Below are 144,179 nucleotides of genomic sequence, written 5' to 3'. Positions count from 1 at the left end.
GTGAAAATAAATAAATGTAGACATAAAAACATACATACACAAATGAATGTGGAAATAAATAAATGAATAAATGTATAAATAAAAGAAATAAATTTGTGAAAAAATACAATTATACATAAATAAGGAAATAAAAGTACTAATTTCAAATTTCTTTCGTACTTTTTTTACATTTCTTAGTATATTTATTTATGTATTTTTGATTTTTAACATTTCTTCGTATATTTACTGTATTTATGTTTTTTTTTAATTAAGTCAGCTTTGGCATTCCATAGTAATGCATTGTGACAACACCTGTATGAGAAGGAAATCCATTCAGCCGACCTGCTATATTTAGCTGATTCTGAACGAACTCGTCTTCGAGATGAATGTGTTCTAACGCATTTTTAGTCAATAAAATGTTAACACAATAGTAGGCTACATATTTGACCATTAATTTTTTAACATTATAGGGGAGGCCGAGCTTCCTTTAAAGTCATAAAGAAATCCCCACTGGTCTATGTAATGAATGTGACTCATCATGGAAGTTTAGACAACATGGTAGCCTAATGCATGCGAGTGTGAATGAACTGTTGCTCTCAATAAATCCTCTAAAGAACATTTACCTGACGTGACTGTACATGTGACATGGTGTCAGAAGTTCATCATACCCGCTGACTAAAACAGAGATGTTGACGTTTCGAGCTCTGGAATCGTTCGATTTTAGCCAGCCCTCCACAAGACCTCTGGATCCAACGCTTCACGATTTCGGATGACAAAGAGGAAGGTGGCAGCCTGCTCATTCCAGTGATTATAAGATGGTATAGAAACGTTTAACGACGAACATGTCATACCGTGCAGGAATGTTATACATGAACGTGCATGCTTTAACCAACGAGCCCAAAAGACAGGTGAATCAGTTGAAGTGCAAAAGTGCTTGGTGAAATTGGCTGTCTGAACTGCAAGCTTATAAAATATTGAGTAGGGATGGCTGACGCGAAACAGTCGTTCCGAAGCTTTGCGAGATCCCGAAGCGCAGATGTACCGAAACACTGATTCGAAGCGTGATTCAAAACACCCATGTCACGTGACTATGGCCAAACGAAGCCTCGAAGTGTTTCACTAAATGTTTCATCAGGTGTGATCCGCCGAATCAGCGTTTGATTGACACGCTCGGAAACAGACCACACAATCGCACATCTGTATAAAAGTGAAATCAACGCATATTGACCTCGTGGGGTTTTGTGAGAGGAGTTTGATTTTGAGATAGCGGATTTTTGGTGATATAGTGACATTTATAGTGCGATTTGTTTTGTTATATTTAGGCTTACATTTAAATTTACACAACACATTGACTGACTGATAGGCTAGAGACACAGAGTATACATATAGTGACACATTAATAGATACATAGATATAAATATATATAGACAGCTAGATTAATAGATAGATAGATAGATAGATAGATACATATATAGATAGATTAAAGATAGCCTACATATATAAATACATAGATTATAGATACATTTATAGATACATGTCTAAATACATATATTATAGATACATATTATATATATACATATCTAAATGATAGATTGTAGATACATATATCTAATTACATAGATAGATTAGAGATACATATCTAGATAGATAAAATGGAGGCTCCCCAGAAGAGATGCCGTACATCTGTGGTGTGGGAGCATTTCCATTTAGAAACCCCAAATAAAGTGAGATGTGTGTATTGTGATCGGCAGCTCGCCTACTCCAACAATACATCATCCATGATGCGCCATTTGAGGAGCACTCATCCTGCCATTTTGCAGGGTGCAGAGGATGGCATTCCCCCTGTACCTAGGCCTGCTACTGACACTGCTGGGCCATCTAAGCATGGTATGCATAGATGTATCCATCACCATCCACATCATCACCATCAACATCAACATCATCACCATCAACATCATCAACATCATCACCATCACCATCACCATCATCACCATCACCATCACCATCATCAACATCATCACCATCACCATCAACATCAACACCAGTAGAAACACAGGGCATTTTATGGGAACTTTTTGATACTCGTATCCATCAAACCCAGATGATGCACAATGCTACAGCTGATGCCACAGTGGAAGTGAAAAAATACATCAACGATGCGTATTTGCCCAGAACTCATGATCCACTAATACCCCTTTTCCACCAAAGCATTTTGAGAGCCGGTTCGGAGCCGGTGCCTACTCGCGAACCGGTTCTTTGTGTTTCGACAGCCAAAGAACCGGTTCTCGGCCAGGAAAACTGGTTCCAAAGCGGCACCAACTCTTTGCTGGACTAGAACCAGAGAACCGTTCTTTTACCACCGTGTCATGCTTACGGCGGGGCTGGAGGCGGGTTTAGATGTGTCCTAAACATTTTTTATGACCGCAAAGCCAGGAGAAACATTTGCAGAAACACGATGTAGTCCACCATTGTAATTATTATGCTTGAAGTTGGCGCAAGCGTGTCTAGCTTTTTTTAAATTTTATTTTTTTATTGAAAACATTATGTAAGCAAAGAAGAAAACAGTCAAAATATAGAACAAATAAACGGAAAGAAAAAAAGACACAAGACAGAGACACATAACTAATCAGAAATGATTACATATCAAAGGAAAAGATTAAAAGACTTACTTATTTCAATTGTTTTTAAAGCCTTCATGGTACACAAGTTAGAGATAATCCCAAAATAATGTACTTGCTAGCGTTTCTGTATGGCGACGTACACAGTGACGTAACGACGTCGTTCGCTGGGCGCTCTAGTCAGTGGGAAAACAAACCGGTTCTGAGAAGGTTCGCAAGTTGAACCAACTCCGAACTAACTTTGAACCAGCACCAGTTCCGAACCAGTTCTTTTTTGGTGGAAAAGGGGTATAATTTACTTGAAAGAGAGAGCAGTAATCTTTCCTCATTTGTATGTCCTAGCTAAAAAATATCTTTGCATGCCAGCAACAAGTGTCCCTTGTGAGAGGATTTTTTCAAAGGCTGGAGAAATTATCTGTAAAAAAAGAAGTAGGCGAAGTCCTTCCACAGCAGAAAAATTAATATTTTTGAATAAAAATATGTCAAAAAGTGAGACATTGTGGCTTGATTTATTTTATTAATATTCATTTTGCAGGACCAAAATAACATTATGCACAGGGAGGAGCCTATAGGTTACAAGATTCACATATTAGAAAAGTACAATAATAAAAAAAAAAAACACATTTTCATGGCTCGTCGAGGTTGTTTCAGATCAACACCTGCAAGTGACCACTAAGTGTCACCGTTGAGACGGGTGTCGGATTGATTCGAAGCCTCGAAGTTTCATTGCTTCACGAAGCCTCGATCTGCCCATCACTAATATTGAGCTGAAGTCAGACGCACAACCTTACAGTTTAGTCACACCATGCACGGTGCCTTTTCCATTAAATGATGTTTTATTAACAAAGTTCGGGAGGAGCACGTTCTAATAATTAAACCTAATTAAACACATATGGAGCACACTCAGATAATCAAACCTAATTAGACACGAGTGGAGCACACTCTGCTAATCAACTCAATCAACAAGTCAAGAGGTGTACACAGCAAACTTACCTCCGTTCATTGACAGTTTAACAGCATTTGGCCCCGCAGTACTTTCCTAACATGTCCAAATCAAGCTCTTCCCGTCCGATGAAGAATATTTCGTCCTTCAGAATCAGAAATCTTGGCTGCAATCCTCTGGTGTAATCTCCCGGTCGTCAGGCCAAACAAATGGGTCCTCGCCACCACAGGTGAAACATCCGCAATCTACTTCCGCGTATTTCTCTGAACCGGACCATTTAATAATTCCTGCCATAGAGAAATGGACAATAAGGCAATGCCGCCCTCTTCACGCGAAGTAAAGGGCCTTCAGGGTCAGGCAGCCGCCGCAGGCCCCAAGTAAACCGCGCCGCAGACTCAGTCCTGACCAGTGCACTCTCAACGTCTGCCGGTGCTGTCGAATTTCGACTCCCTGCCAAATTATTCCCCCCCCCCCCCCTCCCCCTCCCCCCCCTCGTTGAAGTCCATACCTGGTGATTGTCTAACCCCACGCCTAATCCTAACCCCTCCCCCACAACTAATCCTAAACCTACCAATAATAGGGGGGTAATAATTTGGCGGGGGTCAGAATTCGACACAACACCTCGTCAACTCCGTGAGTGCTCGAGCTCCAAACCTTCTCGTTTTCCATCCCTGGCTGAACTTTGCATCGATTCAGTTGTTGAATCACGGCCCAGTTATGCCATCTGGATCCTCAGTTTGATCGGGAATATGAGTTTTAAATTATTTCTGTAGCCTACAAATGATTTCCCGTCATAAACGCGATGCTCCCTTGTGGCGTAAGTTAAACTCGCACGTAAACAGTAGGTCGCACATTATGTCCAGACTGCAAACATTAATGCCTGGCTCACACTACAGGAGTTTTAGGCCAATTTATGCCCGATTTCCCCTTCCCGAGAATCAGAGAAAATATCTTGTCGAGGACCTCGATCGGTTCCGATGTTCGGCATAGATTATCTGGTAATGTGAGGCGTTCACAGATCGAATCTTGCACCTCCCGATCTGCTCTCACACAAATCGGGCTCGCCCCGATCATATCAAACACGTTTGATATTTATCGGGATGAGCAAGATTGTGATTACGTCAGTACTGTCACAATGGCCAATAAGAAACAAGTAGGGCTGTCGTGGTGAAGGAATGAGGTAATTTTGAGTGACTCATCAGCGTGATATGCGCATAGACTGTAAAAAAGGATATGCGGTATAATCTTTATTTATTATCTTTAATTTGTTTATTTATTGCTAAATAAAAGTGTTACACTGTTGTCAGCAGGCACGAAGACTAGTACATGTTCAGTAATGAAACTCAAACAAAAGAAAGTGGAGTAAACAGAAGATACAGTGTCAAAATAAGGGTCCACATAGTATAACAGAACATAAACCTGACAGAAGCTTGTAAGATCATTGTTATATAACAGTTAGTTACGATCCTGTAATCTCACCAAACGAGAGGCTTTCTGCTGATATTTCACCAGTATCGTCATTGCTCGTCTCTGCGTGTTATAGACAGGCTGTCACTCAGTCCAGTTACACAGTTAGGCCACTAGGTGGCGGAAAGAGACTGCCTTTGAGTGAGTCATACACTTCCGTTGAATTAACAAAGAAATTCGGATTCATTCTAATATATATGTAATGAAGCAAGCTGTTAATTATTTTAACATTTAATTTTAACTTTGAGCTCCACTTTATAAGGCTCAGCTGCCCATTCCGGTGCATGGGAAGGGCAACGCTGAAGCTGACACGTCACCTCATAGAGATGACGCCATTCATTAGAAATATCCTTAAATGTTAAAAGGATGATTTTTTTTTTATAAAGATTTCGCTTTCCTTGGTCACGGCATATTTTTCAAATATAACTTGATCTGAAGGACAGATATTTAGTTTACATCCACTTTTCCGCTTCCGATCTGTTGCGTGAGATCACGTGATCTTGGTGGAATGATATCTGGCATGATAATCTTATTAACATTTTGTAGTGTGTGATGCGCCATGATTTTCAAATCTTGTAGTGTGAGCATGTTTAACGTTTGAGGGAAGAAAATCTGCAAAGATTCTCCTTAAGTGTGTGGTGCAACCAGATTTCAAAATCGGTTAGGATTTTAAAACTCCTGTAGTGTGAGCCAGGCAGAAGAACCTGTTAACGCTGTCCTGCAATTTATCTACAAAATCGCTTTGAAACTTAAATATAAATACATCTATGCTATAAATTTAAGTAATTTAAACCAACAGCTTCACTATTGTTTTTTCCGATTCAGAACAAAAAAAATGAGAAAAAAACCCCAGAGAAAATAAAGAACATTTTCAAACGTTTAATAATCGACATATCCTGCTGGACTACAGTAGTTCGATGCTTACAACATTCATCACTCCAAGAGGCAGATTTTATTTCCAGAGACTTCCTTTTGGGATCATAATCTGCTCCTAAGATCTTCCAGGGGGAAATGACAAAGCTGTTGGAGGGACATGAAGGCTGTGTGGTGGTCATGGATGATGTTCTGGTGTAGCCTATGGACAATAGACATATGTCTACAATAGACATATGCCATTTCAGTGAGACATAACTCCGTTTCTTTGGGCACATCATCAGCGGTGATGGAGTTAAACCTGATCCGGACAAAGTGAAAGCGATTACAGACCTGCCATTCCCCAAAGGCATCACTCAACTCTGACAAGTGCTATGGTAAATTAATTGGAAACACTTGCGTAGCCAGAAAAGCATTTCTGGGTGTGCATAAGAAAAAACTGTGTGTGCCAGTTATTTATTGTCAGATTAATATGCGACCCAACACCTGCATATCACTAACTTTACAGAATAGACTGGTCTGATGGGTAAAACTATAATCAGGCTCGCCACATAAACATAATACTAGGCCTATATAAAATATAACTCAGGGCTCAACATTAAGGCTTTTCATGTGCTTGTCCTTCGAACAAGTAAATCAGTCATTCACCTGTCCAAGTAAAAAAAAATGCTTGTCCAGAAAAAAATAGGATTTTTTTTGTGTTGTAAATATAATTTATTCTGAAGCAATATTCTCATCAGTGTTCAGTCAGCGTTTACATATTTAAATCTGCATATTTATGATATTTTAACCTTTATAAAGAGTTTTTGTACCTAATCGGTTTAAATATATGCTTCATCTTTCATTTAAAATGTTTTATCAAATTCAATTGAAATAGACACTATGCTGTTACCAATCAAATTAATTAACACTGAAAAATTACAACTGCATTAAATAATGTTATGAGATTGTTTTAAATCTTTTTTGAATATACAAATATGACATTGGAAAGAACGATAGCCTACTTTTAAACACGAAACGAAACCACCATTAGGGGGCGGCAGGTGACCGTCTTAATGAGTGAGTTATTGAGTATAGTAATTTATCCAAATGATTCATTCAAACGGCTGAATCGTTCAGGAATGAGGAATGTTGTTTAATGGGTAATTGAGTGTAACGCCCCCTACCTGTCCTTCTTGTGACTAAATGGGGAACTCCCCAAATTCATTAACTATATGCCTACAGATGTTGTAGTTAGGCCCCTCGTCACTACATGAATTAAGTTTATTATTCTATTTTTCTACAATAATCTATACTTTTATATGAAGTTACTCAGAATTAACTCTTGACATCCCTTAACTGATAAAGTTAGAAAAAACCCTCCTGAAAAAACAACAACACTCTGGTAAGAGTACAAGACAAATAAATAATTTAATGAAAAGGAATGATCAATGTTAAATGGCTCAAATTAATTTAAACTTGTAGCTGATTCACACAATCAAATTCACAGAAAACAAAACACAGTTTAAGCCCCGAAAGGCAATCTCTCAGATACCAGTACTAATAAAAGCAGGATTCAGAACAAATAAAATCAGTATATAGGATACCGATAAACTCAGTTAAATACACTTATGAAATACCTCACAAATTATAAAGAAAACACACACTGTTAAAGTTACAGTTTAGTGCATTGAGAAAGGCTATATGCAACAATATTCACTGCAGTGGGCCCACAGTCATGACCTAATGGTAACAGAGTTGGACTGGTGACCCAAAGGTTGCTGGTTCGATTTCAGTGCCGGCAGGAATATGACTGAGGTGTCCTTGAGCAAGGCACCTAACCCCCAATCGCTCCCCGGGCGCCACTCAAGGCTGCCCGCTGCTCTGGGTTTGTGTATCCACGTTTGCAGTGTGTGTGTGTGTGTGTTCACTACTCAGCTCCTAATGTGTGTGCACTTACTTGGATGGGTTAAATGCAGAGGTCAAATTCCAAGTATGGGTTACCATACTTGGCCATCACGTGTCACTTTCACACAAACACACACACACCCACACACACACAAGTCATTCAACTCAAACCCACCCCGTAGCAGTCCTGAAATGTGGCTTGTGATCGTGGTGGCCGGGAAACTGACAAATGGCCACTCTCCTGAGCACAAAACGCATACAAAACAAATGCCTCCAATTCCACTGGAAACGATGCAGCGATCCTCCCAATCCTCAAGTAGGCCTCGTGCAGCTCCTCGTCCTCTCGCTCGCTCGTAGACCGAACGAAACGCTCCTCCCACGTCGCCAGAGGAACCCCAAATACCTCGGGTATCTGGGGCGCTATCTGTTCCTCAGTGATTCCACGTTGAATGTAAAAAAAACTGCGATACCTTTCTTCAGTCTGTTTACTGAACGTGATAGCGTTAACGTTCAGAGGCACTGCTGTCCACAGTGTATGTTACACTAAACAGTCTGTATACGACCAGACGGCCGATTAACCAACTCGGTAAACTGACCGTAAAACACTGGCAGCGAACTAAAAACAAGCACACAAAAGCAATTCACCTCTGTGTCAGTCCTTTACATCAGATTTACAGTCTATTTAAAGATATTTTAAACCTGTAAATACTTCAACCAAATACCTCTCCTACCGCAAGCGCATCTCCCTCATAATTCCCCTCCCGCGCTTGTCAAAAAAACTCTCATCTCCCGAACAACCACTCACTACACAAAACACCAGTGAGGGTGGCACTTAAAGTAACACCAGGTAACTTTTCAACCTTCATAATATATTTCCAAGTCTCTTGTGATGGTACATCGACTTACAATAGGTTGAATGACACGTCTGCCATAGCCTGACGGGGTCTGTAGCGTTTTTAATCGTACTTTTAAACTTCGGGTTTCGGGTAGTAACCGGCGAACAAAGAGAACTACAAAACTCGACTGCTTTACGGCATATACAGGTCCTTCTCAAAAAATTAGCATATTGTGATAAAGTTCATTATTTTCCATAATGTAATGATACAAATTAAACTTTCATATATTTTAGATTCATTGCACACCAACTGAAATATTTCAGGTCTTTTATTGTTTTAATACTGATGATTTTGGCATACAACTCGTGAAAACCCAAAATTCCTATCTCAAAAAATTAGCATATCATGAAAAGGGTCTCTAAACGAGCTATTAACCTAATCATCTGAATCAACTAATTTACTCTAAACACCTGCAAAAGATTCCTGAGGCTTTTAAAAACTCCCAGCCTGTTTCATTACTCAAAACCTCAATCATGGGTAAGACTGCCGTCCTGACTGCTGTCCAGAAGGCCATCATTGACACCCTCAAGCAAGAGGGTAAGACACAGAAAGAAATTTCTGAACAAATAGGCTGTTCCCAGAGTGCTGTATCAAGGCACCTCAGTGGGAAGTCTGTGGGAAGGAAAAAGTGTGGCAAAAAACGCTGCACAACGAGAAGAGGTGACCGGACCCTGAGGAAGATTGTGGAGAAGGACCGATTCCAGACCTTGGGGGACCTGCGGAAGCAGTGGACTGAGTCTGGAGTAGAAACATCCAGAGCCACCGTGCACAGGTGTGTGCAGGAAATGGGCTACAGGTGCCGCATTCCCCAGGTCAAGCCACTTTTGAACCAGAAACAGCGGCAGAAGCGCCTGACCTGGGCTACAGAGAAGCAGCACTTGACTATTGCTCAGTGGTCCAAAGTACTTTTTTCGGATGAAAGCAAATTTTGCATGTCATTCGGAAATCAAGGTGCCAGAGTATGGAGGAAGACTGGGGAGAAGGAAATGCCAAAATGCCTGAAGTCCAGTGTCAAGTACCGACAGTCAGTGATGGTCTGGGGTGCCATGTCAGCTGCTGGTGTTGGTCCACTGTGTTTTATCAAGGGCAGGGTCAATGCAGCTAGCTATCAGGAGATTTTGGAGCACTTCATGCTTCCATCTGATTTCATTTTTCAGCACGACCTGGCACCTGCTCACAGTGCCAAAACCACTGGTAAATGGTTTACTGTCAATGGTATTACTGTGCTCAATTGGCCTGCCAACTCTCCTGACCTGAACCCCATAGAGAATCTGTGGGATATTGTGAAGAGAAAGTTGAGAGACGCAAGACCCAACACTCTGGATGAGCTTAAGGCCGCTATCGAAGCATCCTGGGCCTCCATAACACCTCAGCAGTGCCACAGGCTGATTGCCTCCATGCCACGCCGCATTAATGCAGTCATTTCTGCAAAAGGATTCCCGACCAAGTATTGAGTGCATAACTGAACATAATTATTTGAAGGTTGACTTTTTTTGTATTAAAAAACACTTATTTTATTGGTCGGATGAAATATGCTAATTTTTTTGAGATAGGAATTTTTGGTTTTCATGAGCTGTATGCCAAAATCATCAGTATTAAAACAATAAAAGACCTGAAACATTTCAGTTGGTGTGCAATGAATCTAAAATATATGAAAGTTTAATTTGTATCATTACATTATGGAAAATAATGAACTTTATCACAATATGCCAATTTTTTGAGAAGGACCTGTAAGTCACTTCCACCACCACCCCCACTTCCTTAAAATCGCAGGGCTGCCAAGTGTCACGCATTGAGCGTGACAGTCACTCATTTCGGTCTTTTGTCACGCTCTCCCGCCACACATTGTATTTCTCACGCTGAAAAACTATTTGTAACATATTTAATATGCCGCAGCGCCCAAAACTCTGGCCGCGCTGCTCTCACTGTGGAACAGGCATGAATTCAAGCGCGTCTCCTCTGGTGTTGTTCGTCTGGTGTTGTTAGCCAATCAGAAAATAGCACTATTGTATCTGGGTAACATTTAACGCAACAACCAATGACACCCCGTAGTCTGGGGTGTTTGTTTTGTCTGCCTGACTATGTTACGGAAGCTATCTTATCCTCCGTTTATCTTCATGTATCAGGTAATGATTATTTGTCTTGCCTCAAGCTATAATGCAAATCTATTTGTAAAATGTGCAGATTTATTTATGGTAGCTTGATATTATAATATTGACGATATATGGTTATCTACCACTCAAACATTGCATTGAAGTATCATATAGATTCAGTAAAACGGTAACCAATAGACTAGGCTACTATAATTACACTGGCTTGTAAACGTGATCATCGCGATCATTTGTCGTTAGAAAAAAAATAAAACCCATGAAATTATATTCATGACATGATGAAATATATGCCACTGTACCTGGGATGAAGACATTTCACACGCGACGCAAGCAGAACACCTGCATGTGACCTCCTCCTACAGTGTTCAGGGCTATCATGGTTGTCAACAAATGCACGATGACAGAGTTTACGACAGTAGTAGAGGACAATACTGTTTCCCAACTGTAGGGGGACCCCGAGAGCAAAAGCTACCTGGTGTTACTCTAATCCACCTTAACCAATAAAATAATCAAACACCTAACATGATGGTTAAAGCCACTTTTTCCCCATGTACACATCGATCAAACTTGTATATCATGCACGCGCGTTCTTAAAGGAACAAATACATGTATACTCACAAACAAAGATGAATGGTTAATTCACATTTTATCTCTTAATTAAACCTAAATACAAGCTAATAAATTGAGGTAACTTATTAACAGCATACTTATACCCTACTGGGTTACATGAGTCTTTGACTCAACCGATTCATTCAAAGCGCTGAATCATTCAGTAAAGCGGTTATGTGTTTCCGGTGAGATGCGCTGTGGTTCTACTGTGATGTTTGTTTGGAACTATTTTCGCTGCTAAAATAGAACAAAAACAGTAAATATTTTGTCTAAAATGTAAGTGACTTGATAATAATTACTTGTTTATTGAACTGTCTGTCATATGAAATCAGTGTCACATTTTCAATTGTGATGGTATTCACCCAGTGCCGATCCTGACCTCCCTGGGGCCCTAAGCAAAATTCTGCTAAGGGGCCCTCGACCTGACCCTTGACGCCGTGAGCTGCAAACCATTTGCCATTGCCACACAGTCACACCTGACACGTCAGTGCTCCCAATACAATCCTCCCTCCTTTAAACAAAAACAGTCAAAGAATAAGTACAACAATATAGAACAAAACGAGGTTCAAACAAACAATATTTATTGAATAGAGTATTTCTATAGAATATTGGCTGATGATCCAGCATCTCCCTCTTCTGACAAACTTAAGCATAGCACCTGCAAATTATAGATAACTAATTTTATAAGCTGCATCTGACCCATTCAAGCTGGCTCCCAATTTCCTTATATACATTTTCAAATATAAAATACAATTTACTATGGCTTGGCTCTTGTAATATTAAACTAGTGAACTAGTGATGCAGATATCAATAATCCCTGTGAGTGATGACATCATTGATATCAAGAATGAACTTTTGTACAAGTGAACAATTCCTGATATCAAAAATAGACATTGGCAGAAAAAAATGTAACTAAGGGGCCCTAGTAAAAACAATCAAGAATTCACATTGCAAATAGTAAAAAAAAAATGAATTCTTGATATCAAAAATGCATAAACTGTGAATGAATAAAAGCTAAAATGCCTTGCCATAGCATGTTAAAGTTTTTTTTTTTTTATGCATGCTGAAGCAATTCTTGATTTATGGTTATTATTTACTGAGGGATGTGTATCCATATTGACCAGTATGTCCAGCTAGCTAATCAACATTTTAAATTCAATATAGTCTATAGATCAATAGTCAATCAATGTCAAATTGTCAATACATTGCTTTCCATCTTGCATAATTAGTGCAGTTGTTTAGAGCTTTTAACTACACATTGACTGAGACTAGATAATCAGTGTATGTATAATGTGTGCTTTGATGAGGTGCCATCCTTCATGCCCATATATTGTACAGTATTTCTGGTCTCCACATATAGTTCTGCTTGAAAAATGCGCGTTTCATTTCGTGCACGCGCATATGAACGCACGATAACACACGCGACGGGGTTATCTTTTTCGAGCTGCAGTAGAGTCATTCTCTGAGATGGGTGCCTTTTGGGTCATACCTTTTTTTATATACCTCAAATAGTTATATTTCTGATCATTTCATGTGATAGTGGATTAGTCAAACCTTTAAGAAAATACATTTTCCCACCTCAGGCATGAAATTCTAATCGATATTGAGTGTTTTTTCTTACTGAAAGTTGTATTGGAGTTCGTCACAGACCACTTGGACCCTGTTTAAATATGTTTTAAAGGGCACCTATTATGCCCCTTTTTAAAAGATGTAAAATTGGTCTCGGGTGTCCCCAGAATGTATTTGTGAAGTTTCAGCACAAAATACCCCACAGTTCATTTATTATAACGATTTGAAAATGTCATTTTTGGGGCCTGTTTTAAAAAGAGCTGTTTTGGTGTGTACCACCTTAAATGTAAATGAGCTGCATATCCCCGCCCTGCCTTTGGATGAGGGCGTAACTTGCATACCTATAGCAATAAACAGTTGGTAGAAGCAGAATGGCTGAGAGCGAGAGACCCGCTGTTTTGTATGGCATTCAGCCGTACATGTTTGAACCGGAATCAGACCCAGATGATAAAGAGACTCCGGCAGAAGAAACACAGATGAGAATTGACCTGGGGCCTGTTTCAGAAAGGAGGTTAAGTGAAAACTCTGAGTATGTTAACAATTAAATGAGGGAAACTCTGGGTTTTCTGTTTCAGAATGGGAGGTAAGTCAAACCTGAGAAAGCAGGGTAAGTCAAGCCCGTTTCTGAAAGAGAGGTAACTTATACTCAGAGTCAGTTACCATGGTAACTGACTCTGTGAACCTAACCTGGTCGGGAGCAGGTTTACTTACGTAAACCCAGAGTTTATTTCGGTCTCCTCCCCCTTTTTAAAGAGGAAGCGGTGTTTAAACACGTCATTCATTTTTTCGGTACATTTATTCATTTGCTGTTTTTCCCAAGTTTTTTAATAAGATGGAGTCTATATAACGTCTTAACTGGCAACTGAAAATACAGTAGATTAGAGTTACATCATGTAGTTCTAAACAAATTCTACAGAATTAAACTGTGGCATTCACTGAAAATCACTGAACTGTGTTCATCTGTGCACCAGAAGTTGATGGACCTTCCTCCTACTGTTCTTCCACACTCTGGGGACGGGGGAGAGATAAGAATATCCGTTTATACTTAGATATAAGCTTAGATTCTATAGGCTATACTCCACATAAATAATGTGAAGAAATGTGAATGTGTTGATTGTTTGATGTGTAGACACATAATATTAACATTTCCTCTGTAGGCATCTCTGTGGCAGCAGAAACTGTTTCTTCTGTGAAGATGAGCATTTGGTTGAGCACATTTTATAATACTATTTGTCATCATTTCTGGTGTATTGAGTAGGCTACTTACAACTTTCTGGGGTTCTGTTGGGACAGGAGGCTCCAAAAGCCTCTGCATCTCTATCTCCATCTCCTCTGCATCTCTATCTCCATCTCCTCTGCATCTCCAACTGCATCTCCATCTCCTCTGCATCTCCATCTCCATCTCCTCTGCATCTCCATCTCCATCTCCTCTGCATCTCCATCTCCTTTGCATCTCTATCTCCATCTCCTTTGCATCTCTATCTCCATCTCCTTTGCATCTCTATCTCCATCTCCTCTGCATCTCCATCTCCTCTGCATCTCCATCTCCTCTGCATCTCCATCTCCTCTGCATCTCCATCTCCTCTGCATCTCCATCTCCTCTGCATCTTCATCTCCATCTCCTCTGCATCTTCATCTCCTTTGCATCTCTATCTCCATCTCCTCTGCATCTCCTCTGCATCTCCATCTCCTCTGCATCTCCATCTCCTCTGCATCTCCATCTCCTCTGCATCTCCATCTCCATCTCCTCTACATCTCCATCTCCTCTGCATCTTCATCTCCATCTCCTCTGCATCTCTATCTCCATCTCCTCTGCATCTCCATCTCCTCTACATCTCTATCTCCTCTGAATCTCATCTCCTCTGCATCTCTATCTCCTCTGAATCTCATCTCCTCTACATCTCCATCTCCTCTGAATCTCATCTCCTCTGCATCTCTATCTCCATCTCCTCTGCATCTCTATCTCCATCTCCTCTGCATCTCTATCTCCATCTCCTCTGCATCTCCATCTCCTCTACATCTCTATCTCCTCTGCATCTCTATCTCCTCTGCATCTCTATCTCCATCTCCTCTGCATCTCCATCTCCTCTACATCTCTATCTCCATCTCCATCTCCTCTGAATCTCATCTCCTCTGCATCTCTATCTCCATCTCCTCTGCATCTCTATCTCCATCTCCTCTGCATCTCCATCTCCTCTACATCTCTATCTCCTCTGCATCTCCATCTCCTCTGAATCTCAATCTCCTCTGCATCTCTATCTCCATCTCCTCTGCATCTCCATCTCCTCTGCATCTCCATCTCCATCTCCTCTGCATCTCCATCTTCATCTCCTCTGCATCTCCATCTCCATCTCCTCTGCATCTCCATGATATGCTCAAGCCTTACCTGATTGAATTATGTTTTTATATTTCATTTTCAGCTGCTGCCATCTTTTAATGCCTGCAGGATTGCACCTACATGAAAATTAAAATTAGGTTGAATAACATACTGTTCTTCCAGTTTGACCTCTGATATCATAACAGTTGGGTAAGTTACTCTAAAATAGTTATTAATTACTAACGACAAATGACATCTTCAACAGTGTAATTAGATTAATGTAATAATTTCTATCTCTAGAAAGTATTGGTCTACTTATTACTAATTACTTTATAAATCCCATATCAACCTCAACCACTTGAACACTACAAAAAGAGACAATAAACTGCAATAAACTGCATTTTTAATGCTTTTAAATTAACAATATACAATTGTATGAATTATTCTTGATTGTATAGAGAGAAGGTTACCTTTTAAAAATGTTATGTTAAATCCACTGTTGTTTTATACAGAATTGTTCTATAGTCTACATTTACATTTACATTTATTCATTTAGCTGACGCTTTTATCCAAAGCGACTTACAATTGCATATTTCGCACGCCTCTGGAGCAACAAGGGGTTAAGTGTCTTGCTCAGGGACACATTGGTGTCTCACAGTGGATTCAAACCTGGGTCTCTCACACCAGAGGCATGTGTCTTATCCACTGCGCCATCACCACCCCAGTCTATGCAGTATTTAATGCAATGACATCATATTTTACTTTATATTACAGAAGAATTAAGAGTAATCCCTTTTAATTAAATTACAGTTTTTAGATTACTTGGTCATTACACCCAACACTGTATAACAGTAATTAAAATGTAAACTTACGCGTTGACTCGAGCAACTATTTTCTCCCTAACTCTCTCGATCGCCGCTGCTGCCCTGTTGCTTAAAAAAATGTTTGCGTACTGCTGGTGAGAATTATGCAGATCTCTTTTTGTCTGGTGCTGTTACCATGGTGACAGTTATAGTTATAGTTGGTTATAGTTGTGGTGCGCGCGCTTAACTCAGAGTCAGTCAACTTAGAGTTGATTGAACTTACTAATTTCAGCTGTTCTGAATCCGAAAACTCAGAGTTTCCCATCTCAGGGTAAGTCAACTCAGAGTTCAAGTTTTAACTCAGAGTTGGTTGAACCTCCTTATTGAAACAGGCCCCAGGACGTCTCGGAATGGTTATTTGATACATTTATGTACTTATAGAGTTGTAATCGCATCCCCTTTGCAATTATGGATGTGCAACACACACACAGACACACAGTGACAAATTCACAAATTGACCCTTGTTCACAAAACAGTCAGTCAGAAAATGATTCGCGCAAACATAAACGTATTTTGGAAGTTTAAGTGGCGCCTTTCCTTCGTGAATAAAATCCATCCACTGCGTTTTTAGTGGCTTTGATGTCGGAAGAAAGTGAAAACTACTATGTACATTATTACATCCCACAACAGAACACTTATGTTTCTTAGGAGACATTTTGGACAAGGCAGCACAAATCGTCAGAACACCGGCTGTCGTTGAAACAATGCAGGATGGTGTACAGATCACAAAGGGCCGGGTCTATGCCAAAACCTCAAGTGTCAATCGAACCACGTCGGTGGGGCTTGCGCAATTCCACGTCACATTGAGCCAAATCTTAGAACAGCTCGTTCTGAGACAGTGCTTATGATTTAAGATAGTAAAAAAAAACACTGGGTGGATTTTTATCATTCTAGAGAGGTTTTGCTCACATACTGCCAACACACATTTATGTTCAAACACCATGTAAAAGTGAATTTTGCATAATAGGCGCCCTTTAAAAAGATTCAAGTAAATTATTGTGGAAGCTTTTCCATGAGATGTCCCTTGTTTGATATAATTTATTGCATGTAGAATTTTATTTTTAAATACTCACTATTTGAATACCAAATCAGGTCATGAAAACTGTATCTAACATTGGTCTTCATATCTTATCACAAAATATGCTTTAACATTAGGATTTAATCAGGCTTTCATATTTTTTCCGACTGTCCTGTAAATTCTACACACAGCAAAACAAACGTTGACCTAATTTGTCTTATCACGAAAATATTAATAAAAACTATCAAATTACAGGGTTGAACTCACCATAACAGGGTTGAAAATTAAGTGATGATCATTATTTCAATATAGTATGGATTTCTTACCTGTAAAATGAATATCACATTCAATAACATTTTATTTTATTAAAGCTGGCAAAAACAAACAAACATTTTAGTAAGTATTTAACATTAAATCAAAAGCATTAAGCATTAATTGATCACAAACATCAATCGGTCTTTCCATTTGGTCCAAAAAATCCCTTATAAAAACAGCATAGGCTATGGAAAACTACCTTGCTAGGATCTCATTTTGATTAAAAACTTGTTTTTAGTGCTTAACATTGAACTATGAAAACAGGACTGTAAGATGTCCATTCATTCATTCTTTATTCAGAAAGCCTGGCCCAAACATCTTTTTTTCTTTTTCCCTGCCTCTGATTCCCTTTTCCACCTTTCACGCTCACTCCTGAGATATTTTTCCCTTCTCTCTGCGTCTGCATCCCTTCTTGCTCTGTACTGTCTTTGCCTGTCTGCTGCTGTTTTTGCCATTGGGATGTCTGAAAATATTGAACATAAAATAGAATAATCTATTATTTATGACAGTTCACATCACAATACAAGAAGTTTACAATTGATAAATCTACTAAGAAGTGTCAAACATTCAACCCTGTCACAACGATTCAACCCTGTTATAATAACAAATGTGACGGGGTTGAATGTGACAGGGTTAAAGTTTTTGGCTAACAGTAGCTGTAACTCCATACTTAGCTAAGACAGTAGCACTACATGGCATTTAGGACATCATAAAATTGTAATGTTTTGCAAAACTATTATTTAATTCTTCTTAAACCTTTGTTTGCTATAATTTAGTCATACAACAGAGTTGAAATGTTGAGCCTGACAATCTTAATCTGACAGTGAAAACCATGAAATATAGGTAAGAAAAGATACTGACATTTGCCTTTCTTTGCAGCATGTTCTTCAAGAAACTTGTGCGATGTCACTTCCTGGATGTGATGCCACAAGGATTGATCCATTATTTTTATAGGGGGGTAAATAGTTTGGCATGACGGGGTTGAAAACAAACTGGAGTACGAGTATAAATATTGCAATTTCAAAATATAATTAATGCATTTATATATATATATATATATATATATATATATATATATATATATATATATATATATATATATATATATTTTAGTTAAAGCAGACCAACATATGATTATATTAGCAACAACATTTTGGTATTAATTGCACTTTTTATTTGTTTGATATTCAATGAAAATTTAATGATGGTTAGTGAGGACATGTAAACATGCTTGTTTTCTACTACTTAGGCAACCCATTATCTTTAAATTAATAAAAAAAAAAGCAATTGTGTTGCATTATAATGCAAAGGGACATGGTTCTATTAATTGACAGCGTTAAAATGCAGTTTGTGATTTCCTTCAATTGAAAATCTTTGAAGTAAGTTTGGGGGACCTGAAAGGCACCCAATTTAGAGAATCACCCAGTTGCACTTTGTCGTTTATCAAAAACAAACATAATAAATAATTGTATTTTACTCTCACTATTGTCAGGTTTCATTGAAGCCAATAGTTTAAGGGGCCATTTCTTTGTTAAAGCCTTTCTTTCCAGTTAGACTAAAGTTTAGCTATCCTTGAGAGAAAGAACGCATTATCTTGATGTTTTGAGAGGACTCTCCTGTTTATAGTGAGAGCCTGGCCAAATCCAACCTTGGAAAAGCTGTGTGTCGGTGTGTGTGTTAGTCTTCTTGGTTACAGGTTAAGGAACCACTGGCATTATTGGAGATTGACTGAGTTGTTGTTCTGGACATGCTGGCGCCCAGCAACCCAAATCTGCGACCTGGAAGGTCTTGACGTGCCTAACTTCAGCTGCATAATCGATGGAGATATGCTTCAGTCTATCTGTATATGTGTGGAAAATTACTGTGTTTATCTATTTCATAGCCAATGAGAATCATTCATCCTGTAAGCAATGACGTAGCTTAGACCTTGGAAATCGTATAACTGCTGTGATCTTTGTAACTGTAAGCGGGGCGGCCTACGAACTCCTGTGCGAGTATTGAAGCTGACTTCTGCTGATGAAACTGCAAACTATCTTCAGTAAATATTTTCTTTAATTTTTTATAATTCTGACTCTGGGTCTTCATTCTTCATATCTGGTTCTGGGTCTTTAACTGTATACCCCTTACAATATCATCTTGGTTGCAGTTCCATTAGGATTCCACTGGAGGTGATCGTGGGTGAGTGCAGAATGAATGGGAGTCTATGGTGCTAGACGGCTAAATGTATCCCTTTCTCCTGGTTGTCGTTGAATCAACGTAGATTTTATTGTTGATTCCGCAAGTTCAATATAGATTATAGTCCAAAAGTCGAATGAACGAGTACTTATGTCCTTTCGATTTCTTACAGGTTAGGTCGTTGTTGGCCGGAATACGCTAACATTCTGCTATTATGTGACGTCATCACATTTTTTAACGGATTTTTAGAACAGATAAGTGAACTTAAAAATGCAATTTTCGGCTGAGTGTATTATCTTAGCCCCCCCCTTTTGAATTCAACTTTCAAATTACTTGACAAAAAATTACATCCTGAGAAAAGTGGATTTCTGGGGGTGAAACCCCATAGACTCCCATTCATTCTGCACTCGTCCGCGAGCGCCCCCGCATGGACAGAGACGTGTTACTGCAGCCAGTCCAGAAACCGGAAGTAACACATGACGTCACTGTAGCTTTGCACCGCCATCTTGACGACCAAAGGTCTCAGTAATGCCTGCAATATGTTGTGCAGTTTGCTGCAACAACAGCCAAAAGAGGAACCCCGAACTGGTATTTTATTCTATACCAAAAGAAAAGAAATGTCTCATATTGTATCATGTCTCATCTTTCTGTGCGCACACAACCGACCCGAAGCGTGCCGCCATAGAGCCCTATACAGCGCGCGAGTAATAAATTGAGCTCTGTTTCGTGTCTGAATGGACAAATAAACACAACATTATGTTTAATTGTCCGTTTTGGAGAGTATTCACGTAAAATATGTCGGTTATGTCTTTAACAGAGTTTTCATCCAGTCTCTTAGAGAGAGAGAGAGAGAGGAAATCAAAGCATGTTAATGGAAATTATCGCGGCCAGAAAAATTATCGAGCTCATTTTTTTATTGTGCGATTAATTGATTTATTGACTATCGCGACAGGCCTAATACAGATTAATGACAGCTAGCCGTGGCTAACAGCTGGCAAGCTACCAGCTGAGCCGCTTAGCTAGCTAACAACTCGCTAGGATTGCTGGCCAAAGAAAGTTTGATCCACGACGGCTCCACCTCGCAATACAGGACTTAAAGGATCTGCTGCTAATTTCTTGGTGCCAAAAACCACAGGACAACTTCAGGGGTATTATAGAGTCCATGCCTTGGCGGGTCGTGCTGTTTTGGCAGCATGCGGAGGACCAACAGCACATTAGGCAGTTGGTCATAATATCTTGGCTCATTGGCATAGATATTCATACATGTGTTTATCTCTGGTTGCAGACGCACAGACATCTTGCTAGAGTGTTCATCGACCGGCTTTGACTGTTCCTATATGGTGGAAGGCTTATGTATAGCGGCCCATAGAAACAGCTGTCAATGAAGAATCTATGTATATATATATATATATATATATATATATATATACACTAGTGCTGTGCGTTAAACGCGTTATTAACGGCGTTAACGCAAACACATTTTAACGGCGTCAATTTTTTTTATCTCGAGATTAACGCTCTTTTTGGCCTAGCAAACTTTGTATTTTTTTCAAATGCTGTTGCAACAACTAGTAACGTTAGAAAAACTACAACATCACACCGGATAGCTAGACCGGAAACAAAACAACAGGCACGCCGCACGTACTTGTTTGGGCTTGCGCGCTGGCCAAAGAGTAGTAGGCTAACGTTACGTTTTGAGTGGATGGCGCGAGCGCGAGACGCCGATCTAGAGACGCGCACTCTCAACGCAATAGAGTGCGGCGCGGGACTAGATTTGATGGCCGAGTGCGAGGGCGGGCTCGAGCGGTAATGCACTCACTATGTGTGCGGATACGGGATAATAAAACGATTCGCAGGACTCCCGCAAACTAGAAATATCTATGAATAAAACATAAAAACTAATACATTTTTATTCATATGTTGCAGAAAAGCAAGAAGAACAACTAAAACAAAATAGAAACGATTTACAGGCCAGAGTTTCTTTTTATAACATGTTTGCAGCGTTGAGGGATGTAGCCAATCACAGACATATGTGTTGATTTCTTGAACGCAATGGCCAATCAGAAGCATTTAAAATAGACTCCCCTCACTGCTCAAAACAGACTTTTTGTTTAGTGCTGAATTCTGTATGCTGGCAAATCCTCAAATTATAACAAACAAAGTGTATATATTATGAAAGATGCATTGTGCAGTCAGCTTCATTGATAATAACAGATGTGTGAGATTGCGATGAACTGATGTCAGCTTTTTAGGAATTATTAAGGGAGCGCACATTGTGTGCATTCAGTCATGCCAAACCATGCACTCAGTAGCCTGCTTGCTTTTATGTTATAACAGTGGTTTGTGTGTTAATGCTTTAATAACAAATAATTTATCAGGAGCATTTATGATGATGTGTATGGTGGCGACACGTAGGCGAAAGTATTTGGAGGTAGCCTACAAAAAAAGAGTCTGTTTGCGGGCGGGAGCGGGACAAAAATGTTGCGGGCGGGAGAAAGTAACATAGAAAGTAGTTGAGAACGTCAGTTATAACGACCCACGTATTAAAAAAATGGACGGGTTTAAATCGGGCTCGGGCTCATAATTACAGTTTATGTGTCGGGCCGGGCTCGGACACAATGCGCACGGCTCGGGTCGGGCTTGATTTTTTGGGCCCGATCTAAGCTCTACAATGGATGACTTCAGACAGAAGCACATGGATACCACAGCTAAGAACAAACTTACTGCTGATCCACTTTTCCATGTTAATAAGAGCATTAAAATTAGAAAAAATAATGAGACAAATAGAAATCAAGGGACATTTAGAATAGATAAAAATGTGCGATTAATCGTGAGTTAACTATGGCATTAATGCGATTAATCGGGATTAAATATTTTAATCGTTTGACAGCACTAATATACACATATAAATATAAATATATTATGCTGTCAACCCTCTGAAACCCTGCTTGGCTTTATGTAATATGTCCTGGAAAATATTGTCATTTTCCTGGAAATTTATTTTTTATTGTAAGATTTCTTTTAGCTGAGAACGTAGAGTTTACCACTGGCCCAAACACAATTAAAGGTAGTAGGGGAAATAGCTATGTTCAGGGACACAGAGTTTTGTAAAGTGAGTGAAGTCATTTGAATGACGCTGTTTAGTTTCGTGTTGGCTATTTCCGCTTGCTAATGTTATTAACTGCTTGATTCAAATCTTAACTAATAAGCAGCTGTTAGCATTAGAGAGTGTGATTGACAGACATATTGACAAAGTTACAGCGAGATGAGAGCGTCCTGATTGGTCTTTCTTTTTTCTAATATACCTTCGACCGCTCCAGACAAGTCGAATCTTCTGCCATCTTGGAATGGTCAATATTTCAGATTCTGCCGTCACTCACAATAAAAAAAACTCTCAGGTTACGACTGTAACCTATGTTCCCTGAGAACAGGGAACGAGACAATACGTCAACGACGTTATGGGGAACGCCTCAGGCGTGACAGGTGTCTGAAATTGCTATCAAATCACGGCAATCACATTGACCGGCAACAGCCCGTGAATCATTAGCGTGAATGATTAACGTGCGACCTGGAAGTATATAAGGGCGCCTTGCAAACATAACAAATCACCTTCTCGTCTGAAGGGACTGTACGGTAGGCAAGCCCCGAGGCATGGCAGGGAGACGTATTGTCTCGTTCCCTGTTCTCAGGGAACATAGGTTACAGTTGTAACCTGAGACGTTCCCTTTCGAAGGGAACTCAACAATGGGTCAACGACGTTATGGGAAACAATATACCAACACCGCCATGCTAAGGGGAGTGCATGCCAAGTGGCAGTGACAACTGTCAGAACCAGCAACTTCAAATGAAACGCTAGAACCACTCACCCTCAGGTCACACTGGGCTGTCAGTGACAGCACTCCCTACGGTCATAGCCCAAGCTACAGCCTCACAGGAAAAACCTTCATAAACATGGTTAAATGAAAGGCCTACCTGGGCCGGCTCCGGGCCTGGAACCCCAGCTTCCAATTAGAAGGGGTCTCTTCTAGGGAATGTGGCTAAGGAATAGGGCTGTCACTTTACGTTCGAAAATCGATTGCACAATCGATCGGACCAACCAACACAAGTTTCGAAAACGAAAATAGGGAATCGATTTTAACTGCCTTTTTTTAAACCAAAAATGTGTTTTAGGTAGACAGATTAATACAGTACACAGAACATGTAGGATGTTGGAAAATAACAATGTCTGTTCTGTTAACCAAATGCTTTTTAATATTTGCTATTACCTCAGTGCAAGTGAACAAGCGCGCCGTTATTTGTTGCTTAGTGACGTGTGTGTTCAAGCAAGCCAGAAATGCGCAGATTCTGCGCAATACGCTGTATTTAATATATCATGAGGACTCACGAGTTGCGTATTTGCGCTAAATCCACGCAGATTTGGCTCACACGAACTTCCCCAGCAAAGTGAGTAAACATAGAAACACGCCAAATTGACTCGTGATATGACAGCGTAACCCGCCAAAGTTCATTTTTATCCGAATTTGGCGGGTGTTAATTTCAATCCTTGAATGTTGCACTCCTGTTTGTCATTGTGCAAAAAACTTCACGCCAATAAATCATCAGAAATATTTATAAGACTTGTGCGCGTCTCAAGCGCCCTCTTTACGTCCGTCCTAATGCCTGTTAGTTGTCCGTGGATTTGCCAATATTTGGTGTTGAAAATGGAAACGTCTTTAGACATGGAAAAATCGATTTTACAATCGATTCAATGAACACATATGTCTCAAAAATCGAACAGGATTTCCCTTTCAAGGGAACTTCGAGCTGCGTCAAACGCTGCGGGAACGCCCCTGCGTTGTGCGTCATGAAGCACGAATGGAATCAGCCCAATGGAGAGATGAAACGTCATAGGCGGGTGACGTCATCGACCAGGAAACTATAAAGCACCCCAAAAACACAAGCGCATTAGCTTCTGTGCTTTCAGTCGCGCTACATGTGAATCTGTCCCTGTGTGATATTGTCTGTCTTACATACCCTGCACCACACAAACAATTTATCCCTATATATATATATATTGAGAGATTATGGCGGACTAACAGCAGTTTAGAAAGTGTGTTCCTCCCTGCTCGCGTTATTTAACGAGCGGGGATACACATGATCTTTGTGTTGTTTGTTTGGGAGTTCAGCATGCCCAGTTTGCTCTCGAGGGAGCAGACTGTGAGCATTGCGAGCGTTTGCCGTTAAGGACGCTCCGCTCCCGCTGATCGCTCTTTGAGGAGAGCGGTTCGGTGCGCGCTCCCCGCGGTTCGGGTCCCGCTTCTGCCGAGGCAGAGCGGCGGCGCTTATCGTGGGGATCGCAGATGGATCTCACAGCGGGGTTTGAGACGGGCTCTGCCTTATCTCTCCCTTCACCTGTGAGATCCAGTGCCTCAGTCCCGGGTTCGGAAGCACGCGCTGCGGTTTCTTCCGCTCGGGCTGAGGCACCAATGCTGCAGCTATCCAGTTCTGAGGAACTTGATGTTGTTAGTGTTGAGGGAGATGTGGAGGATTCGCCACCCCACACTCCTGAGAGTGATGAGCTTATGGAGGTGTTAACAAGAGCTGTTGAAAAACTTAATATTGAATGGCCAGTGACTAGACAGGAGTCTGTTTCTAAATCAAAGTTGGATGAGAGATTTTTGCCGTCACGTGTGCAGCCTCCACGCCGGTGCCTGCCGTTTTTCCATGATCTCCACACCGAGGTGTCGAAATCATGGAGAAAACCGGTGTCATATAGAGTGTTTAGTCCCCAGACTTCAACATACGCTAATATTATGGGAGCCAAGGCTCATGGTTATGGTGCTTTGCCTCGTGTGGAAGAGACGCTTGCGAGCCATCTCTCCCCCGAAGCAGCATCATCTTTTAAGGCACCGGCATTACCCACCAAGCCTTTAAGAAACACTTCGGCTTTGGTGGGTAAAGCATATTCGGCAGCAGGTCAGGCTGCGTCATGTCTGCACACTATGTCAATCTTGCAGGCATACCAGGCTGATCTGCTAAGGGACATGAGTGAGAGTGAGGAGGTCAGTACTGACGTAGTTCGCGAACTGCGTCAGGCTGCTGATTTATCCCTGCGTGCCACCAGAGAATCGGCCAAATTAATGGGTCGTTCTATGGCAGCTCTGGTGGCCGCAGAAAGACATTTGTGGTTAAATCAGACTAATATTAAAGAGAGAGAAAAAGCTTTTCTTTTAGATGCTCCTCTTTCTCCCATGGGGTTGTTTGGTGATGCTGTGAATTCAGTTATCGATAAATTCCAAGAAGAAAAGAAACAAACTGCAGCTTTTAAAAAGTTTCTTCCCCTTAAAGTTCATGTCCCTGGGGCTGCTGGGCGGGAGCAGCCCCGGCCGTCTTCGAGCTCATCACATAGAGCGCAGCAGAGGCAGAGTGTCGCGTCTCGTGCTCCCCCTGCTGGACAGTGGGCTCAGCCGCGACACTCTCAGCCGAAGCCTTCTCCCAGTAGAACTGATCTGAGGACAGTTATATTGGCTAAGAAGGCTTCGGCTAAGAAGAAGTCCTGACGCCAAGCCGTTCAGGATGCTGAGGGTGGTCCCCACCGAGGCGGAAAGGTGTTCACCTCTTTTTACGGTGCCCATTCCTCCTCGGTGCCCTCAGGGGCTCGTTCTGCCAACCCCGCCTTTATGCCGGGGCACAGACGATCCCAGCGAGCGCTTTCCCGAGGGACGCTCGCTCCCTCTGAGGAGGGTCTCAGAGCGGTCAGACCAGTTGTTCCCTGCCGGTGCGCCGTTACAGGGCGCTGCGTCTGCTGCTCAAGTTACACCAGAGGCCAGTCTCGAGAGGCTGGTACCCTTAGTAGAATTTCTGGCAGAGTGGAAAAGCCTTCCAAAAATATCTCATTGGGTCCTGCAGACAGTAGAAAAGGGTTATGCTATCCAGTTCAGGTGTCGTCCACCAAAATTCAGAGGGGTTCTGCACACAGTGGTGGGCCCCGAGCAGGCTCTGGTATTGGAACAAGAGGTGAAAACGCTCCTTCAAAAAGAGGCTATAGAACGGGTTCCTCCTCCCAGTTTGGAGTCAGGTTATTACAGCCGATATTTCATCGTTCCAAAGAAGGATGGGGGGTTGCGTCCAATTTTAGACCTGCGCATATTGAATCGCTCGGTAGGGAAGCTAAAATTCAAGATGCTCACTATCAAGCAGATCGTGTCTCAAATCAGGTCCGAGGACTGGTTTGTCACGATAGATCTGAAGGACGCATACTTCCATGTGTCCATCCTTCCACAACACAGGAAGTTCCTGAGGTTCGCCTTCGGGGGCGAGGCGTACCAGTACAGGGTTCTTCCGTTTGGCCTAGCTTTATCTCCCCGCACTTTCACGAAATGCATGGATGCAGCACTAGTGCCTCTGAGGCTTCAGGGCATTCGTATTCTCAATTACATCGACGATTGGTTGATTTTAGCTCAGACCGAGCAGATGGCGGTTCGGCATCGAGATGTCGTCCTCACTCATATCAGAAAGTTGGGGTTGAGGCTGAACGCAAAGAAAAGTGTATTATCTCCTTCCCAGAAGACCACTTTTCTGGGTGTCGTTTGGGATTCGGTATCGATGCGGGCGCGACTCTCTCCGACCCGCATCGCTTCGATTCTCTCAGCTGTGAAACAAGTGAAGCTAGGCCAGCTACTCACTGTCAAGCAGTTTCAGAGACTGTTGGGTCTGATGGCAGCAGCGTCCAACGTTATACCTTGCGGCCTGTTGTACATGAGACCGCTACAGTGGTGGCTCAGGACCAAGGGATTCTCCCCGAGGGGAAATCCGCTCCGCACGTTCAAAGTCACGCGGCGCTGCCTTCGTGCTCTGGTCATGTGGAGAGAAACTTGGTTCCTATCCAAAGGTCCTGTGCTGGGGGCTCTTTGTCGTCGCATAACGCTAACGACGGATGCTTCCCTCACAGGGTGGGGGGCGGTCATGAGTGGTCGCCCAGCCCAAGGTCTGTGGCAGGATCATCATCTTTCGTGGCACATAAATTGTCTAGAGATGTTGGCTGTGTTTCAGGCTCTGAAACACTTCCTAACAGACCTGAGAGGCCATCATGTGTTAGTTCAATCAGACAACACGTCGGTGGTCTCTTATATAAATCATCAGGGGGGCCTGCGGTCTCGCCGGCTTTACAAGTTGGCCCGTCAGATCCTCCTGTGGTCCCAAGGGAAGCTACTATCTCTGAGAGCAATGTATCTCCCTGGGTATTTGAATGTGGTAGCAGACTCCCTGTCGAGGCAGGGGCCGAGGCCAGGGGAATGGAGACTCCACCCCGAGGTGGTGGAGCTCCTTTGGTTGAGTTTCGGTCGCGCCGAGGTGGACCTATTCGCTTCCAAGGAGACCACTCATTGTCATCGGTGGTTCTCCATCACTCTTCCAGCCCCCCTGGGGTTGGATGCTATGGTGCAGCCGTGGCCGAGGTCACGTCTGTACGCCTTTCCCCCGATTGCTCTGTTACCAGGAGTTCTGGAGAGGGTCCGCCGGGACGGGGTCAGTCTACTACTAGCAGCCCCGTTCTGGCCGGCCCGAGTATGGTTTGCGGACCTGATTTCTCTCCTGGACGGTTCTCCTTTGGAGCTCCCGGTCAGGAGGGATCTACTCTCCCAGGCGGGGGGCACGATACTTCACCCCCGCCCAGAATTGTGGAAACTGTGGGCTTGGCCTCTGAGGGGGCCCAGCTCATAGACTCCGGTCTCTCAACCGAGGTTGTTGAGACCATTCTTAACTCCAGAGCTCCATCCACGAGGAAGCTTTATGCCTTGAAGTGGAAACTTTTCACTTCTTGGTGTGGAGAACACCTGCAGGACCCAGTTAACTGCCCAGTGGGTGCAGTGCTGGAATTCCTGCAGGAGCGCTTCTCCACAGGGTTATCCCCCTCCACACTAAAGGTGTATGTGGCGGCACTAGCTGCTTACCACGTCCCTTTCAGTGGAGTTTCTCTTGGGAGACACCCGCTTATAACTCGTTTCCTCCGTGGCACTTTGAGGCTGAGGCCAGCAGTTCGTACGAGGGTGCCGACTTGGGATCTGGCCATTGTATTAGAAGGTCTTTCCCTAGCTCCTTTTGAACCTATCGAAGAAGTTCCCGAGAAGTTTCTCACTTTTAAGACTATCTTTTTGCTTGCTATCTCTTCACTAAAAAGAATCGGAGATTTGCAGGCTCTGTCGGTTTCACCCTCGTGCCTGGAATTTGCACCTGGCATGGTTAAAGCTTTTCTGCATCCTAGACCAGGTTACGTTCCTAAGGTTCCTACTAATATTGTTAGACCTACGGTTCTGCAGGCTTTCTGTCCTCCTCCATTTATGTCATCGGACCAGGAGAAACTTAATTCACTCTGCCCTGTTAGGGCATTAGACGCTTATGTCCACAGAGCTGCCCTGTGGAGGAAATCAGAACAACTTTTTGTATGTTTCGGGCCACCCAGGAAAGGGTGTCCGGCGTCTAAACAGAGAATGAGCAAGTGGGTGGTTGAGGCTATCTCACTTGCTTATGAGTCGGCTGGCCAGCCTTCACCTTTGGTTGTCCGAGCTCACTCTACCAGGAGTATGGCTGCTTCTAAAGCTCTTTTGTCGGGGGTTTCCCTGAGTGATGTTTGTGATGCGGCTGGATGGTCTTCACCGCATACTTTTATTAAGTTCTATGACCTAGACTTAAGCTCTACCCCTGGGGCACAGGTGCTCTCGTCCTCTGTGCGCTAGTCTCACATGACGGTCATTTGGTCCTATGGCGACGTGGGTATTCGCGTTCCCGCAGCGTTTGACGCAACTCGAAGTTCCCTTGAAAGGGAACGTCTCGGTTACGTATGTAACCCTAGTTCCCTGATAGGGAACGAGACGCTGCGTCGCTCCGCCATACTCCCGGCACTCCCGTTAGCGCTTCCTTCAAGCCTATCAGAAGCTAATGCGCTTGTGTTTTTGGGGTGCTTTATAGTTTCCTGGTCGATGACGTCACCCGCCTATGAAGTTTCATCTCTCCATTGGGCTGATTCCATACGTGCTTCATGACGCACAACGCAGGGGCGTTCCCGCAGCGTTTGACGCAGCGTCTCGTTCCCTATCAGGGAACTAGGGTTACATACGTAACCGAGACGTTTTTCACAAAAGTGACAGCCCTACTAAGGAACCCGAAGGAACTCCAGCCAATCACTATTCAGGAGAACGTACTCACCCCGAAATGCCACCAGGACGGCCTGACCTAGCGTCAGTACATAGACACTTAGTCTGGCCTCATCCTGTCTGTCCGAAGACAGAGCCTTTGGACAAAGACCTTAAGTAAGGCATCCAACCCGAGGGACTGCGGAGCTGGCAGTGAACCACTCGGCCCGGATCTCAGAGATGGGATATCCCGGAGAGTATGACTCAGCATAGTGCTTTCCAACCCTTGCTAGCGAGGGGAGTTTCTCTACTCGATCCACGGATCTACCCAGTGTCTGTGTTTCAAAACACTGAGGAGGCCTGTGAAGGCCTAAGGGCTGATCTAACTGGGAGTCCTCACGAGAGGCCTACAACCGTCTGACCAGACTCAGGAGGCCGCATGCTCATAGTGACCCTCGGTGAGGGGAGCACAAGGTCCGCCTGGTAGGCAGACCAGGCTGAAGGCAGGAAAGGTTCCGGGAGGGAACCATTAGCAGAGAATGAACACTTTAGCGAGCCAGGGCGCAAGCTCGCCTTCAGCAGCTGCCTATTAAGGTTAGCTGAGACTGATAGCAATAGGCCACTAGCTTCATAAACCCAGCACCCTTAGGGAAACGTTACAGGGAGGCCCAGAGAGGCCTACTACCTGATAGCCAACGTAAGTGGGAATTCACCTTCAGGAAGGCCCAGTGAGGCCTACTACCTGATAGCCACAGTATCTGGGGTGCTCACCTTCAGGGAGGCCCAGAAAGGCCTACTTATCTGATAGCTAACGTATGTGGGAATTCACCTTCAGGGAGACCTGGTGAGGCCTACTACCTGGTAACCACAGTGTGTGGGGAGCTCACCTTCAGGGAGGCCTGGAGAGGCGTACTACCTGGTAACCACAGTATGTGGGGAGCTCACCTTCCGGGAGGCCTGAGTGGCCTATTACCTGATAACCACTGGTAGCTATGAGCCCTGAATCCGGTTGATAGTACAAGGTGGCCTGCTAAGGCCAGCCAGCTGGGGACTCGCCTATCAGGGAGGCCTGGTCGGGCCTACTAGCTGATAGCAAGTCATATTCTGCTAACATACACTGTTGGGAACCATACACCACAAGCATATTTTACTATTAGGATTCCAGTAGCACTATAATCACCTCCGAGGAGGCCTGTTTAAGGCCTACTACCCATCAGTGAGTCAACGGCCCGAACCACCAAGGCCAACCATGTAAAGTGAGCTGGCCTCCAGCGCCCTCTTGGGGGCTGCCCAATCAAGGAGGCCTGCTGAGGCCTACTACTCAATGGCGATGCCTTCGTTGGCAGATAAGCTGTTCACACAGCACAAACAGCATCCTGGTGCCTAATCACATCGCCCATGGGAGTGTACTCTGCAAGAAAGCTAGCACCCTTAAAACAAGGGGAGTACAACATATGCCACTCTGCCTCAACGGAAGCCCCAGTCAGTCAGGCGCCTATCATCTATGCATGGGCGTCAGCTCAGGGCAATGCTCTGGCTTCAGGGGAGCGTACTTCGACCAAAGAAGAAGTGAAGGCTTACTTCATACTTGACCCGAGCCATAGTGGTGCGAGGTAGGAAAATACAGAACTGGGACTGAAGTGCTCAGACCTACCCTGTATCACAGGGGAATACTCACACCTCACCCTGAGGTTACCAGGGTGCAGGCCTGCCAGCGGCTCTAGGGGTGACATAAATGTATCTGTGCCCAACCTAGGGGAGTGGGGCTTGACTTGAAAGCCACCACCTACAACCCAGCACTCGAGCAGTAGTTCAGCGAGGTAAGTAAAGCCTATACTGGCGACCTACTCCGTATGCAAGTTCTGCACGGCAGGGTCGGGCAGACAAACCCAGTCTTCTTCGTGAAGCGAAAGAGGGGCTAACCCTGCTCAATAAAGACATAAATACCACGGAGGCCTGTTTGAGGCTTACCACGTCCTTATAAACCAACCTCTGCACCAAGCTGCATTACTCTAGTCGCCCCAGAATGCAGAGAAGGGGGCGGGCCTTGGCCTAACGACTCCCATGGGAGGAGGCTGTTATACAGGGATGCTAGAAACCTACATTCACAAAGTGAAGAGTCAGAGGAAGAAATGCTATTCTAAGCAGAGCGCCTCATTATCCCTGGCACAGCCTAGGCCAGCTACAGAGGCGGCTCTGGTGAGGGCCAGCCTGCATGCATAGATCTATCTGAGGGCTCGGAGGAGCCACAGCCTCCAAAGAATATAGTCTGTATTATTCTATACAAAGGGCTGCAGAATCACTCAGGCTATTGAAAACCCAAACAGAGCTCAAGGGGAAAAAACTCAGAGAAGTCAAACGGACCCGTGGGCCATAAGATCTATCTGAAGCTCTAGTGTCAGTCAACACTCCAAGTTAAAATTCTAAGAGAGAGACCAACTACTCTACCCTAAGGTGGCTAACAGCCCGTAGGGCTAACACAGTTACTGTTCTGGCCACCTAGTGGGGAACTTCAGGGCCCATATATATTCAATAAAGTTCTCTTACCTTATTACCTTGACTTGACCCCATAACTCTATAGAGGGAACGAGGTCTGTAAAGAGAAACATGTTATTTTTTAATCACAAAAAATACTCTTCAAAGACCAGTCAGCTCACCTGCGGCGTGCAAAGTGAAGACCCGAAAAGTTCTTCGTGGCCACCATCGCCCGACTGATCGCGGCAGCAATTTGTTTGGTGGCCCAGAGCGCAAGATCCGTGGTTTGGCGCAGCTCAGTAACCACCTCAGGGGACATCCCTGCCCCCTGGTCGAGATCCTGCAGCAGCTCGGCCTGGTATGCCTGCAGCACCGCCATGGTGTGCAGGGAAGCACCAGCCTGAACCGTTGCCGTGTATGCTCTGCTATTCAAACGCGCTGTTGTCTTGTCCCACTCATCGTCTAAATCATACACTAGATTTAATTATATCATATGGAACCAATCCAACTGGTATAGATATTATACCGCAAAGTGACGATCTCACTGATCATTACATGGTATCTTGCGTAATACGTACTGCTGAAATTTGTCATGTTGCGCCAAGTTATCGACCAGGCAGAACAATCCTTCCAACCACTATAGATAGATTCTCAAATAGCTTACCTGATCTATCTCAGATGCTCAGTGCACCCAAACAAACAGATGAACTAGAGGAAATGACTAGCAGTTTGAGCACCATGTTCTCTAGTACACTGGATATTGTTGCACCAATTAGATTAAAAAAGGTTAGAGAGAAAACTAAAGCACCATGGTACAACAGTGTTACGCATGCAATCAAGAGAGAAACTCGTAACTTAGAGCGTAAATGGAAACAAACTAATTTAGAGGTCTTTAGAATCGCGTGGAAAGACAGTATGTCACGTTATAAAAAGGCTCTAAAAGCAGCCAGGGCTGAGCATCTCCGCAAACTAATAGAAAATAACAAAAATAATCCAAGGTTTTTATTCAACACCGTGGCTAGACTAACAAATAAACAAACATCACCAGAGCAAAATATTCCGTTACAATATAGTAGTAATGATTTTATGAATTACTTCAATGAGAAAATAGAAAGCATCCGAAACACAATTGTAAATATACAATCCTCTATGATGTCTTATGATTCAGCCTCAATTATGGCCCCTCTAGAACAACTACAACGCTTTACAAATATAGGACAGGAAGAGCTAAATAAACTTATCATTGCATCTAAACCAACAACATGTTTATTAGATCCAATACCCACTAAACTACTGAAAGAAGTGTTACCGGTAGTGGAAGAGCCTCTTCTTAATATTATTAACTCATCTTTATTTTTAGGTCATGTTCCAAAAATATTCAAGCTGGCAGTAATAAAACCTCTCATTAAGAAACTCGCAATTAGATCCAAATAACTTAGCAAATTACAGACCCATCTCAAATCTTCCATTTATTTCTAAAATACTAGAAAAAGTTGTGTCCGCTCAATTGTGTTCTTTCTTGCAAGAAAATGATATCTATGAAAAATTCCAGTCGGGATTCAGACCACATTATAGCACAGAAACTGCGCTAGTTAAAATTACAAATGATTTACTTTTAGCTTCTGACCAAGGCTGTATCTCAATACTAGTTCTACTCGATCTTAGCGCTGCGTTCGACACTATGGTTCATAAAATACTCTTGGATCGACTACAAAACTACACTGGTGTTCAGGGACAGGCAATAAGCTGGTTTAGATCGTACTTATCAGACCGTTACCATTTTGTCTGTTTAAATGGGGAAAAATCAAAGATAACGTCAGTAGACTATGGAGTGCCGCAAGGATCGGTGTTAGGCCCTCTGCTATTCTCAATATACATGCTGCCACTTGGTAATATTATAAGAAAACATGGAATTAATTTCCACTGTTATGCTGATGACACTCAATTATATATCTCATCACGACCAGATGAAAACACTAACTTATCTAAATTGACAGAGTGTCTAAATGATATAAAATGCTGGATGACGTGTAATTTCCTGCTATTAAATTCAGATAAAACGGAGGTACTACTTATTGGTCCAAAAAACTACCCACAAAATCCCTTACAATACAACTTTAATTTAGAAGGATGTCCTGTTACTTTATCCACTACAGTAAAAGACCTGGGTGTTATACTAGACTGCAACTTGACTTTCAAAAATCATATTTCATATATTACAAGAACAGCCTTTTTCCACCTTAGAAACATTGCTAAGCTACGTAACATGCTATCTGTTTCTGATGCAGAAAAGTTAGTTCATGCATTCATGACCTCGATTACTGTAATGCTTTATTAGCTGGTTGTCCTGCATCCTCAATAAACAAGCTACAGCTAGTGCAAAATGCAGCCGCTAGAGTTCTTACTAGATCAAGAAAATATGATCATATAACACCTATTTTATCATCTCTACACTGGTTACCTATCAAGTTACGTATCAATTACAAAGTATTCCTACTGACCTATAAAGCCCTAAATGGTTTAGCTCCTGTGTATTTAACAGACCTTCTATCGCCATACAATCCATCACGCTCTTTAAGATCACTAAATTCGAGGCTTCTGGTCATTCCTAGGATATCTAAGTCCACTAAAGGAGGGAGGGCGTTCTCACATTTAGCTCCTAAACTCTGGAATAGCCTTCCTGATATTGTTCGAGACCCAGACTCGCTGTCCCAGTTTAAAACTAGATTAAAGACGCATCTCTTTAACCAAGCATTCACTTAATGCTTAACCTTTAATACTACTGCTGAATCAGTTCGAATGCATTAACATTATGAACATCAGCTATGCTAATTATTTCCCATCTGCCTTTCTGCTGTTATCTCGGGACGCTAGTCCCGAGGTAAATAGCGTTCGTCAGCTCCAGTTTGTATCCAGCCTCTCACGGAGACTTCAGATGCCCCAACGCCTGTGAAGAGACGACTCGACACCTGTGAAGAGACGACTCAAAGCCGGCGATATGTTATGCCATAAATGACTACTTGATTAACTAACTGTATTTTTCTATGTACATTTCCGAAATGCACTTTCTGTAAAGCTGCTTTGAGACAATGTGTATTGTGAAAAGCGCTATACAAATAAATTTGAATTGAATTGAATTGAATTTAATTGAATTTATCAGTTTGGATGGCAGGGTTGGAGCTCTCAGTGTCGACGCCTGCCCAGACACGAGATTGTTCGCAAATGACTCGTCAAATGGGCGGCATCGACACATACCCATTCTCTGCGATCCCCTCAACATCAGCGAAACTAACCCGCTGATGTCGGTGAAAACGGGCAGAGCATGGCCTCTTCCATGCCTTCTCGATCTCCGTGTGAAAATCAGGAAGGAATGGAAGGCTTACCTTAGCCATCTCGTGCTTGTCCTGAAGATCAGCAACTGCAAGAAACTGTCGGTGAAAAATCCTCGTCATTGACCTGTAGTTCGCCCTTGTCAGCCGTCGAACCATCTGAGAGGTTTACAGCCCTCTCAAAATGATCGACAAGCTCTATCTGGAAGCCCATGATGCAAGTCGCCGCTCTGCCTCGGCACGAGGGGACCACGAGGACCAGACGTTGAACCCCCTTCACTCGAGAAGAGGGCCAGACGAGAGAGGAGCGTTTTAAAAGAAAAAACGCTCACAGTTCACACAGAGGGTTCCCTCGAGAACCTCCCGTGCGCTCTTTTCCCAGGCAGGAAACACACAGCTCGCTGTACATTTCATTTTCTTTCTCTTACCGTTTCTTTAGCATTTTCAAACAGACAGTCCCTGAAGACGATGAGATGATTTGTCATCTTTGCAAGGCGCCCTTATATACTTCCAGGTCGCATGTTAATCATCCACGCTAATGATTCATGGGCTGTCGCCAGTCAATGTGATTGCTGTGATTTGATAGTGATTTCAGACACCTGTCACGCCTGAGGCGTTCCCCATAACGTCGTTGACGTATTGTTGAGTTCCCTTCGAAAGGGAACATTGAATTTTCTTGTTCGGCGGCTCTAGACCTCCCTGAAATTAGTTTTTGCGAGGTGGAATGTCTGGTTTTATTTTGTTTTAGAAACATTGAACAGGCATCAAGCCTTTCTATTTACAACATGTTTTTGAAGTGTTGAGCAATAAAGCTAAATCACAGACATGTCAGTTAAACGCATGAACACCATGCCCTCAAACCACTCAAAACAGCAAAGCTTTTCTTCAGTGCAGTCTGACTGATTGACCGAAATTGCGATGATTCGGGATAGAAGAAATAGTAATATGCACAAATAGAAGTCTTGATGCGTGAATGCAGACTAATAGACCAGTCACTTGTTACATGTTACATGTCTTTTTTTATTTTATTAATTTATTTTAATTAACTTTTTTTTAAATTTAACTTTACCTTTTTAAAGCAGTTTAATTGCTTAAAAACATTTGAAGGCTCAATGCTAATGCTTTCATACTATATTATTTGCTTATAATTATTATAGCATTAATAATTAATCATTTCATTTGTTAAAAAAGCTTCAATATTTTTGCTATGGTACTGAAATTGGTACCTAGAAGGATTTACCATAATGTATAATTTAGAGCTCATATTAAAGAGCTGATTTCATAGTAAATTTCCATTTAACTCAGTTTGACAAATTACATTTAGGAAATGTTTGACATATTTTGTTAGTTTAAATGCATATTTTATATGAAACTGCATTCTCAACAATGCCATGTAGATAAAACTAATAAAATAATTCACATAACTGCATATTTAGAATAGAGTTATATCTCTTTCCTCCACTTCCCAGTCTGCTTTTAAACCATTCTCTCCAGTTAAGGCAAGAAACATTTTTATTAGTTTTTGACCCATTTTGACAAAGCAGTTTAAATGAGCAGTTCACATGAAGAAGTAAAAAGGAGTTACTTAAGAAAGCTACCCAAGTAAATACAATATGAAGAGGCATTTAATTATTAGTAATTATTGCTCAAAAGTAACATTTGTAAATTTTGGAAACGTTTGTAATTTATCATAACAAAGCAGAAAACCAGGATGTAATTAAACCAACTGGACAACAACAACTCACACATATAAAATGTCTAATATAAAACAAAAGTGAACTAGACAAACCACATAAACTTACTTGATTTGTGAAAAATGACCCTGATTTTTCAAGTCTATACCTCTAAACACTGCATTTACACAATGAAGCAAAACAACATATTGTAACCTTATCATTAGACTAATTATCTTAGAACATGGAAACATTTCTTCCACCAAAAACAAACATACACTGCAGTGGAGAAAACACTTTTAGTGTGTGTTTTAAGTGTTGATAATGGCATGTGAGCCATTGGAGCTGTCTGTAACTGCTGAGGAAGTATTGGCTTCAGACACGTTGTACACATCTGCAAATAGTTAGATGTATATTAATCACATAACTATTGTCTTTACATTAATTTATTTAGCAGTAACATTTATCCAAGTGACAATAATAATGATTCATCTGAATGAAAACATATTTAAAAATATTAGTTTTTAGATCTATGCCATACTCACTTCTCCGTTGCATCCTTTTAAATAAATTTCCAGATGTGGATGATGATCCTGCACTGGTGCTCTGTGAGTCAAATAATGTAAATATATTTTAACAATGGTTAGAATTTGAACATTAGATAAAGTCCTATAGAGCTCATATAAGTGTGTGATGCTATAGAATAGCATTTACATTGGTATGGCTGGAACTGAGTTTCTGTAGTGATAGCTTTCCTGCTAGTGACTCACGAACCTGCAACAAAAAAGATCTCTACTTTACATCCAGATATCGTATCTTCATACTAAAGGATACAAAAGCATCAGGTGCTATATATGTTTGGGTCTCAGTTATCAATTGTAATGTAAATGCCTATTAATACTGTAATGCTGTCGCAGTGTCCGTATTGCTGACCATCGATTGTACGTTATAGTAGACTTTTTCCGTCATTTTCTTAATATACAGGTATATTTGTTAAAATAATTTCAACTCAAATAAATTTTTCACGTTCATGTATTTGGTGGCCAGTCGTGTAATAAGCAGGATAATGTACTATCATTCAAATTAACAATCTAAATAAACCCCGCCTGGGTGATATGCTGTTGTAAAATTTGTAATGTATGGTTTAATATAATGCATATAGGCCTGCTTTCACAGACAGGGCTTAGATTAAGACAGGACTAGGCCTTAGTTTAATTAGGACATCCAAGTAGCTTTTATAAACGTTCCTTAGAAAAAAACATTACTGGTGTGCATCTTGAGACAAAACAATGGCACTGACATATAAGATATGTCAGTGCAAGTTGCTTTCAGTTAAAACAGTTCAAATAAACATTTTAGTCGTGGACTATCTTAAGCCTGGTCTGTGAAACCGGGAGATAATGGTGGATTAGATTAAATCCAGCATTAGAAATTTAAGTGACTTTACTTATGCTCTTACAAAAAGCAAAAGAAGTAAACTCGTACCTTGCTGTCTAAAAGCGTTCCAAACACCAAAATAAAAAATCCCTATTAAAGGAAGTGTTACAAATACAGGTATTAGTTACGATATGGTTCAATTTTAAATCCATTAAAAAAAAACAAAAAAAACATGGACATTCATTATAAATCATTATGTGCAACATTAGTAGATTGCAAAAATTGTAAATCTAACCTTAATATAAAATTGATAGAGATAGAAAGTGATACCTGCAGTGAATTGAGGATTGTAAACACCACATGAATGCCTAAGGCACGGGACACCATGGTTCCAATTCCAAATCCCCATGTTAGACCAAAGATAGGAGTCAATATGGCCACACATCGGGCAATGACCACCAGGGCATGTTTCTCATCTGGTTGAGTTGTGGCACCAACTCCTCTCCTCAACATCTTATACAGAACCACTATCAAAACCACAAGATTTATGGCTATAATAGTGAGAGCTGGAATCACAAATGCCAGCAGGGCCTTCGATTCATTCCAGTTCAGCCAGCATGCTAATTCTTTCGTGACATAATTCTGAGGTCCAGCTGTCGACGCAACAGTAATGACCGCTATGAGCAAAGGTGCACCATAACCGACTATGAAGGCAATGGCCATCATTGTGGACCTTGACATTTGGGACAAGACCATGACTGTACGGTAAAAGAGCAACAGCGCTGAAATTAGCATCCAGAAGAAAAGAGCCAGGTAAAAAAAGTGCATGAAGAAAACCGCTGGACTGCAGCGACCCACTGATGTTGGCTGCTCTTGTTCTGCGACTGCGGCTCCAATGATAAAACAGATGTTTGCGATCAGCAGGGACACGGCAATGTTGACTATGGACACATGTCGCATGTAGGATGTGTCATTTCTTGTCATTGACTTCCATACGATAGTCTCAATAATGAGGCATATTACCAAGCTGGCCATTGAAATAGCTACACCAATGTAAGTTATGTAAGCCAAGACATCACTTTTAATATAAGATGGGGACATCAGGATTGAAAAAGAGGTTGTGTGGTTGCATTCACATGTTATCTTGTCAGTTTCCACTGAGGGCTTTACTTCACATCCAGTGGAATCCCATGCATCAAGACTGAAGTTCCAAAAGACACACTGAGGATTTCCCAAAGACTGATTAGTAATGCCAAAAACAAAAGAAATTTTGGGAAGCGTTTCATTAACCTTAACAACAACCACATCTCCATTGATGCGCACATCTGAATTATTAGTGTCATGTTTATTACTAGTGTTACGAGAAGGTAGGACATTGTCAAGAGTTGAGAAGATTATGATTGTTATGGTAGTCACGTTAGGAACCTGTGGTATGATAATCTCTGTAGATGAGTTTTTCAGTGTTGATGTTATACTGAATGAGTTTTTAATTGCAGTTCTGTTCAGCTGAATGGATGTTTCATTAATCGCAAACTCATCTTTGAGACGGTCACTTATCTTCTCAATAGCATCCAGAAGTCGAATGCTGGTGTTTTCTGTGGTGTTTCCTTTGTTCAATTTGTTCCATGTATCATTGACATTATCTGATACAATGATGTTCACTGTTTTAAGGAAATTCTGAAAATTGAATATACACTGTGTTAAAATGTGGAAATATTGATATATAAGATATTTGGAAAATCTAACAGGACACAACATAATAAACTATTTTATCTAATGTAAAACAGAATATGATCCGCCACATTTTAATAAATAATTTCACAAAATAATAAAATATAATTAATATAATATAATAAACCAGTTTAATCCATGATTGTAATGTATAGTTTTGTTTTTGGTTCATATTTCATGTTACAGTCATGTTTTCTGTCTTGTCATGTGATCCTGCCATGTGCTTCCCTAGTCTCTGATGTCATGTTGTCATTGGTTAATTGTCTAATCATGTTCACAGGTGTGTCTTGTTTAGTCACTAGTCCTTGTGTATTTAAGCCATGTTTACCATGTGTCTTGGTCAAGTATGAGCTGGTGTCAGTGTTGTAACTTGTATTCAATGATTCTCCTCCAGTGGATCCATTACAGAATAATAGACCCCCCAAAAATGAACTCAGCAGTTTCTTGTCTCTTGAACCTTTGACAAGGTGAGCGGACTTTAGAAAATTATGTTGAGGACTTTTGTGAACTTTTATATTATGGGCTTTAATGATGTGGCTTTAAAATACATTTTCCTTCATTGGTTTAAATCCAACACAATATCACGACCAATTCATACGAATTAGCCACCTCGTAAAATGTTCCCTGTACGGGCCTGGCCTGCCATCCCTCCTCCACTCCACCACCCTCCTGGACTTACTTTTGGGTGGTTTTGGTTTTGTTGGGTGTTGGGTGTTGGTTGCCACGCATAGAGTACATCATCCTTTGTAATTCATGTTTGCCATGTGCTTCCCTTGTTTGTGCCATGTTCTAGTCATGTGATCCTGCCATCTGCTCCCCTGATCATGTGTTTTATGTTATGTTCCCATTGGTTTGTCTTCATTGTGCACAGGTGTCTTGTCATTAGTAGTCTGTGTAGTTTAGCCCTTATGTTTGCCATGTGTCTTGGTCAAGTATTGTTCGTGTAACCACTGTTGGTAAGGTCATTATGGAAAACAGGCCGAGGGCCATGAGATAACGGTGTGAGGCCGATAGCGTGATTTGATAAGCGACACCTGCGTGACGCACCAGTCTCGCATCACTCACGGGGAGCTGAAGCATACAGGAGAAGCAACGACAGTGAAGATCGAGAGGAACAGTCCTGGACTTATGTTGCATGTTATGTTTCATTATGTGACCGCAGTCGTCCGTGAGGGGCTGCTGTCTTTTACTTTCCTTTTCTGTTTATTTTATTAAATTGTGTGTTGAACGTTCGCCGGTTCCCGCCTCTTTCCCACAAAATCTAACTGCGTTACAGTCATGTTTATGTTGAAGTTTAGGGTTCCATGCCTTTGTTTTGGATTATTTGAATAAACTGCATTTGGGTTCTCTAAGCCTGCCTTCAGTGGACCTTCATTACAATGCTAATGGAGACAATCCCCTTACAAAAGTTTATTCTAGTGCCCTATTAGTATATTTATTTTAAACTAAAAATGAGTCAACTTTTTATGTACTTCTGTAAATGTATAAATATTAAAGTTATACTTAACTTAACTGGACTTATACTGTAAGTATATTTAGCATATACATGACATATACTTTAAGTTTCTCAATAAAAAGATAAGTTGTATATTCTAAGTATACTTGGCTTGTATTGTTTACTCTTGACTGAGCAACCTATTCAATACTTTTCACATAGTTTTAACTACAGTCTTATGAGCTTGCATGTTTCAGCATCCAATAATTTGTCTGAACATTGATGTATAAAGAAAACCTTGTGTTCCTAATTCTGAGCATGAGAGTTGTTGTGTAGTCTACATGGGAATTTACTTAAATTCCTTAAAGTACAGTTAAAGATATATTTCAATAAAATGAATACCTAAATAGGAACATGGTAGTATACCTAAAGTTCAAAAATAATATATAGCAAACTATAAGTATGATGTTAATCTTACATGCTTGCACTGTAAAACAACTAAACTAGTAGTTAGTGAGACACTTCAAAGTGTACTTTCATAAACTAAAGAAATGTGCTACAAGTATTAGTAAACTAACAGAATACCTACTGTATAATTTCACTTGCAGAATAGCTGCAGTACAAATGAAAAACAGTTGTAAACTAGTTGTGTACTCAAAAAGTACTACTGTTATAATTAACTATTTATACACTAAAAGGTGGGCCAATTTCACCTCAAAATGCACTTGAACTGTACTTAACATTGAAGAATACTTTTTTTTTCTGTAAGGGTGGCTATTGCACAACACAATTTGACCTACTTTATTGTACTGAATCACCACTAGTTTATCTTAATAGACAATTATCTTGTTAAATTCAATTCAATAAGCATACAATGACCATACATTCAATTGTACAGAAAAGCTAGAATGTGAATATACAAACCTCCATCACTGGCTTATTGATGAAAGTAGCTTGTGACAAATCAGCAATTTTAAAGAGTATATCCACAATTGCTTGGACAGTAGCAGGAGACTGTGTTATATTCATAATATTCTGTGCTGTGACACTACTGAGGTTAGCCATAAACTCTGGAATCTCCTCCAAAAGCAAGGACTTAATTCCAAAAATACACAAAAATAAAATATTAGAAATATTTAAAATGGCCAGATGATTGTAAATGGATATATAGGATCAATAGATTACCTTAACTTTGCTTTTAAATGTGTCAATAACTTCAAGTACACAGTTGTCTTGTACTCGTGTCCAGTTTCGGGAATCACATTTGTAAGTTATGGTGCCTTTAAAGCCACTTTCACAGATTCCTGTCTTCTCGTTGGTTGAGTTTCCAAGTCCAAGTTCTTTATCTTTACAATCATAACCTGGAGAAGGAAGTCAGATGAAAACTTAGGAAACTTCTCTCATAATATAAGATCACATTACATTTTGGGTCTTGCAAGGTACCCCCACTATTTAGAAACGTCAGAAATGACAAGGGTATATAACAGTAACTAAAAAAATAAACCAAAAAAGTCAACACCACAAGATCAAGTCAGATGATGCGAAAGAAAAGTGTGCTAGTTTATTAAAATCATGCAATTGCGTAACAGTAAAAAGTAATTTGATACTGAAATTTTTTTTTAAAGTGAAGGCTTACGTTCTGTGCTTGTCTTTACTGTGACTCTGCTCCAGCTATAACTGTATTTCTGTAGTTGTGTCAGACCCTTGAGACGGCATGTAAAGGTTTCCTCCTTACAATTTCTAGGTTTATAGTTTATACTGTCAGATCCTAATGCATATAGAAAACATGTTAATAACATGGATTTTATTGAATGATTAAATGTGACCCTGGACCACAAAACCAGTCACATAACATGGTAAAAAAAAATTGAAATTGAGATTTATACATCATGAAAGCTGAATAAATAATGGTTTGTTAGTATAGGACAATATTTGGAAGCGATACAGCTATTTGAACATCTGGAATCTGAGGGTTAATTGAGAAAATCGCCTTTAAAGTTATCAATTTATGTTCTCGATTGTGCTGCATTCACTCACAGAAATAAATGTTTTATATATTTACGTTAGGACATTTACAAAATATCTTCACTGAACATGATCTTTACTTAATATCCTAATGATTTTTGGCATAAAAGAAAAATCGATATTTTTGACCCATACAATTTATTGTTGGCTTTTGCCACAAATATACCCGTGCTACTTGTGACTGGTTTTGTGATCCAGGGTCACAAATGACAAGTAACTTGTACTGACGATTTGTATGTACAACCTGAATCTTGTACTGTTTCATTCAGGACCCACTCAATACTGTAGCCAGCATCAACAGAACATCTCAGTTGTACAGTGTCTTCACATGAAATAACACGGGAATTATCACCCACAATGATAGTGGGGCGTTGTTTAATAACAATGTTTTGCCATTGAATGTACGGTATTGTATTTGTTTGTATGATGCATGAGTATTGACCTGCATGAGGGGGAACAATCATAATAAACAATTATTACTATAATTATAAGCATAATACTTTGTAAATGAGTCGACGTTCGTGACAACGTCCTGGAAGTGTAGCTTAATTTTGTTTGTTTGATCTGTCATATATGGTATACTATTATCTTATGCTATAGTATATCTAATATACATCAAGAAAACTATAGTAAAGTTTTACAGTAGTCTGCTTTTTAAAACAGGACTAACAGCAAACAGGCACTATTCCATGTAAGATATCAGACTAGACAAAAATAAACCCCATGTCACTCACCACTGTCACTTTCACTAGTGTTTTTCACAGTGAGAATGCTATTGTTGTTTGAAATTATGTATCTTGTGTTGTCCAGAGGATCTTTGTTATTCACTTTCCATTTTATTGGTCCTTTTGCGAAGTCTGGGTATGTACAGTTCAGGTCCAGCTTTTGCAGAGGATATAATTCATCTGTTGTGAAGTCCTTTTGTTCTGACAATAAAAAACATAGAACTCATATCACCCAACAATGAAAAACAACAACAACAACATAATAAATAAATATGATGCATGGAACTAGGAAATGTGAAGGTTTTTACATTAGGCATTGACTACCCTTACCACTCCGAGCAAAAGCATCTTCAGCTAAATTGATTCCTTGTGCTCTTAGAGAGACATAAATATCTGTGTGTGCTGCTGTAAAATCAAGGTTGTTGGATGTTGCACTTATTGTGTAGTCTGCTATAACACTACCAGGCCTGTGGAGCAAAACACAAACAGCATCAATATGATTACACTGTAGTAACATTAGAATTGCTTGAAAAAGTAGTGAAAAAATGGTAATGTTGAGTGAAAAAAGTAAAAATTTAAATCATACCTGAATCTAGAGACTTTTTTAGTACCAGAAATGTAGCCAAACAGCTTATGAGAATAACTTGTGTCAATCTGTAAAAATCAAAAGTCCCCAATGAATGCTATGACTGTTTCTGACCGTTAAGTGGTGGTTGGAGAAAAATACATACATAAATAATTCAAAAGTAACTAAAATGAATAAAAATGTATGTTATGACTTCTTCAAAGTTAAATCCAAGCTGTATTTATAGTATTAAAGTATCAAAAATCAAACGCTCATTTTCATAAATTACACAAACATTTAATTAAATATGAAACATGGAATACTCACTGCTGTCTCAATTTTTCCAGATAAATCTTTGTAAGTCTCGCTATAACGGTCAGTAAGACTGGTGTCAAAAGTCTTATTTATTGTCATTGACATTCCAATAACTGTAAAACAAATGATCATTTATGTGCATTGCATCAACAGGTTTTAGCAACAATCCTCAATCCTTAAAACAATACTAATACTAAAATATTAATACTACCCAGTTACTAAGGGTATGCAAGATGAACATTGCTGAAAATTATTTCCAGTTGTTTTTTTTATATGCATTATACCAATTTTGTGCCTCTGCTAACACAAAATATAATTTTAATCCAGACATAATTTATTTTTGTGTAATGTTTAAATTTCTATTCACAGTACCTGTCGGCGCTGTTGTTGACCCTGTTGAATAAAAAATGATATTAGTACAACAAAAAATATTAATATATTTTTTCCTGCATGAAACAAAACAGTTAAAAAGCGAAGGATTTATCGATCTACAGTTTTGCGATTTATTTATTGTGCTACAGTATATATTACAATTAGATGGTCATACCTGTTGTTGCCATTGTTATTGTTGTTGGTGTTAATGGTGCTGTTGATAGTGTTGGAATTAATGGTGTTGATGGTGTTGTTGCTGGCGTTGATGATTGCGTTGTTACTGTGGTTGTTGTTGAAGTTGTTGTTGTTGTTGATGATGGCGTTGTTACTGTGGTTGTTGTTGAAGTTGTTGTTGAGGGTGTTGTTGTTGATGATGGTGTTGTTACTGTGGTTAGTGTTGATGGTGTTGTTGTTGATGGTGTTGTTGTTGATGATGGTGTTGTTACTGTGGTGGTTGTTGTTGATGGTGTTGTTGTTGATGATGGCGTTGTTACTGTGGTTGTTGTTGATGGTGTTGTTGTTGATGATGGTGTTGTTACTGTGGTTGTTGTTGTTGATGATGATGATGGTGTTGTTGATCGTGTTGTTGTTGTTGATGGTGTTGTTGTTAACCCTAAAACAGGCAATAGTGGAAAATGATCATTAAAAAATTATTTCATGTCACTTTTAATATCATCTGGACTTAAGCAAAACATATCCACATATTTTTGAAATATTTGATACAGTTATTTTATAGTATTTTATAGTATTTTATGAGTTCTATCTCCCAGGGTACATTGTCCTAGGGGTATAAAAAGGTCCACATCTTTAATAGTTCTGTGATTTGTTTGATGCAAAAAAAGAAAGTGTAATATACTAAATATGCTGTATGTATGACATGTATAAGTATCCTAAAATTTAGGCATATACATTTCTTATTCATATTTTTTCACTGCTGAACAGTTTCGTCTTCAACCTCAGTTGAGGGAAACTCTAGCCCTTGAGGTCCACTGTCATTGTCTGAATAGCTCCATCCCTAATCAATCATATAATGTGATTTATGATACAACATCATTTTCTAAGTAACCCTGAAGACTTTAGTTAGACTTTTCCGGTGTGTTTGATCAGGGTTGGAGCTAAACTCTGCAGGACGATAGCCCTCCAGGAGCAGTATTGGACACCCCTGTTTTACGATAAAATGAGCTGTGTGAAACTCACACAGTAACACGCAAGTAAATATCTAGTTAAAAATTCAAAGATGTAGTCGACTAAATGTAATAATATCTGTTTTATTTGATTATTAGAATATACAGTAATAGTATATTATATATCAGAATTGAATATTCCCATTTGCACAATTCTTTACTCAAAATACATAGATTGAGAAGGGGGACTCTGTACATGGGGCTAGGAGTCCCAGGAGGGACTATAAGGACAGGGTTTCTGCAGGTTTCACAAAGTCAAATTTAAAACTTTTTAAGACCTTTTTAAGACCATTATGAATGAAATTTAAGACCTATATCACGACATAAAAAAACCCGAAAACAGCTAGCGCAGTGAACGGGGCTTGAGTGAGCTTGAGCGCGTTGTGAGTGAGGGCGCGGGTGCCAAATCCCGTGTTGCCAGATCCACATAATGGAAAAGTGACAATAGTATTCTGGACTTGTTTTTTGGATTAATGTCACACTTTAGGAAGTTATTAAAGTGGTTTGTGATATATTAATCTTATTTCCAAAACACAAGCTTTGAACTTATTTAGGATTTTTATATAATTTCTTTGTTTTTGTTAGTGTTTGCTTGTTTTTCGTAGCAATATTCTGGCAACATTGTTCTGTCGGCATTAATAAAAAAAAAAGCTTAGGCTGTAGACAAACTGTAATTGCTTTTAGGAAGATATAAACGTAATGATCATCGTGACGTGTAAGAATCTGTAAGAAATGTATAACACTATCAAAAACAATAGCATAATACAGATTTGTATATGTTACAGAATGAAATATGCCAAATACTGGCCAGCAGGAACATGGCAGATGCTGTTTAGTTAACCTTTCACAAAGTCATCATAAAAACATTAATTGAAGCAGTGTTTCTAGTAGTCCACACCATTTTCGTCTTTCTTCTGTGGATTTCCTCGGCTCCTGATTGGTCAAATTCAGATCGACAAATCGGCTCATTCAACCGCACACACCTCACGAATGCAAGCCGATAGCTTCCGAACTTTTTCGACATACAGGTCCTTCTCAAAAAATTAGCATATTGTGATAAAGCTCATTTTTTTCCATAATGTAATGATAAAAATTAAACTTTCATATATTTTAGATTCATTGCACACCAACTAAAATATTTCAGGTCTTTTATTGTTTTAATACTGATGATTTTGGCATACAGCTCATGAAAACCCAAAATTCCTATCTCAAAAAATTTGCATATCATGAAAAGGTTCTCTAAACGAGCTATTAACCTAATCATCTGAATCTCTAAACACCTGCAAAAGATTCCTGACTGAGGCTTTTAAAAACTCCCAGCCTGTTTCATTACTCAAAACCGCAATCATGGGTAAGACTGCCGACCTGACTGCTGTCCAGAAGGCCATCATTGACACCCTCAAGCAAGAGGGTAAGACACAGAAAGAAATTTCTGAACAAATAGGCTGTTCCCAGAGTGCTGTATCAAGGCACCTCAGTGGGAAGCCTGTGGGAAGGAAAAAGTGTGGCAAAAAACGCTGCACAACGAGAAGAGATGACCGGACCCTGAGGAAGATTGTGGAGAAGGACCGATTCCAGACCTTGGGGGACCTGCGGAAGCAGTGGACTGAGTCTGGAGTAGAAACATCCAGAGCCACCGTGCACAGGTGTGTGCAGGAAATGGGCTACAGGTGCCGCATTCCCCAGGTCAAGCCACTTTTGAACCAGAAACAGCGGCAGAAGCGCCTGACCTGGGCTACAGAGAAGCAGCACTGGAGTACCCACAGTCAGTGATGGTCTGGGGTGCCATGTTAGCTGCTGGTGTTGGTCCACTGTGTTTTATCAAGGGCAGGGTCAATGCAGCTAGCTATCAGGAGATTTTGGAGCACTTCATGCTTCCATCTGCTGAAAAGCTTCATGAAGATGAAGATTTCATTTTTCAGCACGACCTGGCACCTGCTCACAGTGCCAAAACCACTGGTAAATGGTTTACTGACCATGGTATTACTGTGCTCAATTGGCCTGCCAACTCTCCTGACCTGAACCCCATAGAGAATCTGTGGGATATTGTGAAGAGAAAGTTGAGAGACACAAGACCCAACACTCTGGATGAGCTTAAGGCCGCTATCGAAGCATCCTCGGCCTCCATAACACCTCAGCAGTGCCACAGGCTGATTGCCTCCATGCCACGCCGCAATTTCTTTCTGTGTCTTACCCTCTTGCTTGAGGGTGTCAATGATGGCCTTCTGGACAGCAGTCAGGTCGGCAGTCTTACCCATGATTGCGGTTTTGAGTAATGAAACAGGCTGGGAGTTTTTAAAAGCCTCAGGAATCTTTTGCAGGTGTTTAGAGTAAATTAGTTGATTCAGATGATTAGGTTAATAGCTCATTTAGAGAACCTTTTCATGATATGCTAATTTTTTGAGATAGGAATTTGGGTTTTCATGAGCTGTATGCCAAAATCATCAGTATTAAAACAATAAAAGACCTGGAATATTTTAGTTGGTGTGCAATGAATCTAAAATATATGAAAGTTTAATTTTTATCATTACATTATGGAAAATAATGAACTTTATCACAATATGCTAATTTTTTGAGAAGGACCTGTACTTAAAAATTATCGGGAGGTCGAGAGGTGCTCGGCTCGGGTCGTATCTTCCTCGCACACGATACGAGCTGCGACATGCGAGTATAACCGATTTATACACGATTTCTCCCGTGTGAAAAAGATCCTCTGCGAGCTCGTAAAACAGCAAAAAATCGCACCGTGTACGCCCGCCTTTAGGGGAGTCTATCTTAAATGCTTCTGATTGGCCATTGCGTTCAAGAAATCAACACATATGTCTGTGATTGGCTACATCGATCAACGCTGCAAACATGTTATAAAAAGAAGCTCTGGCCTGTAAATCGTTTCTATTTTGTTTTAGTTGTTCTTGTTGCTTTTCTGCAACAGATGAATAAAAATGTATTAGTTTTTATATGCTTTATTTATAGATATCTCTAGTTTGCGGGAGTCCCGCGAATCGTTTTATTCTCCCGCAACGCGCACACACAGAGAGAGTGCATTACCACTCGCACTCGCACACGCACAAGTGTTTGGACGTGTGCGCACTCATTGGGATAATTGTAAACTCGCAAACACAGACAGAAAATACTTGCCATCGTGGAAATAAGATAAATAACATATTACTTAAGGGCTATTTTGTTTGTTTAATAAAATAAAAAAATTGTAATCTGGAGAAATTGAATTGACCTTCAAGGAAGGCGGGGTGAGCCGTTAGGAGGGCGGGGCGCCCCCCTTATATAATGGTAGGGGAAACACTGTGATCAACATACGACTTCATTTTCTATTTCAACATCTTAAGAAAATGTTCACAATTAAAATTAAAAAAAAGAATTGTGACCCACATACTCCAGACAGACTCAACTATGATATTGACAACAGTACTGGATGAACCTTTATTTCCCGTGCCTAAATAATATGTATCCTGTGGTGCACGTTGCCTGTTTTAGGGTTTGGTGTTGCTGTTGATGATGGTGTTTGTGTTAATGGTGTTGATGTTGGCGTTATTGTTGTTGGTGTTAATTGTATTGTTGTTGTTGGTAGTGGTGTTGATAGTGTTGTTACTAATGGTGGTGTTGTAGATAGTGTTTGTGTTAATAGTGTTGATGATGTTGGCGTTATTGGTATTAGTGTTAATGGTGTTTATGTTTATGTATGTTGGTAGTGGTGGCGTTGATGGTGTTGTTATTAATGGTGGTGTTGTTGATAGTGTTGGTGTTAATGGTGTTGTTGATGGTGTTACTGTTGGAACTAAAAAAAACAGACATGACTTAGTTTGAAATTTCAACATATTTTCTTATATAAATTCTATAAATTATAAAGCCTAGTCTATATAAATTATTAGAATCTTCTAACATTTTTATACAGGCATTGACACATTTGGAACTTATACAAATGACCTGAGCAAACATTTATTTATATCTGGAAGGGAAATAACACAATTCAGAACAATATCTCAATATTTAGAATTATTTTCAAATTAGAAAAAATGTAAATAAGCTTTAATGGACTTCCAAAGACATACAGCCATTCACTCCCATTATTAAGCTTGGAAGACCTAGGACATTTTTTTACATAACTCTGATGGTATTCGTATGGAAGAAGAATGTCATATACACCTAGGATGGCTTCAGGGTGAGTAAATCATGGGCTAATTTTTACTTTTGGGTGAACTATCCCCTTAAGCTCCAGTCATTTGTTTAAGTTAAAGGACAAGTTCGGTATTTTACACTTAAAGCCCTGTTTTAAAAATAGTTTCTGATGAAATAGAACAGTTAAGATTGAAATTTGGACAAATGCTGCTGTCCCGAGAATTTTCGGTTTCTGTATTAGCACCCCCCCACCTCGACAATGGTTTCATAGGGGCACTGGAAGAATCATTCATAAAACGCATTAAACTTTAGTTTACAAAGACGTGAAACTCACCGAGTGGTCTGGGGTGTTCACTGATATGCTCACACAAAAATCGCTGCAAAAGATGCTGTAGGGTCTGGACCAATCAGACACACACTAATTATTCATATTCACTATATTTAATGAATATAAAGGTCTATGAAACTCTCCCCCAAAACTAACCTCACAAATGAAGTTACTTTGTCAGCCGGGTGTCCGGTTACAGAACACTTTAAGACTGATAACAGACTTTACGACCTCAAAGGAATGTGGCCACATGCGCCACATGCTTAAGAGAGAGAGACCATCTTTAATTAAATAAACTTTGCGGTGTTACTCTGATCTATGAAGGAACATGCCTCACAGAAACTGTGATGATTTACTGTCTCGTGTACTATTAGGTATAACAACATGGTATGTTTGATTGGGGTGTATGTGGTTGAACAACCACCCAACGGTCAATATAACCTCACCTGTATCATGCTTCCTAGCAAATTAATCCTCATTTAATGACACACACTTTGATGTACATCACCTTCTCTTAGAATGCAATGTGAATTTGTTATGTCTATTTGAGCTTGAATGAACAGTCTAAGCATGCTGGGGACAAAGACCATAAATCAACTAAGAGCCGCTTCCCCTCTCGGACATGTCACCTTACTCATAGGTCCATTCAAACCTTAGGGGTTGGTTCTTTCTCAGGGTATATCAGAGGCAGGCAACAGTGACCGCCCTCTCTTAGTTCTTTCATCCAGCCGCAACACTGTTCTGGTGATACTGGGGAGCCCCCCTCCCCCTCCACGGGGGCCCCAGGGCCCAGCAGGCCTCGATTCCAACCAGATATGGGCTCAGGCAGGAGAGAGATGACTCTCTCACAAAGAACCAAGGACAATCTCAAGAGTTTTGGAACAAAGACTCCAACCAACAACGACTCCAATCACCCATCCTTCCGACTTCCTCACTTCTCCTGGGTGCTCGGCGTGGCCTCAACAGAGTCCCAGGCCTTGCCCAAACCAGCCATGCGGTCCTGGAGAAAGAGAACGCTCAACCAACTTCCACTTGACACTGCCGGAACCATCAACGACTTCAATTTTCAACAACTTCAAGAATTGTTCCCATTACAAATGCAAGTATTCAATTCAATGAAATGTGAAAATGAAATTCTGATGGTTCTTCTCATAGACCCTCTTCCGGTTTCCAATTTCATCCTATCACTAACCTATTTATGTATTCATGTGTGTATGTTGTTTAGTTTATTTATATTCATATAAATATCTATATTAAGTTAATAAAACTTGTACATAATATGTATTTGGTTCTGTTTTGCTTGCAATACAAGTCACTTTACGATCACGGTTTTTGCTACTGGCTCAAAGTACAAGTACAGGCGAAGAAATAATTATTCTTCGGTGGCCATGGAAGATACCCTTTTCTTAGAATAAATTAATAATCAAAAGAGTTCGTTGGAAGAACTGATTAATTGATTGTAATATTAATTCAGCCACATCAAGTTAATCCAATTAACTGACCCAAATATTTATAATTAATAATAACAAGATATTATTGATTATTAATATTTCCAAAAAGCTGAGTTCCTTACAATGCTTTCCAACAGGTTTTATCATAGTTTTTGTCCAACTCCATTGACTTGTATTGGATGTTCTGTGAAGTACGTTATAACTCCGCCATTGGAGACGGAAATGGGGTTGTTTGTATACTTTCTGTAGTTATGCAGTCGCGGTCATAGACATCATATAGATAGACGCCCTATCGACCGCTACTGCCTACTGGCGTGGACGAGCCGTGGGGCTGCCATCTTAAACCAGTCACTCGCTCCACTCAGTGTGATCTGTTCAGCAGGTGCAATGAGCTGTCAGCGCATTTAATTAATCATACCGAACTGAATACCGAACTGATTTTCACGCTGGGTTTTTTCTGCAAAGGTCATAGATAGCTATGATACAGGACTCATCCCAGCAGGCACGGGATATAGACTACGACGTCGGTCAGACGTTGGATTTTGGTTGAAAATGAAAGTCGGGTTGACGTCTAAATCCAATGTTTGTTTGACGTCAAGCTCCAACGTTGTGCAGTCGTTGAATTTTGGTTGGAATAAACCAAACAAAAAGGTGAAATGCATGGCCGTACACTTATTACCAGCTTCACTTAAAACTAACCAGATTTACTTTATTTCATTTCCATTTTAATGAAATCATATTTTGTATTTTAAAGTCACCATGATGGAGGTTAGCATTTGCTTTAGTTGTGCTCTTGATCCGTGACTCTGTACTATAAAATTTTCTCTGGCTGCTATAATTGTGTGTTTATAAAGCACACTTGTAGCTAAAAAAGCCATGCGATCAGGAGATGTTGGCTGTTTATTGATGATATCATCATGTAATTGCCTGAATCCCTGATCTTATTCAGTGTTTAATGTTTTGATTATTTGACTAATACTTCTGGTTTTAATGTGGTTTTATTCATATAGAAGTCATTTGATTCTACAGCATATCTAGCAGTGTTATCACATAATATACTTGTTTTTTTGTAAATACTATTTAGTGCACAAAAACCTTTCATCTATGGCATTACTTAGACACACACAGACATCAAGAAACAGCATATGAATCTCAACAATGGTGACAATCAAACAAAATATCCTGATAATCAGATCAACTCATGAGCTACAAAAAATCCAGCTGCATAATTTATTAATGCCACAATGCATGCTGGGACATATGGGTGAGTTTTGATTGGTGGTACCCAGCATGCACTGCAGCATAAAGCATTTCATTGATTGTCACCATTGTTGAGAGTCATACGCTAATTCTTGATGTCTAAGTAATAATGTAGAAGAAAAAGTTTAATGCACTAAATGTTTTAAAAATCCTTTATATTATTTGATAAACAACATTGCTCTCTTGCTGTAAAATGAAATGGCTTCTGTTATAAAACAACATTAAAAACACAAGTCCAATATAATCAAAACATTAGACTCTGAATAAGATCAGGGACTCAGGCACTTACATGATGATGACTTCATCATCAATAAACTGCCAACATCACCTGACCTCATTTTCTCTAGTTTTTTTTGCCACAAAAAATGTGCTTTATAAACACACAATTATAGCAGCCAGAGAATATTTTATAATAAAGAGTAAAGGGTCAAGAGTCTGACTAAAGCAAACGCTAACCACCATCATGGTGACTTTAAAATACCACTATTGATTTCATTAAACCGGAAGTGAAATAAAGTCAGTCTGGTTAGTATTAAGTGAAGCTGGTAATGCTGTTTGAGTTGTTTACTCCTCTTCTGCTGAAATCTTCACAGATTCAATGTGCTGCCATGCATGTCACATTTTTTTGCGGTGCTTATTCCAGCCAAAATTCAACATCTGTCTGACGTTGGAGCTTGACGCCAAACAAACGTTGGGTTTAGATGTCAACCTGACTTTCATTTTCAACCAAAATATGACGTCTGACTGACGTTGGATTAGTTGGAGTCCAACGTCTTCCTGACGTCACATTGACGTACTGTGCCTGCTGGGATGGTTTGGCGTATTTTAATATTCATATTGGGCTTAACAGTAATAGAATATTCTGATATATGATATAAAGTGGCCATAATCCCCAAAAAGGGGGGAAAAACAGGGACATTTTGACTATCAATCTGACTGAAAAACCTAATGTTGTGTCTTCAAAAACAAAACGGGGACAGAGGTAGTTTTTTTCTGTATTTAGCCAGGGACAGGTAACCAAAAACGGGGACTGTTCCCTGAAACCGGGGACGTCTGGTCAACCCTATATGTGATGTAGGCTATGAAAACGTTATGCATTTTGCAAATCACACACTATAAATATGATAGAGAAGCAGAAAGAGATAGTGGCAGTAAAGTCAGATATTTTAATAAGTTGAATAAACAATATATGATTATATTATATTAGAGTCTACTTGAAGCTTTTTATATTTGTCTCTCTCTGTCACACACACACACGCACGCACGCACGCACGCACGCACGCACGCACGCACGCACACACACACACACACACACACACACACACACACACTGTACTACCGCGTTCTTCAGCATCCATCTCTTCCCAGCCCGCCTCCCGAGTCCCAACACAAGTACACACACAAAATAGTGAAGCTACCACCAAAATACTAAATTACTAGTAAAGCTACAAGTAGTGACTGCCCAACACTGATAATACCCACGATTTCAGTACAGTAATATCAAAGATCCTTGCTCCTTCTTAACTCTCTGGTAATATTCTATTCACAAAATACAACCTGTAGTACGGTAACGTTAAATTTTACTTGCGAAAAGTAATCTCCCAAGCCCTATTTGCGATGGTCCGCCGATTTGAGCAGGAATGCTGCAAAGTGCTCGGCATCTTAACTGCTGCTATGCGACGAAACTAGGAGTATGTCCAGTTTAAGATGGCGGCTGTATTTCTCAGTGCCCAGCGGCCAATAGGGCATCTAGTCTCTATATAATATCTATGGTCGCGGTATCGTAGACTATGCTATCCAAACATTGGCAAAGGTGCATTATCGCCACCAACTGGGCTGGAGTGTCTATTATTCAAGCTCTCAACGGAAGAATGTCCGGTTGTGAGGCTTTTGAAAAATAGGTCCACAGTTTTACAACGAATGGTAACTACAGAAAGAATACAAACAACCCCATTTCTGTCTCCAGTGGCGGAGTAATAATGTACTTCACAGAACATCCAATACAAATCAATGGAGTTGGACAAAAACTATGATAAAACCTGTTGGAAAGTATCTTTTGCAGCGATTTTTGTGTGAGCATATCAGTGAACACCCCAGACCACTCCGTGAGTTTCATGTCTTTGTTAAACTAAAGTTCTCTTACGAAAGTTTCTCTCGTACTGCGTAATATCTTATGCTATGGGGAAAACCTCTTTTCCACGAGATATTGAAGCCAAAAATTATCCTTAATTTTGAATTAATGTAAAACGGGTTGCGGCAGCATGCAGACATAGGCAAGGCGGCTTGCGTGTCTATTGGCTGACCTGCGGCAACAGCAGCAGCCTATCGAGAGAGGCAATGCGTTACGCCATATCCAATAGGGGTGCTTCGCGCCACTATGTCACGTCCCGCCGAAATAGGCGTGGCCTTGACCTATAAATATAGCTTGACAGGCTGATACAAACTGATTTTCATCTCTTCAGCGAAGCTCACGCATCGCTGGATCCAGAGTGAGAAGCCACGCCGTTGAGAATAAGCCTTCTCCGGGACGAGCCTTCGAATCAGTACCTGCTACGCTTTCCGGCGTCTATATCCTTTTACCTCTGCTGAGAGTGTGTGTTCGCTGCCGCGACTCACACTCTCTCTCTCTCTCTTATCTAAAAGAGCAAGCATCTTTTTAAAGATGCCTCATTCCTGTGGCTCGTGCCGAGCCGCACTCAGCGATGGGGACCGCCATGTCATCTGCGTTTCCTGCCTAGGTGAGGATCATGCAGCTCTCGTGCTCGCTGACGACGGCTGCCATCATTGCATTCCACCCGCTATAGTGCCACGCCATATAAAGCGCCGTACTCAACATGTCGCCGAGCCTTTTCCAGCCTGCGAAAGGTCACCGGTTCGCCCGCCAGCTTCACTCGAGTCGCTCACCGACGGACAGCGACCGCCGTCCGCCGCCGCTTCTGCCATTGGTGATGACGAGATAGCTGCTTCTGTGGAGGAGGACAGCTGCTCTATCCTGGCGTCGGACAGTGAGGATTGGGTGAGCTCTGTGGACCTCCCCTCTCTGCCCGAGAGTCGTCAGGGAAACGGGCCAGCTTCGAATCCGAGCTGATACATCTGCTCTCACAGGCCGTGGCGAGCCTCGGCCTTGAGTGGAAGACGCCCGCGTAGCCCGCTCTCGCGCGCTCTCGCTCTGCCGGATGCCTCCCCCATCCGTGTGGACCCCGGCCGAAGACTGAGATAAAGCCCGAGGCTTCAAAGTCTTCCTAGCCCTTCTAGGTAAGCATCGGTGTTTAAGTCTCGCCGCGGCCAGACTCGCACCGTAAATGTTTGCTCGTTTAGTTCCAGAAAATGCGACTGTTCCAGTGTATTCTGCAGTAAACAAGCCGGTACCACGGTCTGCTTGCCTGCACACAAAAGCCGTTTTACGGCGACCCAGATAAATCACAGGAAGAATGTAATTTCTGGTATACCGGCCATGGCCGATGGTGTTATGAGTGTAAAAAAATAAATAAAAGGCACCGAAAATTTTTCGCTTGTTCAGTTCCAGAAAATGCAACTGTTCCAGTGTATTCTGCAGTAAACAAGCCGGTACCATGGCCCGCTTGCCTGCACACAAAAGCTGTTTTCACGGCGACTCAGATAAATCACATGAAGTGTATTTTTTGTATTCAGGCCACGCCCGATGGTGTCAATTGTGCATTACATGTAGTGAATGTGCCCACAACTCAGTGCCCACAAACGCTACACAATGCATGTCCAACGGTTTCTGTAAAAACGAAACCAACACACATTCGTCCAGCTCAGGCTGACGGTGTTTTTCTGTGCAGTAAATGTGCCCGCTGTCCTGCGCCCACGTTCTCTCACAGACACGTTGAACCCCACAGGGTTTTGTCCCGCTCGCTCTCTCTACGCAAACTGCCATAGAGATATTGAGCACGGCCAGCAACTCATGTCGATTGTGCATTACATGTAGTGTATGTGCCCACATCTCAGTGCCCACAAACACTATATAATGCATGTCCTACGTTTTTCCGTGAAAACGAAACCAACACACACATTCAGTCAGCTCAGGCCGACGGTGTTTTCAGTGCAGTAAATGTGCCCGCTGTCCCGCGCCCACATTATCTCACAGACATGTTGAAACCCACGGGGTTTTGTCCCGCTCGCTCTCTCTCCGCAAACTGCCTTAGAGAAATCGTGCGCGGCCAGCGACTCATGTCGATTGTGCATTACATGTAGTGAATGTGCCCACAAACACTACACTATGCATGTCCCGCGGTTTCTGTAAAAACGAAACCAACACACATTCAGTCAGCTCAGGCAGATGGTGTTTTGAGTGTAATAAATGTGCCCGCTGTCACGCGCCCACATTCACTCACAGACATGTTAAAACCCACGGTTTTCACCCCGCTCATTTCCTCTTCGCAAACTGCCATAGAGAAATCGAGCGCGGCCAGACTGCTCCCCGCCTCAGATGCTGCAAGCACAGTGTTCACTTTACAGCACACCAGAGTTCTCCGGTCGCCACTACGTTGCGGCCAGAGCCCAGTTTTCATTCTACCTCTAGCTATTCATGCAAATGCGTGGGCAAAGCTTCCTGGGGTGTCAGAATGTGTGCTGAACACTATAAAAAGAGGCTATTCGCTGCAGTTCGCTCGACGTCCCCGCCGTTACACAGTGCAAGTCGAAGCTACGGTAAAGAATGAGGTAGCTCATCTACTTCGAGCCGAAATAGCGAAACTACTGAGCAAAGGGGCCATAGAACCTTTATCTCAGGCTCAGAGTGAAGGGGGTGTATACAGCAGATATTTTCTGGTACAGAAAAAAGACCGGGGTCTCAGACCCATTGTAGATCTGCAGCAACTGAACAGAGTGCTTGTGAAGCGCCAGTTCAGAATGCTTACAACCAGGAAAATCCTCGCGCAAGTTTGCCTGTCCGTTCGGCCTGTCCCTGGCACCCCGTACATTTACGATGTGCATGGATGCGACTCTCGCACCCCTGAGACTTCGGGGCATGTGAGTTTTGAACTACTTGGACGATTGGCTGATTCTAGCTCGATCATGCTCAGAGCTCATAGAACACAGGACCATATTACTCGAGCATCTCGAGAACCTGGGTCTAACAGTCAATTGGGTGAAAAGTTTGCTGTCTCCCAGTCAGAAAATTTCTTTTCTGGGCACAGTACTGGACTCGCTGTCTATGACAGCGCGCCTTTCGGCGGAGCGCGGACTGAGCGTTCAGCGCAGCGAAATCCTTCCGCTGCGGCACTATAGTCCCGCTCAAAAGGTTTCAGAAAATGCTGGGCCTTGTGACCTCAGCATCTTCGGTACTCCAGCTGGGTCTGCTTCGCATGCGCCCACTGCAGTCATGGCTGAAAGCACGAGTTCCACCTCGGGCATGGGCCTCCGTCTGTTTCGCCTCAAGGTCGATCTGAAATTTGTCCCAGCTCTGGAACCTTGGAAGGTGATCGACTGGTATCAGTCAGGCGTGAGTCTGGGGACTTCCTCGAGTGTAAAGGTGGTGTCCACGGACGCCTCCACCTCGGGATGGGGAGCGCTGCTCGAGGGCAGACCGTTCTTTGGCCATTGGTCAGAACGGGAAAAGCTTCTACACATAAACTGTCTGAAAATGATGACAGTCGACAACGCACTGAGGCGTTTTTGTGCCTGAATAAAAGGTCACCACGTCCTGGTCCAATCGGACAACATGTCAGTGGTGGTCTATATAAATCACCAGGGTGGCGTCAGGTCCCGAAACCTTTACAGGCTGACGGAACGCCTCCTGGTCAGGGCTCAGCAAAACCTGCTTTCGTTGAAAGCAGCACATGTGCCTGGTCACCTGAATCTGGGACCAGACAGACTGTCCAGAAACAATGTTCCAGCAGGAGAATGGTCGGTGCACCCACTGACGATCAGACTGCTCTGGGAGACATTCGTCAGAGCGCAGGTGGACCTGTTCGTGTCCCAGGAAAACGCTCACTGTCCGAAGCTTTTCTCCAAAAGCAGGGATGCGCTGGCCCACGTCTGGCACCGCTGCCCTCTTTATGCTTTTCCCCCCGTCTCGCTCCTACCTCAGTTGTTGGAACGAATCAGGGAAAACGGATGCTCAGTGCTGCTTGTGGCTCCGCTCTGGACGAATCAGGCTTGGTTCCCAGTCCTGATGCAGCTGATCAGCACTGCCCCGTGGCCCAATACCGATGAGGAAAGACCTCCTCTCTCAGGCCAAGGTCATCGATCTGGCATCCTCGCCCGGAGTTATCGTCCCTGCGTGCATGGGCCATCAACGGGTACCCGCTGTCTGACATCGCCAGACAGATCACGCACGCTACGACACTCGTGCCCCGGAGGGCGAGGTCGGTTGCAGTGCGGTGCTCACCTATGGATTACCCTCGTGCATGCCATGGGTGCCCTGTCCTGATAGACCTGAAGCAACGCCATGGCATGCAAGAGGAAGCGGCTTGCCCACAGGCTTTGTAAGCTCTGCCCGTCGGAACGGACGAAAACTCACAGGCCTTAGGGGGGAGACGAGGATCCCCCCAAAAGGCAGCGGCCGCCGGACACAGGTGCACCTGTGTCGACAGACCGCTCCAATGGAGGGACACCTCGCAACCCTTCACCGTTCCTCCATCAAGGGTAGTGAGGGGGAAAAGCTATTCAGGCAGTTTCTGGCAGAGAAAGATGCTGTTCACCACCTGATAAGCTCTCCATGCATTTTGAGAAAGAAAGGCACTGGGGCGGCGAGCTGAGAACCAGCGCGGCCCGCCCCAAGATACCAAACTCCAGATTCCAACCGAGACTGAACGGGACACGGTGGAGGTTCCACTCGAGCCCGGCAGCCTCTGCGGCCCGTTTCAGCATAGCTGACATTTCTGGATCTGGCTTGGGCAACGTTACACTCCCAGAGGGATATAACACAGCCAAATCATCATTTCCAGAGGCCAGCTCACCCTCCGATGCTGCTATCGACATCTTATCCTCAGGGGGAACCCCCATTGAAACAGCTTATCAGTCCATTACAGAGGGACCAGTATGCTCAACAGGAATGGATGGAGCATGGAGCCGGCCGCAGGAATGGATGGAGCTCCTCAGCATGGAGCCGGCCGCAGATGCCCAGCCCGCTCCAGGCGCTGCCAAGCCAGGTGGCAAGCGACAGCGAAAGCATTCCGGAGCGGGCCGCCCAGGGATGGATGAGATGCTCTTGGAGTGGCACGATCACTCCCTCCCCCCGGGTGAGGGCCGGGTGGAGTCTTTGTTTGTGTGTGTGTCTGTTCCGCCGCTGGCTCCCTAAAAAAAAAAGGAAAAAGCTGAGCAAGCGGTACCCACACTTCAGAGAGAGAGCAAATTCACCTGTTCCTGGGTCCCAAGAGGGCCAGTCTGGCGGATGTGACCCTGTATAGCCTTACACCCTTCAGCTCCCCCTTGGTCACCAGCAGGCAGCTTGGTGCGTTCGAGGACCCGGTCATCCGCCTTCTCACGTGCACCCTGCCGCTAGTGGAGACAGGGAACTGTTGCACAGCACACTAACACCACTCTCTCTACTTTGCTGCCCCACCTCAGGCTCGGCTATCCCGCTCAAGTCAGTGATCACATTAGGTGTTGAGCAGACGTGCTCCTGAAAATCCAGTGATATTCATCACATCTAGTGTTGAGCAGGGCTCCTGACTTATGCGTGCTTATCTTATCCTGCTGGCGAAGGATTTGATATAGCCACTCCTCCAGCCGGTATGAAGGCCAGTTGTAAACTCGTTCTTCATGCTACTAGGTGGTGGGTCGTGACCATCTTGGCCCAAGATTGGTCTGCAGCTCCGACCTGAAAGACATGTGCTTCAGATCTCTACCTTCCGCGCCGCAGGCCATCCTGTTTGTTGCGTCTGAGTGCTCCAGAGCCTGTTGGGTCTTCAGGTCAACTCGGAGAGAGTAATCTCGCCCACGGGTTGAGTATCTCTTTTTCAGTTTTGGAGATGGACTCGGTCCAACACGTCTCTCCAATGAGAGTGTGTTCAGCTGGTGTTGAAGTGAGAAAGGGTCCCACTGAAAGAACTTTCAGAGGCTCCTGGGGCATATGGTAGATGCAGCCATTGGCTTCCTCCATATGATGACCGCTTCTGCGCTAGCTTCACGATCGGGTCCCGAGGTGACCGTGGCAGAGCAGCTCATCCTGTGTGACTATAGTCATCCCGGTCTGCTGCCAAACCCTCTTCAACTGAGGCGCCATGTACAAAGGGCGTGTTTTAACGGGGGCCTGGGCGACCCTCGACTACACGGGCATTCGTGCCTCGAGTTGTTACACATTGCGACCGTTGCGCAAGCTTCCCTTGCATGTCACAACTCACCCGTCACCTCCTCGGAGTCAGAAGCTTCTGAGGACGCTTTGTCCACTCTTCCCGCTCTACTCAATCGTGCCGCCAACGAGCCTCATGACAGTTATAGCCAGGGCAAGTGGAGACTCCATCCCCTGGCAGAAATGCTCCTGAAGCTCAGTGAACTTATCACACTCAAGTGCTGAGCAGAAATGCTCCTGAAGCTCAGTGATCTTCACGTTGTGTTGAGCAGTGCTCCTGTCTTTTTGCGCCCGTCGTTTGCACCTACGGTGCCAAGTCAGGAGGGAGCAGGTCTTCATAATTGCCCCTTATTGGCGCAACCAGACCTGGTTCCCATCGACACCCTTCTTGACTTCCCTTGAACACTTTTTCAGGGACGGTGGCACCTGCATTATACCCCTGGAGATTCCGGGCGGTCTTAGGTCTGAACGCGGAGGTTCAGGTGGCTATCACAGGGTCATGTGATAGTTACCATCACTTCTGCGAGCACCCCCTAGAAATGGGTAGCTTGCTTACGCCTTTAGAAGTGGAACCTAGTCGTTGAGTGCGTCTTCTCTCCAGAGGAGATCCTGAAAGCTTTCGATCATTTCAGTGCTCTCTTTCCTGCAAGATGGGTTGGAGTTGGCTGTTTTCCTTCACCCTCAAAATGATGTTGCCTCAGTGTTTAAACTACGCTCATCGTGATGCAGAAGTATGGAGAAGCATGTCCTGATCGTCAGGTTCCTGAGGAGCAAGGTAATGTAAATCCTTGCGTCCCTCTTTATCCTCTTGGGCCTTGTCTCTGGTGCAACTGCACTGCAGAGACCGCCCCTGAGCCACTGCAGGCAGTGAGTTAAAAATTCTGTTATATCAGTTCTCCTGCTCGCGTGGTCTCTACTAGAGGCTAGGGACTTGCTCGCTTTCGGTCAACATATTGTGCCTGGAGTTCGGGCCGGCTAACTCTCACAAACTGAGACCCCGGCTCGGATTGTGCCCAAGGTTCCTACCTCTCCCATAATAGGAGCAGATGGTGAGCCTTAAAGCGCTACCCCGGAGGCGGCAGATCCAGCCCTGGCTTTCTCTGTCCGTTCGCTTATAGCGGTTAGACGTGTACAGAACGCAAGCCATAGACCTCAGACCAGCTCTACAAATATCTGTTAGGAATACAGCAGAGAGGGAAGGCTGTTTCCAAGCAAAGTTGGCCACTTAGTGCTTGATTTCATTTCGGTAAAAATTCCGAGATGCAAAATGTCCACTTAGGTGTTGAGCTCCTCTATGATGAGTGTAAAGTGCTCCGCCTGGGCGTTGACGATATGCTTTGCTAAACAGATTCTAGAGTTGGGGGCTGGACGACACCTAGTTGAACTGCTGCTTCCCGTGGGCTCCCTTTTTATGAAGCCAGTTTCACCGTGAGCCCGATTCAAGTGTCGGCTTGCTGTGCCATTCCCCTCCTATGGACTGGATACGTGCGCCTTTCTACTCCAGTTGAGTTCCCTTAAAATTGAACCCTGTTGAGTTCCTCCACACCCCTCCGACGTCGGATGTGCGGAACGTCTGGTGTTAGGCCTACCACTTATAAGCAGTGTGGAACCTGTGTTAGGCTGGGTCCATATGTTGTGGTCCCTACGGCAAACCCCATATGTGTATTCTTCCACGATACGGCTCCCTACGGCGAGCCCGTGTCTTCCCTCGGCAGAGTCTCTCTGCCGTCACTGTCCGGTGAGTCTCCCCCCGTCTTAGGCTGGAGCCACCCCAGTGTTATTCTATATGTTATACTGCCCAGTCATCCGCCCAGTTCATATGTGTATTTTCCACATTTACCTCCCTTCAGGAAGAATGTGCTTCCGCAGCGTCCCTTCCTTTCAATGTACGGGAACGCTTTCCCAGTGGTCCTGTAGGAACAGCAGTGACTTCCCTGGCCTAAGCCCTGTCCTTCCCCGCCTTAATTGCGGGGGCATCAGGAGGCTTTTGTCTAGGCACTGGAAGGTGGCAGCTTTAGTGGCGCTTTCAAATGTTATCCCCATTCAGTCGTTGTCGACTACGTCCGATGTTATCGACTGAAAGGGAACGTCCTGGTTGCGTATGCAACCCACGGAGGACGTAGTCCCCTTGCCACTGGCGCTGGACCACCACTGACTCCGGGTTACGCTCGGTTCCTCAGCCGCAGGTCACCCAATAGGCACGCAAGCCGCCTTGCCTATGTCTGCATGCTGCCGCAACGATTTTGACATTAATTCAAAATTAAGGATAATTTTTGGCTTCAATATTTCGTGAAAAAGAGGTTTTCCCCATAGTGTAAGATATTACGCAATACTCATTCCCTCTCTAGAGGGAACCGAGGTTACATTAGTAACAGAGTACGTTTAGTGCGTTTTATGAATGATTCTTCCAGTGCCCCTATGAAACCATTGTCGAGGTGGGGGGGGGGGGGTTGCTAATACAGAAACCGAAAATTCTCGGGACAGCAGCATTTGTCCAAATTTCAATCTTAACCGTTCTATTTCATCAGAAACGATCTTAAAACAGGGCTTTAAGTGTAAAATACCAAACTTGTCCTTTAAATTAGTAACCTGTTAGCCTACATCTTTTATACATGCTTGATTCCGATTTGTTACATTAAACCTACTCTAGAAGGAACAGATGTAACCACTGATCTATATAGAATGACTGGATAGCTCATGACGTCATAAACAGTAAAGCCACCGCGCCGCCATATTGGTATTCCCTAGTGAGCTCACGCGTTCTATTGAATCAATAGGAAATTTTATGATTTGACTGAAAAAACATTGCCTAACGAGAGACAGTTTTTAAATCTAAAGTATCCCTGTACATTCTCACAACGCAAACATCCTAAGCATTTAAATGGGTATTTGTTTAAAGTCTGAATTTTTTCCAGCTTATTAAAAAACGGCAATTTCTTTGCAAAAGTAATAAAAAGCTGTATGAGAACGCTAGTCGGCCTTCACTGAAGAGCTATCTTCACAGGTAAGAAAAACTGTTTGATACTATTAATTATATAGTGAATGCTAAAGACCTATATTTCTGTGAATTGGTGAATATTGTTTAGTGGCCACAAATTAATAATACCTCAGCACGTTATACTAATTTGTTCCCTCGTTTTACTATATTGTGGCCACGTTGTCAATCGTTAAATCAAAACGAGGGAGGGAATTAGTGCAACGTGTCCACGATTTATTAAAACGAGGGAACAAAGTCGTCGTAACAACGATTATTTAGATCAGTGGACAGGGCGCATAAGAACGAGCAGAGAAAGAGAGCCCCGGCCGCGCGCACTCTCCCACCGCCTTCAATGAGGTCGGAAGACCGATTGTGTTTTATAGATTAGTAGTTTGTTCATATAAAGTGTTTGCTTAGCAAGTACATGTTCAGGAAATGCATAATACAAATTTTATTGGTTAATGTAACGATAAACGGACTATTAAATGGTGTCGCTATTGGACACTAATTGTGATTATTGCTGCTCTGATGTTTCTTATAGGCTACTGTTGACTTTGCATTACCGTTAACTTACTCTTGCCTCGGAGAAAACAACACGGGCATAGCGACAATTGTGCATATAAATAAATACTTATAGGGCCTGAATTACAACCTGTGGCAGTTTTTCGACGTCCTTTTGTAAACGTCGTTTTACACTTGTATGCTGCTCAGCGGTTGGTTCATCTTTAAAGTGCCGTCGGGCCTACCAATCTCTGTATAACGGGCGTTGGAGCCCTCTGCTGGTAGGGAATCGTAAGATGGCCGCTCGAACACTTCCGGTGGCTTCACTGCCTGATGGCAGTTTAGACCGTCATGAGCTATCCAGTCATTATATAGATCAGTGGATGTAACAGATTTTCAATCGTGTTGGTAAAACAATGTGACGGTCAATGTAGCCTATAAAAACAAAACAATTTATGCTTAGGACTGTGTGTTTTGTGCCTACATTTATAATAACAGGCATGAGCAAAACTCTAAAGGTTATACAAATATATTATTATAGAATATACCTCTACATGTGTTATTGAAGGTGATGGGATGATCTGAGTTTGTTGCAGTGAATCCATCCAAACACGAGCAATTGTAACTTCCTATTTCATTTGTGCAGGTGGAATTTGGACCACATACAGATGGACTGAACAGACATTCATTTATATCTGGAAAATAAACACATTTAAAAAAAATAGCTTAAAGGGTAACTAAACCCCTGGTCAGAGCCTGACTCCACCCACTGGCAATATTTGAAAAATGCTGGAAAAGTGGGCAGACCCCAGCGGAGATAGAGGGGACGAAATGAGGGCGGGGCTGAGTGGGGGGGCGGGGTATTGGGGAGAGGCGCCTGAGACCCGCAGTGAGGGATTAATTGACAGCAGCTGTCAAACTCGCTAAAATGGAGACAGACTGGAGTGACGCAAGTAGCTTTGCAACAGAGCGGTCATTTGAAGTCTTTTCTTCCCCACCTTCATCTGATTTGTCTGCCTCTTAAAGGTTGTGTCAGTGATTTCAGGCCCAAAAATAAATGTCTAATCTTTCCTAACCATCCGCTAGCTGCCCGCCCCATAAGCATGCCGTCCAAAAACCGCGTCTCTGTAGGTAGCCTAGGCTCTGAGATCTGCACACAAAAACAAATGGGTACAACCACCACTCAAAACCAAAATAAAGTGTTCCAACCAATCACTGACAGGGGCGGGTGTTGTGAGGTTTTGCGCTGGTGCACGGCTGGACGCGAAATCGGAGCAACACCCGCTCCTGTCAGTGATTGGTTGGAACACTTTATTTTGGTTTTGAGTGGTGGTTGTACCCATTTGTTTTTGTGTGCAGATCTCAGAGCCTAGGCTACCTACAGAGACACGTTTTTTGGACTGCATGCTTATGGGGCGGGCAGCTAGCGGATCGTTAGGAAAGATTAGACATTTATTTTTGGGCCAGAAATCACTGATACAACCTTTAAGAGGACCAAATCTGAGGTGTGTGGTCATATTTTGGCTTTTACAAAAGTCCTGAGGGAAACTTAATCGATGATGGTCACCCTGTCTGCAGAACATGCACAAAAAAGTCGCTGCAATACACTTCAAAATGTTGTTTTGAGTTTAAATATTTTATCTCACTCACTTGAAATAAACGTGAAGCTTCCACGAAGAAAAGTTCGCATTAATGTTTTAAATCTTACCTGTTTATAAATCCATTTTGTACAGCGTACAAAACAATCGTCCAGACAAGATGATCACAACAATATTATCAAACTCTGTAAACAATAAATTAACTCTGATTTTATTTTCAATACAATCAAAAACAGAGACGCAAGACGGCAAATTGTATTTGAATGAAACGAGAGAACGCGTCCGTTGTGATGGATTTGCGCTGTGTTTATAATGCGTTGCTATTGACGACGGTCAGAAGGAAATGCCACAGAATAGAATCTTGCCTTAAAAAGTGCATAGAGCTGCTTGTTTTATTTGTGTAACTCCAACTCCTGACTCGCTACAGTAGTTTTGACGGAACCAGATGCTTTTATACCCCCCCCCCCCCCCCCACACACACACTCAGCCCCGCCCCCCCACTCAGCCCCGCCCTCGGTTCGTCCCCTCTATCTCCGCTGGGCTCTGTCCACTTTTCCAGCATTTTTCAAATATTGCCAGTAGGTGGAGTCAGGCTCTGACCAGGGGATTAGTTACCCTTTAATATGTCGAATGTTTCACAGTATTTAGAAAAGACCTGAACATATGAGACTATTCTAACAACTACAACATCACAAATCTGTGATTATGCAAATTCAATGAATCACCTTTCTGGCAAAGCGGACCCTCTAAAGGGAGAGCTTGAATACATCCACAAGTGCCTCCCACAACCTCATCACACTCATGATAGGTCCTGCAGGTGTCATTGGGCCAAACATGACGCTCCTCACACTTGCACTCATATTGTGCTCCGTTTAACCCACACACTGTAACACAATGGAATGGTATGACAGAACAGTTTATACATTATGGTTAAACTTCTTATTATTAAAAAATGAATCAGGTTGATCAGGACTTTAAATGACTCTGAAGGGGACTAATAATGACAGGCTAACAGTATATTATTCCATACTAGAAATGTGCTTTCCAAATGTACAAATATCTGATCATGTAATGTTGATTTGAGATTAACATACTTTATTATCCAACTTGGATTTTGTCTTAAATCATCCGTTAATAAAATACTACATTACAACTTGGAAAACCACACCAATACTACACTATTAACTGATACACTATTATTAGAATATTAGTCTCTATACTGAATTAGCTAACATGTTCTCCCAAACCATTTTTTATTGAATTCAGAAGCCACGTTGAGTCGCAAGATGGCCCAATTTAGCTAGGCTATTTTAAATTGCGGTATGGAAAGAGACAACAATGTGGAGATCAAACTCAAATAGCCTAATCAAGATAGCCATTTAATTAAGTTTAATATTTCTTCATCAAATGTTTTATTTTCACCTGACATAAATGACACATTCTCCTCTCACCTGTAGTAATGTCGATATCTGTGATATGTATGTTGTTCAGAGTGAAAGGCAGGCTGATAAATCTTGCGAGATTCCGTATGTAGTTCACCAGCGACAAATCAAAGACACTTACATCAATTTCAGCCTCATACTCAAACTCAGAAAGTGGTGCTGCAAGAACAAACAGAAAAGGTTTAAGCAGAACAATCGGTACAATTGTAATATATTGTAAAAACATTACTGAATGAATCAACACTCCTGAATGCACCATTCAGATTTCAGTTAAATAAAATGCTAATTAACTTATGCAGTGTTCTTTGAAAACAGAAAACCGAGAATATAATTACTCTTAATAGCCAAGTACATGAGGCTGTTAAAAATAGGAAAATATTGTTTTTGTACAACTTTGGAAGTGTTTCACCTTCGCAGAATTGTCCATCATTTGGAAGGGCATTGATACATGTACATGAACCATCAGTGATGTCATCACAGATTAATTTCCAGGATATGAATTGTTGAACAATTGAACAAATGAACAATTACATTTTTGATATCAACAATTACATTTTTGATATCAACAATAGAATTCTTGATATCAACAATTTCATTCTTGACATCAACAATTTCATTCTTGATATCTGTAATTGTATTTTCACTAGTGAAACGTCACCATTGGCTGCCATTCCAAATTAATTGTTGATATCGAGAATTGATTTCTTACTAGTAGAAATATAATTTTTTATATCAATAATTACATTGTTACTAGTAAAAATGGGAATTCCTGTTATCAATAATTCAATTGTCACTAGTAGTAATGTCTATTCTTGATATCAACAATTTAATTGATTCTAGTAAAAATGTTAATTTTCTCACTAGTAACAATTACATTCATGATATCAGAAATTAACATTGTCACTAGAGAAAATGGAATTATTGATATCAAAAATCAACATTGTTACTAGTAGCAATTCAATTGTTGATATCAATAATAGACATTTCAACTAGTGACAATTGAATTCTTGATATCAAAAATAAAGGTTTTTACTTATGGAAAGCCCTTTGAGCATTTATTCGATATCCTACTACGCATTTATTTCATCTTACTAGTAAGACTTTTGTTCAAACTAGTTCGACAAAATGGCGAACTAGTAGACCAAAAGTCTCAACTGGTTGGCTTTTTGACGAACTAGTGGCCATCTGGACCGAACTAGTAAAACACAAAGGCGTACAAGTTAACTTGTGAGCAGCAAAACCTTTAACATGTTAACTAGTCAAACATAAATTCGGCTTACTAGTTAACTAGTGGACGGCAATTTTCTGCACTAGTTAACTAGTGAGCATTTTGGCTCTCACTAGTTAACTAGTAAAGCCAAAAATGTCCACTAGATAACTAGTTGACACGTGTTGGAACTTACTAGTTAACTAGTAAGGCAAATATTGTCATACTAGTTAACTAGTACGAGCTAAAATGTCTACTAGTTAACTAGTTGACGCTTTTTAGGCCTTACTAGTTAACTAGTAAAAACATTTTAAACCTTACTAGTTAACTAGTGAAAGCCAAAATGCCCACTAGTTAACTAGTTGAACTGGTTTTTACTTTACTAGTTAACAAGTGACGCTCAAAATGTCTACTAGTAGTACTACCGAAAGCAAAAATGCTGACTAGTTAACTAGTTGCACAAAATGCTAATAAGGGGGTGGTAGCGGGCATATTTTAAAACTTCCTATTGGCTGTCCAGCAAGAATTCCCTCCTCCCAAAATTTAACCCTTTAAAGCCTGGTTAACTTTTAATTTTGTTAACTGCCAGCTCATTGATTAATATCTATGCAGAAAAAAGTGTGAAACCTGTGTACTGTCAGATGAATCTTTAATCTTGCTTGACTTACTTTAATTTTTGCCTTTTTAACAATGAAACACCAAGGTTTCTCTATGTTTTTTTCCTTTTGTATTTTTGGTGAGTAAAACAGAAACGCAGGTTCTCAGCTCCATGGAGTAGGCTATACTGTATATATAGGCTACTGTAAATATTCTCTCTCTCTCTCTTTACACACTCATATATATATATATATATATATATATATATATATATATATTAATTTCCATTACACGAGAGTAGATGTTAAAACTTCATGCTGATTTGTACTCGGCTTTCGCCAAGATAATCACCAACTAAGACGTAGCTTTACAGTAACCTATGCTTCTCCATCCATTTACGCTTCTTTCCATCTAGTGACGTGAATCTTCTGTCTGGTGTTAATACAGTGTATTGCGCGTCAGCACACACAACGGCTGCAACCACAGTGCGGTCCCCCATAACAACCCTCTGGATTGAGCGGAGTAGGGAACATCTCTAGGGTCTTCAAGTGGGCACCTTCCGTCCTCAGTGTTTTGTCGACTAGCCCACGACACCTCAAGAGGGCTCGACAGTGACTCTGGTGTCCCAGAGTCACCCCCCTCCGTCCCCCACTCAACTCAGCCCAGCTTACTGACCTCTACTTCCCTCTTGCTGCTGAGACCTAACCGCAATCTCACAATCTCTCCGCAACCCAACCATACGCGCCAACCCGTTTGACTAAGGCTGTCGAGCCCCACTGGTGCGTTAATATGCAGTTTCAGTGGCAACGGTTCCGTATGGCATACCACCTACCACAAAACACAATATCTGCCCAACCACCCGTCATTCACGCAATATACACAGGAACGTAATGACTGTAAATACTATACAACCTATACAAATAAACCAACAGTTGCTGCTGAGACCTAACCACAATCTCACCGCAACCCAACCATACGCGCCAACCCGTTTGACTAAGGCTGTCGAGCCCCAGTGGTGCGTTAATATGCAGTTTCAGTGGCAACGGTTCCGTATTGCATACCACCTACCACAAAACACAATATCTGCCCAACCACCCGTCATTCACGCAATATATACAGGAACGTAATGACTGTAAATACTATACAACCTATACAAATAAACCAACAGTTGCTGCTGAGACCTAACCACAATCTCACAATCTCTCCGCAACCCAACCATACGCGCCAACCCGTTTGACTAAGGCTGTCGAGCCCCACTGGTGCGTTAATATGCAGTTTCAGTGGCAACGGTTCCGTATGGCATACAACCTACCGCAAAACACAATATCTGCCCAACCACCCGTCATTCACGCAATATACACAGGAACTTAATGACTGTAACTACTATACAACCTATACAAATAAACCAACAGACCTTTCAAGTTTTCAAGAATTCTACGAAACCGTAGCATGGCGGCCTGTACACAGCCAGCTAGAATCTTTCCGTCTCAACCACAGCCAGTTGCTGCTCCTTTCTGCTGCTTCAGATAAGTTCTTTACTGTACGACGCAACTCTTGGCCACTGAATCCGACGTCTCTGAGGAACCGGGTTGTAGAGTGTGCCACAAAGCCACGACAACCCACTTCCACTGGATAAACCTGGACTCTCCATCCTCGCTGTTCTGCTTCAGTGGCCAGATGAGCATACCGCAGTTTCTTCCTCTCATATGCCTCATCTACCGCATCCTCCCATGGCACTGTTAACTCTATCAGTTGAACAATGCGTGCTGATCCAGACCACAAAACAATATCTGGCCGTAGGTTAGTGCTGGCAATCTCAGGTGGAAAAATAAGCCGTTGATCAAGATCAACCAGCATCTTCCAGTCCCTAGCAGCTTCCAGTTGTCCTGGGCGAGAATTGGTGTTAGCACCTTTTCTTGGTGGTTGCTCGCCTGGGCGGAGGAATATTGTCTTCTGCGTGTAATGTTTTGCTAGAACAGGCGGCAATTTATTGGTCATACTACGCTTGCCTTCCAATGCTAAAGCCAAACATCGCAATACTTGGTCATGGCGCCAAGTAAACCGACCCTGGCTAAGAGCCACCTTACATCCTGTCAAAATGTGCCTTAATGTGGCAGGTGATGAACACAAAGGACAAGATGGATCCTCTCCTACCCAGAGGTTTAGGTTCTGCGGTGATGGGAGAACATCATATGTTGACCTAATAAGGAAACTGATCCTACTCTCTTCCATTGACCAAAGGTCTTGCCAGCCCATTTTGCGTTGTTCCACACTCTCCCATCTCATCCACTCTCCCTGCTTGGCCTGGGAAATGGCCTTTATACATCTCATCCTCTCCTCCTGCTTTCGCACATCGTTGACTACCAGCTTCCTCCTTTGGGCTGGGCCTGCCTTGTGCCATTTAGGAGGAGCTAAACTGAGCCCAAAACCCCCTCTTCCATGCTGTACCTGTCCCACGATATCCCCAATTTGAAGGTCAGCCTTTGCCTCTACTACAGATTTCTTTGCTGACCACTTTCTACCAGTTTTTACCACAGGGGCTGTCTCCCTTACACATTTGTCACGTGACTCTGCTAAAGTCATTTCCAGTCTGACCTTGGCACACTTAAACTCCTCGGTTAAAGCAGAGACTGGCAGCTGCAATACTCCTTTACTATAAAGTCCCACCCTGCTGAGGCAGCGTGGAACTCCCAACCATTTCCTGATGTATGAACTTATTAACGCTTCCAGCTTATCCACTGTTGTCAAAGAAACCTCATACACAGTCAGAGGCCACAGCAACCTTGGCAGTAGACCAAATTCAAAGCACCAGAGTTTCAGTTTGCCTGGTAGAGCACAGCTGTTTATGCTCTTCAACCCTTCCACTGCTTGTCGTCTAACTTCTCCCACTCGAACTGTGTCCTTTAGATCCCCATTGTACCATCTCCCTAGACTCTTCACTGGCTTCTGAGAAACTGTTGGTATTGCCTCACCATTAATGAAGAATGTTTTATCTACTACCTTGCCTTTAATTATGGAGATGCTCCTTGATTTAGAGGGCTTAAATTGCATTCGTGCCCATTCAATATTATCTGTTAACTTCCCCAATAACCGAATTAGTGCAGGCTACCGTTGTAGTCATGGTTGTCATGTCATCCATGTATGCTCTGATTGGTGGTAGTCGCATCCCAGAAGCCAAGCGCTCTCCTCCTACTACCCATTTTGATGCCCTAATGATTACTTCCATTGCCATGGTAAAAGCCAGTGGAGAAATGGTGCATCCTGCCATTATTCCAACCTCTAAGCATTGCCATGTAGTGCTGAATTCTGGAGTTGAGAAACTAAATTGCAAATCTCCAAAATAGGCTTTCACTAAATTTGTTATCGACATCGGTACCCTGAAAAAATCAATGATGCCCAAAGAAGCTCATGTGGCACTGAACCATATGCATTAGCCAAATCCAGGAATGTCACGTGGAGCTCCTTCCTCTCCTTTTTAGCTGATTGAATTCGTTGCCAGATAACACTGATGTGTTCTAAGCATCCTGAGAATCCTGGAATGCCCGCTTTTTGAACTGAAGTGTCAATGAAGCCATTCTTTAATAGGTAGGTTGACAATCTCTGAGCAATAATGCTGAAGAAAATCTTTCCTTCGACGTTTAATAGTGAAATAGGGCGAAACTATATATATATATATATATATATATATATATACATACAAATATATAAAAATTTTCCCTGCACGCCTGACAGCAGTGTGAAGGTAACGCTCCATTCCTCAGCTGTGTGGGATCACTTTAAACTGAGTGATGACAGCAGTAGTGTGGAAGTTATGGTGTTTATTAAATACGACCACATTACCCCTGTTTTAGCTTCATTACACTGGCTCCCAGTCAAAGCGTTTGTAGTCGGGGCCAGAGGAAAGAGAACTCTTTTAAGTCCCTTCTGAAAAAATACTTTTATAGGAGAGCCTTTCCGGATTTTGTCTGACTTTATTTTACCCCATTTTATTTTATATATTTTATATTTATCTTAAACGTGTCTCTTACGTGTTTTCTTGCATTTATCATGTAAGGTTTATTGTTTTTGTGTTTTATTGTTTTTTTGTACACTTATTATTTCTATTAATATTATTAATAATTTTGCAATTGCTTCATTTCATTACAGATCAAAACAGTCAAATTTCCTACATTTTAAAATTAACAATTAGGCCTAGGCCTAAATTGCAGGCTACCACAAACAAACAATAACATAATGAACGCATTTAAATAAGAGGATTTAATTAGAAGAAGAGCATTTAGTCGCTATAATAACAGTTAAAAGTGAATTTTGCATAATAACGTGTTAGATTTAGTTCCGCTACCGGAAACACCGTCTGCTCTCTGCCTGGACCCCGGCCCGGGTAAACATTTTTCCGGATTCTGCTCTGGACCTCCTCACTTGGATCAGACTCTCTCACTCTGGACTCTCAGCTACGGTTTCCCCTGCTCTGTAGCCTACAGCAGCCACCAACCCGGTTCGGCACCAAGGGGGTAATCCATCAGCCGGAAACTGAAGCCTCGCGGGAGTCGCCATTGTAGCAGAACTTCACCTGCTGTTGGCATTCCATTGACTCCCATTCATTTTACCGCACTTTGACAGCGAATAACTTTACATCTGAGGCGTCCAAAGACTTCATTTGTCCATTATTTATTTCTAAAGAAACACGACAATGTATAAAAGGCTCCATTACTTTGTATCTTACGTTATGGCCCCGTAGAAGCCGTTTTTGTTAAAAACAGGCTAACGATTGCGTCATAACCACGCGACTTTATATAGCACAATAGAGACATTACCGTATAGACAGGAGGAGAAGCTCGCAGGCAATCTTTTACTGTCTATGAAGCAATCGGGGGGACATAGAGGCATAAAGTCAAGGGAGAAGCCCATAGATAGAGAGTCCATAAAAGCAACGGGACAAAATATGTCAACAACGTTTTTCAGGAATTAGCAGATTCAGATTTGTCTTGCTACAGCTACTAGAAGATGTACAACTGTCAGACTGTCGTCACGCTCAGTTTGAGCCTGCGCAGTCGCTCAGCCATCAGACAGTAAGTTCAAGTGCAATAATCGGCTTCAGTCTTCTCCGTTGAAATCAATGGGGTCGCTGGGTCCATTTCTTTTACTGTCTATGTTCGGCACGCATCTATTTTCACTCTGCGGCGCTCTTCACCTGCTCAATATCCGATCCCTTTACTCAGCAATAAATAGGCCTATTCCTCTTTTATGTAACTCCTCCCTTTCTTAGTCCTGCACTTGGGTCTGCTAGCCTTGCCATAACAAAGTTGAAAACAAAGTTTTGGTAAGAATCACTTAGTTAGCCTTGCTGTGAGAATAATAAACGGAGGGCTCTCTTTCTTTCTCTCTCTCTCACACGCGCACACAGACAGACGCACCCATGCCCACCGTTATCTCTCCCCCATCCCATATCCTCCCTCAGTTCTTGAGAAGGGTCTGGCTGCAGACTAGCACTCTCAGACTTGCACGCTCAGACACGATCGCTTCCGCTGCAAGTGACGTCACTTGCAATCGACGGCGCATAGTCTCGTTGCGGATTGAGAACAATTCCAATGTCGTTAAAAAACGTTTCTGTAAGTATATATACACACACACACACACACACACACACACACACACACACACACACACACACACACACACACACACACACACACACACACACACACACACACACACACACACACACACACACACACACACACACACACACAGAGATTAGAGAAGGCTGAGTTTCCACAGAATCGATGCTCTGGAACTCTTTTGCTTCATCTTTACTGTAATGAATGACATGCAAATGTTTCTTGAACATGTAGTTGATGTCATGAAATTAAAGGTAAACTGTCGAACTACACTAGAGCAAAGTGAATAATGTGCCAGTGTGTTTTTATGTATGTTGTATATTGTCTATTTGTACCTTGTATTTGTCTGTTTTGCACATTAACTGTGTGTAATAACTGTAAATTGACATTTACAATAAAAAGAAAAAAATGCATCATCTTGATGTTTTTCATCTACAAACTGTTCCCACAAAGTTGGGAGCATGAAATTGTCCAAAATGTCTTGAAAATAACTTTGGAAATTATAACTTAAAACAAATAATAACCTATATAGGTTACATTATAATAATTGTATAATATGGATAATTAGCACTTCACTTACTTGATATACATTGTAAACTGATTACTTTACTCTAGCACAGTAGTCAGTAATGTAAAGCAATGCCACAATAAACTAAAGGATTAATATTTAGGTACATATAAAGGTAAGTCTGCTTTTTTAAAATATTACACTTCAATACGTAGATTGTGCGCGTTAAGAAACACGTTCAAATTGGTCGTCTTAACATGGTAAAACTGTGCGTCTTTACACGCAATAAAATGTAACGCAACGACAAATGACGCCTTAACTCGACCAAAATGTGTCTACGCGTTCAAAAGAAACACGTAGAAAAATTGCTGCTTTAACGCAGGCAAACAGTGCGTGTTGACGCGGTCAAATTTCACGCGTTTTGTTTAAAGACTGTTGGCCCCGATCGCGTTCCGTAGAGAGCAGGCGTCGATTGCAAATGACGTCACTTGCAGAGGAAGCGCTCGTGTCTGAGAGTGCAAGTGACGTCACTTGCAGAGGAAGCGCTCGTGTCTGAGAGTGCAAGTGACGTCACTTGCAGAGGAAGCGCTCGTGTCTGAGAGTGCAAGTGACGTCACTTGCAGAGTCCAGAGTCCTTCTTTTAGATTAGGCCTACATTTCAAAGGAAAGTTTTTAATTTCAGGTTTTTAGTTCATGAAAACTTCCACAAAAAATCTTACGCAGCCCCCAGAGGCAGCTAGTTCGGAAAATGTCAAACTAGTTAGGTCAAAGTCCTTACTAGTAGTTCGGCTTTGCACTGAACTAGTAAGACAAAATTCCTTCTACTAGTTAACTAGTAGTTGAACTTACTAGTTGAACAACATCAACCTTACTAGTTAACTAGTTACGCTTTTGGGACCACACTAGTTAACTAGTGGACATTTTAGCTCTTATTAGTTAACTAGTAAAACACTTTAAGCCTTACCAGTTAACTAGTAAGAACAAAAGTGCATAAACTAGTTACATTAACTAGTGAACATTTTAGCGCGAACTAGTGCATCAACTAGTTAGCTAGTAGACATTTTGGCCTTCACTAGTTAACTAGTAAAACATTTTAAGCCCGACTAGTTAACATGTAAGCGGCAACAAGAAGCCACTAGTAGTACTAGTTGCAGTTTCTCAGGTCAACATGTTAACTAGTGTGCAACATGCAAATGAATTGGGCCGGGTTATGACAAAATCCCGAGTCCTGGTTGGATGGATTTTTAAATTTTGAACTGGAGAGCCAATAGGCAGCCTCAAATTCCACTTTTCCCTCCCCCTTATTAGCATTTTGCTCAACTAGTTAACTAGTGGGCATTTTGGCTTCCACTAGTTCTTCTAGTAAGCACTTTTACACCAACTAGTTAACTAGTTCGGTCAGAATAGGCTGTTACTGTTACACTGTTAACTAGTGGGTGTTTTAGCTCTTACTAGTTAACTAGTAAAACATTTTAAGCCTTTCTAGTTAACTAGTAAGTTCCAACACGTGTCAGCTAGTTATCTAGTGGACATTTTTGGCTTGACTAGTTAACTAGTAAGCTGAATTTATGTTTGACTAGTTAACATGTTAAAGGTTTTGCTGCTCACTAGTTAACTAGTACGCCTTTGTGCTTTACTAGTACGGTCCAGATGGCCACTAGTTCGTCAAAAAGCCAACCAGTTAAAACTTTTGGTCTACTAGTTCGCCATTTTGTCAGACTAGTTTGAACAAAAGTCTTACAAGTAAGATGAAATAAATGCATACTAGTAGGATATCGAATAAATGCTCAAAGGGCTTTCCATATTTACTCGTAAGAATTGTATTTCTGATATGTGAAATTGGAATTTCAACAAGTAAGAAATCAATTCTTGATATAAACAATTGATTTTGAATGGCAGCCTATGGTGACTTTTCACTAGTGAAAATACAATTACAGATATCAAGAATTATACTTTTTATAGGAGAGAAGGCCTTTACTCCTAAGCAAAACAATTCCAATTAAGCAACTCTCTCAAAACCAATGGCCTATTAAATTAAATTATTTATCTTTTTTTTATACAAATAACATCAGACTATTATTAGGGCATTAAGTAGAGGACAAAACTGTGAATCAGACCTGCACGTCTTGGTCTTATTGGATGCACTGGCTCATCTGTATAGCTAAACTGGAGTGATGTAAAAAGAAAGAAAAAAGACATTTTATTGCAGACTTCCAATGAAATGTTTCATGTTTTCTCATACTGAAATTAATTAATTCATTCATTCATTCCTCAACAGTGTTCGGGTTCAATGCACACTGTGTATCTTATATATAATAAAAGTCTTAAAATAATCTTAGATTTGATATTTTAAAAAGACCGGAAAGTTCATCATTGAATTTTATTTTCATTATTGTATGATATTTATAAAACAACCTTTCCCTACCTGTAAATCCATACTTATTTCTGAAAAATTTGAAGTTTCCACAAAACATCCATGATTCAGCAGGATAGCAATGAGGACTCTTAATAGGTATTTTAATATTTTTCCTGAAATTGAGAAATTATAAATGTTCTTAAAGTCGGCATACAATGGAATTTGCAATTGTCTTTTCTTCCATATCGCACATATATCAAAATACAAACGGCTTCTCTGACAAAACAAAAGTCGGACGGGACATCGTTGGATCGTTGTGCTTTGGTATTGCTGTGATCGCGTGTAAGTGACTGTCACAGGTGAGCTGTAGATTAACCAACAAGAATGAGATAGAATGAAATATATATCCACTTTAATAAACAGAGAACAATCAATGTCGTGAGGTGAGGATTAATCAGAAAACCATGTCAACTAATGATGAACTACAACACAGGTAAAACAATGACAAAGAAAACCATGACTAGAAATCGAACATGACATAACAAAGAAACTAAACATGACATCCTTGTAAAGTCCAAATTGAGGAGAGAGAGAGCTTTGGTGAACGATGAGGAGCAGGCAGAGGAAGACACTAAGGACAACCAAAGAGGAGATGATGGTGGGAGGTATCAGGGAGGAGATGACGTAGCCATGGTAGAGCCTTGGTGGAGGGGCCGGGCGGAAACAGGGAGACCAGTAATCCAGGGAGGTGGAGTCGGTGGAGGTGTAGACCCAGGCAGAGCAGAAGAGCCGAAGACACAGGGCAACATCACTGGTCTGGTGAACCACGGTTGAACTACAGGTGGGCATGACCGAGGTGGAAACGTGGGCTCAGCAAACCTGGGCAGATTCGAGGTGACTGAGGATAATGGTGAAACCGGAGGGATGGAGGAGCCTGGTGGATCCAAGGGGGTGGAGGGTTGAGGTGCAGCTGATGACTCGGTAGACGAAGGAGCCCAGCGGAGCCTGAGGAAGGGCCGAGGTGGAGTCAGGGGCTTGAAGGCTTGAGGTGGAGCTGAGGGATAGACAGGCCAAGGCGGAGTCAAAAGGCTGAAATGAGACAGTGCGAGTCAGAGGAACTGGATGGCTTAGGAGGAAGAAGGAGGCTTCCGTGTTGAAGGAGACCTGCAGCTGGGTAGACCCAATGGCGATTTGTGCTGAACAATTAAGACTTTGTTCAGGACAATGAAGACTCAGTGCTGAATGATGAAGACTTGGTGGTTGGACTGAATGAAAATAGCCTGTAGGGATATCCATAGGTTTAATAGACTTTTTAATCATGTCTAAGGTCTTGCGTTCTGTCAAGGGTGAGCTGTAGATCAGTGTTATTCAAATGGAAGACCAGATCCGGATTATAGTTTTACATTGCAGGTTCTGAGCAACACCATCCGGCGGCCTGGTGTGCGGCCGCTACCCGCTTGTCAAACTGTGCAGCCTCTCTGCTCAACGCGTAAATAAATGCATCGATCCGCCTATTTTTGAGTTGTTAAATGGTCTAGTGGTAGATCTTTTGCCAAGCGTGTCAGAGGTTAAGGGTTCTAATCAACACTCGTATAGTTTTTTTTTTTTTTCATCAAAACTGAATATGTTCATCAGTGGTTATAGACAGTCTATATCAAGCAGGGACACGTTTGTGTGCATTTTATTTTGTGATTTCACCGGAATGAATAGAGAGTCCCCGCAACGGCGATAGATTAAAGCGTGCGTCCGAGTGAAGACCTTATACAAGAGAACACTGTATCCGTGCAACCGATCGCCGCGGCAACGAGTGCTCAGCTCGAGTCAAAAACAACACATTTTAGCGCTAGATCTCTTATTTAATAGTGTATTAAATAATATCGATCCGGAGAAAAAGTTGTGGGACACTTCACTGGATCTAAACAAATCAATCTAACCATAGATGTGACCAGTAGTGGTGGCTTTCTTAGTCTATTGAAAATAATTTTGCAAGGGTTCTTGCAAATTTTTATTTATTTTTTCCAAAAAAAATACCGTCCGGTGGTCTACGAAATTTCCTGGTAGATTTTTTGGTCCCACTCCGCCCCTGATTTTGGTAATGATCTTTTAAAGCTATGTCTATACAATTTTCTTATCTAGAGACCAAAGTGACTGATTCAAGCCTAAGCTTCTCTCTCTCAATTACTAGAAACGCAAAGCGCCACATTAAGAGTTGCATACGACGTGGCTATTTTAACAACAGTAGCAGAAACACGGTGAGCAGCAAAATAGATTATTTCTCTAAAACCAATCCGGTCTTGGGGGCTCGTCCGGGATCAGTAATTATCGGTAAACGAAGGAGGCTTTTATAAATGACCAGGAGTCAGCTGATCAATCAGGGCGTGGCAACAATCAGACTGCAGGAACCAATCCGGTCTTCTTCCTGAATAAAAACAAACACCTCATACAACAGCATAAAACACATATACAGACCAAAAGGGATGTAACACATTGCAGAAAACGAGAATGCAGCTAATATAAGTATTTTTTATCTTTCATACAGATGACTCTGACCATTTAACTAATCCAGGTTTGAGACAAGTTAACGTGTGGCGTCTTTAGATGTTTTTTCCCCTATACATTTAGTAGTGATGGCAATTTCAAAACACTGCTTCATGAAGCTTCGAAGACTTTACTAATCTTTTGTTCCGAATCAATGGTTCGGAGCGTGTATCAAATTGCCAGAGTCACGTGATTTTAGTAAACGAAGCTTCATTACGTCATAACTGTTTCGAAAAACTTTCGAAATTTCAATGGTTTACCGCTGGGGGCGATGATCTCTGTCAACCCATGAATCTTGAGGAGTCACTGTGAACCAATGAACAAGTGTCTGTGGGTTTTACCTGATCTCTGATCAGTTTAATACATTTGTAGACATTTTTATTCGACATTAGTATAATTAAAATGAGGTAGTTAATACTAGTCTTATTGGCCTGTTTAGCTGAGCCAATAGAACAAACAAAACAAACCCTGACAATTGATGAAAGAACACATTTACACATGATAATCTCATTAGATGATTAGATAATTGCATTTGAAAGATTTTACTTTCAGTAAAAAAATTGCTATAGATTGTAAAAGGTGTTTTTATGCATGTTTGGCCTGGGTTTTTGTTGCATTTTCACTGTTCTGAGCACTAGAGGTCACCGTGGAGACGGGTGTCGGGCACAATATGGCACATTTGATTCAACTGTTTAAGTGTTTCACGAAGCCTCGACCTGCCACCACTAACATTTAGCATCTAAAAAGATGAGACTAGTTAGTGAGACGCACCCACGGAAGTAAGGAGGAGAAATCACATTTCGTTCTGAAATTGTATAAAGCTCTTAAAGGATAATTTAAGCACCTAGCTGGAACGGGAACAAGGTATTGTGTGTTTAACTTGTTTAATGTTTATGTGCAGTAATATGAAGGTTAATCCATTCAACTGTGAAGAAGTGTTAAGGCCCGTTCACACCAAGCACGATAACTATAAAAATAACGATAAAGATATAATTCTAAAAATCGTTCTCCATATTAAAGAATAACAGAGTTCACACCACAACTATAACGATAAAGATATGAGGAACGATATCGTTGGGATCACTTTCACAACGTTTTTTTTCCTGCTTTCGAACGATAAAACACTAACAGCCAATCAGAATCCATTCTAATTTAAAGGTCTCGCGCATTTAAAATGGCAGATGACATTGCAGAGAAGTTAACGGAAGTTAATAGTCGAGGTACAGAAAATCCTCCACTGTTTGACAAGTCAAACACCCTTTTCAAGGATACGTTAAAAAAGATGGATATATGGAAAGCAATCCTATCCATGGAATAAATGGTGAGAAGTATTAACGATGAGATATTATGCAGTTTAGCATAGTGTAACAAAATTACCTCAGGTAGGCTATCCAGCGCTAGTTTTGACAACATTGCTGAAGTTGCAGTGAAAAAGGCGTTGTATACTCTCCCATCATTGACTTCGTCAGCTAAATTCACTGTTAGATTAGATCGATTACACTAGACTTGCTAGATTCACTGTTTAGATGCGCTCGGAACATAGCATTCTAGCTGAGGACATCTGCTGGCAAAGACGTGTAAAGGCAATAAGAACAGCAAAAACATATTCAATGACATGTTGTAAACAAAAAAGTATAATACAATTCGGATTCTCCCAACTCCTCTCGTCTTTTAAGCATATCGTGTACCCAAAAGCGCCTGTTTTTCTTTTGATATTTTTTGTAACGTAAAGCAGCAGCAGGTCATCCATTTTCGTAATTTTGAAACCGCAAGGCGGGTGCGCGCGTGATTAGAATAAAAAGACCGTTATCAGTCGTTGGTGTGGACACATATATAGTTATCTTTATCGTTATCTTATAGTTATCGTGCTTGGTGTGAACGGGCCTTTAGACTGTATTATTATCTCTCGTGTCATGTGAAGTCAGGCTAACGTAAATTTTGTAGCATTGTTAATACAACACGGGTAACGGCACTAAAGGGTCTTATAAATTACTGTTTGTACGGTTAATTCGGCCTTCGGGTAATTTTTATGTTTGTAAGAGCTAATTTGATGCTATTTATCTGTCCCGTAGCTCTTACGTTGCTTCAAGAAGAAAAGTTGTAATGAAAGGAAAGTAGATTTGCAGTAGGGGTTCAATCTTCAGCTGGCTGGCAGGAGCCACCACTGGCATGTCACATGACCTGTCAGTGTCTGGCTGGCAGGTGCCAGTCTGATTCTAGCATGTCACGTGACCTGTCAGTGGCTGGCTGGCAGCTGCCAGTCTGATTCTAGCATGTCACGTGACCTGTCAGTGGCTGGCTGGCAGCTGCCAGTCTGATTCTAGCATGTCACGTGACCTGTCAGTGGCTGGCTAGTTGCCTTGCAGTCTGCTTTTGGCAAGTTTCAGAAACCATTGATTTTTTACAGTTTTTGTGCTTTGTGTTCCTCCCTTTCTAGCTCATTTATTAAGCATCTGTTGATATGATTATGTTCTTTAGTATGATTGATGTTTTGGGGACTGTTATCCCAGTATAACCAGTCAAATGGCCGTGATCAGACTAGCATCTTACAGAGCTTGCTGGACGCTCATCCAGTCAGCCGCCGCTGATACAGTCAGCCGCCGCTGATACTGCGAGTATAACGCATTGCCTAACACTCGCGCTACAAGGAAATAAATTGTTTTCTTATTATGAATATAATGTCATGCCTTTATTCTTGTGTATGATTGATGTTTTCGGGACTGTTATCCCAATATAACCAGTCAAATGGCCGTGATCAGACTGGCAGCTTACAGACGCTTGCTAGGACGCTCATCCAGTCAGGCGCGGCTGATACTGCGAGTATAACGCGTTGCCTGACAATCTCGCTGCAAGGAAATAAATTGTTTTCTTATTATGAATATAATGTCATGCCTTTATTCTTGTGTATGATTGATGTTTTGGGGACTGTTATCCCTATTAAACCAGTCAAATGTGCCATGATCAGACTGGCAGCTACTGACGCTTTGCTCGAGTCGCTCGAGGCTCATGAGTCAGCCGCGGCTGATCAGCGAATATTGCTTGACACTTGCTGCAATGAAATAATTTGTTTTCTTATTATGAATATAATCTCATGCATTTATCATTTTGTATGATTGGTGTTTTGGGAACTGTTACCCCTATTAAACCAGTCAAATGTGCCATGATCAGACCGGCAGCTTACTGACACTTTGTTGGACGCATGGAGTCAGCCGCCATTAATTGGGATAACAGTCCCCAAAACATAAATTCTACTTATAGATGCATGAGATTATTCTTAGTAAGAAAACAATTAATTTTTCCGTGCAGCGAGAGTGTCAGGCAACGCGTTATACCAACGCGTTCTCATCCCAATGCGTCATATACAACGCTTTTGCCAAAGCGTACATATCCTACGCACATGGCACCCTTTAGCGTAAATATAACACGCACAGAGTATGGGTAGGTTTAGGTCTGGGGTAGGTTAGGGTTAGACCACTAGGAGGCGCCTTCTGCCCCATATATATCTGCGTCTCATATTTACGCTAAAGGGTGCCATATGCGTAGGATATGTACGCTTTGGCAAAAGCGTCGTATATGACGCCTTGGGATGGTTATACTCGCTGATCAGCCGCGGCTGACTCATGAGCCTCGAGCAACTCAGGCAAAGCGTCAGTAGCTGCCAGTCTGATCATGGTACATTTGACTGGTTTAATAGGGATAACAGTCCCCAAAACATCAATTATACTAAAGAATAGATGCATGACATTATATGTTTAATAAGAAAACAATTAATTTCCGTGCAGCGAGAGTGGCAACGCGTTATAGCCTACTCGCTGATCAGCCGCAGCTGACTCGTGAGCGTCGAGCAAAGCGTCAGCAAGCTGCCAGTCTGATCATGGCCATTTGACTGGTTTAATTGGGATAACAGTCCCCAAAACATCAATCATACTAAAGAACATAATCATATCAACAGTTGTATAATAAATGAGCTAGAAAGGGAGGAACACAAAACACAAAAACTGCTAACAACCGATGGATTTGAAACTTGGCAAAGGAAGACTGCCAGGCAACTAGCCAGCCACTGACAGGTCACGTGACATGCTAGAATCAGACTGGCTGCTGCCTGCCAGCCGCTGACAGGTCACGTGACATGCCAGTGGCGGCTCCTGCCAGCCAGCTGAAGATTGAACCCCCACTCTAGATTTGTTTAACCAAGGCTGACGGCTAAACATAAATAAAGGCTTCTGAAAACATCAGTACGCTTCACCATTGTCTGGCTGGGGGTTTGCTACAGAGATCACTAGCAAAATGGGGAACAGGTGAGGATTAATCAAAAACCATGAAAACTAATGATGAACTGGAACACAGGCAAAACAATGACAAAGAAAACCATGACTAGAAATTAAACAGAATTGAAACTAAACATGACATGACTGTGACAGCGATAGGTTGGCTCACAGCAGTCATCAGACAAAAAATATCTCATTGCAAGAGGATGGGGAACTTATTTTTGTTAAAGATTATGCCCATAAACAAAAAAGGTAATTTTTAATAAATGCTGCCACATTTGACAAAAATTAATTTAATTATTTAAATATTTTTTATCTTTCACTAGACTAATTCATCATTTTAGTTTAAAATTTACAGGAATTGCACTAAATTAACTAATATTTTAAGGCTTCTTTTGATTGTTACGTTGGCAACTAAAATGTAATCAAATGTAATATAAAATCTCTTATTATTGATTATGCTAAAAATATTCTGTAGGATTTCTAACAAAAGTATGTTTATTGTACCTTCACTGGCCATGTTTCACACTCAAGGTAATCACTTTAGCATATTTCTTCAAAATGTTGATTTTCTTTTATTCATCCAGACATCCTGTATTTTTCTGTAAAATAGAATGAATATATGACATCAGAATCTGAAAACCATATGTGTCATATGTACAAAACATGATATTATCATGAACATGAGTAGCAGTTGTAAAAAAAAAAAAGTTCTTTATACTGTAGGCTATATAAGTTTATAAGTGAAAGCACTGACTTTTAAGACGCTAACGTTCGTTTTTATACGTTTTGAACAAACAGATTTTCAATGCAAGAGAAATAAAATGAGTAGCCTTATGGTAGCCTACTTTTGCAATCACCTGGGCTGAAATCAAATACATACAATACATATCGTTATAAAACTCTTTAAGGCGAGACACGGCAGGCAAAAACATCGTCTTCTTTCAGACTTGTGGTGAAAAAAGTCCGAAATTAGTTTTTTTCCCACAGTAAAAAGCCATGATGAGCTAACAGCATTAAAAAGACGATTAAAAACTCTTTCGCCCTCTGGCTGCTCCGACATGCTGCTAATCAGTGCTAATTAAAAGTTAACAGTTAACAGGTGCAATGTGATTTGATGATTTGAACAACGCGCTCTGCTCCCACCTAAAGTGGGATGTAGGCCTAATTTGCATACAGATATCTGCAACGTCATTTCGCCTAGTCAAAACTCTAATTCAAGATATCTGTAATTACATTTTGACTAGGCAGAATGTATGGCAAGCCGTTTTAACATTTAATCATTTTAACCTACTAGTCTCTATTTTCATGCTGCTAGTGCTTATTTTTTAGATACTAGTATCTATTCCATTAAGTACTAGTACTTATTCATTAGCTACTAGTGCTTATTCTTTAGGTAGTAGTGCCTTTTCTTTAGATACTAGTACTTATTCATTAGCTACTAGTGCTTATTCTTTAGGTACTAGTCCTTTTTTATTAGATACTAGTACTTATTCATTAGATACTAGTCCTTATTTATTAGATACTAGTACTTATTCAATAGATACTAGTCCTTATTTAGTGTTTGGAATAACGCCGTTTAAAAGAACGGAGTTAGGTAAGGATTATATTTTTTTCAGCAAGGGGCTAATCTAACTAATTACTTTTCCCGTCGTTACAACGCCGTTAATGTTACTGGAAGTTAAATGCGGTGTGTTACCACAGGCGCCGCGTCAGCCTGGTTTGGAATGTGCTGGGGACAGAGACGCATTCGGAAGTGCATTTTGAGAAGTGCTGGGTACAAACATGTCAAACTGTGCAGCCCCTCTGCTCAACCCGTAAATAAATCCATCGATCCGCAAGTTTTGTTTGAGTTCTTAATTTGTCTATTGGTAGATCTTTTGCCAAGCGTGTCAGAGCTTACCAGTTCGAATCCGCCCACGTATAGTTTTTTTTTTCCTCTCATCCAAACTCAATATGTTCATCAGTGGTTGCAGTCTATATATCAAACAGGGACACGTTTGTGTGCATTTTATTTTGTGATTTCACCTGAATGAATAGAGTGTCTCCACAACGGCGATAGATTGAAGCGCGCGTTCGAGTGAAGACCGTGAGCCACAAGAGAACACTGTGTCCATGCAACCGAGCGCTCAGCTTGAGTTCAAAAACAACACATTTTAGCGCGAATTTAATAGCGAATTAAATGGCAACGCATGGCGTTGTTAGAGTTTGATTTATTTAATTTGCTACAGTTACTGCAAACACACTTTATATCATTTAACTCTTTACTTTCGAAGAAAATGCTTGAACCAGAATGTATTCCAGACCAGTTGTCTGACATTGGGAGTTTGATTTATTTAAGCAAGAATAAGACTACAGAGCTAAACACACTTTTTTTTGTTGTTGTTTAAAAGTTTACTTTTGTTGTGAACAGTAGCCTACAGGTTATTTACTTGACCAGTTGTCTCAGGTTGTGAGAGTTTGATTTAATTTGCTAGAGTTAAATGCACTTTATATGGTGTAACTGTTTACTTATCTTACAAAGATAATACTTGAAGTGCAGGATAGACCTCTTGCTGTCTGTCGACGTGCAATAAATATCGAAAGTTATGTACAAACACCTGTCTGTTCTACTCATTTCAACTGACTTATAGCAACTTTTTTTCTAACAGTAACGCAAATAGTTACTTTCGATGGTAACGAGTTACTTTTATTATAGAGTAATTCAGTTACTAACTCAGTTACTTTTTGGAACAAGTAGTGAGTAACTAATTACTTTTTTAAAGTAACGTTCCCGAACCTGACAATTTAATTATGACTATCCCTAGCTCCAGTTTGAGATATGTACAATGTCATTTTGACTAGTCATAAATCCAGTTACAGATATCTACAACATAATTTCGCCTAGTCAAAACTTAATTTAAGATATCTGAAAAGGAACATGTAGATATTTTGAATTGAGGTGAATTAAAGATATCTTGAACTGGAGTTATGACTAGTCAGAATCAAATTGTAGATATCTCAAACTGGAATTACAGATATCTACAATTCAGTTGCAGATATCCGCAATTCACATAGTGGATATCTGCAACTGAATTGTAGATATCTGTAATGATAAACCCCATACAAATGAATGGCAAAAGTGACGTCATTTGTCCTAGGAAGAATGTCTTTGTGGATATCTGAAATGACAATTATGGATAGGAAGAATGTAGTTGCGGATATCTGAAATGTTCTTTTTGACTAGGTAAACTAAATTACAGATATCTGCAACACATATCCAGTCTAGCTGTTAAATGTTAAAATGGCTTGCCATAGCGTGCTAGCCTGGTCCCACCAGACTCTCGTACATTTCATTTGTACATAGAGTCTGGCACCGCTCCATTGACAAGCGTTAACTTCCTTGTAGCCGGGTACTCTATTGAAGTCTAAAACTATTGGATCTGCCCAGAGTCACTCTGGATCTGCCATAACCCATCGCTAACGTCTGGTCGTGACGTATGCCTAGCGTTCGCCTTAGCCAACTCATTCACCACTAACGGAGCGAGCTGGAAAATCAAACTTTTCCCGAACTTCGTGGGGAGGAGGGCGAAAACATCATGGCCACCAACAAAGCTAAGATTGTTCTTGCTCCGGCTTTAACTTCTTGATATTCGTCAGCGTTGCCATAACGGACCGAATGGCTTCACTCTCATCTTTCTCCACTGCCATTACTGAACTACAACTCAAAATAACGCACGACATCAACGTCATCATTCTCAGCCACTCCCTCTGTTCGCTGATTGGCCAGGTAAAAAATTGATCGGAGAAAACGTACTCGGTTACTAACGTAACCTCGTTTCTCTCTAGAGAGGGAACGAGTATTGCGTAATATCTTACACTATGGGGAAAACCTCTTTTCCACGAGATATTGAAGCTAAAAATTATCCTTAATTTTGAATTAATGTAAAACGCTGTGCAGCAGTATGCAGATAAAGGCAGGACGGCTCGCGTGCCTATTGGCTGCCCTGCGGCAACAGCAGCAGCCTATCGAGAGAGGCGCTGCGTGACACCATCCTATGGGGGCATTTCGCGCCCATTTCGTCACGTCCCGCCAGAAAAGGAGCAATCTCGCCCTATAAATATAGCTCGATAAGGCTGGTACACTGGTTTTCATCGCCGAAGCGAACCAGAGCTGTGTATGCACGGCAAGATACGCAGTACTCGTTCCCTCTCTAGAGAGAACCGAGGTTACGTTAGTAACCGAGTACGTTCTCTTACGAGAGTATCTCTCGTACTGCGTAATATCTTACGCTATGGGGAACACAATGCAAAACGCCGTGCGTACTGGGATCCGACACCAAGGTCCCAAGGGCAGTAGCCTGGGGCTCATGTAGTGCATAATCACCATAGACTCACAGAGAGTCGGAGAAGAGAGGCTGCAAGCATCATTCCCCATGAAATAGCATCCTATAGGAGCTAGTTATGTTAATAGTGTTTGACACAGGCAGGGTGAACGTGTTCAGCCTGAACTGGGTAATAGTACGGGTTATTCAACACCCATAGAGCCGTTTTATCGCTCAGTGAGCGATACATAAGCAAAACTCAGCATCTGGGCCGGTACAGCGGGGCAGATAGCACTGAATTATATACCGACAGAAGCTTGGCTTGTAAGGCGGGAACCTCGAGGTTATAAAACCTTATAAATGTAGACGGCGAGGCCCAGCCCGCAGCCGTACAGATATCCTGCAAGGTAACCCCACTATACCACGCCCACGACGAGGCAACGCCTCTCGTGGAGTGCGCTCTGACACCCAAAGGACACTGCATGCCCTTAGAAGTGTAAGCCAGTGCTATGGCGTCGACTATCCATCTGGATAGGCTCTGTTTTGATGCGGCCAGTCCCTTGGAGCGTCCGCCAAACAAAACGAAGAGCTGCTCGGTCTGTCTGAAGGCAGACGAGCGGGACACATAAGCTCTCAGTGCCCTGACAGGGCAAAGGAGACTCGCATCCTCCTCCTCATCATGAGCCGAGAGAGCGCACAGGGAAATAACCTGGGCCCTGAACGGTGTGTTGAGGGATTTGGGCACGTACCCGTGCCTTGGTTTGAGTATGACTTTTGAGTCATTAGGCCCAAACTCCATACATGACGCGCTTACAGAAAGCGCTTGTAAGTCCCCTATGCGCTTCACTGAAGCGAGAGCCAAAAGAAACACCGTTTTGAAAGACAGATGCTTCATGTCTGACAAATGGATTGGCTCGAACGGGGCACCTTTCATGGCTTCCAAAACCGTAGAAAGCTCCCACACTGGGACTGAAGGAGGTCTAGGAGGGTTCAGCCTCCGAGCTCCCTTGAGGAATCGCACGACTAGGTCGTTCTTCCCCAGTGACTGCCCAGTCACAGGTTTTGTGAACATTGCTATGGCCGCCACGTACACTTTGAGCGTGGATGGGGTCCTGCCCTTATCCAGTAGCTCTTGCAGGAAGGAGAGTACTTCCATGACCCCGCAGTCTACTGGTGAAAAGCCCTGAGCTTGACACCAGGCAGAGAACACAGAACATTTCGAGGAGTAGAGCCGTCTAGTAGATGGGGCCCTCGCCTGCGTGATCGTGTTTAACACTCCCTCCGGGAGGTTAGCGGGTACCCGTTGATGGCCCATGCGTGTAGGGACCATAGTTGCGGGCGAGGATGCCAAATCGAGCCCTTGGCCTGAGAGAGGAGGTCTTTCCTCAGCGGTATTGGCCACAAGGGGCAGTGCTGGTCAGCCGCATCAGGACCGGAAACCACGTCTGGTTTGTCCAGAGCGGAGCCACAAGCAGCACTGGGCATCCGTTTTCCCTGATTCGCTCCAGCACTTGAGGCAGGAGTGAGACGGGGGGGAAAGCATAGAGGGGACAGCGGGGCCAAGCGTGGGCCAGCGCGTCCTTGCTCTTGGAGAAATATTTCGGACAGTGAGCGTTCTCGTGAGACGCGAACAGGTCCACCTGCGCTCTGCCGAATGTCTCCCACAGCAGTTGGATCGTCTGCGGGTGCAGAGACCATTCCCCTGCTGGGACATTGTTTCTGGACAGTCTGTCTGGTCCCAGATTCAGGCGACCAGGCACATGCGCCGCTTTCAGCGAAAGCAGGTTGTGCTGAGCCCAGACCAGGAGGCGTTCCGTTAGCCTGTAAAGGTTTCGGGACTTGATGCCGCCCTGGCGATTTATGTAAGCCACCACTGACATGTTGTCCGACCGGACCAAGACGTGGTGGCCCTTTATCTGGCGACAGAAGTGCCGTAGCGCGTTGTCGACTGCCATCATTTCCAGACAGTTTATGTGTAGGAGCTTTTCCCGTTCTGACCACTGGCCAAAGAACGGTCTGCCCTCGAGCAGTGCTCCCCATCCCGAGGTGGAGGCGTCCGTGGACACCACCGTCACACTCAAGGGAGTCCCCAGACTCATACCTGACCGATACCAGTCGGTTTTCTGCCAAGGTTCCAAAGCTGAGACGCATTTCAGATCGACCCGGAGGCGAAACCGACAAGCGGTCCATGCCCCGGGCGGAACTCGCGCTTTCAGCCACAGCTGCAGTGGGCGCATGCGAAGCAGACCCAGCTGGAGCACTGAAGCTGCTGAGGCCATGAGGCCCAGCATTTTCTGGAACCTTTTGAGCTGGACAATCGAGCCGCGGCGAAAAGATTTCATGGCGCGCTGAATGTCCCGTCCGCGCTCTGGCGACAGACGCGCTGCCATGGATAGCGAGTCCAGCACTGTTCCCAGAAAATAAATTTTCTGGCTGGGAGACAGCGAGCTCTTCGCCCAATTGACTGAGAGACCCAGATTCTCGAGATGTTAGAGTAATGTGGCCCTGTGTTCTATGAGCTCTGATCGTTATCGAGCTAGAATCAGCCAATCGTCCAAGTAGTTCAAAATTCGCATGCCTTGAAGTCTCAGGGGTGCGAGAGCCGCGTCCATGCACTTCGTAAATGTACGGGGTGCCAGGGACAGGCCGAACAGAAGGACTTTGTATTGGTATGCCTGGCCCTCGAAGGCGAATCTCAAGAATTGCCTGTGACGTGACGCTATTTGTATTTGAAAATAGGCGTCTTTCAGATCTATTGACATGAACGAGTCCTGTCGAACTTGCGCGAGGATTTTCCTGGTTGTAATCATTCTGAACTGGCGCTTCATGAGCGTTTTGTTCAGCCGTCGCAGATCTAGAATGGGTCTGAGACCCCCGTCTTTTTTCGGTACCAGAAAATACCTGCTGTATAGACCCCCGTCGCTCTGAGCCTGAGATAAAGGTTCTATAGCCCCTTTGCTCAGTAGTTTCGCTATCTCGGCTCGAGGTAGATGATATACTTCGTTTTTTACCGTCGTTTCGACTCGCGCCGCGCAAAGGCGGGGGCGTCGAGTGAACTGCAGCGAATAGCCTCTTTTTATAGTGTTCAGCACCCATTTTGATACCCCGGGAAGCTTTGCCCACGCATCTGTGCGAATAGCTAGAGATAGAATGAAATCTGGGCTCTGGCCGCGGCATAGCGGCGGCCGGAGAGCTCCGGTGTGCTGAGAAATAGACACTGTGTTTGCAGTTTGCGAGGCGGGGGGTGCGCTGATCACAGCGGGCAGCCCGACCGCGCTCGGCTTCTCTCTGACAGGTTGTGGAGAGAAGGTGAGCGGGACGAGCCCCGTGGTGTTCGGCATGCGCATGTCCGCGGGATAGCGGGCACACTCACTGCAGTGAGAACACTGTCGGCTCGCGCCGATTGAATATGTGTTGGTTTCGTTTTTACAGAAACCGTGGGACATGTTTCGTGTAGTGTTTGTGGGCACCGTATTGTGGGCACGTACACTACATTTATTGAACAATCGACATGAGTCAATTTTATTTGTGCTAGCCCTGTATTGTGATGGGCTGTGTCTGCGTGTGGGAATGGGCACTGAGATCTGGGTAGCAGTAAAAACGGCTTTTGTATGCAGGCAAGCGGGTAAATGGACCGGCTTGTTGACTGCTAAATTCGCTGGAACAGTCACATTGCATGGAACTGGACGAGCGAAACGTTTCGGTGAAAATCCGGCCGCAGCGGGATTTGAACACCGTCGCTTTCCCAGAGAGGCTAGGAAGGCTTTGAGACCTCGGGCTTGATTTCAATCCTCGGCCGGGGCCCGCGCTGAGGGGGGCGGCGTCCAGCAGAGCGAGAGCGCGGTCTCTGTTCTCGGGCCTGGCGGCGTTGAGAAGCAGCGGCGGCTGGTTGTGTTGGTTGAGGCTGGGAGCTCCGGGCAGGCTGCTGTTTAGAGCGACCTGCTGCGGAACTAGAGCGCTTCGGGAGGAAGTGCTTCATCGCCTGTGATGTCTTTTGAACTTCCTGGAATCTGTCCCCGAAATCTTTGACGGCAGATCCGAAGAGGCCAGCTGACGAAATGGGCGCGTCTAGGAATACAGAGCGCTCCGCTTCAGTCATTTCAGACAGCATCAACCACAGATGTCTCTCAGCCACGGTGAGAGAGGCCATATTCCGCCCAATGGCCTGTGTAGCTGATTTTGTGGCGCGTAGAGCCAGGTCTGTAGCGCTCCGCAAATCTGCAACGCTGATCGATTCAGCGCCTTCCTCGTCCATTTTTCGGAGAAGGTCGGCCTGGAAGATCTGCAAGATGGCCATTGTGTGTAAAGCTGACGCGGCTTGCCCGGCGGCGGTGTAAGCGCGACCGTGCATGGTTGACGTCACTCGGCAGGCTTTAGATGGTAGCGTCGTATGCGCTTGCCGTCCAGCAGAGGGCGGGCAGAGATGGGAAGCTACCGCTGCTTCCAATGGGGCAAGAGAAAGGTATCCTCTGTCTTTTGCACCGTCCACAGTGGAGAATGCAGCCGAGACAGAGGTACGCACCCTGGCCGAGAGGGGGGCGCCCCAGGACCTCGCGACTTCTACGGGAAGCTCAGGAAGAAAAGGCGCGAGCCTGGATTGTGACGGCGAGTGGTCCTTTTTGAGGAAGCATCCGTCCAGTCGGTTGCGCGCAGGCTGCGCGGGCGCCTCCCAGTCGATGCTAAGGTTGTCGACGGCTTGAGAGAGCAGACGCATCAGCTCTGATTCAATGCCGGCTCGTTTTCCAGAAGGCTCGCGGCTAGCAGGGGGGAGGTCCACAGAGCTCCTCACTATCTGATGCCAGGAGAGAACAGACCTCGGTTGTTTCGTCGACCTCAATGGCGGAAGCGGCGGCGGACGGCGGCCGCTGTCCGTCGGGGAGGGGCTCGAGTGATGCCGGCGAAGCTGGCGGGCGAACCGGCGAGCTTTGGCGGGCAGGAGAAGGCTCGGGGCCACGCTGGGCACCGCGCTTTTTACGGCGCGGCGCTACGGCGGGCTGAAGTGCAGGCTCTGAGAAGGATGCCAGGCGAGTCCTCAGAGTCACCATAGGCAGTAGCTCACAGTGAGGGCATCCGCCGTCGACGAGAGCGAGAGCCGCATGATCCTCACCCAGGCAGGAAACGCAGATGACATGACGGTCCCCGTCGCTGAGTGTGGCTCGGCACGAGCCGCAGGATCTTTGCATCTTGAAAAAGACGCAGCTCTTTTAGCAGGGAGAGAGACAGTGAAAAAATGTGTGTCGCAGCGGCGAACACACACACACAGTAATTGAAAGGATATAACGCCGGAAAGCGTAGCAGGTACGGCGGCTAAAGGCGGCGGTGCCAGCGACTTCAGACACAAAGGCTCGTCCCGCTGTGTGCTTGTCCTCAGACGGCGTTGCTTCTCACTCCAGATCCAGCGATGCGTGATCCTTCGCTGAAGAGATGAAAATCAGTGTACCAGCCTTATCGAGCTATATTTATAGGGCGAGATTGCGCCTTTTATGGCGGGACGTGACGAAATGGGCGCGAAATGCCCCCATAGGATGGTGTCACGCAGCGCCTCTCTCGATAGGCTGCTGCTGTTGCCGCAGGGCAGCCAATAGGCACGCGAGCCGTCCTGCCTATATCTGCATACTGCTGCACAGCGTTTTACATTAATTCAAAATTAAGGATAATTTTTAGCTTCAATATCTCGTGGAAAAGAGGTTTTCCCCATAGCGTAAGATATTACGCAGTACGAGAGATACTCTCGTAAGAGAACCAAAGACTACAGCACAATCCCAGACCTATTACTGAAGTAAAATGAAAATTGAGCAGAAGTACGTAGGAGGGCGGAGCCAGGCTAATAGCGTGCATCCTGTCACCATAAACTGCCCTGTCAATCATCTTGTCACAGTTAAAATCCTCCATTCAATCTAATTTGATTTCCTACCGTTTCGGAGAGCATGTTCATCTGCCAGTCATTGGTCATGCGGAGACTCTCCTCATGTGTTTGCAATTTGAATATAATGATGCATTTAAAAGGTAATGGCTAAACATATCTTTACAAAAGTTCACAATGCTGCTGCAGATGCAATATAATGTAGACAACGTTGAATCAATACACTTTCGTCAGGATAGATACTGATAATTAATCACTCAAACCCCTTTATCTAAACCTCTCTACATAACCGCCGGACTCGCACGTCCTCCATGTCTGGGTTGTGGGCTATATTAGCCGTTAGAATGCGCATCGATCTGAAGGGGGTAATCCATCAGCCGGAAACTGAAGCCTACCTGGGCGCCGCCATTGTAGCAGAACTTCACTTGCTGTTAGCATTCCATTGACTCCCATTCATTTTGGCGTCACTTTGACAGTGAATAACTTTACATCTGAGGCGTCCAAAGACTTCATTTGCTCATTATTTATTTCTAAAGAAACACGACAATGTATAAAAGGCTCTATTACTTTGTATCTTATGTTATGGCCCCGTAGAAGCCATTTTTGTAAAAATAAGCTAACGATTGCATCATAACCACGCGACTCTCTGTTGTACAGTAGAGAAATTACTGTATAGACAGGCGGAGAAGCTCACAGGCAATCTTTTACCGTCTATGAGGCAATCGGGGGGACATAGAGGCATAAAGTCAAGGGAGAGGCCCATAGATGGAGAGTCCATAAAAGCAATGGGATAAAATATGTAAACAACGTTTTTGAGGAATTAGGTGATTCAGATTTGTCTTGGCACAGCTACTAGAAGATTTACAACTGTCAGACAGGTTGCTCACGTCACATCTACGTCGTCAAGCTCAGTTTGAGCCTGTGCAGTCGCTCAGCCATCAGGAAGTGACTGCTTCTACTGGGCTTCACTTTTCTCCGTTGAAATCAAGGGGGTCGCTGTGTCCAATTCTTTTACTTTCTATGATCGATCAGCGCTTTGGGTTCTGACCGGAAATAGTAGACCATCCGGGTATCTTTGGAACACTAATTTCAACATACTATGGTTTTGGGACGTACTAATTCTATTTTCGAATACTATTTAGGACGGATAGTATGCGAATTGGGACTGGGCCATACACTGTTAGAAAGCTCTCTCTCTACTGTACAATGCTGTCGGATCCAAATATGGTCATTTCCTTTTTATCTGCAACCAATCGTGAAAGTAAAAGGGGGGATTTAACTCTAAATGCGCAATCTCATTTAACAATATAAATCTTTAAAGCCCGTTTTCTCAAAATGACTTTTCTCTCATACTCCAAGTCCGAAATCTCCACTTCAGTAGCACCTATATACATAAAAATTTCCAGTCTTGTACATAATTATATTATGAAGACATTTACAGAGGGGTTTGTAAATGTATTAGTCCTAGCCTGATTTATATAACTTTTTATTCCAAAAAACATAACGAAAATAATTCTTTAAGGCTATTGACAGTATATTCTGATATACAGGATAACAAAAGTAGATATCCGTAAGTCCCTCAGTAATTTTTTCCCCATGTAATATGTCAACACAATGAAAAAATTATTTTGAACCTGGTTTTATCCAATACTCAGATTTCGTTTTTTAAATATATGCAAATGAGCGCATATTTAATTATATAATACCAAATTTGCTTATTTAAACATTAAATTACAGAAAACTTGTAATACATTTTTTTCTCATCTTAATGTAGGTAATCAACTGGGAAAGTTTCATGGTGATATCTGCTGCTAGTTAAAAATGCTAATACGGGAGAGTCCGTCAGTGTTCATGGGCAGAGCATGAGAAATATGATGTTATATTGCTCAGAAAATTCAAACGGCTTGATTATTGAAAGTATTTAGGCTTTTTGATTATTCAAAAAAACAATAAAAAATAATCATGTGTTTTCTTCATTGTTTGGTGGTGTGTCCACACACTGCAAAGACACATTTATATGCAAACACCATTTAAAAGTGAATTTTGCATCCGATGACCCCTTTAAGTAAAAGCATTATCAAGATAAAGGTCATTGTATACAGAAGTGTACATTTAAACGTTATGTATGCCAAATCTCAAAAAGGTAACACTTTACAATCAGGTCTGATTCCTTTATATTACCCAATGCATTAAGTTAACATAACATGAACTAAGAGTGAGAAATATATTTTTTTACAGGATCTATTTACCTTTGTTAATGTAAGTTAATAAAAATCCAGCTGTTCATTGTTTGTTCATGTTAGTTCACAGAGCATTAATGTTAACACACAACCTTTAATTGTAATAATGTATTAGTAAATGTAGAAATTAAACATTACGCAAGATTAATATATGCTGTATAATAATTGTTTATCATTAGTTCATGTAACTAATGCAGTTAACTAATGTTAGCAAAGCAAACTTTATTTTAAAGTGTTACCCTCAAAACAAAACAAGAATTTCTATCTTTCATGAATGTACTCATATATATATGCAATTTGCATATATATATATATATATATATATATATATATATATATATATACATCAAATATGTATCAGATATACATTTTAAAGAACAGACTTAGGATTCTCACCTTGCTTCTGGAAAATAACAACGCTGATATGATGCCCTAAACTGAAGTGATCTGTCTGAAGATCTGCATTTTTGTTTCCTTTCTGAAATGATCCACCCACAGAACATTCCCCATTACAGTTTTTATCCAATAGTTTTAATGCATTTCTTCTAATAAGAGTTTTGATTTTGATAAGAGGATGACTGTAAATGTAGCATGAGAAACAAAAATAAAACAGAAAATGGACAAGTGAATCAGTTAACCCTGACTGACTGCATTCCTTGTTTGATTGTTTTTTTGTTTAGTTTGTTATCAGGATTCTTAAGGTTACAAGTAAAGTTTCAGAGAATGTGATATATATATATTTTTTTTTTTACCTTAAATATTTCCTGATTTATACATGAATATATTTAGGGTAGCAAAATTGTTATGCATAACATAATAATATAATTATACATTATGAATAATAATATCCATCATAATTAGGAGTTTTCAAATAATAATAAAAAAAGCAGGTGGGAAATATGCAAAATGGCTTTTCAGACCAAAATAACAAAAGAATGAGGATGGACACTTTTATATCTAATCAGCAACAAGGATTGTACCTGTCAGACAGTAATCATTATACACTATAAAGGTGATGATACACGGGGCAACTTTTTGAGCAATGTTGCTGGGCAATGTTGCTTTGGCACTTTGCCATTGAGAATGGGAAACAAATTTCTATCTGGATAATTTAGATCGGTCATGGGCCCTGTGTCTCGCCTGCTTGTCCATTGATGGTAACATTGCTAGCAACATAGCTCAAAAAGTTGCCCCGTGTACCATCACCTTTAGTAATGCAACACCTGAGCATTACACCAACAGGGACTGTACTGACATTGCATTCTAAATAAACATAGACATATGGAGTTGGTCCCCCGTTTGCAGTTATAACAGCATCCACTTTGCTAAGAAGGCTTTTCACAAGATTTTGGAGTGAGAATTCTGTGAGAATTTTTGCTCATCCAGCAAAGCATTTGTGAGGTCAGGCACTGATGTTGGACGAGAAGGCCTAGCTCTCAATCTTCGTTCCAGGTAATCACAAAGGTTTTCGATGGAGTTGAGGTCAAGGCTCTGTGTGGGCTGAATAGGTGAACATGACTTACTCTGAGGAAGAATGTTTTCACATCAAAGTACTCATCTCCACAAACGTCAAGATTTTATCAAAATAGCTCATAACCTGCTTCTGGTGAGACACTGTCCTGCAGACATAAACACAATTGAACCAGCTATTCAAGTTCTTCAGACTCACTAGAAACAGAGATGTGCTGCGTCCAAAATCAAATACTTCTCTATTATATAGTAGGTGAAAAACAGTATGCCAAAATACCAATTTCCAAATACATAGAGTTGCGAAAAACAGTAAGAAAAAAGTACCTGGATGACCTATATTATAAAGAGGGCACTATTCGAAGGGAAAGCCAGTTGTAGTCGTGTTGCCGAAACCATAGTGGACGTTATCAAGTGCACTCATTCAATCTCATAATGCACCGCAATAACGAGTGTACAACTGATGTACACTCAGCGTTTAGAGAATACCCATAATGCACTGGGTGGCCATTGCTGAATTAATTCCCGTGTCTCACCAGAAGATGGAGCTCGCAGCTGAATAATCCATCCATCCTTTTTCCAAACCGCTGGTCCAATGTGGGTACAGCGTAATACAAGTATAAATTCATTCTTAATTTATTATTAAATTGTTTAATTAAGGTTTATACATGCTAGTTTCCATGACAGAGTTCTGACGCACTCAGTGTCCAAATTTGCAAATTCATTTTCATTTACTCTTTCAAGTGGACTTATTAGATGAGTAATGTAGGTAAGAGTGAATAAGAGTATGGGGGGCGCTTTTGAACACAGCTACGGTGTTAATGCGGCTCCGCGCAGACTGATTGCCTAACATTCGCAATGCTTTCTGTTTAGAAAATTTGTCCGACTTTGATCAAAGCCACTTGAAGGCAAGCCTGCAACCATAGCCAAAAAAACGTAATGCCTGCTAACGCTGTGGTAAGCAGGGGAGGAGGAAAAAGGCTGTTATTTTAATTGATGTCAATGAATGAGGTGCATTACTACGCTGAATTAACTGCTTTTTTTTAAAGAAATTGCTTTAATGCATTGACAGCCCATCGGCTAATCTTCTACATGTTTGCTCTTAAACAATCGTTTTGTACTGAGTTTTCACCCAAAAAAAATGCTGTTTTATAAGAGAAGTCACAGAAAATTGAGCAACAGGTATGATTCAGTTTACGCCACTTCTCAATCATTTCTATGGGATCCATAAACAGTGATTGACTGTCGCACCACTCTGAACAGAATTCAATGACATCCAGGCTGTAATGCGATTGGTTATCAGGGCACACGTTATCAAGTTAGTCATTACGCTTTTTACAATAGTAGAGCCACGGACCCGCTTATCTCCTAATAATAAGTTGTTGGCTGCATCTGAAATAGCATACTTCCCTAATTTATAGTAAGCGAAAAACAGTATGTGACAAATGAGCATGTCCGAATTCACAGAACTCATAAAAGAGTAGTCAAAAAGTACCGTACAAACACTTTTCCCCAACCTGGAACCTAGAAAAAGAACACAATGATAAACACAATAAAGACAGAGTAATACATTAACTCTCAAGACACAGGTGCCCGGGACAATGGGTCCGCCAAAACATTTTCAGTTCCCCTTATGGCGGATCTCCAAATTATAAGGTTGTAGAAATAATGACCAGCACATCAACCTCTGATGAGGATTCTGAAGGGTCGTCAAAAACGTAAGGGGATTATGATCACAATAAATCACAATTGACGTTCCACCCCCTCCCACATAAACGTCAACATGCTGAAGTACCCAAACCAGCGCCAATGCCTCTTTTTCGATAACTGAATAATTCAGCTGATATAACAAGAATTTTCTCGAAAAGAAACATCAACTCCCTCATCATCACCTTGTAAAAGGACAGCTCCGGCCCTACCTTGCTAGCATCTACATGCATTTTAAACGATCTATCCCACTGAGGAGCAGCAAGAATTGGAGCACTAGTAAGAACTTTAACATTCTCAAAAACATTCTGACAGATTGAACTCCAAACAAATGTATGTGACGCTTTCAACAGATCAGTCAACGGAGCAACAATATCTGAAAAAAATTCTGCAAAAATTACGATAATACCCCGTCATCCCTAAAAAAACGCATCAACTCCCGCTTAGTACAGGGTGGAGGATACTTATTGATGGCCTCAATTTTTGCATCAACTGGTCGAACAACGCCATGACTAATGACCTTGCCTAGATATGTCACCGTGGCCTGAGTGAGCTCGCACTTCGATAGGTTTACAGTGAGCCGAGCCTCTTTCAACAGATTGAGAGAAGCCTGAATTCGGAATAAATGTTCCTCCCATGAATGACTAAATCATCCAAGTAAACCGCACACCCCTCAAGCCCAGCTACCCCCTGATTCATTAACCGTTGAAATGTGGCAGGAGCACTTCGCAATCCGAAACTCATAACATTATAGGAATATGCCCCATCTGGAGTAATAAAAGAGGCGATTTCACGAGCATGTTCGGTCACTGGGACCTGCCAATATACTTTTAACAAGTCAAACTTGCTAAGATATTTCGCTGTTCCCACCCGATCCACGCAATCCTCTATACGTGGGAGTGGAAACGAATCTGGTTTAGTAATTGCATTTAGTTCCCTTTCAGTCGCTCACGTTCGACGTAACGTCGACATGACGACGTAATTGGGATCGCCTTGAGAGACTAATCTACTTCGAGAGTATTAAAACGAGCCAATACATATTGGCATGCGATAATTGCATCAGCTGCTCTGCTTGCAGCGTGAGCAGGTGCGTCGCATATTGTCTTTCGCTTCGGAGCCGAGCGGTTCTACTGTTCCTCGCTCGGATTGCTTCATATGAGGCCGCACCAACACTGACTCCACGATCGAGTCCCGAGATGGCCCTGGCAGAGCCGCTCGGGCCGGGTCCAAGTGACCCCGCACTGTCGCCAAACTCTCACCTTGTGGTCGGACCCTTCGTTCCTGCGGGCAGGGGTCCCCTAGAACAAGTGTTCAGGCATTCTGTGGTCTCCACGGATGCCTCTGCCACCAGCCGGGGGGCCACGTACAACGGGCATGCAGCTTCAGGTCTGTGGACGGGGCCTCAACTGCATTGGCACATCAACTGCCTCGAGTTGTTAGCAGTACATCTTGCGCTGAGCCGCTTCAAAATGCCGCTACTGGGCAAGCATTTACTGGTCCGTACGGACAGCACTGCGACCGTTGCGTACATCAACCATCAGGGTGGTCTACGCTCCCGCCGCATGTCACAACTCACCCGCCATCTCCTCCTTTGGAGTCAGAAGCATCTGAGGTCGCTTCGTGCCACTTATATTCCGGGCCTGCTCAACTGTGCAGCCGACGAGCTCTCACAGCAGCAAGTGCTACCGGGAGAATGGCAACTCCATCCCCAGGTGTCCAGCTGATCTTCAGGCGCTTCGGGACCGCACGGGTAGATCTGTTTGCCGCCCCGGACACGTCTCACTGCCTGTTGTTCTATTCCCTGACCGAGGGGACCCTCGGCATGTATGCTGTGGCACACAGCTGGCCCCTGGGCCCACGCAAGTATGCGTTTCCCCCAGTGAGCCTTCTTCCACAGACCTTGTGCAAAGTCAGGAGCAGGTCTTGTTATTTGCGCCGTATTGGCCCAACCAGACCTGGTTCCCGGAACTGGTGCTCCTCGCGACAGTCCTTCCCTGGCCCATTCCTCTGAGAGAGGACCTGCTCTCTCAGAGATGGGGCACCCTATGGCACCCGCGTCCAGACCTCTGGAAACTCCATGTCTGGTCCCTGGACGGGACGCGGAGGTTCTAGGTGACCTACCCCAAGCGGTAGTTGACACCATCACTTTCGCTAGAGCCCCCTCTACGAGGCGCCTCTATGCGTGAAGTGGAACCTGTTCGTTGGTTGGTGTTCTTCTCACGAGGAGAATCCCCGATCTTGCTCGATCAGAGCCGTGCTTTCCTTCCTGCAAGATGGGTTGGAGCGAAGGCTGTTTCCCTCCTCCCTTAACCCTCTGGGGTCGGCGGTATCGCCGGCGATACCAGCTCACTTTTTTCCTTATCATTGCAAAAGAGACTCAAATTACTCTGTTGATTTTGATCTTACATATAAGTGTTGTACATCATTAGATCATGTTAAGTGTCTATTTTTTGTGGGTACTCACAATAAAAACAAAGTGTTGTGCTTTTCGTCAAATAAAGAAAAATAAACATGATGCGCGTTTTGCCTTCTCTCTGTCAGTGAGGTCCATTCTGAAACGCGTCCGAAAAATAAACTGTAACTCAGTCAATACTTGTCACAGAGATACGAAAGATTTCTCTTTATGAAGCTGAAATTATCTTCTTTTAAATGAAGTAATTTATTTTTAAAAAATATATTTGCAGTTTATGTAATCCGTTTGAAACCAAGGAGAGGTACAGTTTTTTCGTTCTCCCTTCATTATCTTTAATTAGCCGAGACCGTCACGCCCCCAGAGGTTTTCACATGGTAAATAGGCGATCTATGCATAGCACACGCGGCACGCCCCCCGATCAATGCCATAACAACACAAAGTTTTTCCATCAGATTCACTGATAGTTCATCGCGTTTTGAGGATGGCACGCTACTCCTTCAGATGATTCTGGACAGCAGGGAAGAATTCACTTTTCCTCAGAGGAATTTGAAACTCAGACGACCAACGGCTGCATTTTGAAGAACGAATTGACCCCGCCGAGGATACAAGTTCGGAGTAAGTTGTTTTGTTTTATATAATTCCTTTTCTGATCATAGAGCTCAAATGAATTTTCAGACTATATTTTGCCCTAGTTTTGGCTAGCTTTTGACATAGGAAATATTACCTCACAATATCCCTAACATTCATGTAGGCCTATACGCTTGTGTAAACTTTTTGAATAACTGCTTAGGTTATAATGATTTAGTGAAATATATCGATCTGCAAATTTTGGTTGAGTACATCAGTGGTCTAGTGGCAGATCTTTTGCCAAGCGTGTCAGAGTTTACGGGTTCTAATCCGCCCGCGGTATAGTTTTTTTTCTCTCATCAAAACCGAATATGTTCACATTCACAGAGGTGTCAAGTAACGAAGTACAAATACTTTGTTACCTTACTTAAGTAGAAATTTTGGGTATCTATACTTTACTTGAGTAATTATTTTTCAGCCGACTTTTTTTTTTTTTTTTTTTTTAATTTTGTTAGTTTTGTTCCAACAAAAAAAAAAAAAAAAAAAAAAAAAAAAAGGACAACAGTTCGGGCAGACCTTAAAAGCACAATTCTCAAATCAATTCTCAATGAAATTAAATAAAAAGATAGGTTACAATGGGAGATACATAAACATTCACAGGAATAGGCTTCTCCTTTTGAGCCAACACAACAGCTTTCAAGAAAAATGTAAGCAATCGTCCAAAGTGAGAGAAACATAGTCCAAATAGGGTGTCCATATCCGATTGAATACATCTGTTGAAGAATGTAATATATCAATATGTTAAAAATTACATTGGGATGAGCTCTTTTACAAGGTTATGCCATTTTTTTATTGAAGGACTTTTTTCACTTATCCAAAACATCAAAATGTTCTTTCTTGCAGCAAAAGTTAAAATACTAAAAAGTCTTTCATGATATTTATTCAAAACAATACCAGCCGGCAGACCTAGAATAAATGAACATGGATCAACATCAATTATCGTTCCCAGAATATTGCCAATGTGGTCTGCGATTTTCTTCCAAAACAACTGAATTTTGGGACAAGACCAAATACAGTGAATATAATTACCAACTGAAATTTTACATTTTGAGCAATTGGGGGAAAGTTTGGGGTCCATTTTATTTCTAATATAAGGGGTGATATGTAGCCGACGTATTATTTTGAATTGAATAGCACATGCTCTGTTACACACTGATATTCTTTTAGCATGATCCCAGACTAAATCCCAATCCTCTCTTGAGATATTTACTACAAAATCATTTTCCCACATCTGTCTAAGATTATCTGTGTCTCCTGGGAGAGTCAGACTTAGTGTAACATAAATATGAGATATTTTTTTTGTCTCGTGTCTTCTTGTAGTATCTTCTCAATTTCAGTCCTAGAATTATCAGTACTCAAAGTGGTCTTTTTTCCAATGAAGTCTCTTAGCTGCAAGTACCTAAAGAAATGATGTCTTGGCAGATTAAATTTAGCAGACAACTGTTCAAAAGACAGAAGAGACGAACCCTCAAATATATCTTTCAGCCTCACAATACCTAAAGAATTCCAGAGGTTAAACCCAGAGTCATCAGTACCAGGAGGAAAATCTGGATTATTTTGAATTGGTGTAAGGGCTGATGTCAGATTAAACCTACCCTCTAGCTTGGGCGACTGTGCCCAAGCTTTAAGAGTGTTCCGTATGATTGGGCTATCATATAGAACTTTTAACTTTTTAGGATTGACAACAAACAAAAGATTCTGAAGAGGGCACAGAGATTGTGAGGCTTCAAGATCAAGCCAAATAGAATCTGGATCATTCTTCAACCAGTCCGCCACAAAACGAAGCTGACACGCCAGCTGATACAATCTGATATCAGGAACATCTAGACCACCCTTATGACTAGGGAGCTGTAGTTTGCTCATTTTCAGTTTTGGTTTCCTTTTACTCCATATAAAACGAGAAAGCCATCCATTAAGCTCCTTAATAACCTTGTTAGAAAGTAAAATAGGCAGCATCATTAAAGGGTATATTAAACGAGGTAAAATGTTCATTTTGATTATAGCAATTCTTCCCAGAAAAGATACGGGAAGAGCATTCCACCTCTGCAAATCATTATTAATTTTTTTAAAAAGAGGAGCAAAGTTACTTTTAAATATATGTTGGAATGTTGGGGTTATATGAAGACCTAGGTAAGTAAAACCTGACATGGAATATTTAACAGGGAAAGAGGAGAGCATTTGTGTTTCCGAGGTGAGACTGCCCAATGGTAAAGCAACAGATTTTGTCAAATTAAACTTATAACCAGAAAATTCTCCAAAGAAGTGTATAACATCAACCAGTCGTGGAACTGATGTATTAGCATCCGACAAAAATAGCAGAGTATCGTCTGCATAGAGTGAAATCTTGTGTTGTCTGTCATCTATTGTAACCCCTTTAATCAATGAATCATGTCTTATGGCTTCTGCATAGGGTTCAACGGCAAGGGCAAACAATAATGGCGAAAGTGGGCAGCCCTGCCTGGTACCCCTACCCAGAAGAAATGTTTTTGATCTGATGCCATTAGTGAAGACGGCAGATGAAGGTTTATTATAGAGCAGCTGCACCCACCTCAAGAACTTGTCCCCAAACCCAAATTTCTGCAAAGTATAAAATAAGTAGGGCCACTCAACACGATCAAAAGCCTTTTCGGCATCTAATGAAATAACTAAAGTGTCAAGTTTTTGATTCTGTGAGATATTAATTATGTTTAAAAGCCTTCTGACATTGTGGCTAGAACTCCTTCCTTTAATGAAACCAGTCTGGTTCAGCCGAATTTTTACTTCTACTCCTTACATTTTCACGCAATTATCTGTACTTTCTACTCCTTACATTTTAAAAATAGCCTCGTTACTCCCATTTCATTTCAACTTGTTTTCATTCTGGCTTCACACTTTTATATCTAATCAGCAACAAGGATTGTACCTGTCAGACAGTAATCATTATACACTATAAGGGTGATGATACACGGGGCAACTTTTTGAGCAATGTTGCTGGGCAATGTTGCTTTGGCACTTTGCCATTGAGAATGGGAAACAAATTTCTATCTGGATAATTTAGATCGGTCATGGGCCCTGTGTCTCGCCTGTTTGTAGTACTGACATTGCATTCTAAATAAACATAGACATATGGAGTTGGTCCCTCGTTTGCAGTTATAACAGCATCCACTTTTCTAAGAAGGCTTTTCACAAGATTTTGGAGTGAGAATTCTGTGAGAATTTTTGCTCATCCAGCAAAGCATTTGTGAGGTCAGGCACTGATGTTGGACGAGAAGGCCTAGCTCTCAATCTTCGTTCCAGGTAATCACAAAGGTTTTCAATGGAGTTGAGGTCAAGGCTCTGTGTGGGCTGAATAGGTGAACATGACTTACTCTGAGGAAGAATGTTTTCACATCAAAGTACTCATTTCCACAAACGTCAAGATTTTATCAAAATAGCTCATAACCTGCTTCTGGTGAGACACTGTCCTGCAGACATAAACACAATTGAACCAGCTATTCAAGTTCTTCAGACTCACTAGAAACAGAGATGTGCTGCGTCCAAAATCAAATACTTCTCTATTATATAGTAGGTGAAAAACAGTATGCCAAAATACCAATTTCCAATTACATAGAGTTGCGAAAAACAGTAAGAAAAAAGTACCTGGATGACCTATATTATATAGGGCACTATTTGAAGGGAAAGCCAGTTGTAGTCGTGTCCGAAACCATAGTGGACGTTATCAAGTGCACTCATTCAATCTCATAATGCACCGCAATAACGAGTGTACAACTGATGTACACTCAGCGTTTAGAGAATACCCTTAATGCACTGGGTGGCCATTGCCGAATTAATTCCCGTGTCTCACCAGAAGATTGAGCTCGCAGCTGAATAATCCATCCATCCATCCTTTTTCCAAACCGCTGGTCCAATGTGGGTACAGCGTAATACAAGTATAAATTCATTCTTAATTTATTATTAAATTGTTTAATTAAGGTTAATACATGCTAGTTTCCATGACAGAGTTCCGACGCACTCAGTGTCCAAATTTGCAAACTCATTTTCATTTACTCTTTCAAGTGGACTTATTAGATGAGTAATGTAGGTAAGAGTGAATAAGAGTATGGGGGGCGCTTTTGAACACAGCTACGGTGTTAATGCGGCTCCGCGCAGACTGATTGCCTAACATTCGCAATGCTTTCTGTTTAGAAAATTTGTCCGACTTTGATCAAAGCCACTTGAAGGCAAGCCTGCAACCATAGCCAAAAAAACGTAATGCCTGCTAACGCTGTGGTAAGCAGGGGAGGAGGAAAAAGGCTGTTATTTTAATTGATGTCAATGAATGAGGTGCATTACTACGCTGAATTAACTGCTTTTTTTTTAAGAAATTGCTTTTAATGAATTGACAGCCCATCGGCTAATCTTCTACATGTTTGCTCTTAAACAATCGTTTTGGACTGAGTTTTCACCCCAAAAAAATGCTGTTTTATAAGAGAAGTCACAGAAAATTGCGCAACAGGTATGATTCAGTTTACGCCACTTCTCATTCATTTCTATGGGATCCACAAACAGTGATTGACTGTCGCACCACTCTGAACAGAATTCAATGACATCCAGGCTGTAATGCGATTGGTTATCAGGGCACACGTTATCAAGTTAGTCATTACGCTTTTTACAATAGTAGAGCCACGGACCCGCTTATCTCCTAATAATAAGTTGTTGGCTGCATCTGAAATAGCATACTTCCCTACTTTATAGTAGGCGAAAAACAGTATGTGACAAATGAGCATGTCCGAATTCACAGAACTCATAAAAGAGTAGTCAAAAAGTACCGTACAAACACTTTTCCCCAACCTGGAACCTAGAAAAAGAACACAATGATAAACACAATAAAGACAGAGTAATACATTAACTCTCAAGACACAGGTGCCCGGGACAATGGGAGTAGTTATAACCATTCGGCTTATGTCAAAATGATTTATGACCCTATGATTGACAGGTGGGCGGGGCTAACCTTTGACCTTCCGGAGGATGTTCCGGAGGTCCTTTGATGTAGGGATTAACCTTTGACATTCCGGAGTATGTTCCGGAGGTCCTTTAATGTAGGGATTAACCTTTGACCTATCGATCGATCAAGTTGACAGTTGTCTTTACCCTATTGACCTTTGTATGATATATCAAGTTGCCAGTTGTCTTTGCCAGTTGTCTTTGCCCCATTGATTTTGACCTATTGACCCCGGGGGAAATAACTTCTTGGTGTGGGAAATCCCCTCCGTGTCGGGGTGAGAAAATAATTTTTCTAATGTCGCATATAGATTAGAATAGATTAGAATTACAAAAGTAAAATCATCTTACCGTTTCACTATGGTGAAGAATTGGATTAAAGTTGACAGTCTCCGCACTGTGTGTGTGCGTCTGTCTGTGAGTGTGTGCGTGTCATCCGATATCCTGGCATTCCTGAGCACGCTATATAAATGGGGATAGTGAGAAAAGGTTTTTCTAATACTCTCACACTAAAGTTGAAAAGCATGATGCTCCTTTAAAAGTATATGAATGAAATATTTATAAAATTTACATTTAGTCATTTACAAATATAATATTTTCACACTAACTAAAGTTGAAAAAGCATTGATCTTTAAGAGTATATAAATGAAATGTACATTTAGTCATTCACAAATATCTTACACTAAAGTTGAACACATTGATCTTTTAAAAAGTATATAAATGATTATAAAAAATCTTTTCAAAACACAAAATAAATAAATAAATTTTCACTTGAAGAAGTAAATCTACCACCATGTGTCTGGCCTCGTGGGTATAAGGGTTTGATTTAATGGAAGTTGTGAAGGTTTTATGTTTGAACTTTGACACGCGGCTTCGCAGGATCTCCCTCCATATTCCAGAGGAGAGGGGATTGCTGAGGACGGTGGAAGTGAGAAAATATCTCCCAGTAACTAAAGTTGAAACACATTCTGTTCTTTAAAAGTATATGAATGAAATATTTATAAAATGTACATTTAGTCATTTACAAATATAATATTTTCACACTAACTAAAGTTGAAAACGTTCTGTTCTTTACAAGTATATATGAAACGGTTATAACATTTACATTTACAAATAGTTTATCTTCACCCTAAGTAGAGTTGAAATACATTCTGTTCTTTAAAAGTATATAAATGATATGATTATATCGTTCATTTTAAAAATAACCATCTTTTCTAAATTTACTGAAACACAGTGCACCAATTAGTTTTGTTTTAGATGAACACAAAATAAAGAAAATCATCTTACATTTTTAGAGAGTTGAAGAAGTAAATCCCAACACATCATTGTCCTTTTAACGTATGAATGTATTTACAAAGATGCAATAAGTTTAAAGTTTTGATACAAAATATCCCAAAGTATTTTTCTCCCACACCGGCGTTTTGACATTCTGTGATTCAGAGTGGAGGAGGAATGGGTGTCTGTGTGTGTGTGTGTGTGTGTAACGATCACCAGCTGGAGTGCCCTCCAGAGCCACCAGAGGGCGCTCCACAATAGACTATGATCACTTCCTCACAAACTACATTTCCCATACTCACTGCCTGGACTCATCATCACTGATCACATTCACCTGTACCTCTTTGTCACTGATTGTATTCACCTGTGTCTTGTCATCCTGCTAGTCTCAGTCTATTTATACCAGGTTCATTCATTCACTCACCGCGAAGTCTTGTTGTACTGTGTGTCTGCATTTCCGAGCGTTTTCCCGTGTTTGTTTTTCTGGTTTTGACTTTGGATTGCTCTTGGACTCTGATTCTCTCTGCCTGCCTCGACCCTTTGCTTGTATCTGGTTTGTCTCTGCCTTGTCTCCGTTGCCCTGTTTTGCTGTTGTTGATCCCTGCCTGTTTGACTATTCTAGAATAAAGCTGCATTTGGATCTTCACCTCCAAGTCTCGGAGCAGTTCATAACAGAAGACTTCGCCACACCAAGATCCAGCAGCGATGCCAACCATGGATACAGGTATACAAATCATGCGTCTCCGTCAGGGGAATCGGCCGATTGAGAAGTATGTTGAGGAGTTTATTGAACTGGCACATCTCACCTCAATGGACACAGTATGTCTTATGATCTTTTTTCGGGGAGGACTATCTGAACCGCTCAGTTCATTCATGCCCTTGCATGATCCTCACTGGACTTTAGAGCACTATATTAACCTGGCCCTTTTGTTGAGCGACTCATCGTTTACTGTGGGCGTGGTAGAGAAAGAGCTCCGTGAACCCACAGTATCTCCTCCTGCCGAGACCGGGTTCCTTCACATCTTCTCTACTGAACCTGAGGATCCTCGCGACACGCCAGTCAGCGGGTCTGACACTGGATCGGTCTATGGGCGTTCAGGGCTGATGTCCAGCTTGGCAGATTCCCCGCTAAGGTCTGTACGGTCTGCAAGGATCACCGTCCTGCCTGAATCTCGTCCCGCCGAACCAGTCCCAGAGCCTGTCCAGCCAGAGCCTGTCCAGCCAGAGCCTGTCCAGCCTCGCCACGTCTCAGCAGAGCTTCCAGAGCCTCGCCACGTCTCAGCAGAGCTTCCAGAGCCCAGCCACGTCCAGCCAGAGCTTCACGTCAGCCACGTCCAGCCAGAGCTTCACGTCAGCCACGTCCAGCCAGAGCTTCACGTCAGCCACGTCCAGCCAGAGCTTCACGTCAGCCACGTCCAGCCAGAGCTTCACGTCAGCCACGTCCAGCCAGAGCTTCACGTCAGCCACGTCCAGCCAGAGCTTCACGTCAGCCACGTCCAGCCAGAGCTTCACGTCAGCCACGTCCAGCCAGAGCTTCACGTCAGCCACGGCCGAGCCAGAGACCGTTCACGTCACTTCCTCCGAGCCAGTGTCTACGGACAAGATGGCCGATTCAGAGACCATTCACGTCACTTCCTCCGAGCTAGTGTCTACGGACAAGATGGCCACCTTCGAGCCAGTGTCTACCGACAAGATGGCCGATCCAGAGTCTGTTCACGTCACTTCCTCCGAGCCAGTGTCTACGGACAAGATGGCCGAACCAGAGACTGTTCACGTCACTTCCTCCGAGCCAGTGTCTACGGACAAGATGGCCGCCTCCAAGCTAGTGTCTACGGACAAGATGGCCACCTTCGAGCCAGTGTCTACGGACAAGATGGCCGATCCAGAGTCTGTTCACGTCACTTCCTCCGAGCCAGCGTCTACGGACAAGATGGCTGAACCAGAGACTGTTCACGTCACTTCCTCCGAGCCAGTGTCTACGGACAAGATGGCCGCCTCCGAGCCAGTGTCTACGGACAAGATGGCCGCCTCCGAGCCAGTGTCTACGGACAAGATGGCCGATTCAGAGACTGTTCACGTTACTTCTGCCGAGCCGGAGTCTGTTCCTGTTCCTGAGCCAGAGCCAGAGTCTGTTCCTGTTCCTGAGCCAGAGCCAGAGTCTGTTCCTGTCCCAGTTCCTGAGCCGGTGCCTGTTCCTGCGCCGTGGCCGCCCGAAGGGTCTTCACCGCCGTGGCCGCCCGAGGGGTCTTCACCGCCGTGGCCGCCCGAGGGGTCTTCACCGCCGTGGCCGCCCGAAGGGTCTTCACCGCCATGGCCACCCGAAGGGTCTTCACCGCCATGGCCACCCGATGGACTGTCTGCTCCGCCCTGGCCGCCCGATGGACTGTCTGCTCCGCCCTGGCCTTCCGTCCTGTCGCAGTCTCCAGGTCCTCTTCTGCTCCACGAACCTGGCCCTCCATCCCGCCTCCGGATCCGCCTCCATGCCACCACCCACCTGGACAGTTTTGGAGCGTCTGGAAGCCGCTCATTGGGGGGGGGGGCTATGTAACGATCACCAGCTGGAGTGCCCTCCAGAGCCACCAGAGGGCGCTCCACAATAGACTATGATCACTTCCTCACAAACTACATTTCCCATACTCACTGCCTGGACTCATCATCACTGATCACATTCACCTGTACCTCTTTGTCACTGATTGTATTCACCTGTGTCTTGTCATCCTGCTAGTCTCAGTCTATTTATACCAGGTTCATTCATTCACTCACCGCGAAGTCTTGTTGTACTGTGTGTCTGCATTTCCGAGCGTTTTCCCGTGTTTGTTTTTCCGGTTTTGACTTTGGATTGCTCTTGGACTCTGATTCTCTCTGCCTGCCTCGACCCTTTGCTTGTATCTGGTTTGTCTCTGCCTTGTCTCCGTTGCCCTGTTTTGCTGTTGTTGATCCCTGCCTGTTTGACTATTCTAGAATAAACCTGCATTTGGATCTTCACCTCCAAGTCTCGGAGCAGTTCATAAGTGTGTGTGTGTGTGTGTGTGTGTGTAGAGAGAGAGAAATTAATGTTTGTTTGTTTTTACCAAAGATGCATGGAATTGTTAAAAATTAGCAGTAAAGACATTTGTTACAAAAGATTTCTATTTCAAATAAATGCTCTTCTTTTGAACTTCAAAGAAACATTTTTTTTTTTTGTTGTAAATGTGAGTTTTTTTGTAAATAAATGCAGCAGTTCATAACAGACACATTCGGTATCTTATCTCCTTGGTGCTTCAGCTTTGTTTTCTGCAAATATTTTGGATGTTCAACACTTATAGACACAAACAGAGTGACCCAATTCCTTCCACAAGCTTTTCCTGTGTGTGTGTGTGTGTGTGTGTGTGTGTGTGTGTGTCGCATTGCTGGGGACAGTGAGAAAAATAAAAGAAGATTTAAAGTCTTAATAAAACGTTGTAATACAGTCGTATATTCTATTTATCTTTTGAATGATTTTGTTTAATGGTGCTCTAAAGTATAATGTTTATTAATATAGTCATAGCCATAATGATTTTTGTACTGTATCCCGTACACCTAAACACGACCATCACAGAAAAAGGCATTTTTACATTTTCCAAAATAAATAAATAAAAATAAATAAATAATTTAATATAATTTCTAAGCTGTTTTGCACTCTTATATATATAAGTATATAACTCAATGAATAATAACAAACATGTTACTAAAATGTATTCAAACGATTTAAACATAGTTTTAGCTAAATTAATTTATATATAAATAAAAAAGTATATAAATATAAAAATACCTTACATTTTCATAGTGCCGAAGATGTAGTTCTTTATGCAATGATAAAAACAGTCCAAAAAGCAAATAGTTTAAGTTGTCATAAACAAAGCCCTTTCCAAGGAACCTTCAGTGATAAACTACAGGGTGAAATGAATGCTTGAGCCCCGAGATGCAGGACAGATGAGCCTCTGGGGTACACTGTCACAGTAAAGTTAGTGTGCTTCCCAGAGTTTTATTCATACTAAATTCATTTCAAACATTAAAAGTTTAAATTAGATCTTTTAAAATTAAAAGACTGTTTAAATCAAATCTTTAACGTTTTATTAAAATCGTATCTTCTATTTATCTTCTTAGAAGACTTATGTATGATATAAATGATTTTACATAAATTTAACCTAACCTAAACTGTTTTTACTAAACAGTTTAAAGCAATTTTAAAATTTTAAAGCAAAAACTGTACTTTGGTATCTTAGATATTATACAAATTATTTCAAACAGTATTTTTGTCCATGCCGCATGAAACATGTTGTCAAAGTTTGTCACAATGTTTTTTTGTTTTTGTAGTTGTTGTTTTTGTTTTTAAGAAATCCCAGGACTCTACATTGCTCTTATTTAGATTACGTTGTATCATTTAGAAAACCACCGTACATTTTCAGAGACGCGATGTACCTTTTTCGGTCCATCACACAGCATATTTAATTTTACTCATCTTAATTCAAAGCATGATCTTACTTTTTCTACGGTAGCTATGATCTATTGCACGTATAAGGTGTATATCATTTTTTACTTTTCTTGTATCTCCCGAACTATCCTTATCTACTCAAAATATATATGTAGAACTTTAAAATGTTAGCATTTGTTGATGCGACAGTTTGTCTGCATCAACCTTTTATTTTACGACACTTATTTATTTTACTACAGATTTGATCAAAGCCAAATACTGTCCAGAAGGGGCGACTGGGAAAGAAGAGAAACGGGTCAATACAAGGTTAGATTCAATCTTTATATTCTTTCCCCATTTTTGCCTTCATTTTCCTTTTCCTGTTTTAATTTTTCAATTTTTATATTCTCAGATCATCAAGGGTTTCTGAAAGCAAACACCAGTCAGTTGGTTGAAAAAATGAAGAATATTGATCCAATCATTGACGATCTTGACTTGCACAATGGATCAGTTGCAAATGTGCGAGCGAATCCAACACGCCGGATGAAGATGAGGGAACTGCTGGACTGTGTGAATTGTGAAAGCATTGCCAAGGACCTGGTCAATGCTTTGTGCAAGCCCATCATCAAAATGTTTTAACATATCGTAAATTTCAATTGTTTGATAAATTATCTAACGATTATACCTAACTATCAACAGTTATATGTGAAACGAGCTCAGTCGCATTAGAGATGGATTCTTGTTTATATTAAACATTGTTATTGAACCGCATGTTTAACCGCTCTAGGGTTCTTAAATTGTTTACCGCGGTTTCATTTTGAACAACCTTATCGTAACACTTATCGTATCGCCGGGTGTGATTGTAATGTTTTGTATGGTGTTTTTCTTTACACTTTCCCCCTGGATATCTGGTTCCTACAGTTAGCGGTAATGTTAGTCAACTCTATGTCTTCTCTTTGTTCATATACGACAGTATTCGCATGAATTGGCGTGATTTAATAAAATGACGGTTTAAACCATCATCTTCGCTTGAGACATTTACATTATATTATACCATCCTAGTTTTAAATAGCGCTTAAATGTATATTTTACCCCATTTATGCGGCTACAGAATACCGCGCAAGGATCTCTGAAATATTTTTTGTGTAAAACATCTATGTAGGTCGTGTATAACATCTATGTAGATCTATGTTTTTAAAAATACACCAAAACAAAGAATGAAGACATCTTTCTATAAGTGACCCTCAAAACACAGTGCATCCGTGTACGATGAGTTATCAGAAAATTACTTTTGTCGCTTTTTCTGAATAATCTCACCAAGTGCGGGTGCTTGATAACTATTGAACAACCCTGAATTCTGTTACTCAATAAAAAACTCAATAAATAAAATACATCCTAGCTACTTTCTAAACAGAGCTTATCGCGATCCATTCACCCATTCATATGTTTTGAACTTTTAATGTTGAATCAACATTTTGTTGGAAAACATATGCTGGATTTACTCAACTTTTTATGTCAACAAGGTTCTGATTAGCGGGGTAATGTCGCATTTAATTAACATTGTTTATTTCAGTAAACTTAAGTTTATTACATAAGATTAATTCAATGCCATTTAGTTGAATCAGGTTAACATTCTTAATTTAGTCCAGAACTATTCAGTTATAATAATCCAATTGTTTCGTTTCTTTAGGGATTGTGTTCAACAACCTTTACAAATATATCTAATAAGATAACCTTTTACAAAATCTTTACTCGGTAAAGACTCTTATTGGTTTTGTCGCATCCAATGCATCCCCAAAGTAGTTGTTTTTTATAATGATTAAAACCGCTTTAATTAATATTATCATGGTCTACACTTTATGGTAAAACACTAACATATCAGAAACTCTTTTAAATATAAACATTAACGATTTTTATCTTGCTGTTAAAACACATAAATAACATTTTATTTCAAATGTACACCCCTATCCACCTTATTCTGCTCTAAACAATGGGCGCCGCCATGACGATGATGAGTCTATGGGGAAAATGCATAGCTTTTCGATCGAGGGAACCCATGCGCCACTAACTTCCGAGTTGTCCTACAAAGTGACGTCATAATTCGGCACTCTATCCACCTTATTCTGCTCTAAACAATGCGCGCCGCCATGACGACGACTCCGGTTGCCTACTTCCGGTTCGTACTGTATTAGCAGTGAGAGAATGAGTTCAGGCTCTACATGTGCTGTTGTTGGTTGTTTTAACAATTTAAAGAAGATAAAAAAAACTTTTTAGAAACTGGGTGCTTTGAGCATAAGATAAAAAGGAGAGAATGCCTATGTCCGGTTCGTATCAGCTACATTCAATGCCAGAGAGTAGACGTTTTTGGTTAGCTGCGCTAAAACTGAAGCATCCAACGAAAAAGGTGTAATACGTTATCAGTAGGGATGGGCATTTCAAGCAAAAATAATATTCGAAGATCGTTGGGTATTATGCAATTAATATTCGAGAATCACACCCCTCCATCACATCACGCACACATGCATGTATAGGTTATAGCCTACACTCCAGAGCACATGAGCAAAGCGGAGCAGTGTGACGCTTAAATATAAGTTAAACAAAAAACAACTAAACATACGTTTTATATTTAAGTTTCACAATATAATGTTTTTTTTTAATTTATTTAATCTATGTTGATTATATGAAAAGGGAACCGCATAAGATGAGATATGATCATAAGATGCCCAATATATCGGAACACATTTGGAATGGCTCAGACATGATTTTGACCACTTATCAAGTTTTGTTTTGTAGAAAGCCTTTCTTTAAAGTGAATTTCGTTTAGTATAAATTGTATCTTCATTTTTATCAATGTTTTATCAACAAATTGCCTGGAATAATAAATAAGAAGCACAAATAGTAGATATACAGGACACGGAGGCGCGGGCGCGTGAACTGGTGCGCGACTTATTAATCAACGAAACTCAGCGTATAAGTTACTTGCCTCACATACATGATAAGTATATCTATAGAAGATTGAAATGTGTACTTTTAAACAAAATAATTAAAAAACGAGAAATGGGCTGCTCTCTGCTTATGTGGCTATAGGTTAATTCGTATGAAGTGTGCATTTCTCTCTATATGCGCGTTCACTACTGCGAAGATGACGAGTCAGTATCATCAAATTTATCTTTGCAGTCGACACTTAAAGAAAACACTAGTTATTAATAAACAATTCAAATGTTTAATGCATAATCATTACTTTTGCCGGGGGTTTTTTTTGTGGCAAGCTTATGCGTGCGTTGAGATGCAGAATAGGCAATATATTACGAAAACGCTCATTTAGCATTCTCTACATATAGCATACATAACTTCCAACCCAACTACAGTCCTGCACGGGCAGGGGCAGCCCTACTTATTTCACATTTTTCTAACCAGCACATCACTGCGACGTTCTGAGCAAGCGGCGCTTAATCTTCATAAAGCTTCGAACCGGACATAGGCATTCTCTCCTTTTTATCTTATGCTCAAAGCACCCAGTTTCTAAAAAGTTTTTTTATCTTCTTTGAATTGTTAAAACAACCAACAACAGCACATGTAGAGCCTGAACTCATTCTCTCACTGCTAATACAGTACGAACCGGAAGTAGGCAACCGGAGTCGTCGTCATGGCGGCGCGCATTATTTAGAGCAGAATAAGGTGGATAGAGTGCCGAATTATGACGTCACTTTGTAGGACAACTCGGAAGTTAGTGGCGCATGGGTTCCCTCGATCGAAAAGCTATGCATTTTCCCCATAGACTCATCATCGTCATGGCGGCGCCCATTGTTTAGAGCAGAATAAGGTGGATAGGGGTGTACATTTGAAATAAAATGTTATTTATGTGTTTTAACAGCAAGATAAAAATCGTTAATGTTTATATTTAAAAGAGTTTCTGATATGTTAGTGTTTTACCATAAAGTGTAGACCATGATAATATTAATTAAAGCGGTTTTAATCATTATAAAAAACAACTACTTTGGGGATGCATTGGATGCGACAAAACCAATAAGAGTCTTTACCGAGTAAAGATTTTGTAAAAGGTTATCTTATTAGATATATTTGTAAAGGTTGTTGAACACAATCCCTAAAGAAACGAAACAATTGGATTATTATAACTGAATAGTTCTGGACTAAATTAAGAATGTTAACCTGATTCAACTAAATGGCATTGAATTAATCTTATGTAATAAACTTAAGTTTACTGAAATAAACAATGTTAATTAAATGCGACATTACCCCGCTAATCAGAACCTTGTTGACATAAAAAGTTGAGTAAATCCAGCATATGTTTTCCAACAAAATGTTGATTCAACATTAAAAGTTCAAAACATATGAATGGGTGAATGGATCGCGATAAGCTCTGTTTAGAAAGTAGCTAGGATGTATTTTATTTATTGAGTTTTTTATTGAGTAACAGAATTCAGGGTTGTTCAATAGTTATCAAGCACCCGCACTTGGTGAGATTATTCAGAAAAAGCGACAAAAGTAATTTTCTGATAACTCATCGTACACGGATGCACTGTGTTTTGAGGGTCACTTATAGAAAGATGTCTTCATTCTTTGTTTTGGTGTATTTTTAAAAACATAGATCTACATAGATGTTATACACGACCTACATAGATGTTTTACACAAAAAATATTTCAGAGATCCTTGCGCGGTATTCTGTAGCCGCATAAATGGGGTAAAATATACATTTAAGCGCTATTTAAAACTAGGATGGTATAATATAATGTAAATGTCTCAAGCGAAGATGATGGTTTAAACCGTCATTTTATTAAATCACGCCAATTCATGCGAATACTGTCGTATATGAACAAAGAGAAGACATAGAGTTGACTAACATTACCGCTAACTGTAGGAACCAGATATCCAGGGGGAAAGTGTAAAGAAAAACACCATACAAAACATTACAATCACACCCGGCGATACGATAAGTGTTACGATAAGGTTGTTCAAAATGAAACCGCGGTAAACAATTTAAGAACCCTAGAGCGGTTAAACATGCGGTTCAATAACAATGTTTAATATAAACAAGAATCCATCTCTAATGCGACTGAGCTCGTTTCACATATAACTGTTGATAGTTAGGTATAATCGTTAGATAATTTATCAAACAATTGAAATTTACGATATGTTAAAACATTTTGATGATGGGCTTGCACAAAGCATTGACCAGGTCCTTGGCAATGCTTTCACAATTCACACAGTCCAGCAGTTCCCTCATCTTCATCCGGCGTGTTGGATTCGCTCGCACATTTGCAACTGATCCATTGTGCAAGTCAAGATCGTCAATGATTGGATCAATATTCTTCATTTTTTCAACCAACTGACTGGTGTTTGCTTTCAGAAACCCTTGATGATCTGAGAATATAAAAATTGAAAAATTAAAACAGGAAAAGGAAAATGAAGGCAAAAATGGGGAAAGAATATAAAGATTGAATCTAACCTTGTATTGACCCGTTTCTCTTCTTTCCCAGTCGCCCCTTCTGGACAGTATTTGGCTTTGATCAAATCTGTAGTAAAATAAATAAGTGTCGTAAAATAAAAGGTTGATGCAGACAAACTGTCGCATCAACAAATGCTAACATTTTAAAGTTCTACATATATATTTTGAGTAGATAACCGATAGTATATTCTCAGTAAAGGGGTTCACCCTGTATGTTTCCACACTGATTAAGGATAGTTCGGGAGATACAAGAAAAGTAAAAAATGATATACACCTTATACGTGCAATAGATCATAGCTACCGTAGAAAAAGTAAGATCATGCTTTGAATTAAGATGAGTAAAATTAAATATGCTGTGTGATGGACCGAAAAAGGTACATCGCGTCTCTGAAAATGTACGGTGGTTTTCTAAATGATACAACGTAATCTAAATAAGAGCAATGTAGAGTCCTGGGATTTCTTAAAAACAAAAACAACAACTACAAAAACAAAAAAACATTGTGACAAACTTTGACAACATGTTTCATGCGGCATGGACAAAAATACTGTTTGAAATAATTTGTATAATATCTAAGATACCAAAGTACAGTTTTTGCTTTAAAATTTTAAAATTGCTTTAAACTGTTTAGTAAAAACAGTTTAGGTTAGGTTAAATTTATGTAAAATCATTTATATCATACATAAGTCTTCTAAGAAGATAAATAGAAGATACGATTTTAATAAAACGTTAAAGATTTGATTTAAACAGTCTTTTAATTTTAAAAGATCTAATTTAAACTTTTAATGTTTGAAATGAATTTAGTATGAATAAAACTCTGGGAAGCACACTAACTTTACTGTGACAGTGTACCCCAGAGGCTCATCTGTCCTGCATCTCGGGGCTCAAGCATTCATTTCACCCTGTAGTTTATCACTGAAGGTTCCTTGGAAAGGGCTTTGTTTATGACAACTTAAACTATTTGCTTTTTGGACTGTTTTTATCATTGCATAAAGAACTACATCTTCGGCACTATGAAAATGTAAGGTATTTTTATATTTATATACTTTTTTATTTATATATAAATTAATTTAGCTAAAACTATGTTTAAATCGTTTGAATACGTTTTAGTAACATGTTTGTTATTATTCATTGAGTTATATACTTTATTTATAATCATTTAATTTAAATATAGAGATTAGTTAATTTATGGAACTGAGTTAGTATGAGTGCAAAACAGCTTAGAAATTATATTAAATTATTTATTTATTTTTATTTATTTATTTTGGAAAATGTAAAAATGCCTTTTTCTGTGATGGTCGTGTTTAGGTGTACGGGATACAGTACAAAAATCATTATGGCTATGACTATATTAATAAACATTATACTTTAGAGCACCATTAAACAAAATCATTCAAAAGATAAATAGAATATACGACTGTATTACAACGTTTTATTAAGACTTTAAATCTTCTTTTATTTTTCTCACTGTCCCCAGCAATGCGACACACACACACACACACACACACACACACACACACACACACACTGGAAAAGCTTGTGGAAGGAATTGGGTCACTCTGTTTGTGTCTATAAGTGTTGAACATCCAAAATATTTGCAGAAAACAAAGCTGAAGCACCAAGGAGATAAGATACCGAATGTGTCTGTTATGAACTGCTGCATTTATTTACAAAAAAACTCACATTTACAACAAAAAAAAAAAATGTTTCTTTGAAGTTCAAAAGAAGAGCATTTATTTGAAATAGAAATCTTTTGTAACAAATGTCTTTACTGCTAATTTTTAACAATTCCATGCATCTTTGGTAAAAACAAACAAACATTAATTTCTCTCTCTCTACACACACACACACACACACACACACACACTTATGAACTGCTCCGAGACTTGGAGGTGAAGATCCAAATGCAGGTTTATTCTAGAATAGTCAAACAGGCAGGGATCAACAACAGCAAAACAGGGCAACGGAGACAAGGCAGAGACAAACCAGATACAAGCAAAGGGTCGAGGCAGGCAGAGAGAATCAGAGTCCAAGAGCAATCCAAAGTCAAAACCGGAAAAACAAACACGGGAAAACGCTCGGAAATGCAGACACACAGTACAACAAGACTTCGCGGTGAGTGAATGAATGAACCTGGTATAAATAGACTGAGACTAGCAGGATGACAAGACACAGGTGAATACAATCAGTGACAAAGAGGTACAGGTGAATGTGATCAGTGATGATGAGTCCAGGCAGTGAGTATGGGAAATGTAGTTTGTGAGGAAGTGATCATAGTCTATTGTGGAGCGCCCTCTGGTGGCTCTGGAGGGCACTCCAGCTGGTGATCGTTACATAGCCCCCCCCCCCAATGAGCGGCTTCCAGACGCTCCAAAACTGTCCAGGTGGGTGGTGGCATGGAGGCGGATCCGGAGGCGGGATGGAGGGCCAGGTTCGTGGAGCAGAAGAGGACCTGGAGACTGCGACAGGACGGAAGGCCAGGGCGGAGCAGACAGTCCATCGGGCGGCCAGGGCGGAGCAGACAGTCCATCGGGTGGCCATGGCGGTGAAGACCCTTCGGGTGGCCATGGCGGTGAAGACCCTTCGGGCGGCCACGGCGGTGAAGACCCCTCGGGCGGCCACGGCGGTGAAGACCCCTCGGGCGGCCACGGCGGTGAAGACCCTTCGGGCGGCCACGGCGCAGGAACAGGCACCGGCTCAGGAACTGGGACAGGAACAGACTCTGGCTCTGGCTCAGGAACAGGAACAGACTCTGGCTCTGGCTCAGGAACAGGAACAGACTCCGGCTCGGCAGAAGTAACGTGAACAGTCTCTGAATCGGCCATCTTGTCCGTAGACACTGGCTCGGAGGCGGCCATCTTGTCCGTAGACACTGGCTCGGAGGCGGCCATCTTGTCCGTAGACACTGGCTCGGAGGAAGTGACGTGAACAGTCTCTGGTTCAGCCATCTTGTCCGTAGACGCTGGCTCGGAGGAAGTGACGTGAACAGACTCTGGATCGGCCATCTTGTCCGTAGACACTGGCTCGAAGGTGGCCATCTTGTCCGTAGACACTAGCTTGGAGGCGGCCATCTTGTCCGTAGACACTGGCTCGGAGGAAGTGACGTGAACAGTCTCTGGTTCGGCCATCTTGTCCGTAGACACTGGCTCGGAGGAAGTGACGTGAACAGACTCTGGATCGGCCATCTTGTCGGTAGACACTGGCTCGAAGGTGGCCATCTTGTCCGTAGACACTAGCTCGGAGGAAGTGACGTGAATGGTCTCTGAATCGGCCATCTTGTCCGTAGACACTGGCTCGGAGGAAGTGACGTGAACGGTCTCTGGCTCGGCCGTGGCTGACGTGAAGCTCTGGCTGGACGTGGCTGACGTGAAGCTCTGGCTGGACGTGGCTGACGTGAAGCTCTGGCTGGACGTGGCTGACGTGAAGCTCTGGCTGGACGTGGCTGACGTGAAGCTCTGGCTGGACGTGGCTGACGTGAAGCTCTGGCTGGACGTGGCTGACGTGAAGCTCTGGCTGGACGTGGCTGACGTGAAGCTCTGGCTGGACGTGGCTGACGTGAAGCTCTGGCTGGACGTGGCTGACGTGAAGCTCTGGCTGGACGTGGCTGACGTGAAGCTCTGGCTGGACGTGGCTGGGCTCTGGAAGCTCTGCTGAGACGTGGCGAGGCTCTGGAAGCTCTGCTGAGACGTGGCGAGGCTGGACAGGCTCTGGCTGGACAGGCTCTGGCTGGACAGGCTCTGGGACTGGTTCGGCGGGACGAGATTCAGGCAGGACGGTGATCCTTGCAGACCGTACAGACCTTAGCGGGGAATCTGCCAAGCTGGACATCAGCCCTGAACGCCCATAGACCGATCCAGTGTCAGACCCGCTGACTGGCGTGTCGCGAGGATCCTCAGGTTCAGTAGAGAAGATGTGAAGGAACCCGGTCTCGGCAGGAGGAGATACTGTGGGTTCACGGAGCTCTTTCTCTACCACGCCCACAGTAAACGATGAGTCGCTCAACAAAAGGGCCAGGTTAATATAGTGCTCTAAAGTCCAGTGAGGATCATGCAAGGGCATGAATGAACTGAGCGGTTCAGATAGTCCTCCCCGAAAAAAGATCATAAGACATACTGTGTCCATTGAGGTGAGATGTGCCAGTTCAATAAACTCCTCAACATACTTCTCAATCGGCCGATTCCCCTGACGGAGACGCATGATTTGTATACCTGTATCCATGGTTGGCATCGCTGCTGGATCTTGGTGTGGCGAAGTCTTCTGTTATGAACTGCTCCGAGACTTGGAGGTGAAGATCCAAATGCAGCTTTATTCTAGAATAGTCAAACAGGCAGGGATCAACAACAGCAAAACAGGGCAACGGAGACAAGGCAGAGACAAACCAGATACAAGCAAAGGGTCGAGGCAGGCAGAGAGAATCAGAGTCCAAGAGCAATCCAAAGTCAAAACCAGAAAAACAAACACGGGAAAACGCTCGGAAATGCAGACACACAGTACAACAAGACTTCGCGGTGAGTGAATGAATGAACCTGGTATAAATAGACTGAGACTAGCAGGATGACAAGACACAGGTGAATACAATCAGTGACAAAGAGGTACAGGTGAATGTGATCAGTGATGATGAGTCCAGGCAGTGAGTATGGGAAATGTAGTTTGTGAGGAAGTGATCATAGTCTATTGTGGAGCGCCCTCTGGTGGCTCTGGAGGGCACTCCAGCTGGTGATCGTTACACACACACACACACACACAGACACCCATTCCTCCTCCACTCTGAATCACAGAATGTCAAAACGCCGGTGTGGGAGAAAAATACTTTGGGATATTTTGTATCAAAACTTTAAACTTATTGCATCTTTGTAAATACATTCATACGTTAAAAGGACAATGATGTGTTGGGATTTACTTCTTCAACTCTCTAAAAATGTAAGATGATTTTCTTTATTTTGTGTTCATCTAAAACAAAACTAATTGGTGCACTGTGTTTCAGTAAATTTAGAAAAGATGGTTATTTTTAAAATGAACGATATAATCATATCATTTATATACTTTTAAAGAACAGAATGTATTTCAACTCTACTTAGGGTGAAGATAATATATTTGTAAATGACTAAATGTAAATGTTATAACCGTTTCATATATACTTGTAAAGAACAGAACGTTTTCAACTTTAGTTAGTGTGAAAATATTATATTTGTAAATGACTAAATGTACATTTTATAAATATTTCATTCATATACTTTTAAAGAACAGAATGTGTTTCAACTTTAGTTACTGGGAGATATTTTCTCACTTCCACCGTCCTCAGCAATCCCCTCTCCTCTGGAATATGGAGGGAGATCCTGCGAAGCCGCGTGTCAAAGTTCAAACATAAAACCTTCACAACTTCCATTAAATCAAACCCTTATACCCACGAGGCCAGACACATGGTGGTAGATTTACTTCTTCAAGTGAAAATTTATTTATTTATTTTGTGTTTTGAAAAGATTTTTTATAATCATTTATATACTTTTTAAAAGATCAATGTGTTCAACTTTAGTGTAAGATATTTGTGAATGACTAAATGTACATTTCATTTATATACTCTTAAAGATCAATGCTTTTTCAACTTTAGTTAGTGTGAAAATATTATATTTGTAAATGACTAAATGTAAATTTTATAAATATTTCATTCATATACTTTTAAAGGAGCAGCATGCTTTTCAACTTTAGTGTGAGAGTATTAGAAAAACCTTTTCTCACTATCCCCATTTATATAGCGTGCTCAGGAATGCCAGGATATCGGATGACACGCACACACTCACAGACAGACGCACACACACAGTGCGGAGACTGTCAACTTTAATCCAATTCTTCACCATAGTGAAACGGTAAGATGATTTTACTTTTGTAATTCTAATCTATTCTAATCTATATGCGACATTAGAAAAATTATTTTCTCACCCCGACACGGAGGGGATTTCCCACACCAAGAAGTTATTTCCCCCGGGGTCAATAGGTCAAAATCAATGGGGCAAAGACAACTGGCAAAGACAACTGGCAACTTGATATATCATACAAAGGTCAATAGGGTAAAGACAACTGTCAACTTGATCGATCGATAGGTCAAAGGTTAATCCCTACATTAAAGGACCTCCGGAACATACTCCGGAATGTCAAAGGTTAATCCCTACATCAAAGGACCTCCGGAACATCCTCCGGAAGGTCAAAGGTTAGCCCCGCCCACCTGTCAATCATAGGGTCATAAATCATTTTGACATAAGCCGAATGGTTATAACTACTAATGGGTCCGCCAAAACATTTTCAGTTCCCCTTATGGCGGATCTCCAAATTGTAAGGTTGTAGAAATAATGACCAGCACATCAACCTCTGATTAGGATTCTGAAGGGTCGTCAAAAACGTAAGGGGATTATGATCACAATAAATCACAATTGACGTTCCACCCCCTCCCACATAAACGTCAACATGCTGAAGTACCCAAACCAGCGCCAATGCCTCTTTTTCGATAACTGAATAATTCAGCTGATATAACAAGAATTTTCTCGAAAAGAAACATCAACTCCCTCATCATCACCTTGTAAAAGGACAGCTCCAGCCCTACCTTGCTAGCATCTACATGCATAAACGATCTATCCCACTGAGGAGCAGCAAGAATTGGAGCACTAGTAAGAACTTTAACATTCTCAAAAACATTCTGACAGATTGAACTCCAAACAAATGTATGTGACGCTTTCAACAGATCAGTCAACGGAGCAACAATATCTGAAAAAAATTCTGCAAAAATTACGATAATACCCGTCATCCCTAAAAAACGCATCAACTCCCGCTTAGTACATGGTGGAGGATACTTATTGATGGCCTCAATTTTTGCATCAACTGGTCGAACAACGCCATGACTAATGACCTTGCCTAGATATGTCACCGTGGCCTGAGTGAGCTCGCACTTCGATAGGTTTACAGTGAGCCGAGCCTCTTTCAACAGATTGAGCAAAGCCTGAATTCGGAATAAATGTTCCTCCCATGAATGACTAAATCATCCAAGTAAACCGCACACCCCTCAAGCCCAGCTACCCCCTGATTCATTAACCGTTGAAATGTGGCAGGAGCACTTCGCAATCCGAAACTCATAACATTATAGGAATATGCCCCATCAGGAGTAATAAAAGAGGCGATTTAACGAGCATGTTCGGTCACTGGGACCTGCCAATATACTTTTAACAAGTCAAACTTGCTAAGATATTTCGCTGTTCCCACCCGATCCACGCAATCCTCTATACGTGGGAGTGGAAACGAATCTGGTTTAGTAATTGCATTTAGTTCCCTTTCAGTCGCTCACGTTCGACGTAACGTCGACATGACGACGTAATTGGGATCGCCTTGAGAGACTAATCTACTTCGAGAGTATTAAAACGAGCCAATACATATTGGCATGCGATAATTGCATCAGCTGCTCTGCTTGCAGCGCTAGCATATAACGAGCAGCAGGTGCGTCGCATATTGTCTTTCGCTACGGAGCCGAGCGGTTCTACTGTTCCTCGCTCGGATTGCTTCATATGAGGCCGCACCAACACTGACTCCACGATCGAGTCCCGAGATGGCCCTGGCAGAGCCGCTCGGGCCGGGTCAAGTGACCCCGCACTGTCACCAAACTCTCAGCTTGTGGTCGGACCCTTCGTTCCTGCGGGCAGGTGTCCCCTAGAACAAGTGTTCAGGCATTCTGTGGTCTCCACGGATGCCTCTGCCACCAGCCGGGGGGCCACGTACAACGGGCATGCAGCTTCAGGTCTGTGGACGGGGCCTCAACTGCATTGGCACATCAACTGCCTCTTGTTGTTAGCAGTACATCTTGCGCTGAGCCGCTTCAAAATGCCGCTACTGGGCAAGCATGTACTGGTCTGTACGGACAGCACTGCGACCGTTGCGTACATCAACCATCAGGGTGGTCTACGCTCCCGCCGCATGTCACAACTCACCCGCCATCTCCTCCTTTGGAGTCAGAAGCATCTGAGGTCGCTTCGTGCCACTTATATTCCGGGCCTGCTCAACTGTGCAGCCGACGAGCTCTCACAGCAGCAAGTGCTACCGGGAGAATGGCAACTCCATCCCCAGGTGTCCAGCTGATCTTCAGGCGCTTCGGGGCCGCACGGGTAGATCTGTTTGCCGCCCCGGACACGTCTCACTGCCTGTTGTTCTATTCCCTGACCGAGGGGACCCTCGGCATTGATGCTGTGGCACACAGCTGGCCCCTGGGCCCACTCAAGTATGCATTTCTCCCAGTGAGCCTTCTTGCACAGACCTTGTGCAAAGTCAGGAGCAGGTCTTGTTATTTGCGCCGTATTGGCCCAACCGGACCTGGTTCCCGGAACTGGTGCTCCTCGCGACAGCCCTACCCTGGCCCATTCCTCTGAGAGAGGACCTGCTCTCTCAGAGATGGGGCACCCTATGGCACCCGCGTCCAGACCTCTGGAAACTCCATGTCTGGTCCCTGGACGGGACGCGGAGGTTCTAGGGTACCTACCCCAAGCGGTAGTTGACACCATCACTTTCGCTAGAGCCCCCTCTACGAGGCGCCTCTATGCGTGAAGTGGAACCTGTTCGTTGGTTGGTGTTCTTCTCACGAGGAGAATCCCCGATCTTGCTCGATCAGAGCCGTGCTTTCCTTCCTGCAAGATGGGTTGGAGCGAAGGCTGTTTCCCTCCTCCCTTAACCCTCTGGGGTCGGCGGTATCGCCGGCGATACCAGCTCACTTTTTTCCTTATCATTGCAAAAGAGACTCAAATTACTCTGTTGATTTTGATCTTACATATAAGTGTTGTACATCATTAGATCATGTTAAATGTCTATTTTTTTGTGGGTACTCACAATAAAAACAAAGTGTTGTGCTTTTCGTCAAATAAAGAAAAATAAACATGATGCGCGTTTTGCCTTCTCTCTGTCAGTGAGGTCCATTCTGAAACGCGTCCGAAAAATAAACTGTAACTCAGTCAATACTTGTCACAGAGATACGAGAGATTTCTCTTTATGAAGCTGAAATTATCTTCTTTTAAATTAAGTAATTTATTTTAAAAAAATATATTTGCAGTTTATGTAATCCGTTTGAAACCAAGGAGAGGTACAGTTTTTTCGTTCTCGGAGTAAGTTGTTTTGTTTTATATAATTCCTTTTCTGATCATAGAGCTCAAATGAATTTTCAGACTATATTTTGCCTAGTTTTGGCTAGCTTTTGACATAGGAAATATTACCTCACAATATCCCTAACATTCATGTAGGCCTATACGCTTGTGTAAACTTTTTGAATAACTGCTTAGGTTATAATAATTTAGTGAAATATATCGATCTGCAAAGTTTGGTTGAGTACTTCAGTGGTCTAGTGGCACGTGGCAGGTCTTTTGCCAAGCGTGTCAGAGCTTACGGGTTCTAATCCGCCCGCGGTATAGTTTTTTTTCCTCTCATCAAAACCGAATATGTTCACAGAGGTGTCAAGTAACGAAGTACAAATACTTTGTTACCTTACTTAAGTAGAAATTTTGGATATCTATACTTTACTTGAGTAATTATTTTTCAGCCGACTTTTTTAAATTTATTTAATTTAATTTTTTATTGAAATTTTGTTAGTTTTGTTCCAACAGAACAAACAACACCAAAAAAAAAAAAAAAAAAGGACAACAGTTCGGGCAGACCTTAAAAGCACAATTCTCAAATCAATTCTCAATGAAATAAAATAAAAAGATTGGTTACAATGGGAGATACATAAACATTCACAGGAATAGGCTTCTCCTTTTGAGCCAACACAACAGCTTTCAAGAAAAATGTAAGCAATCGTCCAAAGTGAGAGAAACATAGTCCAAATAGGGTGTCCATATCCGATTGAATACATCTGTTGAAGAATGTAATATACATGTTAAAAATTCCATTGGGATGAGCTCTTTTACAAGGTTATGCCATTTTTTTATTGAAGGACTTTTTTCACTTATCCAAAACATCAAAATGTTCTTTCTTGCAGCAAAAGTTAAAATACTAAAAAGTCTTTCATGATATTTATTCAAAACAATACCAGCCGGCAGACCTAGAATAAATGAACAAGGATCAACATCAATTATCATTCCCAGAATATTGCCAATGTGGTCTGCGATTTTCTTCCAAAACAACTGAATTTTGGGACAAGACCAAATACAGTGAATATAATTACCAACTGAAATTTTACATTTTGAGCAATTGGGGGAAAGTTTGGGGTCCATTTTATTTCTAATATAAGGGGTGATATGTAGCCGACGTATTATTTTGAATTGAATAGCACATGCTCTGTTACACACTGATATTCTTTTAGCATGATCCCAGACTAAATCCCAATCCTCTCTTGAGATATTTACTACAAAATAATTTTCCCACATCTTTCTAAGATTATCTGTGTCTCCTGGGAGAGTCAGACTTAGTGTAACATAAATATGAGATTTTTTTTTTGTCTCGTGTCTTCTTGTAGTATTTTCTCAATTTCAGTCCTAGAATTATCAGTACTCAAAGTGGTCTTTTTTCCAATCAAGTCTCTTAGCTGCAAGTACCTAAAGAAATGATGTCTTGGCAGATTAAATTTAGCAGACAACTGTTCAAAAGACAGAAGAGACGAACCCTCAAATATATCTTTCAGCCTCACAATACCTAAAGAATTCCAGGGGTTAAACCCAGAGTCATCAGTACCAGGAGGAAAATCTGGATTATTTTGAATTGGTGTAAGGGCTGATGTCAGATTAAACCTACCCTCTAGCTTGCGCGACTGTGCCCAAGCTTTAAGAGTGTTCCGTATGATTGGGCTATCATATAGAACTTTTAACTTTTTAGGATTGACAACAAACAAAAGATTCTGTAGAGGGCACAGAGATTGCGAGGCTTCAAGATCAAGCCAAATCAGTGGCGTAGCCAGAGGGGAGTCCGGGGTGGCACTTGACACCCCTGACATGCGATTGGCCACCCCGGGTGCCTCCCCAAAATTTTATTTGCTACTGGCAGTTGCTGATGCTGATTTTTTTTTAAAAATTACGTTCGCCGCCAGCGCGGCGCGCGCAGTTTTCAAACGGACGAGAGATGGTTGCAAGATACCGAACTTCACCGAATAAGAAAACATCATATTTGAAGTAAGCTTTTAATGTTTAGCATCAGGGTGGTTTGCTCCCAATAGCCTACATTAGGCCTAATACACGCATATACAGTACCTTGCCGTGTGTACGTTACAGAATACAAATGTTCTAGCTAATATGAGGATAGGATATCAAAACGCAGGCAAAGAAGAGCAGAAACAAGCGATATCATAATGCGATCACTATAGAGATCGCTAAGACATGTGACCAACTGGGCGGCGACGTCATCAGAACGCAAAGAATTATAGGTATGTTTGACCCGTTTACATGGGCTGGCATAGCAGGCTAGTGTTCTGGCATGAAAAAATAAAAATAGCGTGAAAAACAGAATAGGCTAATCCTACTAAATGCAGCGGGCTAAAGAAAACATTGTCGGACCATACCAGAAAACTGTTGTCCGTTCAAAAGTAATGTTTTAAGCACAACACTCCTCGCTCTCTCTCATCTATCTGCATGCAGTCAGAATTCATGTCAAGAGAGACGGGATCGAACTGTGTGTGTGTGAGTGAATGAGTGAGTGAGAGGCGCGGGCACGATCGAACAGTGGAAGTTGGAAACATAAAAAAAACATACTCCGTCATTTTGTTCATAGAGGTTATCATTCAAACTGCAAAGTGTTTACTTATATTTGTGTAACTTACACTCGCAAAAAAACACAACATTGTGCTTTTGTCACACTCTAAACTCTTGTCAAACTGTAACCTACAACTGTCACCCAACCAAACACACAGTTTTAAAAGCAACATATTTATCCAACCCCATTTCAAAACAGTCTGTGGGTTACATCTTTTGGACATTAATCATATCGCATTGGTTTTCATTTCTTTTCTTCAGAGCAGTTACATATTCTACATTGATTAAAAAAAATCAAATGTGTTTTTAATGGTAGTATAATTTTATACGAAAATCAATTATTTACCATTCAGATGAGAATAAAGTTAGGGTTCATTAAAATTAAGGAAAACAAATATATTGATTCGTTCTTAAAGGATAATTCAGGTATTTAGCACTTTGAGTCTATTTTCTAGTTTGTTTTGGATGAACTAAGTTAGAGTGGTGGGTAGAATTTTGACGACAGGTCCTGTCTCGACTTTTTGAATCTTTTAGAATCGCCTCTGACCGCTTCAGAGTGGCTGTCTACGAGCATACACAAACATGTCCTTAAAACAACACTTAACGTTGGTTTTCAAAACTGTGCAAGAAGGACTATTGCAATTTATAACACAGCAGGTAGACGGCATCTTGAACACTGCGTTCTTCCCTCCATGCAATCAAGTCTGGCGCCTCCTGTTTGTGCCGCGGATTCCCAAAATGCTTTGCGTTCACCACTGGTAATACGTCACGATGACGTCACATTAGCAATCCCTATAGGACTATGAAGCTTTATGGGTGTAGGTTGTTGATGGACTCGATCTACTGTGTTTTGATCATCATTATGAATCTGATCTAGATGTAGTCTTTGATAAAAATGCGATTTTCTCAGCTTTTTGCTCATGTTGCTTTTTATGAAACTTGCCAACATTCAAGTGTTGATTAAAAAAAAAAAGAGAGAGAAAGAGTTATGTTGGTAATCGGATGATGATTAGAATGTGAATATGATTGGAATCATATTTTAAATTTGTCATATTTTTGAACAGGGTCAATTAAACATGAAAAGAAAGGGAGAGATATCAGTTATTTTAAAATAAGCACAAACATAGTCCAGTCATTTTATGAAAAAAAGGTTGAACAAATTGCAACAGAAGCAAACTCAAATAATTTTGTATCCTCATTATGTCCTGAGTAAGGAAACAAAGTCCCTAAGAATCCCATTAGGGGAAAGTTTCGAAATCTGTTTCTGGGGATTCACTTTTTATTTTACTTACCTTTTGTCTTCTGCATTCTCCTTACCCTTGTCTCCTGTTCTTCCCTTATCGTCCCCCAGAAACAGTCGCACAGACCCAGCCCCAAACCCCATCTCTTAATAATTAAAAAAGGCTGGTTTCTAAAGTACTTCTTCCTGCCTTTATGTATTAATGCTCATGGGTAGCCTAAATGGGTTCCATTCAGACCTTAACATTAAGTATTTTACTGTTATGTGTCAACAAGATTCAACAAGACATTTTCACCTGGCTAGACCCAATGTCTAGATCTGTTGTGGTATTTATGCAAATTAGCACATACGTAATTAGATTATGCACCGTTTGTCCATCTTAACAAACAATTTTAAAAAACTTGGAATACATTTTTTGTTTGTCTTGATGTAAGTAATCAACTCAGTAATTTTCATGGTGATATCTAAAGGTTAAACTTTTTACCCTATTCTCGTAAGAAAAAGGCTATATTTGTGTTTTTTTCTAAACTTTCCCTAATGGGATTCTTTGGGACTTTTTTTCCTTACTCAGGACATATTGAGGTTGACCCCCATTTTGGCTTAAAATGACTGGACTAACAGGCAGATCAGGTGCAAACAGACCCCCCAGCCCTTGCATCACCACTGGCTAGTCAGAGTCAGTGTGGTCAGACTTCAGAACCAGCAACAGGTCAGAGCATCTACCAGACACAGGCAGTCAATCACATACCCAATTCATGAATTTAAGTTGAGATGATTTTGCCAGATTAAAAGGATAGTTCACCCAACGAATGAACACAAAAAAAATAATTATAAATTAAATAATTAGAATTAGAATTATTATAAATTATTATAAAGAAAGAATTATGTTGTATTTAATCTTCCCAGGATAAGATTTTATATTGATGGGCAATAAAATTGTTTAACTTTTTCAAGGACATGTCTGCTTGATGCCTGCTATATCTAATAAAAGATAAAATAAAACATTTTTTTTTTTTGTTGTAAATGTGAGTTTTTTTGTAAATAAATGCAGCAGTTCATAACAGACACATTCGGTATCTTATCTCCTTGGTGCTTCAGCTTTGTTTTCTGCAAATATTTTGGATGTTCAACACTTATAGACACAAACAGAGTGACCCAATTCCTTCCACAAGCTTTTCCACTGTGTGTGTGTGTGTGTGTGTGTGTGTGTGTGTGTGTGTGTGTGTGTGTGTGTGTGTGTGTGTGTGTGTGTGTGTGTGTGTGTGTGTGTGTGTGTGTGTGCCAGCTTATACAATCTGATATCGGGGACATCTAGACCACCCTTATGACTAGGGAGCTGTAGTTTGCTCATTTTCAGTTTTGGTTTCCTTTTACTCCATATAAAACGAGAAAGCCATCCATTAAGCTCCTTAATAACCTTGTTAGAAAGTAAAATAGGCAGCATCATTAAAGGGTATATTTTGATTATATGTTCATATTTTGATTATAATGTTCATTTTGATTATAGCAATTCTTCCCAGAAAAGATACGGGAAGAGCATTCCACCTCTGCAAATCATTATGAATTTTTTTTAAAAGAGGAGCAAAGTTACTTTTAAATATATGTTGGAATGTTGGGGTTATATGAAGACCTAGGTAAGTAAAACCTGACATGGAATATTTAACAGGGAAAGAGGAGAGCATTTGTGTTTCCGAGGTGAGACTGCCCAATGGTAAAGCAACAGATTTTGTCAAATTAATCTTATAACCAGAAAATTCTCCAAAGAAGTGTATAACATCAACCAGTCGTGGAACTGATGTATTAGCATCCGACAAAAATAGCAGAATATCGTCTGCATAGAGTGAAATCTTGTGTTGTCTGTCATCTATTGTAACCCCTTTAATCAATGAATCATGTCTTATGGCTTCTGCCAAGGGTTCAACGGCAAGGGCAAACAATAATGGCGAAAGTGGGCAGCCCTGCCTGGTACTCGCAATTATCTGTACTTTCTACTCCTTACATTTTAAAAATAGCCTCGTTACTCCCATTTCATTTCGGCTTGTTTTCATTCTGGCTTGGTGTCGTTCAAAAAATGGCCAATTACACCAACGTCCTCCTGAACATCGCTAAACTGATTGGCTTTGTGTTTTCTTTCTAACTTGTGAGAGGCTGTTACATTTGGTTGTGCGAAGCGGCAAAACTCATCCGAAGGAATTAAGAAACCTAGATGCGGTAAGTGAGGGAGAAATCAAAAGTTTTCTGCTCAAGAATACGGGGCAAATCGCGTCAAATATTGATTTGGGGACAGCCGTTTTTACAATATAGCAGACTGATCTCATGAAATGCCGTATGTAGGCTACTGTAAGACAATCGCGGGATAAGTGGCAAACATAATCGAGAGTAGGCTATGTGTGTGAGAGTGTGTGTGTGTGTGTTAGGGTGGCCATACGTCCGGATTTTGGCCGGACAGTCCGGATTTTAAGCCCCCTGTCTGGCGTCCGGCGCAGCCTCAAGCCGGACACTTATTTGACCTCCTTTTTGGAGTTGCGCTGAATTGTTTAAAAAAAAATATCTATAAAAATCCCGCATATTGATAGCGGCTCACTGATGCCCGTAAATTAGTTAAAATCTCCTGGAATCTAGAGACAGAACATACTGTGACCTTGCGTACCCTCAGCATCAGGATCAAAATATCCCCATAAAGATGGCAATATCCGAAATCCTTGTCGGGAATTTTTTTTTTTTTTTTAAACGGCTTATAGATCAGACTAAGTGATGTTTTTTGAAAATACAGAAAGTTATAATGCAGAAAGTTATAGGGTTAGTGTAGGGGGGTAGAATACACAGTTTGTACAGTATAAGAATCATTATGTCCATGGAAAGTCCCCATAAAACATGAAAATATAACATTGCTTGGTCTGTTGAAATGAGAGGCCTGTTTGATCAAGTTGAAACCTTGTCATCCCAGTCTTATCAGCTGGACTGAAAGAAGTTTCAGTGCACTTAGGACGCTGAAAACATGTCTCAGAGCAATGGTCACAAGTGACACTTGACAGTATTGCTGTGTGTCGTGTCCAACAGGACAAACTTGACAGTATTAATGCAAAACATATATGCCAACAGTTAATTTCTGTTAAAGGGATAGTTCACTTATTTAAAAATGAAAATTCTTTCATCATTTACTCACTCTCAAGTTGTTTCAAACCAGCTTCTTTCTTCTGCTGAAGACAAAAGAAGATATTTTGAAGAATGTCGATAACCAAACAGTTGATGGTAGCCATTGACTTCCATATTATTATTATTTTCCTACAATGGAAGTCAATGGCTACAAACAACTGTTTGTTTATCGACATTCTTCAAAATATATTCTTTTGTGTTCAGCAGAAGAAAGAAACTGGTTTGAAACAACTTGAGAGTGAGTAGCCTAAATGATTTTCTTTTTTGGGTGAACTATATCCTTTTAATGAAAGATGCAGACTTGTGTTTGGCTTCTTCAAAAAGCACGAGAACAAGACATTTCACTATTGCATTGCACTATGAACGGAGTATAGTTAAGTCTCTGTTAAACTGCCTCCTTGTCTTTATTAGTTACCTGTAACATTACAGAATTAATGAATTATCGTATTGTTAAGGTCAATAGACTAAAAGCCTTAATACATTATCCTATAAATTTCCTGATTCCTCCGCTTCTGTGGATGTCCCCAGTCCCCACCAATCTCAAAATCAAACCTACGCCCTTAAAAAGAAGAATAAACATATAACATTTCGATGATAACATGCCTCTGCAGTTTGACTTTTTGCACCATTACAATACTTATAGGCAACTAGTCATCATATCTTCCTCTCCATGAAACACATGTTAATGCTCAGTAGGACACACATATGGTTCTTTAATGTATTTGCATTTTAGGGTGTATTCACACCTGCCTTGTTTGGTTCGATTGAAACGAACTCTAGTTCGTTTACCCCCTTGGTGCGGACCTTTTGGGCAGGTGTGAATACAGCAATCGAACTCGGGTGCGGACCAAACAACCGAACCGAGACCCAGCTGAAGAGGTGGTCTCGGTACGGTTCCAAACGAACTCTGGTACGGTTCGTTTACGGTGTGAACATGAACTAACCCAATTGCAAGAAAGCACTGCGCCTTTGAGTTGACAGGCTTCCGTAGTCGGAGTTGCGTTATGGGAAAGTGATCTGTTGTAGCCTACTACATTCCATTCCGGCGCGCTGTCTGGCCACACGATACTGTTGCGCGTCTTTCTGCGCGTCGTGTGTGAATCATTGGAATGGAATGAATGAATGAAGGAGTGACAGGGCTCTCAAGTGTCACGCATTGAGCGTGACAGTCACTCATTTCGGTCTTTTGTCATGCTCTCCCGCCACACATTGTATTTCTCACGCTGAAAAACTATTTGTAATATATTTAATATGCCGCAGCGCCCAAAACTCTGGCCGCGCCGCTCTCACTGTGGAACCGGTGTCGTGCCGAAAAGTGATGTTTTGACAGGGACAATACACACTGACAAACATTAATGTGAAATGTGTCAATACTTTATTTAGTAAATAGTTAGTCTGCTAAACAGTATGAGTAAAGTAAAAATATTTACCCATTTACCATTGTATTTCCCTTCCTGCAATGTTCAGAATAAAACATGTATTTTATCACAATACCAAAATATTTTACGTTTTCCTCGTTTTGATAGAATACGAGCTCCCACATACCTCATATATACTACATACAAAACGTACCACATTCACGGGAACAATTTACTATTTTTACCGAAAAATACAATATAGCCAATGCAACGGCGTTCTTCTTTGTTGGTCAATGACATGAACACCTTAGCATGTTAGCAATGGACACAAGGCTAACGTTACCGGTAGGCCATACACAAAAACATAGTTAGCATCTTTTATTGGATATGTTTTATGTTTCATGTTGTACTTTTCTTCCGAACACAATTCCTAGTTTATGAAACTGTTCACTAACAATGGTAGTAAAACCAATTCTGATTGTACATGTATCTAGCTTACGCTAAAGCATTACACATTTTACGCATCGTCATTTGTTGTCATACATAGATTGGCCGTATCAAACATTAGAGACTGGGCTATATCTTACCGTTTTATCAAGAAAAAGCCAACTGAGGATCCCGTTTGAGACCAAGAGCAGACCGGAGATCTCTCCATTTGTTGAATACCTTCTCGAGGTTGACTCTCGTCTTACTCCGACGCCTGTCTGACTCCAATTTGGACCTTTTGGTGGCACTAGACAAAAAATTTCTTTTCTTTACTTTACGTGGAGTTTGCGTTGGGGTTTGGAACGGACTACAAGCCGGTCTTTTTGAATCCATCTTCTACCTTTGACGCACGAGTTGTCTTCGCTGATGCGGAGAATGGCGGCGCGCATGACGTCACGCCCAGTCTCAAATTCGAACCCGAATCCCTCTTATTTATTTTACTGTACAGGATTATAGAGGCAATTGCAGTGATCAGAGAAGGGCTCATTCAGCCTATCAGGCAATTGTTTATGCATGTATGGGTTAGAAAACGTGTATTTTTAACACCAACCGGACCTGGTTCCCCGAACTAGTACTCCTCGCGACAGCACCTCCCTGGCCGATCCCTCTGAGGAAGAACCTTCTTTCTCAGGTACGGGGCACCCTATGGCACCCTCGTCCCGATCTCTGGAACCTCCACGTGTGGCTCCTGGATGGGACGAGGCAGGTTTGAGTACCCTACCACCAGCGGTGGTGGCTACCATCACTTCCGCTAGGGGGTCGTCCACTAGACACGTCTATGCGTTGAAGTGGAACCTCTTCGTCAGCTGGTGCTCTTCTCACGAGAAGACCCCCGGAGATGCTCGATCAGCGCTCCTGGTTGCACTGGCCTACATCAAGAGGGTTGGGGACCTGCACGCATTCTCCGTTGACGAAGCGTGCCTGGAATTCGGGCCGGCTTACTCTCACGTGATCCTGAGACCACGGCCTGGTCTCAGGTGTACACAGATTGTGCGCCATTGACGGCTTCTGATTGGCCAACGTGGCTTCACGGTTACGGTTATATCGCCGCCTGCTGGTGTGGCATGCTCTTGACAGCGCTTGATAGCGTGTTTTTGCATTTTCATGTAGACATAGATTTTTTTTTAAATGCAGGAGGAAAACTTCCGGTTATAAAAATACCCGTCTCCATGTGGACTACGCCTCAGTTCCCCTTACAATAGGTGTAGGCTATCACTCAGTCAAACTGATTAGTACTCAAGACTATTCGTAGGGCAACAGGTCCACCAAGGTTATATGATAACAATGCTCATAAAATGTATAAAGCTGACAAATCTGACAAAGAGCAGGCATTTTTTTATTTTACAACTTTTGTTTGTCTTTGTTTTTAAAATTGGCATGGATTCTGTGCGTTTGTGCCTAAAATTCACTATACATCCATCAGCGTCTCAAGATTTCTTGCTGGGGCTATAGGCGGTCTCACAAACAATGAAATCTCACTGGTCAAATATCCTTCTCCAAATTGTTCAAAGCATCTAATACAATATATACCATTTTTATATCATTAACTATTTCACAGAACTGAACACCTTCAGGCTGAGCTTAGTAAGGACACAACGTAAGATTGTAGCTCAGCCTTAATAATGAATGTATTCAGAGGTCTGAGGCAGAAATTAAAAAAGCTGAATTTCCCACATGGCAGATCAAAAATATATAGGCCTACTTTGAGTGACAGGCCAAACACACAATAAAACACTATACAAATCCAAACAGATGTGACACTAATGTGTCCATCCCAATTGGTGCAAGAAATAAAAAAAAAATTAGTTTGTGTTCAGTTTGGATGAATAGAATTATTTAATTACATAGGCTATTCATACACGAAGTGCAGTGGTCAAAACGTCATTGAAAACAAAATACCAAGGAATGCTAGTAATCTATTAATTAAAAAACAGGGACAATACATTTTTATAACAATAATTACTAATTATTATAATTAAAAATTATTATAATACCCAACTTACTTTAATACAATTCACCAAAAAACACTAAGAAAAATAGTAAATGGTAACCATTATAAATCAAACAGACCAAAGAAGTAAGTATTATAACAAAATTAGGACTTTTATAAAAATGTTTAAAAAAATGTGTAAAATAATTTTTTTATGCCCATAACTATGCTTATTATTTTGCATTGTAGGCTCATTTTGAGCTCAAAATATGTGCTATCATGGAAGTGTAATTGTTTAGCTTATTTTTGTTTTCTTTTTTTCTTTTTTTTATAGGGGTGTACTTTCATGTTGTACAGTTAAGATGTGTGTGTATACTGGTGAACCACACTTTATCAGACAACCTCTTCACCTCCACGGTTTCTCCACAAGGCTGTGTCCTCTCTCCACTGCTTTTCATTCTCTACACTGATGATTGTAGATCCATCCAGCCAAACTGTCATTGTGTGAAATTTGCTGATGACACAGTCCTCTTGTCTCTGCTTTCCAGTAATACACAACATCACAGCCCAGCCCTGCTGGACTTCTTAGTTTGGTGCGAAAAGTCTTGTCTTGAGCTGAACATAGATAAAACCAAGGACATGATTGTTACCTTCTCACCTAAACAGAGACAATTAGCAGAGGCTGTCACCACTATCATCCAGCAGGAGCCAGTGGAAATAATGGAGACATATAAATACCTGGGATCGACTTTTGACAATTTGCTAAGGTTTTCCAGTAACACAGAGGAGATCCTTAAAAAGTGTCATCAGAGACAATATCTATTTAGGAAGTTGAAGTCATTTGGGTTAACAAAGTCATTCTTAACACATTCTATTATGCTTTTATTGAAAATGTAATAACCTTTTCATTCATTAGCTGGTTTCACTCCATCACTCTGCAAAACAAGAACCGCCTGTTGAGTGTGGTTAAGGTCTGTTCAAAAATCATTGACCAGCCGGTCCGAACTCTCACTGCCTTATGTGACCAACAGACTGTAAAGGTGGCACGCAGGATTATTAATGACCCCTCTCACATTCTGTTTTCGGAGTTTGAATGGCTAGCCTCGGGATGTAGACTCCGTTGTCCGCTTTGTCGGACACAGAGGAGGAAAGCAACCTTCAACCCCGAGGGCTGTCCAGCTTAAGAACGTTAATTGGTACAAATGATTTCTATCTACTTTTTTTTTTTTTTTTTTCATTTTGATTAATTTTTGATTTATGAATATGTATGTGGTATGTAGTGTGTGGTTGTGCAGTGTGCCGGTGTAAGCTACTGTAATGTGCCCTTCAAATTTCCCCCTGGGGACAAATAAAGTGCTTTGAATTGAATTGAATACTTGAGAGAATCTTTAAAAAACGGAGCAAAACCTTGGACTCAGAAGTATGCCTTTCTATGGCAACACTATCAAGGCCAATATGAATCTGCAGTGATCAGGTGGTACAGTGATTATGTGATACAAGTCAGAGCTCTCAGAAAATTCAGAGTTTACTAGTTGGAATCTCGTAATCACAGTAATTAGGACATGGCGTGAATGCACCTTAACTTTATGCACATGAGCTGCAACTCAACTACTAAGTAAAGATGGAGGTCTCACGATCAGCCAACAATGGCCAACCTGTAATAGAAACACCTGCTGCTAGTAGCAACCGACTATTAAATCGCTCCCTTGTTTATTTATTTAGCTTAAGACAGAATGATCTTTGAATTACACAGAAACATGATTAATTTAAACTCTACTGTCAACTATAGATATGTATACTGGCCCTAGCAAAGGAAGAGTGTCGTCTGCTCCGATGAGTTCGCTTTGATTTGTTTGGTAGACTACTCCTAAAAAAATCACGACCAATTATTTTTCAAAATGATGAAGATGAAGAGCTTTTGAGCACTGTATTTCTAACCAACAGAACAAAAGCCTTTGGTATACAACTCAATACATTTTCATATTGCTTGTGATCACGTTGAAAATGATATTTTTCACAGAAAGTCCTGTGATCCATAAAATGACCTTCCTCATCTAAAAGATGGACAACAGACCAGACACCTCTCTCCCACCAATCTTTTATAAAGAGTGATGTTCCTAAATTAAAATATGTTTCAAATGGGTAAATTATGAGGGGTAAAGTTATGTTTATAGATCAACTTCCAATATAAAAGAACTTGCCTATGAAAGACTGACAATTTGAGAGGGAGTATTTGTATTGAGAAATCACAACAAAATAAAAATTAAATTCAACCAATTCAACCAATTTTTAAAAATATTACTAGGTGTGCAAAAACAAAAACTATTATTATTTATTAGAAAATATTTTAAACAAATTAATCTTAAATGCTCCATTCATGCAGTTATGGTCTGTAAACCCACATCTTTTTTATCTTTCACTAGTACCCCTTTTTTTAATATAATGAGCTTTTCTCCTCCAGATGTAGCCTAGTTGAAATTCATCTTCTTGACCAACTTAATTTTCTTATCAGAAATAGGAACGGAGCCTGCAGGGTTAATGCATCAAGATATAGACTCAACTTTTGTCAACAAAATTCTACAAATAAATGTCTCTCACTCTCTCTGCATCCATCTGACCAATCTGGTCTTGCATTCAGCTATTAAATATATTTAATTTTTCACATTTTGTGTCATGGTCCATGACATCTGAGGCTGAGACTACTGACCAGGTACACCCCGTCATGACAATGTTGTTCCCTGGTGGAAGTGACCTCTTTCAGCAGGATAATGCACCCTCCCACACTGCACACATTGTTCAGGAATTGTTTGAGGAACACGATGAAGAGTTCAAGGTGTTGCCCTGGCCTCCAAATTCCCCAAATCTCAATCCAATTGAGCAGCTGTAGGATTGATCCACGACGGCTCTACCTCACAATAGCGAACTTTAAGGATCTGCTGCTAATTTCTTGGTGCCAAAAACCACAGGACAACTTCAGGGGTATTATAGAGTCCATGCCTTGGCGGATCGGCGCTGTTTTGGCAGCATGCGGAGGACCAACAGCACATTAGGCAGGTGGTCATAATGTTTTGGCTTATTGGCATAGATATTCATACATTTGTTTATCTCTGGTTGCAGACGCACAGACATCTTGCTCTTGAGTGTTCATCGACCGGCTTTGACCGTTCCTTATTGGTGGAAGGCTTACGTATAGCAGTCCATAGAAACAGCCGCCAATGAAGAATCTATGTATATATATATACATATGCTGTCAACCCTCTGAAATCCCTGCGTGGCTTTATGGTAAATGTCCTGGAAAATATTGTCATTCTCCTGGAAATGTATTTTTTTATTTTAAGATTTCTTTTAGCTGAGAACAAAGAGTTTACCACTGGCCCAAACACAATTAAAGGTAGTAGGGGAAATAGCTATGTTCAGGGACACAGAGTTTTGTAAAGTGAGTGAAGTCATTTGAATGACGCTGTTTAGTTTCGTGTTGGCTATTTCAGCTTGCTAATGTTATTAACTGCTCGATTCAAATGCTAACTAGTAAGCAGCTGTTAGCATTAGAGAGTGTGAT

The 144,179-nt window shown here is 41.7% G+C and overlaps 1 protein-coding gene across 2 annotated transcripts; it reads right to left on the bottom strand.

Moving 5' to 3' along the window:
* Positions 1 to 37,047: 37,047 nt before the first annotated feature.
* LOC143729109 (adhesion G protein-coupled receptor F5-like) lies at positions 37,048 to 98,854 on the bottom strand. 2 transcript variants are annotated; one of them, XM_077220176.1, is made up of 22 exons: positions 98,802 to 98,854; positions 86,506 to 86,600; positions 79,262 to 79,365; positions 78,954 to 79,002; positions 68,916 to 69,065; positions 68,190 to 68,348; positions 66,415 to 66,561; positions 45,947 to 46,384; positions 45,772 to 45,792; positions 45,412 to 45,512; positions 45,106 to 45,173; positions 44,850 to 44,986; positions 44,529 to 44,720; positions 44,039 to 44,236; positions 43,406 to 43,537; positions 42,955 to 43,130; positions 42,694 to 42,864; positions 38,934 to 40,280; positions 38,712 to 38,753; positions 37,941 to 38,000; positions 37,772 to 37,832; positions 37,048 to 37,620 (listed from the first exon to the last, which is right to left on the bottom strand). In XM_077220176.1, exons 2-22 carry the CDS (start codon positions 86,516 to 86,518, stop codon positions 37,538 to 37,540), a joined length of 3,849 nt encoding a protein of 1,282 aa, XP_077076291.1. In that variant the 5' UTR covers positions 86,519 to 86,600; positions 98,802 to 98,854; the 3' UTR covers positions 37,048 to 37,537. The 2 variants fall into 2 exon arrangements, with proteins under 2 accessions (XP_077076291.1, XP_077076292.1); XM_077220177.1 differs by lacking the exon at positions 45,772 to 45,792.
* Between the last annotated feature and the right edge of the window lie 45,325 nt (positions 98,855 to 144,179).

This window comes from Siphateles boraxobius, unplaced genomic scaffold, assembly GCF_051911475.1.
Source record: "Siphateles boraxobius isolate OS27281-9 unplaced genomic scaffold, OSU_SipBor_1 8, whole genome shotgun sequence".
NCBI lineage: Eukaryota > Metazoa > Chordata > Actinopteri > Cypriniformes > Leuciscidae > Siphateles > Siphateles boraxobius.
Note: the sequence above shows the minus strand (reverse complement) of the source record. Positions and strands in the feature narration are given on the sequence as shown.

Excerpts from the sequence above, each read along its gene's own strand:
- LOC143729109 (XM_077220176.1), bottom strand. Across the intron at positions 43,131-43,405 it reads AGTAAAGACAAGCACAGAAC|GTTATGATTGTAAAGATAAA; the intron begins GTAAGCCTTCAC and ends TTCCTTCTCCAG. Across the intron at positions 40,281-42,693 it reads TCAATAAGCCAGTGATGGAG|AATTTCCTTAAAACAGTGAA; the intron begins GTTTGTATATTC and ends TTCAATTTTCAG.